The sequence below is a fragment of the Haliotis asinina genome, chromosome 4, assembly GCF_037392515.1.
Source record: "Haliotis asinina isolate JCU_RB_2024 chromosome 4, JCU_Hal_asi_v2, whole genome shotgun sequence".
Classification (NCBI taxonomy): domain Eukaryota; kingdom Metazoa; phylum Mollusca; class Gastropoda; order Lepetellida; family Haliotidae; genus Haliotis; species Haliotis asinina.
In genome coordinates, this window is record NC_090283.1 from 80885388 (window position 1) to 81007283 (window position 121896).

Here is a 121896-nt window from a genome sequence, read left to right on the forward strand (position 1 = left end):
TCCTTATTAACTTTTATCAGACTGAATGATAACGGACATCACAGAACCGAGAATGCCCCGGTCGATGTGTGCAAGTGTGTGTGCATACGTGCGCCGGATTCAGGTTTTAGTTGAGGCAGAAAAAGTCTGACAAAACCTGTGCATCACACCTGTCCATACATAACACCCAAACTCGAAAACATATCCATTCCTCTCAAAGATTCAACCCTTTAGTGTAAATCCATGCAAAGAGAGGATGGTTTGTCAACCATTAGTATACTGGCTGAATTACTTACCAGTATGAATAGCACATAAAACACAACAGAACAGGCCCTGTCGTAGCATATCTGCGCAGATGCTCGGCGCATGCGAGCTAGCGAACCAGAATGAGGCGGCTGGTCAGGTATCTGTCATCAGGGTAATTGACTTATTTACACACCCTGCCTCGCGGAGCACTGTTTTCGGGTGATGGAAATGTTAATCATATTTCAAGACCTAAATATATAAATATTATAGGGGTATTTCAACAAACGAAGTTATGCTCACCACCAGATGTATTCAAGTGAAAGCGTCACTCGGAGAGAAAACCTGTCGAAGCAATAACTAGTTGCGATTACGCTCTGTTCATGGACACGTAATTAATGGAGAATAAACACCACTTTGGAAGATGTTGATTATCAGAGGATTTCAATTTCTAAAATTTCCAACAAAAAGTAACATTTTACCTCACACCTTGTTAATATTGCGACGCCCCACGGAACTGACGTAATTTCTGTCGTTTACAAAATGAGATTTGTGAGTAGAAAACCTTGCCACAGAGACTTCCTCTGCATCCGTATAACGTCGCAGCGCAACGATGACCGATAACCACCTGTAACTTGAAGACAAAACCACAAAGCTCCATCTCAGTAGAGGAGACTGTCATAAGCTCTCGACCGAGACTGCACAGGCATCGCGGATATGGGCATGCGCACTGAGGCGTCACTACATACATTGCTTGTACCTATAGTGTTTGTTTTGCCCCTAACTTGCGAAAACGACGTTTGATAAGTAAGTGATCAATTGTTTGAAGAAATAGTTAACTTAATTCCGTGACAGTTGTTCAACATACATTTTCTCGAAACATTCTTTAATCTTTTTGGAAGTAGTGTTTAGTGGCCTTGTTTCCCAAGTGTTCGCCTGCCATTGGCATGATGTTGGTTCGAGGCCCACGTGGATGTGGGGTCATCCTCCTTGTTTGGCGGTAGCGTTACGTGGTGGGTAAGTCTGACAAAGGTGGATAGAATAATGTGATAGAAGATGATAAGACTTCACTCACTGAGAAGATGCATATAAACCATGGCTCACTCACTCACTCATTCATACAATAGCCAGTAAACTCAAACTACTCACCCCCAACCCCCACAAAATAAATCAAAACCAACAACAAAAAACAAAACAAAAAACAAACCAACAAAAACACATCCACCCTTTCACTTACCTACCGTTCAATCTAAGACACACTTAGCCACTCGCTCACTAACCCACTGATAGCTTCAACAACATGAGAGCTGATCACATTGGCCAGGAATAACATTATTTGGACCTTCTGCAGTTCCTGGGCCATGTGTTTCCAGGCCTTATTTAGTTATGTTTAGGACGTTAACTTAATGAACCGATGACATTACAAATTAAAACTGATAAATTTGGTGAAAAAATCGAGAAAGGTGATGTTGGTGTCCCATTTGGGAAGAAATTGTCTTGGTGGTGCCAAGCAGTCTATGTCAAAGTCTCCATATTTGGAACTCAATTTTAACGCGAATTAAAACGTATTATGAAGAAAGCGTCACACATGGCCGAGAAGTATCCTCTGCACGCAGAGAACACGCCCATATCCCTATGGAACACCCTGCCTTGTATTACATCTGTACTGAAACGGGATTGTGTTTACTATAAAAACACAAAATACAATTACAATTTGTAAAAAATAATAATTTATAAAAGAAAAATACAGTCTGGGTGAATAGGTTATTTACTCATATATCATGTTATTATTACGAATGTCAAATCACACATTTATTACACACGTCATCTGAAGCATTTATTACATACGTCATATCACACATTTATTGCTTAGGTCATATCACATATTTGCTACACAAGTGATATCGCAAGTTTATTACACATGCCATCTGACACATTTATTACACACGTCTTATCACACACTTAATACTAAGGTCATGTCACACATTTATTACATGTCATTGCATACGTTTATTACTCACGTCATATCACACATAATACTCGCCATATCATACATTTGTTACGTATGTCATATCGGAATATTTATTACACATGCCATCTGACACATTTATTACACACGTCTTATCACACACTTAATACTAAGGTCATGTCACACATTTATTACATGTCATTGCATACGTTTATTACTCACGTCATATCACACATAATACTCGCCATATCATACATTTGTTACGTATGTCATATCGGAATATTTATTACACATGCCATCTGACACATTTATTACACACGTCTTATCACACACTTAATACTAAGGTCATGTCACACATTTATTACATGTCATTGCATACGTTTATTACTCACGTCATATCACACATAATACTCGCCATATCATACATTTGTTACGTATGTCATATCGGAATATTTATTATGCAAGTCATCTGACACAATTATCTCCTGCGTCATCTAACACATTTACTGCACACGTCATCTGACACATTTATCTCCTGCGTCATCTAACACATTTACTGCACACGTCATCTGACACAATTATCTCCTGCGTCATCTAACACATTTACTGCACACGTCATCTGACACATTTATCTCCTGCGTCATCTAACACATTTACTGCACACGTCATCTGACACATTTATCTCCTGCGTCATCTAACACATTTACTGCACACGTCATCTGACACATTTATCTCCTGCGTCATCTAACACATTTACTGCACACGTCATCTGACACAATTATCTCCTGCGTCATCTAACACATTTACTGCACACGTCATCTGACACATTTATCTCCTGCGTCATCTAACACATTTACTGCACACGTCATCTGACACATTTATCTCCTGCGTCATCTAACACATTTACTGCACACGTCATCTGACACAATTATCTCCTGCGTCATCTAACACATTTACTGCACACGTCATCTGACACATTTATCTCCTGCGTCATCTAACACATTTACTGCACACGTCATCTGACACAATTATCTCCTGCGTCATCTAACACATTTACTGCACACGTCATCTGACACAATTATCTCCTGCGTCATCTAACACATTTACTGCACACGTCATCTGACACATTTATCTCCTGCGTCATCTAACACATTTACTGCACACGTCATCTGACACATTTATTATACACGTCATTTGAAACATATTTTACGCAATAAATATTTTGGTATTTAAAGTAACACATCACTTGACACAAATATTACACACACGTGAAGATCCGGGTTATAACTGATCTTCAGAAATCTTGCTTGTACGATGCGACTAACGGGGATCGGTTGGTCAGACTCGCTGATTTGTTATACATGTCATCGTTTAGCAATTGCGTAAATTGATGCTCATGCTGTTGACCCTGGTTTGTCTGGTCAAGGCTCGATTATTTACAGTCTGCCGCCATATAGCTGGAGTATTGCTGAGTGTGCAGTTAACCAACAAACATACATTATAGCACGGCCTACATGATGTTACATACATCCGGTAAATACTGGACATTTCACACGTCACTTGACCTAACCGATACAGTACGTACTTTATGACATACGCTGGTTACACATATTACAAGTGACCTATTACATACTATATCAACTAGGTTATTCACACACATAACGTTATATACTTGTACTGTAATTGGTTTATTACACATATGCTAGTAACTGATTCATGATACACATTGAATACTAGTAACTGATAACGGACGTATTCACATAGGACTAGTATTAAATGTATGTCAAATGTACAGTCCGTTCATTCACTGAGAAACAAAATGTGCACAAACATCAGTATTATCAACTTTTGACTTGACTAAAGATTCGGTTGTTCTGTATGCAAACGTACGTGAGACGCTACATATGAAGAGGCATTCATTTCTGGGTGGGTGCAATAAACGTGGCACCAAACGAATGTTTATACCATAAAGTTTGTTCCTTCTCTATAGTTCAAAGAAAATACTTGAGACAGCTGGAATCAATGTTTGAATTTGTAAAATTCATGGTACACCAGTATTCCAGGTGACAAAGTTAAGAGAACACATTTTCCCGAGCTCAAATGGCTTTTGTCGCAAAACGGGATTTTTTATGTTAAAAATGTCGAGAGACATTTGTCAAAAATGAAAGCAGATGACATCTGAAATTAACAAAAAGAAAACTATTGACCTCCATCAGTTGTGATTCTATTCTCGCTTGTCTGTGTATTAAGAATAACCACAAAAAATCTGCTCATATTAACGAATATGGAAACTAGTACTTTGCCAGAAAACCAATAATCGGACATCGTTCGACATTTTGCTATGAACCTGGAGGCAGTTGTGTCGCTTATATTGGCACAAATGATACAAGGTTGACGCACTTCACCAATAATGTACAATGAGAATTCCATTTCGATGAAACTTTGTTTTTCGATATATGACATTGGTCCAGTTTCCATCAGGTGGTTGTGACGAACCAATCTGTCTAACTACTCTTTTCGACGAACCTTTATTGATGTACGACATTATTTAAATTTATTCAATGAAATATATTTAAATGACATTTTATGACAGATATATGCGTGCTGTACAACAAAAAAGTGATTAATGATTATTACACACTGTACTGACATTATATCATAGGAAACTTTTAATAGATATAACATGTTCTGAAGGTTCTTGTGTGAATATATGTAATCAACTAAACGTGATAACAATTATTTCTAATGAGCAACTGAAGAACTAAATATGATAACACCTATGCGTAAAAAGGAACGCGTGAAGTACTGATTAAATGTTCAAACTTTTTGTTGATGAGATTTCTAGGAATTTAGCTAAATTTACTAACTCCTAGTATCTAAATGCTAACTCTGCTAATGTTCTGAACCCGACTAATACCACACTAATCTAACACCGAAATGTCTAACTTCTAACATTTTTTACTAACAAAACCCAACTGATCGTCTAAACTAAAATATAAACCTAACCTAACTCAAATCGTCTGTCATCTGCGATGTTGAAAAACCAACTAAAAATGTTTAACATTGAATCTGGGATTCACTCGCATGTAAATCTCGTGCAGTCAGTGTCTATGGAATGAGCGAAATGGACGTGTTCCTACGAATGTTTGATTATTCCATAAACACTAACTGAACGAGATGCGTTTTTGTGAACACACCCGAAAATGACATGCATTATAAATACTTTTTGAACCATACAAGTATTACGGTAAGTATAATTCAAACAATACTTACAAGATATATCATGCATCCACTGCACAGCGTATCACACAAATAAAACTGTATAAACTATGGGCATTATGGTTTATTCATACGATATACAAACGCCACAACAAACATAACGGCTATGCCATACACACGATGCAATATCACATAGCTGACATAACATTGATACATTATGTGTGAGTCATCCGCTGCACACGATTAACTGTTTTCCAATAACACACATATAATATAACAGTCATGTATGTAAAAGACGACATAACAACATACATGTATATTGTTCATGCCATGCACATATGATGTTATATTCATGTGGCTTGAGACACACGTGACCAACTCGCTGCAATACACATGAAATAACATGCACGTATGACGCTGATCGTAATATATACTCACATTTTTCACACATAAAATGATTCTGGATGTCCTGTAATGAGAACACTATGACATTCACAATACAGGAATGAAAAAACATTACCACAATGTCTCGACCACCCCGTCAATGACAAGAAGTCAGACATGCTATTGCATGATATATTTTGAAATCTGGAATTACCATTCGTACAGTTAAATATATTTTATACAGGCTTCCAACACCTCTCAAACCTTGAGCTTAACAAACAATTAATTTGTCAAGATCAATTAAATAGGCATCTATCACAGCGTTATACAAACCACAAAATGTTCACCAGTTTAAGGGTACATATTTCCGTTTAACTGCTAACAATTAATATCTCAGCATGACATTTGCTCCGATATCACATTTACTTGGTCACATGACGCGCACGTGTCCATATTTCGAGCGTGACACTGACTTCGTGACCACGTGTGACTGACTCACGTTCATGAAATGAGGGTATGGCACTGAGTTCCAGTTAATCGATGTGATTTTGGTATAGGTGCTACCCTGCCGGTTTTCTAATCAATTCTTCTGGGGCTAACCCAATCACGTTTTGATTAAACTTGCGACCAATATCTCATCATGTCCAGGCGGGAGACCGTCTGAAGCCAGTACCACGTGCTCGCCAAATGAGATAGCTTTCAATCGTCCAAGGATCCACTTTACACATTCCGATTATCATATTTTCTCAATTTAATAACTTGTAAAGCGCTTTTCTGCTTACAGTTCAACTCACATTTCAGTCAAGTAACATCGCTATCTAATTATTATGTGTCATGCAGTTTGGACCAGTCTCGTCATTATATGTAGTGACTTTTGGTGTTCCACTGACGTAGTTTGGAATACGTTCAAATGATGCAAATGGTGTCTCAGTAGCGAAGTATTCTCACAGAAGATCGTAACTGCTCAATAATGAACCGACTAGAGCACTGTAGTTTGAGCTGCTTAGAAAATGACTATACGGAGAGTGAGTATACTTCGGAGAGTGAGTATACTTGGGAATGTGAGTGTACTTTGAAACGTGAGTATACTTGGGAATGTACACTTCGGAGAGTGAGTATACTTGGGAATGTGAGTATACTTCGGAGAGTGAGTATACTTTGAAACGTGAGTATACTTCGGAGAATGAGTATACTTGGGAATATGAGTATACTTCGGAGAGTGAGTATACTTGGGAATGTATACTTCGGAGAGTGAGTATACTTGGGAATGTGAGTATACTTCGGAGAGTGAGTATACTTTGAAACGTGAGTATACTTCGGAGAATGAGTATACTTGGGAATGTGAGTGTACTTCGGAGAGTGAGTATACTTGGGAATGCGAGTACACTTCAGAGAGTGAGTATACTTTGAAATGTGAGTATACTTCGGAGAGTGAGTATACTTTGAAACGTGAGTATACTTCGGAGAATGAGTATACTTGGGAATGTGAGTATACTTGGGAATGTGAGTATACTTGGGAATGGGAGTATACTTCGGAGAGTGAGTATACTTTGAAACGTGAGTATACTTCGGAGAATGAGTATACTTGGGAATATGAGTATACTTCGGAGAGTGGGTATACTTGGGAATGCGAGTACACTTCAGAGAGTGAGTATACTTTGAAATGTGAGTATACTTCGGAGAGTGAGTATACTTTGAAACGTGAGTATACTTCGGAGAATGAGTATACTTGGGAATATGAGTATACTTCGGAGAGTGAGTATACTTTGAAACGTGAGTATACTTCGGAGAATGAGTATACTTGGGAATGCGAGTACACTTCAGAGAGTGAGTATACTTTGAAATGTGAGTATACTTCGGAGAGTGAGTATACTTTGAAACGTGAGTATACTTCGGAGAATGAGTATACTTGGGAATGTGAGTATACTTGGGAATGTGAGTATACTTCGGAGAGTGAGTATACTTTGAAACGTGAGTATACTTCGGAGAATGAGTATACTTGGGAATGTGAGTATACTTGGGAATGTGAGTATACTTCGGAGAGTGAGTATACTTTGAAACGTGAGTATACTTCGGAGAGTGAGTATACTTCAGAGAGTGAGTATACTTGGGAATGTGAGTATACTTCGGAGAGTGAGTATACTTGGGAATGTGAGTATACTTCGGAGAGTGAGTATACTTGGGAATGTGAGTATACTTCGGAGAGTGAGTATACTTGGGAATGTGAGTATACTTCGGAGAGTGAGTATACTTTGAAACGTGAGTATACTTCGGAGAGTGAGTATACTTGGGAATGCGAGTACACTTCAGAGAGTGAGTATACTTTGAAACGTGAGTATACTTCGGAGAGTGAGTATACTTGGGAATGTGAGTATACTTCGGAGAGTGAGTATACTTGGGAATGTGAGTGTACTACGGAGAGTGAGTATACTTGGGAATGTACACTTCAGAGAGTGAGTATACTTTGAAACGTGAGTATACTTCGGAGAGTGAGTATACTTGAGAATGTGAGTATACTTCGGAGAGTGAGTATACTTGGGAATGTGAGTATACTTCGGAGAATGAGTATACTTGGGAGAGTATGTTTATGAGTGTAAGTGAATGTATGAAGCCAAGTCGCTATGTGGTCTGGCATGAAGTCGGGATGCGCTTGAGCGAGAACCATGGATAATTTTCCACGCCATTGGCGGACGATGACAGCTTAGCGTTCAAGTCACCGAGCCTCACCACCACAATCAGTTTACTGGCCGCTGGCGACCATACAGTTCGTTTGCTCATGAAGCTTTTTTTCTGACCGATCTCACTCTTGTCGCTGAAACGTTCACCATACAGAGGCAAGCATCCGATGCCGCAACAATCTACTGCATATACACCCACAGTGGCCCCCGGGCACTGATGTTCACCATGGTATAGGCCAGCAGAATGATATACACGTTACCCATCGATGTGATCTCATACCGCACGGTTGTTCATCTTGTACTCGATGTTCAGAAAATGTTGTATTGTTGGGTAAAACATTGTTGGTTGTATTTTCAGAGCGACAGTGCTTGTGTATGATTGACAAAACTTGCCCACCATTCGGCATTTTAAAGAGTGAGTTAACTTTTTATTCTGAGTGGAAGACTTCAAACTCGAGTACATCAGTTGCTGGCCTCTCGTTTCAACACCAAGAACTAAACCTGAATCTCTCACAAGAGTTGAATGGTATATATTAAAACACAGTCATCTCGAAGAGAACGTTTTTGCGTGTTCGGTGTTCTAAAAACCAGACCCGCCTACAACCAGACCCGCCAAGACAACACAATGTCTCCTAAGGAGGATTTACGTCTCCTGTGATGACTGAAAGACGAGACGTGCTCACGTGTGCCAAGATTCGGCTGTTCAGGAAGCGTCTTTGGTGTTACCATGCTGCCAAGATGTTACGGTATGCCTGCGTTGTTGGCAGGAACTGAAAGTCTTCCGTCAGACTCGCATTTGCATATCACAGCTTCTGTGTGTTCAGGAAGTGAGAACCGTCCTTATACTGCCAGATAGTAAATCTCACAGACCCCAAAGTCCGGCTACGAGTCGCTCAAAACGTCACTTTCCCACCTCCAGGATATAGAGAGCCACGCGGGAACAGCCAATCAGACAGTTAGCTCTTCCACCTCTCGGCAAGCACGCAATTCCGTCACATCGTGTCCAGGAGGTGTGATAACGCGCCCTGTGGCGGTCGTTATCAGTGTATATATGATAGCGAGGAGATGACGTGCACATAAAACACTGCGTTTATAGCCATTCGTCTCTTTGTCCGATCCTTAGAGCACAATAACGCGTATCTCGTGAATAATTCCGAATTTTCTACTCTTGAGAATGATTTACGAGCAGAATGGCTTTATTTATGTAACTCACGAGATAGTTCATGCTCTTGTTATTTGGAAATTTGCAAGAAGATTACAAGAAAGAAGTTTCTGTTGACCGACGCAGTCAAAACCTTGAACATTGCAGGAGTAGTCACAGTATCTTCTGTCTCACGCCTAAAGAGATGTCTAAATATGTTAAAAAGAATATTATATTGAATACGAGACTTGTGCTGTTGGTTTAAGGCGTTTGCTCATCGAGGGCAGGCCATTTGGTAGTCTCGGGAGGGACTGGCATTTTTTTTTCAAAACAATGATTTGTTTCGGAAAAGCCTTCAAGAACGGCAATTTTGTCTGAGGCTCTACGAAAAATATGTACGCTGAACCTGTCTGAGAAGTAATACGTGCCATGTTACAGTTGTAGAAACGATTGTTTCTGTAGTTCAATCAACCGGTTTTCGACTATCCACCGTATTATCAACTTTATTTTTAACGTAATGGATGGGAGACCTATCTGACTGGATAATCCGTGGTAAAGACATTGCAGGTTTGTGACGTTTCTTGAGCGAAGTATGTCAGGAGAATTTGAACTTGTGTCGAGATGTCGAGTTTACATCACGTCCAACAGTTTTGCCGTTAAACATATAGCAACGTGTATGCATGGATGTGTGTGGGTGTGTGCGTATGCGCGTGCATGTGTGCGTGTGTGTACTAGTCTGGACTTTGTTTTACAGAGGTAGTCCACTATGATGTAACGCCGTACCTGAAAAATGAATGCCCCATGCAGACACAGCATACTGAAATTCGTGGCAGTCAGTTTTTACGTTATTACATTAGTGCCGAGCGCCAGTTCGGGCAACAACTAATATTATCTCTTTAACTATGACACGGCTAGGAATCGTACTTCCGACCTTGAGCACTCCAGGCTAACGGTGTATCCTCCAGACCATGGAGATAGTCTGCCATAGGAACTGTGCATGCTCAAGGCGCTGGTATTTTCCCCTCGATCACTGGATGTCAATCTCAACAGCACATCGTATTTCAATCTCAACGCCCTGGGGAGTATACAACTCTTGCTGCCACTAGGCGCACCGAGTTTATTGTGGGTCTCTCATCCTAACGAGGTACCCAATATACATAATATACCTGTAACAAAGTAAGGTGAAGTTTGGCTCTGGAAAAAAGAACACTTTTTCACTTTTTTTACTCTCTTTCTCTTATAATGGCGTAAAAGTTGAATTCAACGTCATCTGTCTGATTCCTCTGTCTGTAATTGCTCACCCTGAGTCCCGGTTATTACAGGTCAGACATCTCAAAACTTACAGAACTCAAAAATGGGAAAAATCACGGACCTGCAGAACTAAATCACTTGGTCACAGTGGCCATTAAGGTTTGTATTCTGAACTTGGGGTAATGGAAACAAATAACGTACAAGCAAATTACGTGATACATTCAATAAACACACATATAGACAATGTGTGGTGAAGTTTCTTTCAGGAGTCGAAGTTCATCGTGCCAAATAACGAAGTCCACAATTTAATGAAGTTGCCGAAACATGAATTTCATTCCAACGAATTTCATCATAGTCTTCCCCGATTTGCGTGCTAAAAATATTTATGTAAGTCCCGTCTATCCAAGTAATCCCAATAGATCGTAGCCCTACCACTGCCTTGGACCTCTGTCAAGACCAGCATTCTGACTTTGTATCTTAACGAAAGAATTCTCTTCCAATGAAACTCCGAATCGAGTTAACCTCATGCATTTACACTGTCAATCAAAAAGGTTGAAAAACGAGCCCCAAACCCTCAAATAACTCAAAACGGTGTATTACCCGGGTCAAGTGTGTCATCTGACCCTAAACCATGTATCACGTGATCTCAATTACCAAGTGATACACGAGTTGCACGTGTTGAGTACTGTGTGACGTCATTACTGGTAATGGATACAACGAGTAGCTGGTGATACGATTGTGCGAGCGCGGGTGGTGAGCTGACGATAGTATGAATGATAATTCCAGATAGATGCGATACCCTCAGGTGGTTAAAGTGGCCTGACCTTCCGACAAAACATGACGCTGGGTTTGTGCACGTGCTCTACAAGAAATTTATGTAAACTATCCATGTGGGAGAACTGACTGAAAAGAACGATTGTCTCGTCCACAAAAATCAAGGGGTAGATCCATGGATATACCATATGTTTATGACAGTAAGTGTTTCGGTGTAGATGCTAACACCGTCGTCAAATATAAGATCGTGTAAGATTCAAAAATGAAAAAATAAGATGGTGAAATAAACAGTCTGTATGTGAACAGAGCAACACTCTTGTTCATTTCACAAACTTCTGAATGTCACTCAAAGGATTTGTCCACAGTTCGTTTGTCCACTTTAATCCCTATCAATAACTGTGGACAAGGTGACGTATTGTTACGTTGCTACCATTGTCAGCAAATTGTTAGAACTCGCAGTCATAGCATTATCTCTTAGATAAAATTAATTGCTTTGTTCATCCTTAACCCACTGTTTCCTCGTTGTATTGTTATTGCTTTTTGTTCCACCTTGTACACAATGCCTACACTTGTCTCAGTGCAGTAATGTATGTAACACATTGCACTTTCTCAGTAATATTGAAGTGGCTAAGATTCAAAATACATACCTGGCCGACTAAAGCATGAAGCTTTTCAAGGAGGCGGGGAATGTCATGATAAAACATATTTTTGGTGGGTGTCCAATTGTTTTGGCCCACATTCCGAAAAAAATCAAGATGACGTCCAAGATAGCCGAAGAAGTCATGAAATTCCCATCAGTTTGCAAAGTTTTTATGCTTTAGTCCGGCACGTAACGATCAACCTCAAACTGGGACATAAACCACCGCACTATAAAGTAAAGTTTGTGGTCTCGACTACCAGGTATTCGACCAAGAGGGTGTGGTTTCAAGTAACGAGTGGTACTCGACCCAACAAACTTACTAGAATCTGTACTTTACTCAGAAGGTGTAATGCTAAATATAACACGTAATCCACTTGATTGATTGAATAATTGTTGTTTTAGAACCACTCCAGCCATAGAGTGAGGGCTTATAAATAATCCAATCCGGAGAACAGACAATCAACTGATCAACAGCATGAGCATCCGATCCCGTAAGTCGCTTCTAATGGCTAACTGATGATTCTCACCCGGTCTGTTACATTTGACCACTTTCTAAATGGCAGTCCGAATTCTAGTTTGTGAAAGACGAAGTAGCTGACTTTGATTAGGCGGCTGACTTTGTGTGCTGACGATTAGGTTCCTTACGCTGTGAATGTGGGTTCGAGTCCCGAATGAGACTCCACAAAAGTACTAGAATGTCTAATTTACTGAGAAAGTGTAATCCCAAATATAACATTTTAATCACATTTACATGTTACACTTGACCACTTTCTAAATGTCGTTGTGTAATCGTAATTGTTCCATGTTCGCTCACCATTAAACAATTATGGATGTAAATCTGTTAAGCCGAGCTGTTTTTTTCAACACACATTCTGTCGTTTTAGCTCAGTAGACATTTTCTGATTTGGACGGACGATATTTGTAGTAGGTTGAAGAGGTTTTTTTCAATATCTCATTATTCATCAGGATGTACGTATTGTTTCGTGTCTGGAACGAACCAGCTTAGAATGCATTTGGCACAATAAACTACAACGTCATCTACAGTACCATAATTTACCACCCCACCCGCCCTAGCACACACGGCGCCATAATATACCACCAAACCGGTCCTTGCATACATAGCACCATAATCTACCACCCACCCGTCCGAACACACATGGCACCATAATCTACCACCCCACCCATCCTATCACACATGACACCCAATACACAGCCGCATCTACCTCGACACATCTCCAACTCTGTAGATACAACACCCTGTCTCCCACTGCCATCCACCCGCCATCTCAAGCAGATGGCACAATCGAGGACATGATGTTGCCTCAGATTGCACTACAGCTCCCAGCACCGAGAACGACAGCACCTATCGCCGTGGATAGGTCAAATCTATCCGATGCGCTAATGGGGTCCCGCTGTTTTCCATTGGCTGATCTAGGTAACACTATAGTAATGGGACCCTCTAGATAATGGGGAGATCTCGTGTCAGCTCGCACCTGCAAGCCGTGATGCAATCCTATCATGCCCCCTGATTACCGGAAGTTTCCGAGGGAGGTTGCACAAGGCTCTCTGCTGAGACAACTATTGTCTGTCACGAAATGTCGATCCACCAATGTCAAATCCTCTGACCCCGATATTCCTCCCAGACCGAGTACATTGTTTGAATTGTTTTATAATTGGCGCTGGGCATCGCATTTGTCTATATGGGATGTGATGTAGAGTACGTCAAGCTGAGCTATTAGGTGAGACAATATATCAGAGTACGGTTTCAGGTGTCCAGTCATGGTTTACTTCCGCAACTATTCAACGCCTCGTGGATGTGTGCTGAGTGATACGCACAACCAATAGCCCGTAGAAGATCGTAACAGAATAATTACATTAATTATAATTATTAATGGTTCCTCGGAAACCACATGGACGTGATATAACACGAGATGATACGTGGTTTTTTTTATTTGTATGTTCGCTGTGAAGATGGGGCTTCTCCCGCAATTGATAGCGGTACTGTTGGATGTTGATCACAGCTTGGACAGACGGAAAATACATTGGTTAAATTGCAGCGGTGAATTATCGAAATTGGGTTAACAGAGGGTCTACTGATATTAATTATATGAACAGGAGTTGATAAAACAACAAAAATGTTTATCTATATGAACTAGTGTTGATATAACTGATATCAGTAGACACGAGGGTGAGATTCTATTTATCATCAAAAATCATGCTTTAATAGTTTTCAATAAAAATGTACATCTTTCAACACTGTGCTACCACTGGACTTGCAGTGCAGCGATGTCATAACATTGTGACGTCATCACGTCCATGACGTTATAGCATTGTTAGGGCAATGTACCAAACTATTGTCGAAACGATCTGTCCTAGGAGATATCATATGATGTCACACGAGCGATACTTCCTGTGGAACACAGTTTTGGATGATAAACTAAAGTAATACATAACAGTGGCTAAAAAAGAGCAGTGTGGATGTGGTAACCAGTGGTCATCTTGAACAAGTCCATACACAAGTGGTAGCGAGTGGTCAACATGAACAAATCCATACAAGTCTAACTCCAAACACAGTTCCGTCAATTCAAAATGTAAATTTATTCAAATGTTTTAAGTATGGATTTGAGATCATACATGCATGTCTAAATTGCTGCCAGTGCTCATCGCATTCGTGAATAACAAAAAATCGTTGAAGCAATGCCAGTGCCATTACACACATGGTTAAAACTGGAAGAGCATAAACGTAAATTAATTCTCAATACACAGAAACAACCAAATTTCAGTTTCATTATTTTAGATTTCTTTAGCAGAAAAAAAATATGTCTGAAATAATCCCTGCCCTTATTCAAGGTTTAGAAGGTTCCAACAAGGACGGAACCAAAAACACACCATGCTGCCTCGAAGGTGACACCTGTCATTCGTCGCTCCATCACGTTCATGTCACTCTCGTCATCACTCCTCTCAGCGCATACCACCTACTCTTTCCATGTGCTCCAAGACGGTATGTCTGAGTGAGTGAGTGAGTGAGGTACCGAAAGGCCCACGTGGATTTTACTCTGTGCACTCATTCACACCAAGTACGACTGCAGCAGTGAAGTGTCATCGACAGGCAGTTTCAGCTGGTTTCCACGATAGCATATCGAACTGCTCATAGTGACGTCATTCCGACTTTACGCCAAAGTAATTACAATGACGTCACCACAGCTGACGATGCAACAATACAATTGTGTGCGATATGTGTACGCAGCGAATAGTCTTGCAATTTCTGGGAATCGAATACCATTCGATCATTTTTTTCAACCAATAAAATAACAGGGTGGTTTTTGGTACAATGTAATTTACCTTGGGTATTACGTTTTACGGCCCAGGATGTTCTGAAGTCGCTGTTTGGATCTTCCTGGGCTGTTGTCAGATATGTCTGATGTGACTGAAATCATCAGAGTGAAACATAGATATGCATGCATGTGTAAGTGGTTTCCTGATATGTCCGAGTTAGCTGGCGGAAATGGTATATCACGTGTCGATGAACAGTCATCGTATTTGTAATTTCCATTCCGTAGGAGGGAAGGTGCTTTCAGTACAACCGACGTCAAGTTCTCCGAAGGTATTATCACACTATATGGCGAGATGGCAATAACAGAGATATCGTTATTCTAGGGGAAGGCAGATTGCAGTATAACAAAGATACAGCCTGGCAAATATCAATATAACAGAGATACTGTCATTGTACCTGAAGGAGACACGCCCTTGATTACCTGTTCCAGATTCAATTTGTTTACAAACAACACCGTACAGCTGAAGTACCTATACAAATAAATGCTGATGATGCTGTCAGAAATGCACCATCGACTTTGCTTTTAGGGTTGTTTTTATAGATGTGGAAATGGGTTTTGTTGCTTGTGTTGTGAGGGAAAGTAGATAGCAATATGCATGAGATGCTGATATTCCGAGAGCATAATGTATTTAGTGGACAAGTCACAGAAGCCGATAGTTGGTAATGATGTATTTAGTGACAAGTCACAGAAGCCGATAGTTGGTAATAATGTATTTAGTGACAAGTCACAGAAGCCGATAGTTGGTAATAATGTATTTAGTGACAAGTCACAGAAGCCGATAGTTGGTAATAATGTATTTAGTGGACAAGTCACAGAAGCCGATAGTTGGTAATAATGTATTTAGTGACAAGTCACAGAAGCCGAAAGTTGGTAATAATGTATTTAGTGACAAGTCACAGAAGCCGACAGTTGGTAATAATGTATTTAGTGGACAAGTCACAGAAGCCGATAGTTGGTAATAATGTATTTAGTGACAAGTCACAGAAGCCGATAGTTGGTAAAGTGTCTACAGTGACATATCAAAACACCGTTCCATTATTGACACACAATAAATCATCACGGGTGGAGGTGGTCGGGTCTTTCAACTAAATTGTACAGCATTTAAGATGGATAACAGAAAGTGGAGCAGTTTAGAGCGCCTTAGGAAGCAGAGCTCAGTTGAAGCAATGTATAAATCATTAACCTTTTGTAAAAACAATTTACATAAGCCGTGTGTTAAGCAAGAAGTATAGAAAATGCCTTAGCCTTGCCTGTCATTTGGAGCTCAATAAATAACGTTGGCGACAATATATCAAAGTGCGATTTCCATACGATAAGGTATGAACAATATCCCCCGAGTGACTCCGACGCCCAATAGGCTGCACACAGTAGGACTAGATTAGATGAACATTAACAGACTCAAGTAGGCAGACATTTGGCAGGTTGGAGATCCCCTGTCTGAAGCTCGGTCACGTGTGAAGGAGATTGAGGAATATTATGTGGACCTACCCGCGATATTCCTGTGTATTTTAACGCCAGGTAATGCTTTAGAGGTTTTCTTTAGAGGGTTCAAGTGAAGCATAAAGGACTCCTCGGAGGCTCTGAAGTGGTTCTCACAATCCTAAATGAGCCATGGGCATCTTTTCTGTGTCACTTAGAGTTTCCAAGAAGCCAATGACCCTTGTCAGCATGTTAAGGGCTTCCTACACAAATGCCAAAACAGTGGTCAGCAATGAATCAACTCCAGCTCTGAGGAACACATCATCGTGTTGCGTCGTAATGACCATTAACGCTGCACGGAGCTCGGGAGGTCACTAGCGAGTTGTGACAAGTCAAAAGATATTCTAGTTCACTGCTTGCTTACACCCAGTTTAGTTCCGCCCTCATTTACCCTGGAAGGTCTTGTGATTCCCGGGTGTCTAAACGGGTGGCGATTACGAGCTAATCCGTGTGATATGTTTGTAAATAGCCCTGATTAATAGACCGCTGTTCAGTCCATAGAATGCTCGTTCTTGACGAAACACCCGATTGGAGTGCTGAGCCGGAGATGTTGCCACTCCATACTGTTGTCAATAGCGTATAGACACTTAGATAGGCGCGAACATTGTTGGTTTCAGATTCACGATCCTCAAGCATTTCATGAACGTCTGCAGAACTACCAACAGGTACGAATGGTCACGTGGGAATTCCCGACATTCATCACGTGTATGTTGGTTGTGACCCCGTGTGTGGTCACAAGCCCCCACCACCATGTGCCAGATTTCTTAATAACACATATTGAAGTGATTATGGATTACTGGTATAATATCAGGCATTGGTGTGCATCAGACAGTGTACAACCATGTCTTAGGGTTATTTCAAAGATATGTTGCTGAATTCGTTTAAAGATATGAAATGGGGAGGCAAATTGTTGGACAGCGCGAGCCTTACCCCGGTTAGATACCAGACAGCAATGATGGGTGAACTGGTGGATGATGGTGTAGTGGTCGGCTGTAACTTGTCTACCAAACTGCGTGTGAATGTTTGGATGGATCTGTGAGTGAGTGACTTAATGACTCACTGGATATTTGTGAGTGTGAAACTGTTTGAGAATATCTGTATTAGGGAGGGCGTGTGAGTGTTTATGCGAGTTTACGTATTTGTGAGTGTGTGTGTGTATTTGCGAGCACGTGTATTTGTGGGTGTGTGTAATAGGGCGGTGGATTACTGAGTCAGGTATATGGGTGGGTGTGTCAGTGATTGAGTGAGTGTAGGTGTGTGGGTATATGCATGTTGATTTGTAACACTGTAGGTGGACTGGTAAGTGAATACGTGAGTTAGTGGATGTTGGTGTGTGAGTGTTGGTGTGAGAATGAGTGTTGGTGAGTGAGTGTTGGTGTGTGAGTGTTGATTTGTGAGCGATCGTCGGGGAATGTGTGATTGAGTGTAGGTGAATGCGTGAGTGGTCGTAGGTGAATGTGTGTGGGGGTGAATGTGTGAGTGGGTGTAGGTGAATATGTGAGTGGGTGTAGATGAATGAGTGAGTGGGTGTAGGTGAATGTGTGAGTGTGTGTAGGTGAATGTGTGAGTGGGTGTAGGTGAATATGTGAGTGGGTATAGATGAATGTGTGAGTGTAGATGAATGTGTGATATGTGTGTGGGTGAATGTGTGAGTGTAGATGAATATGTGAGTGTGTGTAGGTGAATGTGTGAATGGTCGTTGGCGAATGTGTGAGTGTGTGTAGGTGAATGTGTGAGTGGTTGTAGGTGAATGTGAGTGTGTAGTTGAATATGTGAGTGGGTGTAGGTGAATGTGTGAGTGGGTTTAGACGAATGTGTGAGTGTGTGTAGGTGAATGTTTGAGTGGGTGTAGGTGAATGTGTGAGTGGGTGTAGGTGAATATGTGAGTGGGTGTAGATGAATGTGTGAGTGTAGGCGAATGTGTGAGTGGTCGTAGGTGAATGTGTGTAGGTGAATATTTGACTGGTCGTAGGTGAATGTGTGAATAAACATGTTGATTACGAAAAGGTGTTGAGTAGAGTTGTTTGTGTACACCTTTTTCATATGTCATGAAAAACAATAGTTTCCGGCGCGATCCCAGGTGCAGTCCTGGAATATAGCTTTGGGGGAAACGTTACGTTAGACGAGAGTTCAGCTCTGAACCGTGACCTCGGTGCTGGGAGACAGCAGGTAGAATGTATTATATTTGTCTCTCTTTTACGTGTAATATGCCAGTGGCAGTGTTCCCGAATCATCAACAAGTGTACGTTTGTTGTAACCTGCACTTCAACATGACGCACAACAAATGGCACGGACCAATATGTGAGATCCTGGCGAGAGCAGTGAACAGTGAAGATCTGTATCCTGGTCGTCAGGCTTGGTGGAGACCATGTGAATAATTCAGCACGATGGTCACAGGTGCCTTGTTCATTCGCTTGGATGAAATACATCTAAACTGAACATTTCAAAGGCTCAATGTTTTTTCAAATTCAAACTTTATGGGAGTATGACGGTTCCTCTCGAGCGATGTGGAGGCTCCCAAAACTCGAATAAAACAAGATTGTACTTGGATTGTGATTCTCACTGTGTATCGAAAGAGAGGAGAGGCAACAACAAATATTAACTTAAATACCAAAATCAGCGGGAGTCATCTCCAGTTGATTTTTATTAAATACAATCTGAATATTAAACAAATTAGGATCTAACCTAGGCAGAATGTTCAAAGATGTTGAAACGCCGCAATAAAGTCTTTTAAAAAGGATATAATAAAATTTGACTAGACATTCACAGACAGAGGCGTCAAATGTACATGCACGGTCTGGTCTGAAAGAACATTTATGTCACAATATGTTATCTATGATTATGCGAAAAAAGACGATGGTGATTTTTACAACATTTATATGATCATGTGATCACAAATGCACATTATATTTTTTTGTCGCTTTCATGATTCGGGCTGCTGTTTGACACGATGCGCGATTATACAGACTGATGTGCACGTCGTTGTCGCTGTAGACAGAGACAGAGACGCATAAAGATGATACAGAGAACATTGAGCCTCACTTTCAGTGTTGGAGCCCGCTGTTTTAAATGGGAAGTCTTTTCACTATACAATCTACGTTTAACGACAGACCACCAAAAGTCATAACACATTGGCATTTAGAAGATTGTGGTAAAATAGGTGATAATGTTTGAAGATTTCTTATTCTTTTGCCTTGTGTTCAACGCCATTGTGTGAGAGACGACATGTGCGCGGTAACGTCCATTTAAGTAAAAAGTACGACAGTCTTCAAAGAGGCACTGAGTGGCCAGTTGTAGTTAGATCCCCCTTGCCAAAATGTAGTGATGCTTTGTTTAGACGAGTCCAGTTGTCGTGTGTTCGAATCCCACCTGTCGCTATATCATCACCAATAAACGTGTTACAAAGACTACGAATAATCTACAAGACAGAAATTAGCTCTGTATGGGACAGTATCGGCATGTAGGTAAACTAAAATAGGCAGCTGCAGTCTGCATCCTTGAATCCTTTGTCTGCTTCACATCCTCAAAAATAATAAATGGTCGTTGTGCATTACGTTCTTTACGAGGACAGGGAGAACAGACGGTATTTGCGCAGCCAGTTTGGAAGAGTGGACATGCGCACCGTATTGTATGAAGCTCGGGGTGAACGACTGATTTGACCATTAATTTGTGGTTCACGGCTTATCACCCCCCTACCCAGAGTTCCATGAGGCCAGCACTGTACCTCTGCCACAGTCTAAACTGTCAAAATATTGTAGGTTTTCAACTGTTTCATTTCAGATATAATTAACCTCATGTCATATAATGGTTTACTTTCATTGAAAAAAAGTTCTAATAGGTGTGGCAATATCCTCAGTTTACATCGGTTGTGTGGCTCCTCGTGCTGTGAGGAACAAAATGAAGAACGCATAGAAAAGCCTGTGCTTGTGCTTGTGATGTGCTTATGGTGTGCTTGTGCTTGTGATGTGCAAATGGTTGTCTACATCTATATATTCGCGAAAAACCCCAAATCTGACTCTAAAAGTGATCTTGACTGATTGTTGTTATAAGAATATTTTAGTGGAGTAAGAAGATAAATATATCCAATATGAATTCCATTATCTATTTAGATGAAAGTATTGGCGAATGGACGTTCTTCTTTTAGTAGTGATTATATTCATAAATGGCCTAACATGTCAAAATATAAGCAACTTATTCAAAACTAATTCAAGTTTCTATTTCCATGAGATACATGTTAGCTTGGTCGCAATGTGCAAAGGCAAAAAATTTACATGATTTGTAGAATTTTTTTTATCTCACTTTTGATCTGGTGAAAGTTTGGTTTAACTTCCTCTCTGTTCATAGTTTAAATATTCTTCGTTACTACTAGACAGATAATGTTTAGAGGGTTGTCATTTTCCCTTTAAAACTACACAATATACTTCCTTATGTTAATTCAACTTGGCCTTAGCACAATATCCTGAGCCGTAAGGACAATTCAGTCCCCACTCTCTTCACAAACTACACTCAAACATTAAAGGCCATACAAACTCTTGTGCCTGTTTACAAAATATGCATAATGGTGGTTCTCTAGTTCCAATCTTATGTAAATAAATATTAGTTGTTAAACTTGTATTGGAAATATTTCAAATTTACACTCTGTGTACATATAGTGGACATTAATGTATATATCCCACTCATTCTGGTGAAATCGTCTTCCTAACATTTCTTCCCATTGAGACATCAAGTATATTTTAATATGAATAAATAATGTCATTTTATACCTCTGTGTACCTCTTTTTCTTCTTTCTGTGGAGTATTGGTCTCCCCTGTGAGAAACGTTTAGGAAATACCAAACGTTACTAGTAAATGTTGGACTTTTACAAAAGACTTTTACAAAAGACACATTTACAAAGACTTTTACAAAAGGCACATTTATAAAGAAAACCTGTTTCGTGGGACGGGACGTTCCGGGCTCATATCGACTTATGTGTGAATATAGTTACTGCACTTAGGACTTTACTTGGCATTACATTCTTAATAAACTAAAGTAAAGGGTTGCCTTGGTATAAAAGCATTGATTGGTTATAAAAGGTTATTAGAGAATTTTTAAACAGTAGACTATGTTAAAATATGGCGTAATTCATACAAATCTACGCGTTTACCTATGAATAACGTGTTTGTTTTCAAGCATCCAGTCACGTTCATCATGTTCATATAAAAATCATTATAACCATTCATACTGCAAGACACATGACACAAAATACACATATGATGTTAAAATGGAAAAAAACAAAGATAAAATGTAAAGGTTTAGATAGAATGGATATAATACTTACAGTACTTATCAAGAGAGGCTAAATGGGGTTATTTCCTCTTGCAAACATCTTCAAAATACCATCTGCTAAATTATATTGGTATATACACAATATTATTGAATTAAATTTATATGGGGATTAGGGCTTTGTAGAATTCAAATCTGAACAACAATTTTCCAAAGTTCACATCTGATGTCACTGTACGTTGGGCAGTCAATGAGATGACTCTCATTTTCTATAGTGTTGATACAGAATGGACACTGTCTGGCCTCAAGTGTTAGGGCAGGGTATGTCGCCCTGTTTCAAGTTGAAGCGGAAGAGTACCGCATGTTAGTCTTAATAGAAGCTTTCTTTCATGCATGTTCATGGGAATGAAACGATACTTAAACTGGTATTTGGTCTCTTTTAAATGTTCTATATGTCCTCAAAAAATTCCATTAGAACATTCATTGCCATTCCTGAAACCAGTCCTCATCATCTGGTATCGCACGCTTGTGTTTCACATTCTCCGAGAAACACTGAATAGAAGTATTGGCTGTTGTATTTATGTCGCATTTACATTGTTTACAAGAGAAGACAATTCTTGAACATCACGATTTTCTTCGTCGCTTTGACCATTTGAAGATAGTAGGCGTTACCTGCTGGATTTGATGCGTCTCGTGTACAGTCTGAAAATCTCAACTCTTTGTGTTGTTATACATCCCGTCTCTCTATCTAAAGTTGGCCTTGGGTTGAACGTTGAACTCCTAGGAAACTTGCTCCGTTTTTGCTAGAGTTAATGCAACTGTTGGCATTAAAGCCCGATATCGCGGAGCACTACTAAAACACAGATTGTGTTAGGTTTTCCTACAGCTTTGTAAATGTATCGTATGACATGCCACCTACTGATATACACTTTGCTTGTAGACTTGATTTAGCTGTGCCAGCAGATTTTGCTATTTCCTTGACTGTATGCTGTAGGTTCAAATATTCACCAAACCACAGTCCTAAATATTTATATTTTTTGTCAGTCATAGTTTCACGTTGTGGACAGAAGTACTTACGTTTAGCTACGCTGATATTTTTTTCTTTCTGACGCGAGATATCTTTGTCCTTTCACTGTTAAGGCTTAGACGCAATTTAGAGTACCGCATTGACAGTTTGACATGTCATGTAATGATTTTTAACTTGGGATAAGGAGCACAATGCCATCTGCAACCTGGTGGCGTAACGACAATCACGTACAGATACAGGTATAAACATGAATCCCATAATTTAAAGCTTATAACGAAACTTCCTTGTGAAGTTCTCGGATACGGGATTTTTAGCGAGTTAAAAGTTACAAATCAGTTTGAGAATGTTTCAGGTGTACAGCCCCAGAACGCGATAGTTAAGAGATTATGAAGACATATTATTGACAGTCTTATTGACAAGTCCAATGTCATTTTGTCACTTCTGAGTTTGAGAATTTATGCTGAATTTATTTGTCCTCGAAGTCAAGATTTCGAGGATATATTCAAACTCTTCTCCTCCCTGAGTTAAACCTCCTGTCTATGACTGTCCAGTTGTACCTTTACAGTGTGACACTTATCTCCACACACTCGTAAGACTGGTAGGACCTCCCACAACGTCGGTTAGGTTATATTTGCTCGTTACATACCTGTGTTCGTGATGGAGAATTCATCTGAAACTTTCACTGCAATAATCAGACGGAAGACGGACTGATATATCTGAGAGAAAGTTAATTGTGTCACTCAGTAAAATAATCAGTCAAACAAAAGTGTACTAAATTCTTTTTAGAGCAGTGTTGTAAAACAAAGAGAGAAACCTCTACCATATCTCAACAGAACAAAGTTGAAACAAAACGATATGATTGTACAAACGATATGGTTGTATAAACGATAAGATTGCAACAAACGATATGGTTGAATAAACGAGATCTACTTTGGAGAGCCAACATTCATAATGTATTAAAATGTCTGTATCAATGAAATTCACATGTTAGGCTTTTCAAAATTAGTACGAAATACATTTTCAGTATATGCCATTGCAGAACACATTGATAATATAACCTAGAACGTGACGGTAAAAACATTCAGGAAATAGTGTTAATATATTTTCAAATGGCCAACTACACAAGCGTGTAAATTGGATCTGTTTTCACAGCACAGATCAATATTTTTGCACAACATTTAAAAGTTTACTTTTTAACAAATGGAACTAGGGATGGTTAAATACATATTATCATCACATGCATTTATACAAGGAACACACTCGGTTTGCTTTCTCTTTGCAACTCACTGAACATCTAAAGAAGAGTTTTATATTCTCGTGTCTTCTGGAAAATGTCTGGTAATATTTATAATATTATCCGGTATGTTTTAATATGATCCAAAAATAACACGTAGACATGAACAGATCCCTGTCACACGACAGCTCTGATAAAACTTTCTGGAAGGTATATCCCTTGACAATGAACAGCAATATTACTTTAACAATGTGATTGTTGAACTAATACTTACATACTAATTCATTTACACATTCTGAGCAATAAGCCATTTCCGTCATTTTTATATTACGCATTTATATGTGTTTGAAAAATAATTCACAGACATACTTTAAAATATATAAATTATGTTACATATTTGTGAAAATACTTTAATGACATATTTTTACAATTATAACCCGTCTACATCATTTGGGGAAATAATTCATTGACACACTTTGAAATGAATAACCCATAGTTGATTATATTGTTCATTTAATGCCCGTCTGAGAATTTCATTGAATTATACATTCCTTAGTATGCGGCATTCGCGTGTTTGATGATATGACGAACCTGCATATTTAGTGACATCACACGTAAATGCATTTTGTGATGTGCCTCCTTTACTTGTTTGGATCTATAAATAAGCTATATATTTGACATTGAAACGTGACTTATTCCGGTAGCAGCACAATTTGGTCAGTGAGATTCACGAAAAGACCAAGCGAACACTTACAGGTAGCTGGGAAAAAAGATGCAATATATTTGTATATACCGACACGAGGTACATCTCTTATATCAGGCGATAGCTTGTTGGGAGACATTCCCTCGAAAGGACATCGGTTCGTAAACAAATTATTCGAGACGTTGAGTAAGTGATTCATATAACTCCTGATCATTTTATATTTTTGCAGATTTCGGAAGATATTAATACGAAAAATGAAATGCCCTCCTCTTCCAAACGTGTTTAGTGCATGCAGATATGTACATAACTGTCAGGCATTTAAATGGTGTTGTGTTGTTGACACTTGAACGTAAAGCACCTATCACATCGCAGGAACAGATTCCTCTCCTTCTTTATAACAGTAGCTCAGAGGTACATCTCCGCTGCACCTTCAACAATATACGATCGATTTTAATGAGCCACCCATATGTTCAGCGACAGAGAGCCACCAGTCGCACTCTTGTAAAAGCCTAGGTTTTCAACAGGATTCACGGTCCGAGTTTTAATGGAGCCTCCCATCGGGTGGCTGTCTCACATGACGCTCATCTCATCAATGGCGCAATAACTTAGTGTGTGGTATATGCGACCGACAGGGAATTAATTTACCCTTATTTCAGACCTTTCTATGATCCTTCTAAGACGTCTTCCTATGTGTGTTTGTGAGCAGAACACATCGGTTGTTTACGGGCGTTTTACAGCAGTCATCAGCCTGGCAGTCGCAAGATATAAACTCTCGGCGACGTCAAGCCATTACCGCCTCCTACGCTGTCGTCTGGAATCGAGGGAGACTTCATTGTTCCTTGAGCACTTATGTGGGATCTCTCCGACTCTCATTAAACATATATATACAGCTAACGCAGCACGGTCCCAACTATAAAAATTCTACTGTTTTCAAAAGCGTACGTTGAAACATGAATCCTAGGCGAAAATATGCAAAAATATAATATAGCGACTGTGCAACCGGATTGTCGTAATGGCCGGCCCCGCGCCGAGATTCCACATGGGGTCGGCACCGCACTATAAGGAACAACGTAGTGAGCAATGCCATACAGCCAACTAAATGATCTGTGGAAGGGGACAATGGCGGGATCAGCCAGTCATGAAGTTAGAGTAAATATCTTTTCGGCTTCGAGAGGACGTTATTGAAAGGAAATAACACAGGGTTCATGAAACCAATGGGATACGACGCCGTAGAGTTGTTAACTTAGGGCGCGACGGACCTCCAGACTAGAAATTGAGATTGCTAGCCAGACCTCCATTAATGGCTGCGTTATGAGAATGATGTATGGAGTTGCTAAATCACCTTCTTGAGAATCTCCTCTCTAAATTTATACTTTCTATTGAAAGACGCGAGTTGAAAGAAACTCGTCAGAGGCTGTTTTGACAAGTCGTCTTGGAGCCAATGTTGGTGTATTAATGCATGGTAGCTGATGCGGTAAAGACATAAATACCTATAATTGGACTCGCGATAGCACCATAGACGCTTTTTGTTGGATTATATTAATTGGGACGTTTAAATAGCGATAAATATTTGACTTTTTAACCTCCACTGGCTACAGAAACTATGATCATGGCTTACAAAGATCATCAAATATAGACTATCTGTAATTCACCGGCAGCTCGTGAAAGAACGTTTAATCCGATTATAAAAGTCATTTATGAAAATGTCGGGCGGTTATATTCGTGTTCACTCCCCGCCTACCGAGCTGTTGTGTGTTTCAGTCGTCGTATCGGAGTGAGAACCGTCAGGGAACGCAGCTAGGGAAGTAATTCCATGACCTTTGTAATACCGGAGGTAGCTTTCAGCAGCTCAGATTGTTAGGTGTTTGACGAAGTTTCTGCTTGCAGAGGTCGAGTTAGCATCAATGTATCTTTCGTACCCCTGCCTCAATTCACAGATCGAAGTGACAGTGACATAGTCCAGTGGTAAAATCGTTGTCTTGTTTGGACCCAGGTTGATATGTGTTAAACGTATTCATAAACATATTTTTATCTAAATAGATGGAAATTTGCGAAAAGGGAAAATACTGTAAAAATTGAGAAAAGTCTCATCCTGTCGCTTTTTCAGTTGTCTTTTTTTTACTGATACTGCACGTACAAATGGGTTGTTTTTTAAAACCCTATTAACCGCGAACTGAAAGAAGTCTGGTTCGCCCACTACCAAACTACTCATTTATAGAAGGATAAACAATCCACCCTGAAAGGTACTAGGGTGATTCGAATGGTAGTTGTGAGGAAGTGAGTTGTGTCTTTAAACCTTGCCGTGTCATTAACGACAACTATAAAACCATATCAATCAAACGATAAATCCGGATTCGAACCTCAGCCGAAGTCGATAGCCCGTTTTAACCGTCCACTGAGCCACTTAATCCCTCTTAACACCTTCAGTGTTAAGACCGCCGTCAGCTGTTTGAATGATCCCATCATAACCCATTAATCCTGTCCGTATGGCACAGACTGTGGTGTCGATTCCCAGGGGGAGATAATCATGTATGATAAGACGTTAGCGGTATGACATTACCTGTCAAAACGTCGCTTCAACACTAATTACAGATTTACATTGATCACAGTGTATGATAGCCGTGATATCTCTCAGGCAGACAGGTAACAAACACGCTCCCCAAGTCTACCCTCAGGTGAAATTTGTGGAACGCACTCCCTGGTTTTTGAGGGGATACAATTACTCCGACATTAAGTGGCGGGGTACTTCTGTCATATCAAGTTATCATCTCCTGCGATCAAAGAGCCTTACCTGACTAAAGCCTCTATACCGTGGCGTATGGAGTACTTAATGGAGCACATTTATTTGTCTGATTTTTTTGCTTGCTCGTTTATTTATTTATTTATTTATTTATTTATTTATTTATTTATTTATTTATTTATTTATTTATTTATTTATTTATTTATTTATTTATTTATAAGTATGTTTTATTTTTACATCCTTTCCGGTAATATCTTAATATTTCGCATTAAGTTTGCAAATTATTAAATATTTGGGATTACACACGTCCATTTTGTGGCAGGGGTCAAATATTTTCTTATTTTCGAACAGTTATTTTTATGTGTTTCCATGTCATGTATTTGTAATTTAGCCAGCTGATCCGAATTATCTCTGAAAATATTCAGTTTACGGACAGTGATTTAATATATGAGAAAAATGGCAAATGAATAGCTCAAACTGTCTGTTATTTCACCACTACATTGTGTTTCTGTGTGAACGTCTATCGTGCAGAAATTCGGCCGGATCTGACGGTCATGTCGTAGGATATGCCACGGAGTCTACAGTTAAATGTGCATCGATCCTTATCATCTATGTCCGAATGCTGCGTAAGTATTTCATCCAATATATCTATCATATGGATGTGTGGAATACTGTAAATACTGTCCCATGTTTGACATGTCAGCGCCTGACAGGGGCGGGGCAGTCAGATAGTGTAGTGGTTAAAACGTTCGCTCGTCATCACGATGACCGGGATTTGCTTCCCCACATGGGTACAAACTGTGAAGCTCTTTCACAGTGTCCTGTTCCCTCATTGTATTTTTTAGGAACACGACGTTTCGTCGAATATTCATCAGGTGATGGAGGAGTAACTATGTGCTCAGAACATGTCGCGTTCATTAAAATAAACAAGTTGACATCCATAAATTCTTGCCTTTATGTGTATCACTTTTAAATGCCCGAGGACTTAAATTTCTCCGTTACATTTAAGTTTGTGTTCAAGTTTCAATGACACCTCACGTAATAATTACTTAGTTTTGATAACCTGCACATAACCCGGTGCATGTTATGTAATTATATACACTAGTAGCACCTGACTGCCTATTATACACCTTTCACAGCGTCACCTTCGCTTGGTGTGCACGCCCTCTCGACTCCTGACACAACGTGTGTACGCAAATTGCCCTTAAGAAATCCGGCTTCAGTGTCCCTATATCTAAATCCGCTTTTTTAAAATTCGAGTTGAATACAATAATGGAAATGTTTAGATTAATCATGATCAAACACAGGTGAAAAAGCGTGACGCTCTGTGTTGGTCTCCCGCACGTTTGTTCTTGAACTGATCCACCGAGGTCACTGCGCCTCTCGCCGGCACTGAAAACACCGCTCTTTATTCATAATACATGTTATTGTGTAGAAATACACGAATTATTTCCAAGTCGTTTTCTCCGCATAGCTGACTATGAAAGCCTGTTTTCCCAAATGATCTCTGGTTAGTAGGAAACACTATAGGCGTCTCAGCAGGCGACGGACGTTAGGAAATGTATTACATTACGCAAGTCAAATTAGACGTCCCTTCACCAGCCTTAAGACGTCGTTTTTATCACGGTGAAAAAGTCATTCAATTGTGCAATGTATTTTCACAGCTGGTGGCCCGAGATGCAAGTACATGAAACGCTGGTGTCAGGTTTTGTTTGTCTGTTTGTTTGTTTGTTGTGTGATCACGCTGTCAATAATATTCTGAACATATGACGGCGTTCTGTCAATAATAGAGTCGGGATCAGACAATGCAGTGATTGACACCATCAGTATCGACCTATATGTTCATAAAAGGATATGAATTACTGTGTCAAGTACTGTGATCCACTTGTGTATCGTATATGCATTTGTGGGGTGGTCTACTAAGTCTTGTTAAAAACGATAACGCGTCACCGGGTTCGATTCCATACTTGGTTACAGTGTGTGGAGCATATTGTGCTAACCCCGTGTCGGTAATGTTGGAGTATGCTGAACGAGGCTAAAACCTGAAGAAACTCTCGTGAATTCTCGTGATGTAAGTCGTTTTGTCAAAGGACTAAAACAGCCTGTATTACCGACAATATCAGATTGTGACTTGCCACCTCGTCAAGGGCCGGTGAGGTAGCCTAGTGGTTTGGCCGTTCGTTCATCACACTTAAGACCCTGGTTCGATTCATCACATGGGTACCATGTGTGAAGCCCATTTCTGGTGTCCCCGCTGTGATATTGCTGTAATATTTTAAAAAGTGGCATAAAACCAAACTCACCCTAGACATGGATTTCAGATATTGCACCAACCTGAGTCAACAGCGTAACGAGGGATGCCTTTACAAAGCACAAGTCTACACAATCACCACCCTCCGAAGTGTAATTCAGAGAACGTCAACCTGGAGAACCCTGCGGTTCTGTCCGCAACGTACTAAACCCCGAGATGCTACTTGTTGTTCCCTTGCCTGGGAATAAAGCAAGGACTGGTCGGCTCACAGTCTCTACACTGTGCCAGAATGGGGTATGAGTATAAACCCCATTTGAGACAACTCCTTGGTATTTTTATTGAAGCAAGTTTAGTGTTCTGTTTATTAGTCTCAAACATATATTAATAAAAATTACCTATAGTGTGATGTCTCTCAGCTTTGCTCGAGTCAAACAAGGCCTAATACTATTGTGACAGGGGTATTAGCATTGTGACGTCATAGCTGTACACCATCATGACGCCATACGTCATTACATAAGTGTAATATAGCCGTAAACATATTACACTGAGGTTTCTTCCAGTAATAAAAAAGTATACGTTTGTAACATCACTGGAGCATCACGGGCAGTTTACAGCTGATTATATGTGCACTCATTATCCTGTCATGGTGAAGTGACTTAGTGTCCTTGTTGGCCTTAGAATAACGTCATCAGTCAGCTCTAACCCATGCTTTGAGGGGCGGTGAGGTGGCCTAACGGTCAAAGCGACCGCTCGCCACTCAGTAGACTCGGGTTCGGTTCCCACTTGGTACAGTATGTAAAGCTCATTTCTGGTGTAGTCAGCTGTGATGTTGATGGAATATTGGCAAGAGCAAAGTAAAAACATGCCCGCTTACTCACTCACACCACCAGATAGGCCAGAACGGCGCGCCGAAACTTACTTGCGGATCACTGAGGATGAAACCCCGACTAGTGTGCACAGAGACATCATCCAGATAAAATAAGATCTAGATGAACCCTCCCGGGAAGCAAAATAATACCATGTCATACAAGCTACGAGACCTGGATCCCCCGCTCCGTTATGGCGTCCTCGGAGCCCCAATTTTCGCTCGCAGCTCAGGTTGTCGTCTGCTTCAGTTGTCAGACGAACGTGATAAATGGGTTTGGGATGATCTTCCTTCTGTCCGTTCTACCACCCCGGACGTTTTTGTCATTACTCTTCGTAAGTAAACATTTCAAGATTGAATTATCTTCATTTTCGCGGTACAAACAGAGCTAATCAAATATCCCCGGTCCGTTTACCTCGTTCAATCGGCTCTTTACTGATGGCGGAATAAATACAAGCAGAGAAAGCGGCCAACGCGCGTGCTCATCGTCCGAGGAGAGGCCGTGTCAACAAGGTTTCTGTGCTACAATCCCGTAGTAAAATGATCGCAACTACTACGCAAGTGATTTCAATGCAGCGAAGTCACTTTTGCCCATTCTTGTGGAAAATCAAATTTAATTCTACATTCGTGCGGAGTTTCGAGCAATTGAGCTCAGCACGAATTCTCTTGGCCGACCACGTTACGACAAAAAGACGACGGGCACCCCTGCAGAGATGACCATTCTCGTGTCGTCTGCTTTGTTAACTCTGTCGCCGAACGAGACGGGAAATGCCGTCTGACTTTTCCCGCCAATTTTAGTATAATTCACGGCTGCCATTGTTGACCTTGTTAAACTCAGAAGTTAAACGTGCACCAATAATTTAATTTCCCAACAAGCTTTCTCATCACTACCGCGTGCACATCTTTCTGAATTGCCAGCTATTAATAAGTGACACAGCATGGTCCGATAAGCGATACCTATCCACCATTCCGAAGTTAATGCGCGCGTGTGATGCCACCGTAGGATTGATGCGCGCGTGTGATGCGACATACGACGACTCGGTTGTGTCCGCTTGAGACAGACGTGCTCAGCCTGTTACGACGCTGTTGCCATGGACGCATGATGCCGCACGTTGTCATGGCCAGGCTTGTTGTTTGGACAATTCGATTAACACATCCATCTTTGAGAATAACGGATGGAATTATGTTTTCAGTTTTACACACAAAAGCTAAGATACCTTTCAAAGTGTACTCACACTGATAGAAAAACAATCCGAGAAAGCGGACCACTGAGGGTAATAAGGGTTAAGGCTATAAAAGCATGGTTTCGTTGGCTTGTAAAGACGATGCAATACCCTATTTACAATATTTGTCCCACAAAAAGACATGTATTACAACACCTGCCGTTACACGTTACAATTCAAGTCATAGCATCGTAAACAGCTAAAATTATATCATAGGAAAACCTGACTATATCATAGAGATCTCACTATACCATACAGACTTTATTGTACCATGCAGACCTTATTGCATCATACAGACCTCACAGTACTCTACAGACCTCACTCTACTATACAGACCTCACAGTACTATACAGACCTCACAGTACTCTACAGACCTCACTCTACAATACAGACCTCACAGTACTATACAGACTTCACTCTACTCTACAGACCTCATTCTACTATACAGACCTCACAGTACTATACAGACCGCACTCTACTCTACAGACCTCACTCTACTATACAGACCTCACAGTACTATACAGACCTCACTGTACGATATAGACCTCACAGTACGATACAGACCTCACAGTACGATACCGACCTCACAGTACGATACAGACCTCACTCAACTGTACAGACCTCACAGTAGGATGCATCACGATATTTGATGATAATGATAATAATAGATCATTTATGAAGCACATATTCCCGTGATGCAAAACGCTGATGTCAGGACGAAAGGGCTTCTGGAAAAAGTGGGTGTTTAGTGCTGTTCGAAAGGTAGAAAGTTCTGTTATTTCTCCAAAATGTTTATGGGAAATTATTACATTCTAAGGGTACAGCATAAGAGAAAGGTCTTTGACCAAATTTAACTGTTCTGACTTCAGGAATGCACCGAAGATTATGTTTCTCGGATCGGAGGGATCTTGTTAAATTTCAATTCAGTTCCTTTATTCAGTAATATGGCCGTTGGCCCATGTACAGAATGATATACACAAAATGATGCTCAGAGTTACATGCTTGCAATTATGTCACAAATCTGTTTCGAATGTTTAAGACTTCTTTCACAAAATTTGAAATGGACATCAAAACAGACTTATTTTTACTTTGGAGATTATAGATCATGATTTCTTCATTTATGTACAAAGGGATATTATCAAGTGTTTAGCACTTATATCACCATACAATGGACATTTATAAAGGCAGTGAAATTCATCTTCTATATAATCTGTATGACATACATGACAAAAGCAAAGTTGACGCGGAATACCATCATAATTATACTCCAATATTTTTATAGATAGGTGGTTCACCGAGTCTAAGCAACGTAATCCTGCACCTTGCCTCTTTTGATTTTATGTTTACACGGTAACTTTCTAAGCAGAAAACAGTTTTAAGTTTAGCGTATAAATGTAATGTTGAATATACATGTATATCAGCCATAATTGATTGAGCATGAGAGTTTCTTATCCTTTCCTTAAAATTGTATAAAAACACACCTTTAAACCCAACGCCTTGATTCTCCCACACAAAACCGAAACCATAAGAAAACAAAAAATTCCTAACATGATAAATCCAGGTTTTACGACCAACTTTATCTAAATTATACATCATGAGATAGCATTGCTTAGAATATCTATCCGCTGGCATTTCAAGCAATCCTATCCAATATTTCATAACATTAAACGAACATTAAACATAATTCCTACCACGTTCTGCTAAAATAGTAACATTAGTACCTCTATGACTCAGGCCCGAAAGAAATTTGCAAAACCTAGTATGGAATTGCTCAACTGATGACCATTTTTAATACACCCAAATTTCAGAAGCATATAATATGATTGATTTAATCTGTACACCAAACATTTTGAACATAACTACCGGAGAGATATTCTTAAGTTTAAAAGTAAGAAATTTAATTGAACATAAGGCATTGTTTGCTTTATTAACCAAATTTTGGACCACGAAAGCCTACCGGAAAATAATAAACCCAAGTAATTATAATCAGCTGAAATCTTCAGCATTTGATCCTTAAACATCCAAGCTCCGTTTACTAACGTTTACCACCATTTCTGAACACTATAACTCTGTCTTGTCAAAATTAACACTCAGTCTCCATCTATGACAAAATTTAACCAAGAAATTAACCTTCCTCTGCAAACCAACAACGCTGTCTGAAAATAGACATAAATCATCTGCATACAACAATAAACATAGCTCCATAAACTCGGTACCCAGAAAGATACCCCTATCTAAGCTCTCCATTTCACCCCGAAGCTGACTTACAAATAATGAGAACAACAATAGACTTATAATACAACCTGAGAACAAGGATGACAGCTGACTCCTTTGTGAGAAGCTTTCGGATGTTTCCAATTTTTACAGTTGGTAATGTGCCAGTCCAGTGACAACTCCGGGTCAATAGTAACGCCAAGGCCTGTTAGAGAGTGGAACAGTGGCTTCGCAAATATTTACCTTTGGCTACTATTAGGATGGTACACGATACAACTTACGCACCTATTCTCAACATAAATATCCCACTGAAGACAACATCATGGTAAAAAATATAAATAAGAGATGCGTTCCCCGCTGCACACCAAGGCCCAGGTTTTCGAAGCTCTCTTTAGCGGCAAGATAGTTTATGTTAATGTAAGGCACTTACGACTATCTTAGCACTAAGAGAGCTTCGAAAATCTAGCTCCAGGAGCCTACGAATTCATAGACAGGATTTGTTGGTTTGCCTGCACCATCTCAATGCAACAATCCATACTGATTTGGTATGGTGTACAAACACCTCCTTACACCACAGCCAGGATACTGAAAAGCAGCGATCCCCTCAGTATGGAATCCGAGAATGGACATTGTCGCGTTGTCGCGTTGTCGCCCTCTCAAAAACAAGCAAAATGAGGCAAAAATTAACCAAAGCGCGACAATGCAACAACGCGACATTTCGCCTGTTTGTCGCATTGTCGCGATGTCGCGTGTCGCGTGTCGAATAACATTTTTTCTGTTCCTCCAAAGTGCGACACGCGACATAGCGACACTTTTCAAGGTCAAAATATGTCGCGTTGTCGCGTTGTCGCCCTATCTAAGATATGTAAGAATTCACTAAAACGCGACACGCGACAACGCGACATTTCGTCAACATGTCGCGTTGCCGCATTGTCGCGTGTCGCGTTTTATTAGTTACGGCGGAATCCAAAAACTATCACAAGCATGATTATTTTTATATGCTTTTTATGAGCTGAGATACCCGTGATTCGAACTCAGAACAATGATAAATGAACATCCATGTTGCCGTGTTAGTGTGTGGGTTAAGGGTGCGTGGTTATTGGCGCATTCAAACTGTTCATTTTGCTGAAGAATATTATGATTCAGTAGGTGCATGTTTGAAAGTAGTACATAAGTATCACTTGATCAAGTATCCATATGAGAAAAGTATGAGATATATTGTGAATTATCTCATGTGCAGGGTTAATAAAACAGGATTCAAATAGAACTAAAAACAGACATGACAACACATTATTGTATTGAAATACCTGGCTAATTTGCGAAGCTTCCCAAACCTTGAGAGAGTGCAGCGGTGGAGGAGTGAGGAGTGGTGTGGAGCGAAGCGGAGAGGAGCGGGCTAGGGTGGAGCGGAGTAGAACGGAGCGCCGGAGGAGTGAAGGAGGAGGAGGGTAGAGGAGAGGTGTGGTGTGGAATAGAGCGGAGCTTCGCAGAGTAGGAGGAGTGAGTGAGTGAGAGTTGGTTTCTGGCACTTCAAGGGTACGCAACACTACCAAGCTATTTCATCGTTTCTAATAAACCATTCCTCCAAAAGAAACGCATAGGCGATTTGTTTTTTCACAACTCTTCTGTTGCCAGGCGTCTGAATGTTAGTCTGAGCAAGATATAATGACTTGCAGCTCGTTGCAGCCAAACAGATATAAGAAATCACCGCCCCCTTTCAGGCAGACCTAGCGTGACCACTGCAGCTCAAATAGGTACATGCGGGTACTACAGTTGCGTGATGGTACTCCCACGGGTGAGAGCACAACAGCCAGGGCACCCGGGCTTCAGAGGATGTCAGGTCAAACTGTACGGAACAGGCTGAAAGAGATTCGTTTGAGAACCAGAAAACCCGACGTCAGGGTCGTGCTACGTCGTCATCAACGTCTTCGCTTATTATTTATTTGTTTTATAGACATTACCTTCTTCTAAAGCACATGCACTCATTACTGATGCAAAATTCATGCACTAAAGTCTATTTATGGACGAGTTATACACGTTTGAATCTTTTCTCAACAGATTTCTCGTCTATGCTTTTATTTCTTGGGATAGTATGTCACAATGATAACAGTCCATTTGTATGGCGTTTTCCCATTATCACGTTCAATGCCGACCTAAACTGCCTTTGAGGTGTCGGGTGGTTACGTGATATCTCATTCTACTTGGTATCCATCCACTGCTGGTTGAACAGAGGCAGATCTCGAACAAATTCATCAGCGTCGGACAGGACTGTACCATGAAACTGTGTCAGGAGCCACATTATGGAACACAGTGTCTCATTCGAGGACATGACCTGATGTTTCTGCCGATGTGGCTTGAATTTTAACAATATTTCAGTTTCTCACAACCTGTCATCTGGATATCGGCGAAATGTTCAAAGTGATTAATGTGTATGGTGCTGGGATTCGAACTTATGATAATAGCTATCTGGTGTGACAAAGAGACATTAATCTGCACAGCAAATTGCCCCGCCTTGAATGACAAGGCAAACGTGTGCCCTGATTACAATGAAAAGTATCAAATATTTGTCTTGCTGCTAAAACACACTTCATTCACTAAATACATTTATATATAAAATAATTTTCAAACCAACAAGGAAGATTTGCATTAAGTTCAAGAAAAGCAGTCCAACTGCCATTTCAAGCACTACTTCATTTTAAAAACCATTGGAAGTAGGAAAAGGACCATTGAAGTGTGAAATAGAGTTTAACTTTTCCTGCGCATGCGTACTATAATTTACTTTCTACGCATGCGCATCGGTAATCGGAAAGGGCGACAACGCGACAATGCGACATTTCAATATGTCGCATTGTCGCGTGTCGCGTTTTAGTAAATGTTTAGGGTTTTTTTACACATCGTAGATAGGGCGACAACGCGACAACGCGACATATTTTGACCTTGAAAAGTGTCGCTGTGTCGCGTGTCGCACTTTGGAGGAATAGAGAAAATGTTATTCGACACGCGACACGCGACACGCGACATCGCGACAATGTCCCTTCTCGGATTCCATAGATTCCATGCCTCAGGCATTACCTGGAGTGACTTAATGAGTGATCCTTTATATTACAGATATATGAGGTATGTCAGGTAAGAGTAGATGAAAAATGCATCACGCCGCTTCCTCCACGAGCAAGGGTTAGTGTCCGTGTCCGGGCATTGTTACAGATAAATACAACCACACGCAGTAGTATAAGTAGTAGTAGTAGCAGCCGCGTGGAGAGAGGGAGAGGGGGTAGTTGATGGCGGAGGAGACAGGGAGCGGGGGTAGGTGATGGAGGAGGGGACAGGGAGAGGGGGTAGGTGATGGAGGAGGAGACAGGGAGCGGGGGTAGGTGATGGTGGAGGAGAGAGGGAGTGGGGGTAGTTGATGGTGGAGGAGACAGGGAGTGGGGGTAGGTAATGGTGGAGGAGACACAGAGAGAGGGTAGGTAATGGCAGAGGAGACAGGGAGTTGGGGGTAGGTGATGGCAGAGGAGACAGGGAGTTGGGGTAGGTGATGGCGCAGGAGACAGGGAGTTGGGGTAGTGATGGTGGAGAAGACAGGGAGTGGGGGTAGGTGATGGCGGAGGAGACAGGGAGCGGGGGGTAGGTGATGGCAGAGGAGACAGGGAGTTGGGGTAGGTGATGGCGCAGGAGACAGGGAGTTGGGGTAGTGATGGTGGAGGAGACAGGGAGTGGGGGTAGGTGATGGCGGAGGAGACAGGGAGTGGGGGTAGGTGATGGTGGAGGAGAAAGGGAGTGGGGGTAGTTGATGGTGGAGGAGACAGGGAGCGGGGGTAGGTGATGGCGGAGGAGAGAGGGAGTAGGGGTAGTTGATGGTGGAGGAGACAGGGAGCGGGGGTAGGTGACGGCACACGAGGTAGGGAGTGGAGGTAGTTAATGGTGGAGGAGACAGAGAGAGAGGGTTGGTGATGGTGGAGGAGACAAGGAGAGGGGGTTGGTGATGGTGGAGGGGACAGGGAGAGGGGGTAGTTGATGGCGGAGGAGACAGGGAGCGAGGGTAGGTGATTGTGGAGGGGACAGGGAGCGGGGGTAGTTGATGGTGGAGGAGACAGGGAGTTGGGGGTAGGTGATGGTGGAAGAGACAGGGAGAGGGGGTAAGTGATGGTGGAGGAGACAGGGAGCGGGGGTAGGTGATGGTGGAGGAGACAGGGAGTTGGGGGTAGGTGATGGTGGAGGAGACAGGGAGAGGGGGTAGGTGATGGTGGAGGAGACAGGGAGAGGGGGTAGGTGATGGTGGAAGAGACAGGGAGAGGGGGTAAGTGATGGTGGAGGAGACAGGGAGCGGGGGTAGTTGATGGTGGAGGAGACAGGGAGTTGGGGGTAGGTGATGGTGGAGGAGACAGGGAGAGGGGGTAGTTGATGGTGGAGGAGACAGGGAGTTGGGGGTAGGTGATGGTGGAGGAGACAGGGAGAGGGGGTAAGTGATGGTGGAGGAGACAGGGAGCGGGGGTAGGTGATGGTGGAGGAGACAGGGAGTTGGGGGTAGGTGATGGTGGAGGAGACAGGGAGAGGGGGTAGGTGATGGTGGAGGAGACAGGGAGAGAGGGTAGGTGATGGTGGAGGAGACAGGGAGAGGGGGTAGGTGATGGCGGAGGAGACAGGGAGCGGGGGTAGGTGATGGTGGAGGAGACAGGGAGCGGGGATAGGTGTGGTAGTACGAGGAGAAGCCACATTCGCAGTTGATCTTTCAAATAATATTCAAGCTATGCCATTTTCCTGAAATATATTTTGAATGATTCGAATCCACCTTCCCATCTGAATCCCTGTTAATGCCTCATTTCATTCGTTGCACTTCCGGTAACCATGACAACAGCCATTACCCCTGTTTTCCACAAACCATACCTGTAACTTTTTCACCCCAATATCCATCGCCGCCCCAGCTGGTTTGGCCTTGTGAAATATTGACGACCATTATCGAAAAAGCAGACCCCATTCGGCTGCAATAACCCACCACGCCCCAATCCGCTGTGCTCTCCCCATGGGGCAGGGGACTGAACGCGGGTAGAGATTAGTTGATTCCCCAGAAAACTCGTTACTCCTCTCGATATCTCCGCCGAACGTCCCCCTACCGCGCTGTTAGGACGACGAAACAAGTGGTGTTGTGTAGATTGTATGTAGTAATACCTATTAGGGTTGGAAGATCGAGTGTATTAACTCGCACACGTGCTTTTTAACGGTTCTGAATATTTATTGGTCAAACGCGACAATGTGACATCATGTTGCCCTTGTAGAGAAAGAATTGTACAAAGTCATCAATTGTTCTTGGTGTCATAAAGTGTTAATCTAACGTAAAGAGAACGACATTTTGACGAGTCGAAGTTGACTCCATTTGTCATGTATGATATGCGCATGTGCGTTTAAGCGTCTCTAACAACTTACTGGTCAGTTGAAGCATGGTACTAACACAGTTCATAGATCATGACGTCACAAATGGATAACGTAATAATTATACAAGAGAACAATGTGTCTGCCGCTGTGTCTACGTGTGTATATCAATACGGATCATTAACTACGAACATTTCTGCATGTACGGAATTGTGAATTTACATACATGTGTTTTCCAGATGATGGAACACAATTATCCAGTCATAGGCCAATACACACGCACTTGCTCACAAGGTTAAAATCATCATGCGGTTAATTTTATCGGAAAATATTCGTTTGTTTTATATTTTTCTTTAGACTTTTCCTTAATTTAATTCGATGAGTGGTTGATGGCCAACTGTTGTATTTGTGTGATGTTAATTCCATGAAGATTCCAGGGTACAAGACTACTACACGTACGCCATTCACAGAGCAAGTAACAAACATTGACTTTAATAATTGACCATTTGTGAGCAAAACTAGCACATTTCATAAAGTTTCGTTATATGCTGACATAAAAATGTAAAACTTATCTTTCGCAATACGTGTAGAATTCTTTGTCATATAACGCAGTCGTCGTTTTTTCATAATTATCACTTATAAAATCAGGACTTGACTAACCATATTTTCATCTTTACAGTCTCTGCCTTCATACTGATAGCATCAATATACGTCATCTACAGCAGAAAAATGAAGATGACAGCAACATCGAAACTGTCATGATGACATTCTAAGATTTCATATTTTACACATCGCAAGTATTTTAACATTATTATGTTTTACAGGTTAAAGATGAAAATGCATCAGTGGGGGTTCGGGTGATTCTGACACAGTCCGGCCGGTAAGGCTCATCATCACCTCAGGGTTCTAACCCCCTCTGCACGCAACCCAGACAGCGAATGGGACTTCTCCGGGAACCAGGTACCAAAACCAAGGGCACCGAGAACAATGTGGAGCCTGACAACTGTGTACTTGGGATGCTACTTGGGATGCTAGTGGGATGCTAGTGGAATGCTAGCGGGATGCTAGTGGGATGCTAGTGGTATGCTCTTGGGATGCTGGTGGGATGCTGGTGGGATGCTAGTGGGATGCTAGCGATACATGTCAAAGACGAGGTTTATCATTATTGCTGTGAAAAAGTGAATAATTGTAATGAGGTCTGTATACATTTAGCATCCATTACATTTTACTGGAAGTGACTCTCGCCCTTCTGTAGAATAGATAAAATAGAAACATTATCCCCTAGTAAATGCTCAAATCAGACTACCCAACACAGGATTTGTGCAGCCCAGTCAACTGATTACGGGAATACCTTGCGTTTTGATGGTGATCACAAAGGTGTACGCTTTTGATAGATGTTGCACAGGGCTGTATTAAACCAATATATTACTAAACATTTTAATGTGGAAATATGAGTAGGTTATTGTCTCACAGTATGAGGCAGAATACGTTCGTATGTTTAAAAAAGAAGCATTTTGTAATGTTTAAACTTGCAAACACCCTAAATACATGGATATGTGTATATGTAGATAGGTATATATGTACATAGGTGATTTTCACATGTGTCTAAGTAATATATATAAACAAGATGAGTCCAGATATTTCTGACCCGTGAACGTCCGGGTTAGGATAGTGGCCTTCAATAACCCATGCTTGTCGTAAAAGGCGACTAACGGGATCGGGTGGTCAGACTCGCTGACTCGGTGGACGCATGTCATCGGTTCCCAGTCACGCAGATCGATGCTCATGCTGTTGATCACTGGATTGTCTGGTCCAGGCTCGATTATTTACAGATAGTCGCCATATACTAGTAGCTGGAATATTTCTGATTGCGGCGTAAAACTAAACTCACTCACCCACTCCAGATATTTTTTTCCTTTCAAACCTCCTGTATATCTATATCTGCACAAGATCTTTAGCCATCCAACCGCTCTGTACACCTGAAGATACAATAGTTAATACGTACGTATCCGTATGACAGTACAAAATAGTATGCGCGTACAACATAATATGACAGTGCAATATAGTGTGGCGGTACGATACAGTGTGGCAGTACAACATAGAGTGACACTACAACATAGCATAGCAGTACAATATAGAGTGGCAGTACAATATAGAGTAGCAGTACAAAATAGTGTGGCGGTACAATATAGTGTGACAGTACAATATAGAGTAACATAGAGTAAAGTGACATAGAGTAACAGCATGACAGAGCAATATAGTGTGGTAGTTAATGTACCATGACAGTGCAATATAGCGGGGCAGTGCAAAATCGTGTGGCAGTACAATATAGTGTGACAGTACAAGACAGCTTGATAATACGACACAGAGTAGTAGCACACTATAGTGTGGCAGTGCAATATAGTGTGACAGTGCGGTATAGTGTGACATGCAATGTCGGAGCAGTGTATTATAGCAGTACAATATAATATGGCAATAGAATATAGTACGGCAGTACAAGACAGTGTTGTGCTATGATATAGTATGTCAGTACAAGACAGTGTTGTGCTATGATATAGTATGTCAGTACACGATAGTGTGGCAGAGCGACATAGTGTGGCAGTACATTGTAGTTTGACAGTTCATTACAGCGTGGCTGTGATATGGCAGTACAATATACTGTGGCAGTACAATAGAACATGGCAGTAGATACAGTGTGGCAGTACAGCATAGGATGGCAGTACAATAATGTGTGGCAGTACAATATAGAATGGCTGTACAATAATGTGTGGCAGTACAATAATGTGTGGCAGTACAATATAGAATGGCTGTACAATAATAGCAGTACAACAATGTGTGGCAGTACAATATAGAATGGATGTACAATAATAGCAGTATAACAATGTGTGGCAGTACAACAATGTGTGGCAGTACAATATAGAATGGCTGTACAATAATAGCAGTACAACAATGTGTGGCAGTTCAGTAATGTATGGCAGTACAATATAGAATGGCTGTACAATAATAGCAGTACAACAATGTGTTTCAGTACAATATAGAATGGCTGTACAATAATAGCAGTACAACAATGTGTGGCAGTACAACAATGTGTGGCAGTACAACAATGTGTGGCAGTACAACAATGTGTGGCAGTACGATATACAGTTGGAATTCACGGTTTAGTCAACGTTAGCTGAAGAGTGACTCAACCACAACTCTTATTAAAGTTGAAGAATAAATTTCCTTCCAAGCACGGATGTCACCCGGACAACTATTAAGTAAGGAAATAACTGCTTTGCACTCGTTTAGACATTTTCTATGAATATTAAAATCACCGTGATTATGGAAGTACAAGAAAACGTCTTGCAAATGGTTCTGAATCTACATCAGATTGTCCTGTAAGGAAATTACGGGTAACTTCACCTACTCGGTTCTTAATTAGTAATTCCATTTCTTTGTGCAATGAAACACTCAAGCATTACCTGGAACGATCTTTTGTAGTCACCTGATAAAAATGTTTTGTCATTGTTATCATGGAGATATTGATTCTGCATGACAGCTCGTGTTTTTCCTGTTATTACAACTTAAACAACCGCTTACAGCTGCAAGAAAGTCAATTGCCGAGGCGTGCCAGCAGCAAAACCGGAAGTGTCACCCCAAACGGAAGTGCGCACATGACAAAGGACGGTATCATCACCGTGGTTCTTCTCGCGCGGATAACTACTAAAGTGAGAGTGCCTTTGAATTATTTCAAGGTATGGATTTGGAACGTGGAATCATCGTTTATGATTTTTTGCCTAATATTTGTAGGACAGGTTTGTGTTTGCTTTTTAAAAAAATAAAGAGCGTAAAAATGTCTTTGAACCTAGTAGTTGTTTCAGAATTGGTAGACACGTACAACACATAATGATTGTACCTGTTGTTCTCGGAATAACATCAATATGTAGTAAAATAATTCAAGTATCACCGAGGCCACTAATGGCACGACGCACATGTGTCATGTGACAATAGGGTAGCTGTCACTTTTTTCTGGGGAAAAACATCACAAGTTCATAAACAGGTGTCATCTATGTATTTGCACTGAACTTACCTCCAGTGACACACTACCTTTCTCTGTTAATAGATGGACCGCTCACTGTAACTGAGGGTACATTCCCGCTGGCGACGAGTTACTGTAATGGCTTCCCCTTTGTACATGTCAGGAGCAGAATTGGTACTTTTTAAAAAAGAGAGTTCCAAGGCGAAGAAAATTATGCCGCACACGTATTTAATTACAATGAACTGCGACAAATTTTATAAAAGCACATGGCTTGGTTTACATGTTAAAGTCTGTAATTTCTATTTCACTCTATTCACTTAATGTAGGGAAATCATTGAGAAAACTAGAATTATTGTTATTGCCTGGCAACGTTGTGTGGAAACCCACTCACTCATGAACAGAACGTGCGCTACGGTTGCCTTCCAAACTTAATGCATTTTATCTAATGACATTAAACATTTTGTTAAATTTGTATGTGTTACACAAATTCAAATCCAACCAATTATTTTTTTTAAACGCATTTATTTTTTTAATGCGTTGAGATTCACATTTAATCTTTTACCTTAAGTTTGCATTTCATTATGCATGGGTAATTCCCGTCTCGTTTCAACGCGCATTAAACCGCGTCATTATCCAATTAAAATCTCCAACAGGAAGCGCCCGGCATGGCGCACGCATCGGACCGTGCTGGGAAGCTCCTTTCGGATCTTTTCGAGTTATCTCCCTTCATATCGCCACCATTGCAATAAATCACGTATCGCTGCTCATTGAGCACGTTGACAGCAAGGTGTACTGATATTAGAATCACACAAGCACCTGGCAATAAACACTTGTAATAACATTCTGACATCGCTCAGCCGTTGGCTGTAATATCCAAATTTCAATGTGCGCATTAAACCTGACTGATGCTTGTATATAAAGGTGGTATATTGTCCATCTGCTCAGTATGTTAGTTACAACACTGCTCTGGAAGAGTGTCAAAGAATCTGTTCACTGATCAGTTAATTGCCCATTTGTGCTATATTTTATCTAGAAAACAATTCATGGAACGAATTCCACAAGCTGTTCACTGAATAAGTGATTTGGCCATTTGTACCATAACTGAACTTTATAACACTGCATGGAAAGAATGTCCAACAAACTGTTCACGGAATCAGCTCATTGTCCTTCTGTGCAATATTTTAGTTATAACACTGCATGGAAAGAATGGCTAACAGACTGTTTACGAAATCAGCTCATTGTCCTTTTGTGCAATATTTTAGTTATATCACTCCAAGTAAAGAATTTCAACGAAACTGTTCACAGAGACGTTTGTACATTGTCCATTTGGACTATCTTTTCGTCATATTAAGAGTATCGATTTTCTGACCGAGACAATGTGTCTACAGATGTCTTTCCACCCAGTGGGATACTCCGGGTATGAATCTCGGTCCCAGGTAACCTATGCCTTTCTACCCGAGGAGAATACAGATAATGATATGGAATCATCACAAATTGTACCTGCCGTATGCGGGTAGTGAAGGGTTCGGGTGGGTTTGGTTCACGTACTGACTTGGCGGCAGATCCAGTGTGAGTCACCGCATTGTCAGGAGCAGATTCGATTTTCTGGAAACCGCCGCCATATGGCTGGAACACTGTGTCCATAAAGATTTGACCAACAAGACATCTTGTGGGATACAGACGCGATCATATGTCAATCAGTTTGTTTTACACAGAAACTGGAATGCACATATCGCGTTTCATTTTGTAACAATTTTCCGCCACCAGTGCGGAAGTTTTAGATGTCACAGTTACTATGCAGTGACAGATATAACCTTATTGACGCTGTAGCCGGGTTTGAGTTAGTCAATAAAACTACAAGAATGTTAAACAATTAAATGGGAAATTACCTATTGACATTAACACTTTGTTCCTGTAATGCATAGGGACTGAGAGCAGGAAAGAGACACTGCAGCAAGAATTCTCAATTAAATACAATGTTCATGGAATGGCAACATAATCTGACTTTAAAGTTTCCTTGAGACATAAAATGGGCAAATAACCCACCAGCCTTTCAATCGGAGCTGACTCTCTGGGAAGAAGCCCGTTTGATGGACCTCACACGTGTCTGGAAATCACTTCTTACTTCCCTGATCACGTGATCATATTTCGCAAACGCGCACCTGCGCCAATGACTGTTCCACCACCGGAGAGTCCACCCCACGGACTGAGGGTCTTCTTGGATCACGCGACCCTGAAATCACGCGGAATCATTACAAATAATCGAACATTATGGGATATAAAATTCTCAACAAAGAATCTGTCAACAAAATGGCGAGTCAGGTGATTTGTGGGTCATAAAACTACCAGTCGGAAGAAGTGGGTCCGTATCGGGTAACGGGAGACACACACACCGTCAGAAACTGGAGGACACGATTTAACAGTATGGTGAATCGCGGGACTCGTACGAACAGGACATTTGGTCACGTGATCTCGCGAGTCCTCCCAACAATGAGTTGGGCTAATGACACAGCCACGGCACAATTAGCGACTTGGATTCCCCGATCATATTTAGCAATCAGAGCAATAAACGTGGTCTTAAGGATGGGTTAGATCGAGATGGTGAGATCTGATTGCAGGTTCCTTGTTCAGACGTCTGAACCTCATCAACAGCGAAGTCAAGCTCCGCGCAGTGCTCCTCATGTGAAGTTTTGTTGGAGAATAAACATCAAATTTATGGTTCTTATCAGAGATCAATATCGACGTGTTTGACACTGGCTTTGATGGGAATATGACAGGAATTATGCTATCGTTGTTTTACTGGGAAAATCTGAAGTACTCTCGCATGGTCACGTGTCAAGCAGTCCGATTCAACTGGGGTTTAAGTTTATGATGCACAGAGCCATAATGTACCGCATGTTGTGGCTGTGTTCTGCTTCAGCTCGGCTTCTCTGTATTAATTATTTGTTCACATTCTTTACATCCATTGTCTTAGTTCTGTCCTGATAGGGTGAATCTAGCCAGTCTGAAGCAGTCACACACGTGCTCCTTGCACTGTGTAGTCAGTTCATATTAGAGATACCTGTAAAGATCCGCGTTAGAAATTTTCACCAGCAACCCCTAGTTGTCTTAAAAGACGACTAACGGGATCGGGTGGTCAGGCTCGCTGACTTGGTTGACGGATCGTATCCATCGTAGATTGATTCTCTGACTGGATTGTCTGGTCCAGACTCGATTATTTAGAGACCGTCGCCATATAGCTGAAATATTGCTGAGTGTGGCGTTAAGCAAGATACAAATCATAACAGAATGGCAAACAAAACAAATGACCGTTTTGGCGAAAGGATGTGGAATAATAGCGATTGAAATAGTTTGGACTGCTTCAATATGTTCATGAGTTGTTCATGTGTTCAACGGTGTTTTGTACCATAGGTAAAGACAGGTTTGCTGAGGCTTATATCCTGTCTGAGACAGTAGCATAGCTGTCGATTCGAACCTTATTAATTATCACCTTTGCAATGTTCACCTTGGAAATGAGACGCGTAGTGATTCCAATGCACGAATACTCTATCCGTCACAACCCTCATCAGCGTAAGCATCGCCATTAAAACTGGTTAGAGCTTTATTATAAAGACACTAATTTAATTTCATTCATAATTTGTGAGCACCATTCTCAAACTGCACTGACAAAGCCTTTTCTCTATAATCTTAGGGTTGATGGTTTAAAACATAAATGCATCTAGTTGTCAGAGATTGCATGGAGATGTGAGAGGTGACGTTAATGATCATTGGAAATCTGAGCTGACAATCAGAAAGCGAGTGTTCTTTGTCTTGCCTGGTCGCCAATAGCAGGCGCTTGTATTTGGTAGGTTCAATCTTGAGACAAGTGATGTAGGAGGGTGTCACTGGTAAGTCTATTCTTGAGAAAAGTGATGTAGACGGATGTCACTGGTAGGTCTAGTCTTGAGACAAGTGATGTAGGTGGGTGTAGCTGGTAGGTTCAATCTTGAGACAAGTGATGTAGGTGGGTGTAGCTGGTAGGTTCAATCTTGAGACAAGTGATGTAGGTGGATGTAGCTGGTAGGTTCAATCTTGAGACAAGTGATGTAGGTGGGTGTAGCTGGTAGGTTCAATCTTGAGACAAGTGACGTAGGCGGGTGTAGATGGTAGGTCTAGTCTTGAGACATGGCGGTTGTAACTGGCGTGTTGTCTGTTGTACAATGCTTGTCCGTTCGTCCGTCCCTCTGTCTGTTGGTACAAGGCGCTTCTGTACAGCTGTGGATCATGGTAACTCCGGTGTCCTGTGTATAGGGAGGTTCCATTGTTGCGTATTTTGGTCACGTGTTAATAACTGTCTCCCAAGTCTCGGGGCAACAATCACTGATCCCTACAGACAGAAACAAGAAACAATGAAACTCATGCAGTCGACACATCACCTTCAGTCTGAATTAACAAATTTTAAAAACATTGTGTCAGATTTCCAGCGACATTAAAAACAGATAATTGTATTCATACCTGACACCTGACATCGTATTAAAGAGACGACATGACGATGTGACCAGTGTTTAGAAAACGTTATGCTCACTTTGAGGACAAATTTTACCAGAACAACTTTTTGTTATTCGGCCTGAATATCACTGTGTATTTTTTGTGTCAGTGAGTCAATAAGTCATGCAATAAGTCACGTGGTAAGTCATGCGGTATGTCACGTAGTGTATGGCTTCTGTGCCCTGCCTGCAGATATATCACTGTTATTGCAGGTCTGTTATAGATGAAACGCGAAGACTGTCCAGGAGGTTGGTACATGACTGACCCGTGTAGATCCCAGTTAGCATTGATCTTCAGTAACCCATGCTTGTCGTACGAGACGACAAACGGAATCGGGTGGTCAAGCTCGCTGACTTGCTTGACACATGTCATTGGTTTCCAAGTGTGTAGATTGATGCTCTTGTTGTTGATCACTTGATTGTCTGGTCCAGACTCAGTGACATACATGTCGCTGCCATGTAGATATATTGCTGATTAGGGCGTCAAACAACAAACAAAGATACAGAACTAAATTGTGGAATCCTAAATGAACACACATAACCAAAGAACAAGCACCTGTTACAACGAAACACACGGACTGAGGTTTCCTGTGGTATAGAGCAACATACCTGGTCCCCTCACCGGCGTCCGGCGTCCGGCGTCCGGCGTCCAGGTACCCGTGACATGCACAGTCAGACGCCATCGACGTTTTATACGCTGTGTTCTTGGATTCAGGGAATCGTGTTAAACACAGGCCAACATGTCGCACATTAAACGAAACACCGAGAACAACTGTTCCAACCTTTGGTCTTACCCTTTGGTAAAACAAACAAATAAAGCGATTTGAAACGCTGATCATCAGTAAAACAACTTTTATCCTAAGCTGAATATAATTCTGACGGTAATTTGTTTCAGTTTTAGCAATTTCACTTTATCTGGTTTACGGTTTTTTTGTTTAAAGTGAAATTCATCAGTACATTTTCATTGTAAACATACGATTGTTTGAGAAGTTTAAAATGTTTTCTGGACTTGTTCCTATTTTGTGTTATTTATGTAAAATCAAACATATTCATACCTTAGTAGTCCCCTTAACTACTCAAAGATCTTATAATTGAGTCGGGAGCGATTGCTGAAAATGAAAGTTCGAATACGTTTTCTGTTGCAAATAAGGCTTACACCGGAGCGTTCAGACGGCAGCTACAGGATGTATGATAAACATAAACAGACAAAAAACTTCTTTTGCTCAGTATTCGCATCATTAATTTCGCGAAAAAAAATGTTTCAAACAGACGTCTGAGACTAACGCCACCTTGAGACAAAGGTGTGGAATCTTGCTTCCGTATACTGGCTGCTGTTGACCTCCTTTCGTCATTTTATTAGTGGACGTACATGTAATATAAAGGAAGAACTCGGTGCCCTGGTGTTACATGTTCCCATATTGTAGGGTTAGCGATTATTTCGACAACATTCAAATGAGATTAAAAATGATTGATCTGGAAAAGAAGCTTGTAAACGAAGGCATGTATATAAAGCATGCATCCAGCTCAGATTGATTAATGAAGCTTGCAACATCTAGATATGTTTTATTAACAGCTTAAATATGGTATAAAAATAATAATCAAAATTCATTACTCGAGCAGTGGTGCAGTTATTTTGATGTGATAAATGAACACGTCTTGATGCATTTCAAATTCTCAGCAACAGGAGGGATCATTAATATAATGGCTTCTATTTTTGTTCCGGGTGACTGAGCACATAATATCATTAAACATAGCCCGTAAGAACTGATACACACACCTGTAGGTGGTTATGAGTGCAGTATTGTATGTTCAGTGTATATACATTGTAGTTTGGAAACGTCTTTGGCAACATGGTAAAGCACATGCTCAACGTCTGATTTATACAAATGCTGATTCAGAGTAAAGATGAGTATAGATGAGGGATTAGGGTTCCAAACTTTGGCCATGCGTACCATTGCCTAATTTGGACGGATGCATTGTGAAGTTGACCAAGCACGTCTAGCTGACCTATAATAAGATTCAAATGGCTTACTGGCTAGCTCTGGAACCACATGGCACCCAGACACTCCTAGCTCTGTGAGGATGTTTGGAGGTTCTTTCACCAGTTTTTGCGCTCCCACCATCTTAATGATGTGTCCCTCACATCTGATCTTTACAGGGTCCATTGTTAGGTTTTCTTCGATGTGCTGAATATGACGCAACATAATTACTGATATCGGCGTTGCATGTGTCAATGAACTTGAGACTAATTCTCCAACACAATGGCCAAAAAGAAACCAACCTGAATATTTCTCAATACACATTTGTTGCACATCGACAAATATCTTGCCAAATAGTGGTGTTTGACTTTGTTCAACTGGCCCTGAATATAAACATGATATCCCTGCATGATTTGTTTCAGTATATAGACAAGTCTTGGAACAATTTCAAATCCATACACGTCACAACCGCAGAACACACAACCATGGTTCCTTCCTCCAAAGCTCAAAACGAGTCCCTTTGAAAATATCGTGCGCAATAAAGAGATTGATTATAGTGCCTATTTTATTAAATTATCCCCGCTTAACAAACCAAATGTAATATTGCATAAATTTTACATGTAGGAAGCCACTTTTGAGCCTACGAGCATAACTTGAGAACAAGCTGTAAAAGCGCACGCGCACGTCATTTGCAAAACCGTGTTCACTCATGAGGTACTCGTTTTATCACGTGACAATCAGTGTTGTTGCCACGCTTTGGTGACTCCGCGCCCAAACAGCACATGTCAGAATCAATTTTAGTTAAACCCTAAACGCTTGAGCTCTTTGTGTTAAATCTTGCTCACGTTTGCCAACACTTGGAACTGGCTTTCAGAGGAAGCAATTTTCTTGCCAAACACAGTTTATCTATCTGTCGGGACACGGGTGGGAACGTCAACACAGCTAATTGCTCTCGATACCTCATAACTCAGAAGTCAGTTTTTGCCATTGATTAATGGGAATTTGATCGTCAAAAAACTTAGTTCTGAAGAATTTTTTTCAGGATCCAATGTATAGAGACATATACAAAGAGCATGTCGTGTTATGTAAGCCTGTTTGAGATATGTCACGTGTTAGAATGTCAGCCAATCAAGTTTATGTTGTCGCGCGTGGTTCTGTGATATGGGTTTGTGAACTTGATATGGTTCTATAATGTCACACAGTGCAATGCTTTCACTTCGCGATAACAATCAGTTTTGATATATTCTTGGAATAAGATATAACCCTTCACTTTACTGTTCAACAAAGGATACACTGTGGAAGTTCCATTACCATTATCCCAAGGAAGTAACTATGGCAACGGTCGTATTTATTAAATAACATTATCAGTAGTAAGATGTACTTTCTCAGTACTATTCATTATCAATTAATATCACCTGTGCATAAGAAAACGGAGAACAAATTTATTTACTTCAACAGTTTGGTATTTCACAACTGTTACTGGTGGGATTAGGCATTAAGGTGTTTTGCAGTTAAATAATACAGTGTCACATCGAGACGCTATGGTAATAAAGAACGCGATTGGGATTTCGACAAACAACTGCCTTCTCTGGTAATCTTGTTACAAACAGGCATTACTCACACAGAGTACAGATCATATCAGCAATGAACACAATGCGATTATTAGCCGATTGCCCATAGATAATGATCCACACCCAGTCGCCCTCTCCTCCCGTCTCTCCTTTATGCCACAAACCGAATTACAATTTTCCACAGAACCATTGACGTTGAAGAGCGAAAGATATCACTCGATAAACATGAGCTTCTGTCTCGCGCTTCACGTCCGCATCGTGAACGCTTATGCTTTACAATATTACTTCTGCAGCACCTTGAGTTATCGCTATTTCTCTTCTTCTGGATAGTATAAAACACGCGATTAGCCATCCCGAACACTCCGTCCGTTGTTTTTTATATCACCAGCTTTCATTCGTCTCTATCCGCGTCGACCCTAAAGCGATAATAACATCAAACATGGATGAATTAAAGCGATTTATGCCACGCTAATGACGTGTTTATGTTGACTACGTCCACGAAGAACAGGAACTACCGTTTGGGAAGACGTTTTAGGAGAATGTTCTGATGCAATTATACAGCGAGCACTCATCACCGTCCCGATATGTTTTCATAAAGTGTTTACGGATTCTGTTTCATATTCCAGAGCCATTATCGAGTGTTTGGTAATGACAGGTAGAGCGGACGTTATGGGGATATTTGAGGCTGAGGGAAATATAATCAAATATAACGCAAACGTCCGGGTACATCCAAACAATGGAGGCATCAAGATGTGTCTATAGTAAGATATGTTATATTTGGGATTACACTTTCTTAGTACTGTACAAGTTCTGGTACTTTTTGGGGTTGAGTCCAACCTCGAACCTCCAACTTTCGAACCAACACTCTCAGAGTCAGGCAACCAATTGCCAGTACACAACGTCAGCCGCCTAACCCTCTCAGCCGTCTAACCCTCTCAGCCGCCGCGACTTCCACAAGACTTCCACGGTTACGCCGAATCCCGGACTGGGCTCAAGCCCGCGCTAGAGTTTGTACTTTACTAATAAAATGTAATCCCAAATATTTTACATTCAACCACTTTCTAAATAGCATTCTGTAGTCATCGTGTGTATAGTAGCGTACAGGTCTTACTTCAGATATATTACAGGAATAAAGGATCTAGTCCAGGCCGACCAAACCGTTGGTCGATAGTATGAACAATGGTTGAGTTACGCAATCAGCAATATTCCTCCTGCATGACGGCAGTCTGTGAATAACTGACACTGGACCAGACAATCCAGTGATCAACAGCAGGAACAGTGACATTTAAACCCGTTGTAGAGCGACAGCCAAATAGCCAGGTCAAAAGTTAAAACCATCCCATCCACATTATATCTCCACTTACGACGATCTGATAAAATGTGGCTGGCGATTGGTTCACTGACATCTAGAAATCTGAATTTCAGTTATTCCAGAAATCCTTTTTTCAAAACAAATACTTTTAATAATAAACATTTGTATACAAACAAAAATGCGTACTGATATACATTTGTTTTTCCGGTTACTTCGATCGATACCACTGGGAAAAGGCCCGTCTTTTTTAACGAGGCTTCATGGTGCTGGAGGAAAGCCTAGCCGTGACGTAGGGCCTAGTTCCTGCTTCGGGGATTCCCGCCAACACGACTGGTACCGACACAGCAATTCTGCAATATGGACTTGAAACAGCGGAATCAAACATAGCTTGAAGAGGACCTGGGGCTCTTTTCACGTTGCAACCTTCACCAAGGTTCACCTTAACTCCCTCTCTTTAACATTGCACTAAGTTTAACTTAGTAACCTACGATAACGTTAGTACTTTGTGAAAGGACCCTCGTGCTTCCGACAGGATGAGTGAGTGTGTGAGTGAGTGAGTGAGTTAGTAAATGAATGAGTGCGTGAGTGAGTGAGTGGGATTTTATGCCGCTGGTACCACTATTCCAGCGAAGTCCCCTCCTGGAACCAATTACCACGGGCATAGCCATACGCATAAGCGAAGCGAACCGTGATCCAAAGGACATTAATGAGCAGAAGCAGTGGTCGGCTCGGAGTCAGTATAATGTGTCGGAGTTGGGTATTCGTGCTTAATTGCGGCATGGTACCTCTCGCTAGGTTGTCATGTTAGTTGAACGACAGATCCTGTAGGTATGGTGAAACATACACGGGAAACGTGTTGTGACGATGACCCACCAGGTTCCGCCGAATGATCACGGGGGACAGTCAAAGAAGGATAGGCGAAGAGGAAAAAGTCAAGAATTCACCAAATTAGGGATTTCTGCTACGACCAACATATTGTGTTTGTACAGCACTGTTGTGCAGCGTTACCCGTGGAGGAGTGCCTGTGTTTGTTGTGGGTATTCTATATCCTCTCACAAGACAGACACCGGGAAGCAATCTCTCCGCAAATGTTGCTACTGTAGAGAACCTGTTGACGAATCATTAACTGAGGACTTTTTCTGGTTTCAGGCAAACATTGTAATAACGCTGTTCCACTGTGTGGTGGGACCCCAGCCCTTGTTTCCCCGACTTGGGGGATGTCAATGGTGGTTCTCCGCCGAGTCCAGTTAATCTGCCTGGCGGTGGTCGTCAGTATCACCAGACATCAGCAACTGTGACAAGTTAAACCCACTGAGATGACAGGCTGTCATACAAGACCCGACAAATTCCGAGATAGTCATAGTAAAGCCCGGCGATCTCAATGCCACTAGTGAGATGAGATAAACACCACTTAGAAAGTGAGATGCATTAAACTCCACTTAGAAAGTGAGTGAGATGGGTTAAAACATCACTTATGTGAGGTGGGTTAAATCACTTGATTATTTACAGAGCGTCGTCATATATATGGAATACTGCTGAGTGAGGGGCTAACAACAACCAATCAAGTTCCGACAGCGCAACACATAACCCATGTGTCCATGGAAGTTTATTGAAGGGCGGGGCCAAAGTCAGTGAAAGCCCTAGGTCAGCCCAACAGAGCATCTCTGATGACGTCCTGGACCTCCTGGATGAGTCTGAACCAATTCAGACCAACAACAGTGACTCTGGATGCTCAGGAGTAATCAGGATGGTTGGTTGGTTTCTTAGTTTAACGCCACGCTCAGCAATATTCAAGCAATATTCAACGTATATTGGCAGCGGAGAAACCACAAGGAAACACTTGCAGAGTCATCTTAGTCACAGTCAGGTCAGGCTATAATGAACCTTAGACCAATACAATACATCCGGACCAACTGTAGGTTTCCGTCGCAGCTTACAGTCATCTTAATCTACAATCGCTTTGTGCAAGTGGGTGACGATTGTAGCCGAAGCCTAAGATCGCGATCGTAAGGATTTACAATAATTGTAGCGCATAGATTGTTCTGTCCTAGTGGTCCCGACACAAACACACAGCCATGATTATTCTCAAACTGTTTTAGAGACATTTTAGAAGTTGCTGAGCTATAGATGAAGGAACAAGTTTTATGCATGATCAACTTCTTTACTTTCACAATTGCGACGTTTCGGTCTGGATTCTTGAAAACGGTATAAGAATCCAGACCGAAACGTCGCCATTGTGAAAATAAAGAAGTTGATCAGTTGAAGTTCCTTCACCTTTATGATCATTCTCAATATAGTTTAGAGATAAAGCAACCACAATTTACAGATAACCCTTTTATTATACATTAGTAAAATATAACAGTTCTCAATCGTTTTTAAGCTATGTCCATACATTTGTACACTGTACATTCAAGTCATGTAATTAACAGATGAGTTTTACACAGGTATCAACAATAGTCAACCCAGTGGGAGACAGTATGGTTCTGTCCACCACTCCATGTTTCTGGTACTCGCTCGCGTCATACGCAACGAATTACCAGACACATTGAGGTTATGAAGCATATATTACACATCATCGACCAACACTCCAAATACATACCATTTAACTTCTGACAGGTCATCGCTATTCTTCCATGTTACACCACACTGACTAGACACCTGAAAATATCCCAAGATACCTTCCAAATGTCTTGACGACGTCCTGAACTAAGCATGTCATTCATGAGGTCAATGGTCATTATACAAATCACTTCTTCCTTTTTTACCCTCTTTCTCTCTGACATAATTTACATATGGAAGCAGATTTACTTCAGGCTTGCTATTCTCGAAACGTTCGTAGCCCTCAGAATTTTTAACTTAGATCATAACCAATGGACTTAAGAAGTTTATTCAAACATTCCGAGAATAGCTAGCCAGCTTTTTGTCTAAATACTACCTCTTGGGGAGTCGCACCAAAACGGTACGTGACCTTTCCTGCGAAAGCCAACTTTTAAAAACATCTGCAACACAGATATCACAAAACACCTAATCATTCGGCCAAGGCCATTTAGAAAAATAAATTTACAACAGAATTATTTTATAGAACCATGGAAGCACGTGATTCATTCATTGTAAACTCCGCCTCTACAGCAGCGTGACAACAGTTGGCATGTCCAAGCTGGGCCCAACTGTTTGTTGTTTAACGCTCTCGTACATCACAACTATAGAGTGGGGGCCAGACCTTGAAACAATCACATGGATCTACCAAGTCAGCAAATCTGACCACTTGATCCCTTAGTTGCCTCCTACAAAACAGACATCACTAGGAATGTATATTCTTTCTCGACTCCCTGTGAATGAACAGAGGTTCTTGTTCCTCATCCATGACGTACCACGTGGCAGCTTATAGGAGCACTGCACACAGTATATTTCCCTGCTACAGATGACATCACCATGTACCCAGTGATGACATCTACGGATTACTGTCTCAGTTGAGCTAGCTGCCCTACGGTTCAGAAAGAAAACAGAGTGTCACTTTATAATGGACGAGTTTGTCATTTTGATACATCCCATGTGTTCTGGGCCTCCTGTCACAAAGCAGCGAGGTGATCGTAAGTCACTAAGGTAACTCAGGATGGTAGTTTGTCATTTTGATATATCCCATGTGTTCTGGGCCTCCTGTCACAAAGCAGCGAGGTGATCGTAAGTCACTAAGGTAACTCAGGATGGTAGTTTGTCATTTTGATATATCCCAGGTGTTCTGGGCCTCCTGTCACAAAGCAGCGAGGTGATCGTAAGTCACTAAGGTAACTCAGGATGGTAGTTTGTCATTTTGATATATCCCAGGTGTTCTGGGCCTCCTGTCACAAAGCAGCGAGGTGATCGTAAGTCACTAAGGTAACTCAGGATGGTAGTTTGTCATTTTGATATATCCCAGGTGTTCTGGGCCTCCTGTCACAAAGCAGCGAGGTGATCGTAAGTCACTAAGGTAACTCAGGATGGTAGTTAAGGTTGACGTTAGTAACGACTGCTTCGTGAAAGGAGTCCCTGATTAATAAGACTTCAAGAAACCTCATTCTCTCCTTCAACTGGGTGGAGACAATGGAAAACAGTTCCAAGAGGTCCTCTAGAAACCCTGGCACCAGGGAGATGATGAAATCAAGTTTCGAGTAGATTGTACACAGACTCGACAATTAATCAGTTCTACTGAGAGTTCCTCGGTGATATAAAAAATCGTGAGTGAGAGAGTGAACATGTTCAACGCCAGGTTGGACGCAATCCCAGCTTTATGACAGTGTGAAGTGTGTAAGAAGTGTCCCGACTGATAGAGGTACGGAAATCTACCATCTTGTTGACGCCCACAAACACTGACAGGGTGCTGACGAACTTAGGAACACATTTGGAGCGAACCGCAATGTTGGAGTGTGGCGTACCCAGGGGAGGTAATTCAGTCTAGCGAAATGTGTTGCAATAGACACATAGGTCATCCATGCACTCCATTGTTGATGAACATAACAGACCAAACCAGGTAGTTGATATTTATACCAGTCCGTCAGTCACTATAGAACTATGTTCACGTAATGGCATGAAATCGTATCCAATAAGCTTTAGTCACAGCTCTCAGTTACATCCATACATGGTTTCAGATAAACCACAACTGAGACGTGGTCATTATTCTATCATCGGAATCAGCACACTCGGTCCATTGATCTATCACTGTAGTAACCCGTAAAATATTTGGAATACTTTAAGTCATCTTTTGAAAATATTCTTTTCCTCGGGTATTTATATCACAGTCCGGCAAACAGTGTAACAAAGCCGTCGTAGTGGTCACCAAACGTCACAGCCACGGTACTATCACATGCCACCCACAGCACATGTATATTATTAGACGATCGTCACAAGAAGAAATCCAACGAATATTCAATAATTACTGATATTTACAAACACATACCATTTACAAATCAATAAATAAACACATTCTAAAAGTTTGTGTGCATAATAATTGTGCTTACATACAGGAAAATGATAAAGCAGAAAAATATCATCACCAAAACATGACACTTTTCTAAAAAAAATTAAAAAAAGGAAATATTCAGACTTCAAAGATTGATCTGTGTTATTTAGTAGCACTCCTCTTCCAAATACTGTTTAATGCACGTTTCTCAAGTCTGTAACGCCTCTTGCTGTTTGAAGCAGGCAGTTAAAATACATAAATAATTGATAGGAGTTTGAAATCACTGAAAAATTAAATTTATAATGTATTACGTTGTTGAAATGAAGAAAAAAAACTTACAGAGAGAAAATGTTCTTGGAATCTCAAAACTGGCTACCTCTCCATTTTGAACGCTTCTGTCACCGACTCATCAACATTGTTCTGTTGGATAATTTTTTATCATTTGTTTCTTGTGGATGACTTGAATTGAGAAATTTTAGAACTCGGTTATAAAACCACTAGACAACAATTTTACCTCTGATTGATGTTAAAGATATTTCTAAGTTTTCAGTGTTGGGCTATGATTTTATGTCCGCTTCAAGGGCCCTCCAAAAAAAGTGTTTCAACAGAAATCAGAAATCATTTTTACATTGTTCTTAATATTCCAGCAATAACACGGAGGGGACACCTGATGTGAGCTTCACACATTGTACCCATGGTGGGAATCAAAGCCAGCCTGGCAACCTGGCTGCTCCAGAGAGAATATGATGGGTTACATGAAAAATGAGACATAGATTATGTCAGAGCAACATGAAATTAAAAACATGAGAAATGGAGTATGTCATTATATGTGGACTGCCATTTTCTGTTGTATATGAATATTTATTAACAAACATGATAATTTTCATGACATATTGGGGACCAAAACTAGTCATTCAGATCTTTAAGGATAAAATCAGTAGCACTTGAAAATGAATTTCAACAGTACCACTGCTATACAGCAATCTGTCCTAACTAGGCATATTTTTCATCTTCAAATGGTACATTTATCACATTTTCAAACACATGAAATAAACCTTTAGACTGAACAACATCACTGTTTATCACTATCATCTGAGCAGTATGCACTATCTGTCTTCTCATACTAATACTGACAAGTTTCAGTGTGTTACAAATGATGTTGCTATCATGGGCACCTTCCGAGGCAGAACTGAATACTTATGATTTGAATGACAGCATTGTCCAAAAAACAATCATGTTCAGTCGGCACTTGAATACAGAAAATGTCTACACAAGGATGTGTTGGCTTCAGTGGGAGGGAAGTCCAAGGAGGAGTTCAGGACATGCTGCTGCTATCTTGTACAGCATCTCCTGGTACAGCAAGGGGAGACAACTCTGTTCTGTGAGTCAAATCACATTTCAAACACCCAAGAATCATAATATGTAAGTATATAAAATATGGACACCATTTTGTATGTTAAAAATCTTATTTGTGAGTAGCATGCAAAAATAGCTAGAAGTTGACAGGATAATCTGACCTGTGACTACTTGACGAGTATTTGGTACATTTTGCTTTTAGTTGGGTAAATACACACATGGACACAGGCAACCACAATAAATCCTTGCTCTCACTCTCCGCATCATTCATACACTCACAGCACATTATTAGATAAATATTTTGTATATCCAACATATACATTTTAATAAAATATACATCCAATATAGCATTTATACACCAGTATTATATACTCAAAGGGAAAAGTAACCACCATCATCTATAGCAAACTGTGACTTATGAAAACGTCAAAACTCTTTTCTTTGGAGATGTAACACATACCTGAGCTCAATCACAAATTCTTATAAATTATCTGCCAGCAAATTTATGAGTCTTTAAAGGGTCAATGACCTATTTTAAGGTCCTGTAGAAACACATGTAAGATAGAAGTAGTTGGATAAACTAAAGGTTGGTTGAAATAGGACAGACCATCAAAGGGAAGTAACCTCTATCTGCACTGCAGGGCTGGGAATATTTTGCTTCACGATCGGGCTAATAAAGCATGAAGCACTGCAAGGTAGCTTTTATGTTTTAGTTTTCTTTCAAGAACTTGCTGACATGTTTGGCTACAGTTTTATCAGGGAAATTCACTGGTAAGGCGAAAGCAAGTTTAGGGACTTCTTAAATGTTCAAATTTAGGCTTGTTGAGTCTCTGCAACTCAGTCAATAGGGATCTGATTGGATTTGAATAATTATGAAGTTTCAATTGATTCAAATCCTGTTTGGGCATTTTTCTGATGTTTACGTGTGATATGGTGAAAGACGGAAGGAGGGAAGGTTTAAGAATAATGCCAATTATCAGCACATTCATTACTATAATTTATTGGGGCAACAAATGGTCACTATGTGATATACCAAGTTCAGAATTGAACTCAGAATTGTGACATGGGAAGTATGTGCATCTGCCACATGGCCACCAATACATCACACGAGGACAGATTACTTGGATAAAAAAAGGCTTTGGTTGACAATGTATATAAGTGATCACAAGTGCCTTTGGCTTGGACAATATAGGAACACCAATATGAAATTCTTCTGAAAAATATCAGTAGCACCAACATGTGGAGATTGTATGGCACTGAGTAAAATGTGCCACATCTGTATCATCAGTTCTCACCATTTGCAGATCATAAAAATATAATGTCTACAGTTACAGCATGGAAGTCTGTAGGTAGAAAGAGTCTCTCTTGAGGCTTTTAAAGGTGATACTTCAAGTATATGACATCCAAAATCTGATAGCTAAAAATATATTACCAACGACCATGTCAAAGTTTTGACTGTTATATATAATATCAACACATAAAAGCACCATAAAAACCATCAGTTTGTGCAGTACTGTTCAGTATATTAGATATAGTTGTATTGACTAGTGGTGAGAAATACTGTTACAGCAGAGTTAGCTGCCCTTCTTCAGAAGGCAGTAGTACATGTTTTAGCACTGCACTACTCCTTGCAGCGTGATATAGTTCCAACATGTTGATGTTTTACACACTTTAAGAGGCCACACAACATTACTTCACTCAGTGTGTTTCAATAATGTGTTATATACATTTTAAATATATTCAGTCAAAATATGGCATGTTATTAAAACTTCACGGAAAACACAACATTTAATCCAATGCACCTACATTACAGTTAAATACAGATTTTCCTAAATGTTCATTTAAAATAAAATGATAAAAAATTTACTTAAAATCAGATTGTAAGTTGTCAGACTGTAGCACTTCTGGCAATCTGATTGGTCAGTCAATTGTTTGATTGACAGGTGGTTAACTGGGTCAGTATGACATGGGATGCTCTGTATTGCCCAGCAGGGAGTTCAATATTAATGGTTACCTCTTATCTTAACTTTGTAACTGAGTCATGATAGAAAGGAAATGAACTAAAGTACTGTCGGAAATTGAAAAAAACCCAGTGTTTTGACTTCTAATCTGTATCCCTCAAATTTACACAATTGCAAATAGCATATGTCAGCATAACCCACATCAGCCCAACTGGGTATTCAGTGGGATGCATAACAGGATATCAAGAAAAGCATGTTTACTTGGCAAATCACACAAAACTTAGAAAAAATATGAAAAGGTACTGAAAACAATAGACAGGAATATAGTTGGCAATAAGGTTGTCCAGCAAGCTATGACGTTGGACTGTCGACTCATGTGCTGCCTACGGTCACAAGGGTGCATCTCAAAGATATTATATGCCTTTTCGTGTGTTGAACATGTCTCATTTGTTGATTAACATCTTACATGTCTTTTTTCATAAAGTTGAGATGATGTAAAACGTGCAATGCCCATGAAAAGCTTAATTTTCAGCCATCTTATTGAAAATCTCAAAATATATATATTCCCCAGTTTAATTCCCTGAATCCCAGCTGATATCTCTAAACCCCAGCCGGAGCCCAACCACCATCTGTGACACCCCGTCCTGACATATCGTTTGAGACGACCCCTCCTACCTGTTTCTTTTTACAGTGATAGTGAGAGTCCTTGGTAGCTACATTGTTAATAGTTTCAGTATTTAAGTTATTATTTTTTCAGTCGGCTATCATTTATAATGAAGCTAAGTCTAATTTTACACTTGAGAAGTGTCATTTGCAATACAATATCATCGTATAAATTTGCATAAAGCCATGGGCTGTTCCAAATACATCACTTTCGACTTGGAAAACAATGCATTGCTCATTTCTACACGAATTTCTCCTCAGAAAAGTCCTTTTTCTCCGTTAACTATCTCCCCACCAATCAGACTGTAGTTAGGCTGAACTTTGTTTAACAGATATTTCACACTTTCACATATTTACTACATAAACTGTACACATAAAAGCAAACAAACAGTTTACTCTATTTCCGACAGTACTTTTATATAGAGGTTTCAAATTTAATTTATAGGTGTCAAATCCCAGTAATCTCATTATATCCTTACTCTTACTATTTGGATTGATCCACTGAACAGGCTTAGTCAGCAGTTTAATGGCATGTAAATATGAATAAAACATGAATTAAATATGTAAAACTTCAATAGTACTTCACTTTTACCAAGAAAAAAACCATTAAAATTGTTAATAAATATAACGTTCCTTTGCCTCAGATAAATATACAAGTCATCACATAAAATGATCATCACAAACACACACAAATTTAGATATCATTCTACAGATGCATAAAATTAAAGTAAGTAGACTTTTATATTCAGTCATAAACTTAAAATATGAATTTCTGATTTAAAATGCTGACACACATCAAGAGGGTGTTTGTGGAGACGTGAAATTGTAACTTGCATCAGTAAGTGAAGCTGTAGATGTAGTTGTGGAGGTTAAGTTGAGGAGCGTGACGGTGGAGACACCGTGGTCCTCCACCAAGCTGTAGATTGTTCTATAGATGTCATACACAACAGCAAATCCAAAATACAAGGGGAGGAGGAACTGTAGATGGCACAGCCATTCAGGGAGAGGGAGCGCTAGATCCAAGGACCTGTAAAGAGTAATGGTAATGAGATTTCATGAACAGCAAACAACAACAAGGCGATAGAGTTATCTGAACCCTTGTGACCTGTATTAAGCCCCGTATATACAGCAAATGTTACTGGCATAAAATCAGATGTTAATTCTGACAAATGCACACTGTTTTTCACACTTTCAATTCCATAAACACAAACAAATACAGCTAATTGTGTATGTAGTGAATTCAAAACTTCAACCTGTTGTAAAACACTCTGTCCATCGTTAACCCCCACTTTCCATGGTTAACCCTAAGTGGGTAAGATTCCTCTAATAATGCCAATCAAACAAATCCTCAATGTGAACAGTTAACCCACACTGACCATAGTTAACTCTCAATGTCCATGTTAACCCCTACTGACCATAGTTAACTCTCAATGTCCATGGTTAATCCACACTGACCATAGTTAACTCTCAATGTCCATGGTTAACCCACACTGACCATAGTTAACTCTCAATGTCCATGGTTAACCCACACTGACCATAGTTAACTCTCAATGTCCATGGTTAACCCACACTGTCCAATGTTAGCCCACATGGTTCGTAGCTAGCCCACACTGTCCATTCTTAACCCACACTGTCCATATTTATCCCACACTGTCCATAGTTAACCCACACCATCCATTGTTAACCCACACACTATCCACAAATAACCATGGTTAACCCACACACTACCCTCTCTGTAGTTAACCCACAATAGCCATAGTTAACCCAAACTGGCCATTGTTAACCTACCTGTTCTCCTTATTTCTGGATCTCAACAGCATCAGGAAGACAAAGATGCCTGCCTGAGCGTTGAGAGTAAACGATGCAAACTTTTCCAGGATTTCAACAAAGCCCTAGACAGAAAATGAGTATTTAAGCCCTGCATTGAAGTGGCGCTGATATGGTTAAAATAAGTTTAAGGGTCCAATCCAAAATGCATTTACAGTGCTGTAACATTCCCTGATAGACTGCATAGTAATGATAGATAGTGATGTTAATGCATTGTGGATTAGGACCCATATATCAAAAGATTATTCAGGAAAAAACATCTTCTAACAATGTACCTCATGACACATAACCAATATATGATAAACAATAGACATCTGGCACACGGAAGCTACATGACACCTACATGACATACACGTGAGACCCTTGACAAACACACAGCAAACTCATTACATATATACACACGGCATACATGACACATTACAAACATGAAAAGTAGAATTTTAAAATATATATGTGCATTCAGAAATGAACAATATTAACAAATGATGCAGAGAAAATTACTTAAAAAACATGGATCAAACTATTGCTGAATTGCTGAAATGCCAAAGGACACACCTGATCACAATTGTACCACAAATGAATGAAAAACTTAATTAGGACTTAAAATAATCTTGACACAAGACTGAAGTATGATTGTATCTTTTATATACATTTTATTCACAAGTTGATATTTCAAGTACATCAAATTTGATGCCAATGTATCATTTTCAAGGCTGCTATTAAACAACATACCTGAGGGTCTAACATCGCCACAGTGAAGACAAGGACGAAGGCCAGCATAGAGGTGATCACCGTACACAGCCTGAAGTAACAACATGGCCTCAATACACACACAGACAACTGCATACAATCTTTAATCGTCACACTGATGACTTCAGTGGCCAAAAGTACCAAGTCCAAATTCATACAGTTTGTTGGTGTTTCAGAGTGAGTGAGTGAGTTAATATTTATCGTCACATGGGCAATATTGCAGCCACATTGTGACAAGAACAAGTAATAATGACACTGTAGAATGAATGAATATAAGAAACTAAAACACTGTTGACAAAGAACAGTAAAACCACTAGTATCGGTGTTTCAGAATCGGATAAATCAACATAAATATATTATGTGTAGAGTTTGTGACAGTCAAAATAACATTTGGTATTATTTCACAATGCCATTTGGAAAGTGGCAAAATGTAACATGTCATATTTGGGACTACAGATTCTAGTACTTTGTTGGGTTGAGTTCCAAATGGGATTCGAACCCACACCCTATAGATACTAGAATCTGTACTTAACTAAGAAAGTGTAATCCCAAATATAACATATGCAACATTCGGTTTTTTTATATTTTGCTCTTTAATCATTGCACGTTTGACTATACACCTGAAAAATTAACATTAATCTTCAATCCCATCATTTTCAGAAATTCTACAAAGTCAACGTTCTTTTAATTGACAGTATACCTCCTTGTTAGTCTAGATCATGTGAGGCGCAACAAAATTGAGAAGGCTCTATTCTGAACATATACATATTTACAGGACAAGGCTCTGAATGGGTGAAGATTTGCCAACGTCACTGAAACATGTCTGACCTCTAGTATGCCACCGTTATCCAAGTGATATTCAAAGAATATCAGAAAACATTTTGCTTCTGTGTTTAAACAACTGAATAATACTGGTAACAAAACAAAAATCTGAAGCTGATGATCAGAGTGAGGGTATAATCACTCACCATCAGTCAGTGTTACAGGCAAGTATTAAAGAACCTGTTTATACATAATTCTAGTTTTAGAATTAGTGGCACACTTTCACTGCTATCATAAATGTGAGAAATACAAGAATCTAACTGCTTATACAAGTTACAATATTTACTCAAGCTGCCGTACACACTGGGTATACATTGTTTTTTTGGGCTGTTCAACATAGAACTGAAAAATGGCACTGTGCATTCTAAAGTTCAATAATTGCAATCTGATATCAAACAATGCTTCTTGCTGTACATATTCACCAAGATTTGTCCTCAAGTTTATATCAAGTAACTCTTTTTCCTTGGTATCTTTTACTAACTAGGAATCTATTTTATTTTTATGGGTATTTTGAAGAAGAGTCATCAGAAGATGACATATCCCCCCGGCCCCCACATGTTTGAAAGGACAAATTATCTGACAGTTACTAATTGTTTTTTTAGACTAAGTTTGAATTGTTTCCATGGAATTCATGAAAATTATACATGCCATATATCTGTAATCAACAATGTCACAATTTCAAAATCTGTTGAAAGACATGAAATGGTTTTCAAGTTGTGCTCTGGGAACGAAGCCCATCCCTCCATTTTGAGACTAAGTCCGAAATGTTTCCAATGCAAACCTGAGAAAATAACACATCACAAAAACCTTTAAAAACCAAAAGGCACCACTTTGGGGTCTGCCACACATATCTGCTAAGTTTTACTGACTTTTCAGACTAGCTCCAAAACGTTTCCATGGAAAGCGAGAAAATAATAAATCACAAGATCCTGTACATAGCAAAAGGCACCACTTTAGGTTCTGACTGATATATCTACCAAGCTTTGCAAAAAAAAATTGAATGGTTGTTTAGTTCTGCTCCAGAAATGAAGCCCATCCCTCCATTTTGAGACTAATTCTGAAATGTTTCTATGGAAACCGAAAAAATAATAAATCACAAAAACTTGTACATAGCAAAAGACACCACTTTGGGTTCTGCCACACATATCTGTCAAGTTTTAACAACAGATATTACGATGTTTCTGCCCCAGAAACTAAACACACCCCTCACTTTTGAGAGTAAGTCAAAAACATTTCCATGGAAACTGAGAAAATAATACATCACTAAAACCTGGAATTAGCAAAAGGAACCACTTTAGGTTCCGATTGATATATCTACCAAGTGTTGGAGAAAAATATTGAATGGTTTCTGAGTTCTGCTCCAAAAACAAAGCCCATTTCTCCATTTTGAGATTAAGTTCAAAATGTTTCCATGGAAACCAAGAAAATGATAAATCATAAAAACCTGTAAATATGAAAAGGTTTCACTCTGAGGTCTGTCACACATATCTACCAAGTTTTGCTGACAGATATTTATAAGTTTTAGAGTTCTGCTCCGGAAACAAAACACACCTCTCACTTTTGAGATTAAGTCCAAAACCTTTTCATGGAAAGCGAGAAAATGGTAAATCATAAAAACTTGTAAATAGCAAAAGGCACCACTATAAGTTCTGACTGATATATCTACCAAATTTTGCAGAAAAATATTGAACAGTTTTTGAGCTCTGCTCCGGAAACGAAGCCCAGCCCATCATTAGACTAACACCATGTTCCATGGAAAAAAATATAAAAATGCCCAAACTCTGTAAATAGCAAAAGACACAACTATAGGTTGAGACTATCATATCTATCAAGTTTGGTCTAAAAATACTGAACCGGTTCTGAGTTATGCTCCGGAAACAAAATGATTACGGACGGATGGGGTGTCGGCTATATCCTCCGCATTACATACCGGGGGGATAACAATGAGTTGGCATTATATAAATGAGACTCTGATTATGATAGCATCCAGTTTGATGCCACTCTGACAATGTGCCACATAAACCGACAACCTCATACACAACTGATTAGCAATGATGGAGTTGTCGTGCCATGATTATGCATTATGCAGTGAACTTCATGCAGTGGTGCTACCAGCATTTGATAGACAATCAAAACATTGAAATACATAAATGTAAGTTTCCGACTCACCACTTGCCACTGATGCAACTGCAGGTGTCAGGGTTCCGGAACTTAGGGATGAACTTGGCGAAGGAATCCTTGCTCCAGTTCGACTCCACCCAGCCAGACACTGCACAGAGACGGTCTCAGCATCAACACACAATACAGTATATGTGACCTTAACACTAAAATGGTGCTGAGTTCTGGTATATTTGACTACTTGTATATCAGTATGACTTGGGACACTGTTGGTACCCTGACAAGTACTTACATGTATGTTGTAACGCCGTTCCTATCTTGAGATACAATACAGTTATACTGATGACTATATACAGTTGCCCTGACAACTACTTACATGTATGGTATAATGCCGTTCCTATCATGAGATACAAGACAGTTATACTGATGACTATATACAGTTGCCCTGACAACTACTTACATGTATGGTGTAATGCCGTTCCTATCGTGAGATACGATACTGTTATACTGATGACTATAAATAGTTCCACCAAAAAGGCAACCCATTTGAAGTGTGGGTAATCTCTTTGTAGAATCTGAAAATTGAGAAAGGACAAGCTAAAGCTCCATTGCTATACACACACAGCATATGAAGCAGTTGACTTTTGTAAAATACACGGAGATGACTTTAAAAAAAACACTACTAAACTTATGTAACACTTGTGCTTGACTTTTGCTCTTAAAAAACATTTGAAACTACACGAAGAATGAATGACCTTCCTACTTTAACCTGATTTTAGGTATAACATGTGTTAATAAATGTATTCTCTTTGAGTCCATGACTAAATATTGCTTTACTCAGCCTCAGCACTGACGATACTCCTCGAATGATGACTCTTTGAAAGAGAAATTGGAGAACTACAACTCTCCTGATTCCACACTACAAATGAAGTCTTGCTGGCATGAATGACCTTTTGGGGGTGCTGGTGACCTCAAAACCTGACTAACACACGTGTTTCACGGAACCATCAGCAAGTTCAGGAATATCAGTTCTTCCCATCAGGGAGTGAGTGAGTTTTAGTTTAACACTGCACTCAGCAATATTCTAGGTATAGTATATGGCAGCGATCTGTAAATAATCGAGTCTGGAGTATATGGAAGATGACATGACTTCACGAAATCATCACGTTTCTCGTCCACACAGTCACTGATACCACCCAACTAACCTTTGTAAGAGGTAGGGTAGATATTTCTCCATGTTTTGCAGCACTGAAAAGAAGAAACAATACTCACATTGACGTCATTCAAAAAATCTGTAACAACCAAATAAACAGAATAATAATATTTCATTTACACTTTTTCATTATGTGCCAGGGCACTGACATGAGGAACAGTTTAGATGAGCTCTGCATCAGATTGTGACACCGTACACCTCAAAGGTGTATGGATTTGAACACAATATGAGAATGAATCACAGACTATGGCATTTACTTTGTTTCTGTGAACCTGAACACACCTCTCCAGTGATAGATCCCCAGTACACACTTCTGACACGGCGTCAATTACTGGACCTGTTGTTGATTGAGTTGATTGTACTGTTTCCATGGCAACATCAGGTTGACTCCGGACACACGCCATGGCAACTGTCTGGGGAACAATATCCAGGACTGCCCAGCACCTGCAACACCACACAAGCACCTGTTACACAAATACAAGCACCTGCAAAGTAAAATAAGCACCTGGAATACAATACAAGCACCTGTCACATAATTACATGCACAAGTTTAACAAAGTCTTATACTGATATTGATAGATAGACATGTCTTGGACATTTCTTGTGTCATATACAAGAGATGAGGTTCCTCAATACTGTAAGTGGCATGATACCATGATTATAATGACTGTCAACAAGGCAATAAACAAACAAATGGTTTCTCTAACGTCCATGAGAGGTGTTACTGTGCATGACTTAACATAAGAGATATATACTGAAATACTGGGAAAAGAGTTCTGCCAGTTGGTCCCATTAGTACAAGCATCTGCTACATTGATCCAAGCAAACTAATGTAATACAAATAAAGTCTGCAGTAATATTACCATGACACTTTTAAAATTGACTGTTATGGTCAAGGGGAGGGAAATATACTGGACAAAATAAGTTAGGGGCATTAGTATTTTTATGACTGATATCTTCTCAGTATGTCAATAAATAAATATATCACTATTAATGATTTCAAAATTTACATATATCCCTAACTATTTTGTACTGTATAGAAATGAGAATATAAAAGTTATCTCCCATTGTATATCTGACGTATTTTAAGAGAAAGTATTGATTACTTGTTTTGCTACTAACAATTAGTCAAAATTTCTGAAATAATGACAAGGTAGATTAAATATACCTTCCAAAATACACAATAATATTTAGGGAGATCTGTTTTGAAATTTCACACCATTTCATAATTTTTGAACATCCAGAGACTCACCACAGAATATTGAGTAGGCTGCAGGTGATGAGCCCCATCAGCACGGACAGGCGGTACCTCTTGATCTAGACAAACACAGTATACATTAGTTGTGTGGTGGAGTCTCCGCTCATGCCACATCATACCTTGAGCAGACAGGGGAGATGACTCATATCTATACTTCGAACAAATAAAAATTTCAATTTGCTAAATAAAAAATACATAATTCAATTTATGCTTGCGATTCATTTCCCCAGTTCATGGTGTTTTGAGGTATGATAATTTCTATTTAAAAAGGTCTCCTTCATTTGAATTAATATGATTAAATTTCTTGTTCTCATTTCATGTTTATTATCAGCAATTTTATAAACCAAGTGAAGGTAGTGTTTCGTAACACACAAGATGTCTGTCACCTTTCCCAGGATCCATCAGCTGATACACCATGACTTTTAAGTTTTAACATTTCACTAGTGTTTTAGTTCAATGAGTTAGCTAATCACTAGTGTTGGGAATCAGAAAACAAATCCACCGTCGATTATCCACTAAGTAATGCTAATGTAGTTATTCTGTTTGTTTATACTATAAATATTTTTCACTTTATATCATTTTGTTTACATTAGATGTATAATTTGTTCAGACAGGTTACAGTAATATTTACCACAGTGATGAAAAACTATGAATACAATGCACATAGCTTTAGGTTGTTGACCGCATGTTTAATCATGAATATTTGTCACATTTAATGGTCAGCTTACATCATTCAAGAGTGTCATAATAAAAGAACCAAATTCTCATTACTCAAAAATATGTCTTACACAATTGATAATTGTATTAATCCTTCTTTCGACTGATTTGTAGATTATTTTCAGTGACTACTAAACACAGAATGATCTTCATTAACCTCCTTGATCATGTCCTGAAAACAGGCGCTGACAGACCCAGTATCATCTCAGGACATCGGTCCAGAAAAGCAAATCTAGCAAGGGGAAGCAACTCTGTACAAGGGGAAATAACAATGCTGTGCACTGAGATATTATGAGACTACACTGTCAAATGTTAAATACTTCAACTAAATACCTTTAATAATAAAAACCACTTAAAATAGATAATATCTTCATTTGTTCTGATATTTTCAATAAAAACAGAACTTACCTGTGTTGCATTGAATTCTATCTTTTCATAAATAAACGGCATTGTGTTGATTATTCCGCCTGAAACAGGACAGACCAAGGAATTTTTAGGAATTTGACCAATGGTGCCATGACTGTTTTTGATGTGAAAGCAAGGTTTTACATGATGCAGAGAATGGACAAAGACTACTCAAACTACGTTGCAACCAGAGATGCTCGTTAGGATGAGAGAACCACAATAAACTCGGTGCGCCTAGTGGCAGCAAGAGTTGTATACTCCCCAGGGAGTTGAGATTGAAATATGATGTGCTGTTGAGATTGACATCCGGTGATCGAGGGAAAAATACCAGCGCCTTGAGCATTCACTAGTGCGTGGATATGTGCGCTATATAAATATCCAATCTATCTATCTACATACGAAGAATCTACCTACAGAGCATCAACAGTAGTTATCTGTGTCTGTTATTTCACTTAACAGTCATAACCACTGTCCACATGACCACTATTCATTCCTGCTCTGCAGAAATTCTCTGAACATACAGTACACAACAACATTTCAACACTGATGGGGGTTCCCTGGACCCCAACTGTTGTAAGTCACGGCAAAAACCTTGTGGAAGTATTTCAGTTATACTGGGAAGGAGAACACAGTACAGGTGTTCACCAAGATGGGGAAGACACACTAATTACAGGTGTTCACCAAGATTGGGAAGACACACCAATTACAGGTGTTCACAAAGATGAGGAAGACACACTATTACAGGTGTTCACCATGATGGGGAGGACACACCAATTACAGATATTCACCAAGATCATGAAGATGGGGAAGACACGCTAATTACAGGTGTTCACCAAGACGTGGAGGACACACAAATTACAGGTGTTCACCAACACATTGGGAAGACACACTAATTACAGGTGTTCACCAAGCTGTGGTGGACACACAAATTATAGGTGTTCACCAAGATGGGGAGGACACGCTAATTACAGGTGTTCACACTAATTACAGGTGTTCACCAAGATGGGGAGGACACGCTAATTACAGGTGTTCACACTAATTACAGGTGTTCACCAAGATGGGGAGGACACGCTAATTACACGTGTTCACCAAGATCATGAAGATGGGGAAGACACGCTAATTACAGGTGTTCACCAAGACGTGGAGGACACACAAATTACAGGTGTTCACCAACACATTGGGAAGACACACTAATTACAGGTGTTCACCAAGCTGTGGTGGACACACAAATTATAGGTGTTCACCAAGATGGGGAGGACACGCTAATTACAGGTGTTCACACTAATTACAGGTGTTCACCAAGATGGGGAGGACACGCTAATTACAGGTGTTCACACTAATTACAGGTGTTCACCAAGATGGGGAGGACACGCTAATTACACGTGTTCACCAAGATGGAGAGGACACGCTAATTACAGGTGTTCACCAAGATGGGGAGGACACACTAATTACAGGTGTTCACCATGATGGGGAGGACACACTAATTACAGGTGTTCACCAGGATGTGAAAGAATATGTAAATCACGTTGGACTTCATTCACTGTCAGCCAAGTCTACTCACCAAGAGCTACAGTTCCCATCAGAAAAGGTTCTCCTAAATACTTGAAGTCATTACTGATCTCTCGACCGACCGACACTCCCACATAGAAGGTCACTATAGTCTGAAACACATTTTGTCATCAGAAACATGTATTGGGCACCATTTGAACATTACTATATCAACAGAAAGCCAACCTCAGCAACATTTATCTTAAATCATCACAGACCACTCACAGTCGCACCAATGTAGTACAACAGTTACATGTCTGTACAACACAAACTAAAAGCTCTCCAGTGAGTGAGTGAGTGAGTGAGTTAGTATGATTTTACTGAAATTACTCTGCTTTTAGCAAAACAAGGACACTAGAAATGGGTTTCACAGATTGTACCAATGATAGGAAACAATCCCAAGTTATTGGCATGAGAAACAAACACTTTAACCACTAGGCTATGCCAGAGCCACTTGTCAAGGGAGAACATAGCCAATGTAAAGCAATTAAAACAAGGTGTGCCATGCCCATAGTGCATCACCATCGTCACCGTCATCATCGTCGTCGTCATCATCATCATCATCATCATCATCCACAGAAGAGGTTGTGTTACTCACTGTGCCGAGTAGCAGTGATCCCTTGAGGAATGTGAGAACAGAGACGACAGGTTGAATTAGTTTTAAGGCAAACACTACTGCCACTGTCAGGATCCATACAAAACCAGGGATGACGTACACATGGCTGAAAACACAAAATGGTGGTCAGTAACCCGAGTCTTCACATCTGATCAACACTGTCTACACCCTCAGGACATGTTTTAATAAGCATCTTTTAGTTAACCTGGCCCTAAAAATCTAAAACGATCAATCCCCACTTCAAGAAGCCAACATCTGCACAAGGGGAGGTAACTCAATTCTCGTTCTGGAACGTTTCACTCACTGCTGTTATTCATGTTGAAATAAAACTGTCACAGCAGATGATATATTTTACCCGACCAATTATTTCTCCCATTGCCGACATTAAATGAAAAAATAATTGTTTAAAGCAGCCTGTGTTCAAACGGACAACACAAAACAACATACCTGATCCCCACAAGCTGGGCAAATGCTTCACTCCCTGCCAGCGAGTAGCAGATCAGTAGTGCAATGCTGAAAACAGACAAATCTCCACTACACATAATACAAGCAAGTATATATCTGATTCCAAAAAGTCTGTGAAATTGTAAGTCATATTAGGAATTTTTAATTCAGATTTTCCACAGACATTCTTGACAACCTTGCCATCTTGTTGATTGTTGCTATAGCAACAATGAATGTGTAAGTTAGGCATATTTTACATATGCACTCAGCAAGTCAATAACCTGGCTACAAATATAGAGAGCCAAAGTTAGGTAGACACTATATCCATTGACCAGTGACCCTGATGAAGGAGTGAGAATTAGCAATCAAAAGATATAAAAAATAGAATAAAAAGAAAGTTTTCTCCATAAAACATGTATTCATGTTTCATCCAACTTATAAGTAGATGGTGAAAACTGTGACACAATGACATCAGTGCACACTGCCATGGCAGTTCTGTTGGCATCAAAACAGAATTCGAACTATTCTTGACTTTGCTACAAGTTCTGATGATGCACACCAGTCTCTTGCTTTCATTCAAACATTATCCAATATATCTTACAAATATGATTTCTCTGATGATAACAAATTTCAACACTTGTTTCATGAATCACTATGGCAAGTACAGTTATGTAATTATCTCCAGATAACCAGAGTAGAACAAAACAACGTTCATATACTTGACCAAATCTTCCATATGTATAAACTAGTTTTATGCTTTGCATAGCTGTCGACAGACCCAGTTTTACTGTCAAATGATGAAAGCTCGAAATCCTGATGAAATTTGTTGATCATCTTTTTTAGGTTGTTTAATGCCACACTCAGGTGAGGGAGTATTGTTTACTGCTGCATCAGCAATTTTGCAGCTATTTGCGGCAAACTACACACAGGAATATTGAAGCTACATGACTGCAATCTGTAAAATAATCAAGCCTGGACCACACAATCCTGTGACTGACATCATAACAATCAATCTACACTTGGATACAATGCCATGCAGCCAGTACACCTTAACACCTGGCCCCAATTTCTACAAACAAACTTAAGAGGCAGCTGAATTTCTAAATAAAAAAGCCAACACTATTCTAGTAACCTATTTATCAAACTCAAATTGTCTACTAGTACTATGTTTGAGTGAATGCAGCCTACAATGGGGATGCATTCTGTTGCATTTTCTCAAATTTGAATAAAAAATCTCAATTAAATCAAAACTGAGACATAATTTTGTTTCGAGAACTTGTGGCCTGATCCTGATTTCCCCAAGAAACTGACCAGACATAAAGTAAGACTCTTCATAGGGGTGGAACATGTGGTATTACACAACTAGTACTTACAACTGGAGAATAACCATGATATCAAAGGCCTGCCTCACACCACAACACAGGAACAGCTCTCCCAGGAGGTGAAGATTAGGTGGGCAGATTGAGTTATCTCCCCCTGATTCTACAGCCAGCGCAATACCTGAAAATGTATGCATCTCATAAATCTATGCATGAACAAACTAATTTCACCCACAAACCATAAAGACAGGGAGGAAGCAAAGGTATAATATTTATAACATGGTAAACTGAAAATCTGATATTTAGTGAATTATCTTTAGGAGCAGTTAAAAATTTTGTATCTCAATGTCAGGAACATGCAACACAGTCTAAAATTTTCATAATTTTAAATCTCCAAATTACAGAGAACAATATTAAGACTTTAACACAAAATCATCATGTCCAACAATGACACCAATATCTCTTGTATGTCATATGTGATATATCCTAAAGATCTGATTGTATTTCATAGTCCCTCATTAAGGTAACATATCGGTGGGATGACCAACAAAATTTTTTTATCTAGTCTACAAACATTTTCTCGTCTTTGGCTAACTTGACCACACAGATGTGTGTCTTACCTTGACTGTGTCTTCCTCCAGACACTTCTGTCCCTTGTTTACTGAAGATCTCATCGTCACTGTCGTCCTCCATGTCCTGCAGGGGAACAAGCTCATCCTGTGGAGGGACACACAGTTGATCAGTGACACATGACGGTAGCAATCACATAGTCAGTAGTAAAGCATGGGAGTTCTGTGTTCTGTGATTGGTACAAGTCAATATTAAAGTACAGGAGTTATGATCCTCTTGGTTCTAAGACTGATGTTAAACGGTATTAAAGCATGGGAGTTACCATCCTCTTAGTTCTAAGACTGATGTTAAACGGTATTAAAGCATGGGAGTTACCATCCTCTTAGTTCTAAGACTGATGTTAAACGGTATTAAAGCATGGGAGTTACCATCCTCTTAGTTCTAAGACTGATGTTAAACGGTATTAAAGCATGGGAGTTACCATCCTCTTAGTTCTAAGACTGATGTTAAACGGTATTAAAGCATGGGAGTTACCATCCTCTTAGTTCTAAGACTGATGTAAAACAGTATTAAAGCATGGGAGTTACCATCCTCTTAGTTCTAAGACTGATGCAAAACGGTATTAAAGCATGGGAGTTACCATCCTCTTAGTTCTAAGACTGATGCAAAACGGTATTAAAGCATGGGAGTTACCATCCTCTTAGTTCTAAGACTGATGCAAAACGGTATTAAAGCATGGGAGTTACCATCCTCTTAGTTCTAAGACTGATGTTAAACGGTATTAAAGCATGGGAGTTACCATCCTCTTAGTTCTAAGACTGATGTTAAACGGTATTAAAGCATGGGAGTTACCATCCTCTTAGTTCTAAGACTGATGTAAAACAGTATTAAAGCATGGGAGTTACCATCCTCTTAGTTCTAAGACTGATGTTAAACAGTATTAAAGCATGGGAGTTACCATCCTCTTAGTTCTAAGACTGATGTTAAACGGTATTAAAGCATGGGAGTTACCATCCTCTTAGTTCTAAGACTGATGTTAAACGGTATTAAAGCATGGGAGTTACCATCCTCTTAGTTCTAAGACTGATGTTAAACGGTATTAAAGCATGGGAGTTACCATCCTCTTAGTTCTAAGACTGATGTTAAACGGTATTAAAGCATGGGAGTTACCATCCTCTTAGTTCTAAGACTGATGTTAAACGGTATTAAAGCATGGGAGTTACCATCCTCTTAGTTCTAAGACTGATGCAAAACAGTATTAAAGCATGGGAGTTACCATCCTCTTAGTTCTAAGACTGATGCAAAACAGTATTAAAGCATGGGAGTTACCATCCTCTTAGTTCTAAGACTGATGTTAAACGGTATTAAAGCATGGGAGTTACCATCCTCTTAGTTCTAAGACTGATGTTAAACGGTATTAAAGCATGGGAGTTACCATCCTCTTAGTTCTAAGACTGATGTTAAACGGTATTAAAGCATGGGAGTTACCATCCTCTTAGTTCTAAGACTGATGCAAAACAGTATTAAAGCATGGGAGTTACCATCCTCTTAGTTCTAAGACTGATGTTAAACGGTATTAAAGCATGGGAGTTACCATCCTCTTAGTTCTAAGACTGATGCAAAACAGTATTAAAGCATGGGAGTTACCATCCTCTTAGTTCTAAGACTGATGTTAAACGGTATTAAAGCATGGGAGTTACCATCCTCTTAGTTCTAAGACTGATGCAAAACAGTATTAAAGCATGGGAGTTACCATCCTCTTAGTTCTAAGACTGATGTTAAACGGTATTAAAGCATGGGAGTTACCATCCTCTTAGTTCTAAGACTGATGCAAAACAGTATTAAAGCATGGGAGTTACCATCCTCTTAGTTCTAAGACTGATGTTAAACGGTATTAAAGCATGGGAGTTACCATCCTCTTAGTTCTAAGACTGATGTTAAACGGTATTAAAGCATGGGAGTTACCATCCTCTTAGTTCTAAGACTGATGTTAAACGGTATTAAAGCATGGGAGTTACCATCCTCTTAGTTCTAAGACTGATGTCCAAATCATTTCCATGGAAATCATGAAAAATATAAATGCCCAAAATCTGTAAATAACAAAAGGCATCACTCTGGGATCTGTCTCATAAGTCTGCTAAGTTCTGAAGAAAGATATTAAAGGTTTTCAAGTTGTGTTCCGGAAACAAAGCCCTTTCCAGTAAGTCCCAAACATTTCCAGGAAAACCCAGAAAAATAAAAATGACAAAAATCTGTATATTGCAAAAGGCACCACCTTAGGTTCTGTTTGTTATATCTACCACTTTTTGCTGAAAAATATAGAACATATTTTGAGTTATGCTCCAGAAACAAAATGATTATGGATGGACGGACAGAAAAGGTGTCGACTATATCACATGCTGGGCGGATAAACAGGTGTCGACTATATCACATGCTGGGCGGATAAACAGGTGTCGACTATATCACATGCTGGGCGGATAAACAGGTGTCGACTATATCACATGCTGGGCGGATAAACAGGTGTCGACTATATCACATGCTGGGCGGATAAACAGGTGTCGACTATATCACATGCTGGGCGGATAAACAGGTGTCGACTATATCACATGCTGGGCGAATAAACAGGTGTCGACTATATCACATGCTGGGCGGATAAACAGGTGTCGACTATATCACATGCTGGCGGATAAACAGGTGTCGACTATATCACATGCTGGGCGGATAAACAGGTGTCGACTATATCACATGCTGGGCGGATAAACAGGTGTCGACTATATCACATGCTGGCGGATAAACAGGTGTCGACTATATCACATGCTGGGTGGATAAAAAGCAACAAAAAATTACTATATTCTCGGGATTTCTGGATCTCTGGAGTTACCTGGTTTGGATTGCGCTGAAGGGCTATGGCTCGCTGCAGGAGATCAGTGAAGTAAAAGATGAGGAGTACCTGCAACAATCAACAGGTACACTGTCAAGTAAAAATGACACACCTGTAACAATCAACAGGTGCACAGTCAAGCAAAAATGACCAACTGGTAACAATTAACAGGTACACGGTCAAGTACAGATGACACACCTGTACCTACCAACAGGTACACAGAGAAGTTCAACATGACACATCTGTAACAATCAACAGGTACACAGTAGAAGACACCTGTAACAATCACCAATACATAGTGTAGTAGGTGAGAAGACACACCTGTAACACTCTGCTACCATGGTTACTGACCTGCATGAGAGTGCTGGTGATGAAGGAGATGAGGAAGGGATATATCCCAGCTTGTGTCAGGGTAACAGGTAAACCTGGAACATACAGGTACAACAGGTAGGAGTAACACAATAACAACCATGGCAACAACATGTAGTTGTCTGTTTAGCACTATGTTCTGCAATTTTCCTATATTAACTATTATGGTGGGCATCAGTGTATGACAGTCGCATGAACAAAGAGACAAGAAATTCATTGATATCAACACTGCTTGGATACACTGACACGCAATCAACACGACCCTCAGCATGTCTCCACCATGTCAACAAGTAACACTCTAAAGAGGAGGGGACATGCTACACTTCATGGAGGAAGTGCGACATTGTAAACTCCAAGGAGAAGTGGGGACATTGTACACACCAGGAAGAAGTGGGGACATTGTACACATAAACAGCATGGAAGCGGGGGAACATTGACCTCATAAGATACACCAGAGAAGAGGGAGCATAGTAAACACCATCAAGAAGTGGGGAACATTGTAAACTCCACAGAGGATGTGGGACATTGTAAGTTCCATGGTGGAAAGAAGAGGGAAGTGTTCACACTGTCAAGCTATATACATGCATTACCACTGGGTGTCACCTGAAAACATCTGTTGCCATTAACATACTGACACATTAAAACCTACTCCCCAGCTTTCCTCCATTGTGACGTGAGTCAGGTATTCATACTGCACAGAATCTCAGTGGATTTGCTCAATGATTGAATTTTTCCTCTCATTGAAACAGCATGTGTCAGCATCTACGAGGATGCACCCACACTTGTACTGAAGTTTATAGATGTGGAGTAATACTATCCTCATAACAGGCAAGTCGATGGACTCATGCCTTAAAAAGGAATGAATAGTTATGAATAGAATTCATGATTTTAACACATAATTACTGCTTTAGACACTTGTGCATGTCTGTGATAACATACCAGGATTTTTCCCCAACCATAGACTGTATATTTCAGTCTAAACACCACAGAGCAGTGGAGTTTACAAGTGGCGAAGCATTCACTTGTCACGCCAAGAATCTGGTTTCGATTCCCTGTCTTTTGATTGGATGTCTGCATCAGTGTTTGATTGGCCGTCTATAACATTGTTTAATTGGCTTTCTACAACAGTGTTTGATTCGCTGACTGCAACAGTAATTGATTGTTTTTCAACATAAGTGTTTGATTGGCTGTTTGCATCAGTGTTTAATTGTCTGACTGCAACAGTGCTTGATGGCTGTCTCAGTGTTTAACTGGTTTTCTACAACAGTGTTTCTTTGAATGGCTGAAAGGGATTGGCGGGCCACAACAACATTTCTGGCTGGCTTTCTCCCTCAGTGTTAAAATGGCTTTCTTCATCACTGTTTGATTGGCTGTCTGCAGCAGTGTTTGAACGGCTGTCAACACCAGAGTTTGACTGACTGCAAATGTGTTTGACTGGGTAACTGTAGCAGTGTTTGATTGGCTGCCTACATCATTGCTTGATTGGCTATTTATTACAACATCTGACTGGCCATCTCAAAATATGATTGGCTGTGTCAAACAGCTAATGGAATACCAGAAGAGAGATTGTTGCTGTCTGTGATAACTGTCACAGGCAGTAAATGATTGAAACATCCTGTATATGTCCTGCATTGCCAGATTACAAGATGGTTCTAACAGATATAGCTAGCTGGATTGTTCATGAAGAATTGCTATGTGACAGCTTCCAGACGTTGACTATGTAAGTGCAGCATGGAGAAGATTCAAGGTGCTTCACTTGACTCCTGAATAATTGCAGATTCAACTTCAATTAATGACTACAGGCATCAAAATTCTGGACATTCATGAGACCATGGATTGCTGTGTGGTCTTGTGCAACAAACAGCTACTTCCTCCCTGCAACCTGGTGGGTCACAGGTGCTGTTGGAAAGGCAGGACATGCTTCATATTTTTGCAGATAAAAATTTGTGTCAACACAAATTTTTATTTATTTTGGCCATTCATTTAAAAAAGGGCCCACATAACATATTTGAGCAGAAAATGAAGACTGGTGTTTCTCTGTCATTGAGCATTATAAATAACAATAGGCCTGTTATTGCAGATGCACTTGACCTTTCTATTGACTTTGTGAGTGTAAAATAAAAAAAAGGAAAATGAGTTCATTTTGAAGATGTTGCACATATTCATTGATATCTTGTGACAGAATATACTGCTTGTACAGCTCAATTCTGTATGCAACATATTTTTGGGTAATATCAGCGTTTATAGTTCCTACACCTGACTGTCTGCTTGATGAATGATTAACAACAGTTTCAAATTTCCAATTTGCTACAAAAATGGTGGAACAAAACATCTGTACATATTTTACACAATGATATCAAATTTCACTGGATGACTGTTAATGAATAGTCCATGAACTCCCTCCCTTGAAGTGTCTGTATGTAAGTGAATATTTCATCAGCAACAGGCTTTTACCTGGATCTACAATACTTGGGGACATTTTGAAGAATGAGTGAGTTTAGTTTTATGTCATTTTTAGCAATATTCCAGCAATATCACACATAGGGACACCATAAATGGACGTCACACATTTATGGATCCATCATATCCAAGAACTTAATAGGAAATATGGGGGTCCTGTACTGCAATAAAATGGGGAATGGTCCTGTAAAATTTGATTGATCATCCAAAACTCCACAAGAGATATCTCTTGTGCGAGATCAGACGATATCCCCTAAGGAGGGGGAGGGGGGCAAGAAGAGAGAGGGTATGTGCACCCCTCCTCTTGATCTACCTATGATTTTTGTACATGTTTCATGCATATTTGTCACCCAAATTTATTCGTAAATGCAGACATCCCTTACTCTACTCCAATATACTCTGCCCCATGTAATTCATCCGATTATATGTCTGTCATGTACGACATATGGTGCATTATTGTATTGAACACCCAAGCTTCACTTCCTCTTCCAGCTGCCGCTCAATAAACAACCACCTGGCATTTATAAATACATAGTACGTTTAGTGTGCTTTTTTGGTCTCTTTTTCACAGCTATGACATTGGTCCATCTAAATAACTCGGAAACTGCTGAAAAATAATTTGAACAGATGATCCCTTATCAGCAGTATTATGTACAGATCTTTTTAATAGTGAGTATAGGGGTTAGCATGGGTTGATATGAGGGTCCAGTTGACACAAAACCTTGAAAAGAAAATAAGAAATAATGATTAATGTAGAATATTGAATATAACAAGCATGTCTAAATTACGGTTTTGAGTTTTGATTGTTCTTGTCTTATATTTCCTGATGTGTAATACCCCTGCTGTATATAGGGGTGTAGTGATGAATGCCAGCATTTAGCAACATGGTACGGCCCTGAAGATCTGCTGCTGGAAATGGGTGTGTGGGTGGGTGGGTGGGTGAGTGAGTGAGTGAGAGCATGATTTTAGACTGCTTTTAGCAATATTTTAGCAATATGACATCGATGGACACATGAAATGCAGTAGTGTTCTGTCACCAGCTATTCATAAACGAAGAGGCACAGAGAGCTAACCAGACTCTTTATTCCTAATGAATATGTGAGTGGTAAAAAAGACAGTGGGCACTGCAATCTTGTGTTTGGTGAATCTGGTATATCATTAAGAGATTAGGATTCAACAACAACAAAAAAAAAACCCAAACAATGTGGTCTTTTTGAGACAATCTCCTTTTATGTATTCTATCACTGGAGACTTCTAACGGGAGGTAATATTCTACTGTATTGAAGCATTGTAAAATGGTAACAGAACAAGTAGGATGACTCTCAACCTGGAGTCTCACACACAGATATCAGGGTTGCATACTCCCAAAAGAAATGAGAATGAAAATCAGTTGAAAATCCCGACACTGGTGAGGTTAACTTCAGACTCATGTGAGGTAGTGGTGTGATGATTCATCATCCATGGGCCACTGATACAGTGAATCTATAAAATCCTTTACATTGTATATCCCGACATTTCAAATGGGCCATGATACATTGTTTTACTTTGAATATTGCCGAAACGCGATATCTGTCAAGAAAGACGTACTTTTGCTGGATGATAAAACTATATGTATACTTCTTTCACCTCCATAAGTTTCTCAGTTATTCTTGCGTCAGGAACTGTGTCAAATATAGCACTCATATTTCATCAACATTCACAAAGTCTGTGTATAAACATAATTATCTCATTTCCGAGCGAACACTGAAAATCACTGGTGGAATTTGGCAAAATACTTTAAAATTGATTTTGTTTAGATCTTAAGGTGTTACATAGTTGGTGTTAGAATTTATGATTTTAATGATACGGATTGTATCGCCACTATTGTATCGGGTTTTGTATCATAATCATGATAATTGCAGCTTCAGTACATAATACTCTGGCAATCTTCATCACGTCATCGATCGTGACCTATCGTATCAGAAATTGTGGCCAACACTAGCACTAATGTGTGGTGTGGTGATACTGTTACTGGATAGTTGTTAGTTAATCCCAGATGGCCCTTATCATGATACTGCGTAACTATATATCTGCATGTACAATTTACTACAAACCTGACAGAGAGATGCAGGTCATAGTGCACAGAAGCAGTAAACATTGATAACCCACATCACGTATATCACTGCTCCAGAGGAGGTCCACCAGCAGGAACTGAGTTGAAATAGTCTGCTCGTTACACGAATAAAATCACAAGGAACACTTCCGTGTTAAATTCAGACATTGTACACTAGGGAAAGATTACTAAAAATATTAGCATGCTTACTTTTTACATTGATTAGATGATTAAACAATTAGATGGTTGGTCTGTAACAGAACTCATATTTTGTAGGGAAAACTAAAATATATGCAGTAAAGGGTGATGTCAAAATCTAATATCATAAGTCATGCAAATCTTCACGTATAATGATCAGAAGTTGAACATATTTCAGTTGTTTGATTGTAATAAAGATACTCACCCAAAATTCCTGTCCCAAGTATAGTTGCAATTGTGACAAAGTCTGCGAAAGGTGAAATTAGTACAAATCAATGGACATGATGCAAGCATTTCAGACACAAATTCGAAACATTTTACTTACGCCAATGAATGAGATGCTATCACAGTCAGAAGCTTTGCATTAACTTCAACATGCCCAGCATGTTGACACTAAAACAAACCTTCATCAATATAAAATGTTTATGAAAACATATGTTTCAGCATTCGACACATCACTATCATGGCGTGTTGAAGCCATCATCCACACGACAGTACCAAGGTCAATTGCACACAACGACATCAATATTTGTGATAGCTTAAATCTGGACAAACAATATGGTGAATAGTTAACACCAACGGATGATTCCTATGTAATATTGAAGCTTGTGTCTCACAATTAACTAGTCTGCTAGTCTGATAAGAAGGTCTTTGTCAGGAAATGTTCATAGTTTTTCTAATTTTGTCTTTTTTTTCATCAAAAAGACGCATTTAAATAGGTAAAAGTTCCAGCAATTTTGAATGAAAATTTAAATAATATTCTACATCCCTTTGGACACTTTTACTGAATAAACACAAGCATAGGTTTGTAATTCATTAATTAATTTATTTAAAAGAAATAGATTGGGTCATAAAAAGTTATATTAAATTCTTTTAGTAAGTAACTTTTCATGAATAGTTGTTGTAAAGTTTTAAGGATTGTGCCTGAAATGGGCTTCCACAGTTATTTGTCCCGTACAACACCCTACCCTCTGGGGTTATGACCTTTTCACATTACCATGATTACCATTTACCAACAGAGACGACCAGCTGATTGGTGATGTCATGAATGAAAAGTTTTTTTAGTGTATATTTTTGTCTTGAAGTTTCTGCATGAGCACAGGAGAGTAAAAATACGTTTGCCAGAAAACTCTGGATAAAAATCTCTACTTTGAAATTTGTGATTTCGTGACAGCAGAAAAACGTAGACGAGTTTACAAATACGAAATCTTATGTCACCCTTTCATGTGCAGCGACCATGTAAATCGGGAAGTGATAGGTGCGCGAAAATAGATGTCCGCTAAGTTACATTACACCAAGATATTTGTTTTCATTTTAATATGGAAAAATATACAATGTTTAATTGACATAAAACACACTAAAAGCATATTTTAACAATTTCGGGGGAAGATGACTGAGGTGTGAGTCACAGAATCCTGATCGGAATGAAATCCATCCTAAAAACATCACGGACAGGGCTACTGTCCAACCTGTAACAGCTGACAACATCATCATGATTATCCCAACTTGATTAAAGTTTTAACACTTCTGTTTGCATGAAAAATATGCTTGCATAATTACTGGCAACAAAATGTGCGATCGAGTTAATAAACTTACAACATTGTAAATATACGAGCAGCTTAGAACCTCCTGACGATCCCCTCGCTTCCAATCTTCGCGGCATATCGTTTCAGTTATCTTATCTATAACTGTGACACGGGCACCTGCCAAGTCAAACCATGGGCGCAGACATCTTGAAATTAGGTCCGGTTGTTTTCATACGCATTTTAATAAATGATACAGAATAGTATCATGTATCATGAGTCATGTCGATACTATAACTGGTATTGAACGGCAAGGAAGCATCGTGCATTTGTACAAAGTACGTGATCGTATGGCGGTGATACGTTGCATAAAAAATGGCCTACTTTTAGTGTCGCATTCGTTTCCTTGATGGTGTTACGAGGACTGGCCGGCGTATTTCGAGGTGATGATTTGAGTAGCAGGTGTTAGTGCCTAGATTAAATGGTTGTTGAGCAATGACAGTAAAATGTCTAGTGTAGGATGGAGTCGTCAGCTGGCGAAGCAATTGGCAGAAATGAAAACTGATAGACTGTATACTAATTCGTGTGTATTTTGATCGTTTTCGGAATGCCCTAGTTAACGAGTTAACTGGATATAACTTGTTCAGCTGTTGTTGGGCCCACGGTAATATCACTCACTAGGTCTTAAGGAATATATATGGGCTTATGTGACGTCTCACGAGTGATTGAATTAAATCATGAAGATGCTGCAAAATCGAAACTTAGTGAAAGTTGAATATGAAATCTAATTATGGTTTAAGGGAATCCATCCAGGCCCAAGTGTGCAGTTGTCCACTTGTTCAGCCAGCTAACCGGTTGGTATACTTGGTAAGAACACGATCTTTAGCTGGCTGAACTATTGTACCCCAGGGATAAAAGTGAGAAAAATTGAATTAGAATGCACTTATGAAAGAGATAGCCATGCTTTGCTGTGTTGTTAGAGTAATGTTATTGTGAGAGTCGCATTAGGCTTTGCTAACCTACCTTCAGCCAGCTAAACGTCTTGTTCCTACCTTTAACTAATGTGTTGTTTGTTAACAACACATATTTATTGAAATGTGGCCTCAATCAATGTCACTGTTGAGATTGTCACTCATTTGTATGCTGGCATGAGTGAAATTCATGTTCATTATCACTGTCCTATACAACATTAAAAACAACAATAGTGGTTTCATGGCTCTATCAAAATTACGACAAGAGTGCACTTTACGAGGATTGCCGTGGAAGCAATTATCTCGCCACCTTACTACATCACTACAATTGCTCTGTCTCCCTTCGGTGCCAGTCCATAATCTTTAGGTTTAGGGCTAGGTTTAGAGGCAAATGGTTCAACCATACAGTATTATCACAAACAATTGTAACAGTTTGAACTTCACACTGGGAAGGTTTTGGAATTATTTTTTAATAAAATGATTCCACAGCCTGTTTTTCATCATCTACATAGTTGTCAGGGTGATAGCAGCATGATACACTTCTGTCTTTCACATAGAGTGTGCATGCTCACTCACACATTTTGAAATACTCTTAAGCAGTGTCAAGTGTGAAGCATTCTCAATAATCTTTAGGGTATACATTACGATAAGTCTCCACTGTACCCTGAATGCATCTATAGCTTGGTTTGCTGATTTTATTACCTCCCTTGCTGGCTTTTTAATTTTATCCAATCGGGTGTCTATGCTGAGAAGCTGAGCATACCAATCACAACTCACTTTCACTTCTTAAATTATCTAACCGGTTTAACTGGCCAACACAAATGATGCAGAGGTACTCTGAAAAAGGTAGACGTTCTTACGTATATTTTATTAAAGTTTTATACCTGTCATTTTGTTTGATTTCCCCTAAAATCTGAGTCGCACTGCAAGTTAAACTTCGCAACTGGGACCTCTATCTTTTGGCAAACTCGGTTGTACTGGTTGCTCAGATGATTGCCTACTGTGAGAAAGTGGATCGAGCAAAGGGCCGTAATTAAATAATCACTCCGAGCCATAGATTCATCCATGGTTTAGTTGAGATTTATCATAATGTATGCCCAGAAGATTATCAAGGATGAATGGGAAGAGACGTGCACAAATACTCCAAGTTATGCAATGTTCACTCCAACCATGAAGTAATGACTAAATAAGGACTATGCCTGGGTGAAATCTTTTACTTGAAGTGTATTAAATTAGAACAGAGTTTGACTGTATCTCTTTATCTTTTCAGCAACCATGGCTACTATAACAGAAGTTTCTTCAAATAAAATGTTTGGAGGTTGGCAGAAGGTTTTCAGCCATGAAAGGTATTGTGTTGCAGTGAAATGTTCTATTTTTGCCAATCCATGTCAGAGATTTGTCAGAGATAAGGGAGACAATTCCAGGGGGTGTGATTGTTCGTTAGTTTTGGGGAGCTGAAAGGGATCTGAGTTCCCAATTAACTATTTAAAAGAAGAAAAATGTAATAATTTATGGATAACAATTTCGTTATTTATTATGAGGCACCACCTCAGTCCAACCGCCTACAATGAACTAACAAAAACAACAGAACAGAGCACTCCAACTATCATTACTAATTAATCTCATGTGGTTTGTGTATCTTGTTCCGCTTCCTCAACAGCTGGCTTCCTATTCTTACTGCATGATTCCATTATAGTTGTTAATCACTTTGATATATTCCCAATGTTGTCCTACTTAATCCCTGTTACAAGTATGTAAGTTGGACGTGTGCTGCATCACTTTACTCTAGCTTGACAATGCTATAAGAGGCAATAGACCGAAACGTCACATCATAGTAAATAAAGAAGTTGTTATCTATAAAGTTGAATATTTTCTTATCATTCATTAACTTCTAAAATGCCAATCAAACAGATCGTTAGAAAAGAAGCAAGATTAGCAATATAGTGTGAGTCAGGATAGGTAAAAACAAAAATAGCATAAACTTCATCAGTCAGGATAAGGATAAAATATCAATTTTATTCAGAAAATTACATGTTAGATGAAATAGCACTGGAACTAATGGGAGGAGTCCATTAATATAATGAGGTCCCCTAAGGTGGTATTGGAGTCTCCAGACCCTCAGTGGTAATTGCAGTAACTTGTTGACTACGGCTTTAATGTATGATATTGATTTTAAAGTTTGTCTGATTGTCATGTGAAGGTGGTAACCTTTTTATTGTGTTGTCTGTAAGTCTTCAGTTCAAACACTGCACAACTAGCTGTTATTAGCAGATTGAGACATCATTTTCTACTGTTATGTCATTAGTACTTGGTATGTCCACAGTGTTATCTCATTTTGGTACGAGAACAACAGAAGCAATAAGACAAAGGGGGTAACTTAGGAAAGGCAAGTTAGTAGGTAGCACTGACTGATGACTGTGAAGTACAAATTGAAATTAGATTAGTACTGATAGGTGATAAGAACTGATTGCTAATTGGCAGTTGGCAAGCTGGGTGTGATTAGCAATGACTGGTGGTAGTATTGATAAGACACTTGCAGGAACAGTTTCTGCAGCTGTGTAAGTCAGCTCTCTGTCATTTAATCATTGTCGTTATGATTGTTTGGGAATGGGAACCTGAAGGATGAATGTTTGTTTCAGTTCAGAGGTGAAATGTACGATGAAGTTTGGCATCTACTTGCCTCCCCAGGCAGAGGGAGGGAAGCTACCTGTGCTGTACTACTTGTCAGGTATGTGTATGCAGCAGTTACCTCCCTTAGATGTGTCATAATGTGTGCCTTTCCTGAATGTGTCTGGTAAAGTATGGGGTTAGGATGAGCACAACTTCATGGTTGCTGCATTGGGTAGGCCTGATCTACTTGGTTGTCTTGCTAACAGGATGAATGTATTGTTGGCAACTGATGCAGCAGTTGACTTGCAAACCTCGGGTAATGTGTAAGACTGAAAGGGTTTTCCTCATGTAGAGAGCACTCACTTCTGGAGGTACATGTATCGGTGTTCTACATCTTATCCCTTAGCAATTTCAGGCATGCTTGAATATTTGTTTGCAAACTGAATCAAGGAAAACTGGAGACGTTGTGTTATTTTATTTAAATTACGTGCAATAGGAACAACACAATGCACTCCTAAACTGTATTTTTGAAAATACTGACACAGAGAAAATTGGAGTTTTTTTCACCTATTCCTACATTTTAGCGATAGACGTTTGTGATCAATACCAATGTAATTTGTTTGTCAATATTTAAACAGAAAATGGAATAGTTTGGTGTTTTTACCTTAATACTGATAATTGTTATCTATGTCACAGTAGTTCCCCATGCCTTCAGTCTACAATAATTTGAAAATTTGGAAGATTCTCTTGAAATTTACCATTTTGACCATTGTGTTAAACACCATCACTGTTGGCTTTTCTCACTCACTCACTCACACACCCACCCACCCACCATGTGTCTATTGTGGATCTATGATTACATCTCTTGTACCAGGCTTGTTCACTGTTTCAGGCTTAACGTGCACAGAGCAGAACTTTGTTACCAAAGCAGGTGCCCAGAAATTAGCCTCTGAGCTCGGCATCATCCTTGTGGCCCCTGACACTAGTCCAAGTAGGTACAAACAGATATATTAGGCAGTTGTTGAACTTTCCATGAGGTCAGTACCTGCTTTGTATGGACAGGTGACTAGGTCAGGTCAAAACCTTATGATTGAGTGTATAAACACCAGTACTGTCAGTACGTATGCACAAATAATGTACTCTGAACCACAAAGGAAATGCAGGGTGGAAGTGTTAATGGTGTCATTTGAAACGTCTGATTGACATAGAAATGCTAATTTTTAACTTACCTTACCATAGGTCTTATGCATATTACCTCTAGCTTCGCTAAACGAGATCAGACAGTCGTTGATTCGCCATCCCCTCGATGGCTACCTCATGTAATCTACGAATGTAGTCACGGAAGTGACGTGATCTCTCCACTCGCGCGAGAGCGCAGAATCCAAAATTCACTTTTACCTTTAGCGTTCGTGCGAACGGACGTGTTGGTTTGCAGTTTTTTTTTCCTACTGTGTGTAGTTTCAATAAAGTTGCTACTCCTTGGTAGGTATGGTTTGTATCCCCTCATTATGTATCAAAGTCAAGTCATACAAGCATTTAATGTGCTTACCTTGCTACCTCGTGTTGTTCTTTTCTCACTCAGGCTTGGCTTGTCCGTGTCGGAGGTGAGAACGACATGGCGTCCATGAGGGTAGTTCATCTTGTTGGTGGTTTGCCCGTCATGTTTCTGCCCATGCTTGGTCATTTTCACTTGTGTTTTCGGTATTTAGCATACTTTTTTCTGCCATGAATTTCAGCGTAGCGAAGGCAGCCATTGTGGTTGTTATTTTTCGCTGCCCCGCACTTACGGGTGTGCCTATTTTTTACGTAGGGGTGCAACTACTTTCTACATTTTTATGTAGGGGGTTTTCCTCCTAGTATTGTATTAACATGTCGTCAAGTCGTGGTTTCTTGTCTGTTACAGTTCTGTGTATGACTCGACACTATTGTACTGTCTGCAAGGGGCAGAAATCAGCCAAGGACCCACATCCCTGGTGTCCGGATTGTGCGTCCGCTGTTTGTTCCATCGATAGTCGGTGCCTACACTGTCAAGCGTTATCTCTCACCGATTTCAAGACCTTTTTGGCGGTTCGGAGGAAACGTTTTACGCAACGTAAGAGAAGAATGTCGTCGCCAGCGTCTTCCTTGGGATCCTTACCTGACGACCAAGATCTACCACCGCCTTCAATACCACTATCAACGCCGAGTGTGGAGCGCTCATCTATTACGCCGGCGCGCTCCTCTCCAGAGCCTACGCGTTCGGACGCCTTTGTAGATTTATCTCACCCGGATGCCTTATCCCATCCTGAAGTTCAGAGGCTTCTGCGATCTCTCTTGACGCCGGGCGCTGCTGTACTCCCTACCTCGGTATCTACACCTTTACCAACGACAGCGCCTAGACTTACGCCAGCGCCGTTGCCTGTACCAGCGCCTCTGCCTGTCCCGGCGCCACTGCCTGTCCCGGCGCCTTTGTTTACATCAGCACCGGTGTTTTCGTCAGCGCTTATCCCGACGCCAGCGCCTATTCCGACGCCAGCGCCTGTACCAACGCCAGCGCCAATATTGTTGCCGGACCCTGCTCCTATAACTACGTCTTATCGGATCCCCAGAGTGTCTCATACGCTGACTAAAGAAGAAATGTTACAGCGCCAGCTGGATGAAGAGCGCGCTCGTCGTTTAGAGGCTGAGCGCTCCCGGCGCAGATCTCGTTCTAGGTCCCCGAAGGGTCGGCGCTCTCGTTCTCCACATCGTAGCAGGCGCCGGCGCTCCCGGTCGGTTTCCCGCTCTCCAAGGCGCTCCTTAGAGGAAGACTCACGTACCAGAAGTAGACGTAGAGTGCGATCTCGGTCAAGATCACCACGACGTCTCTCTAGATCCCAGCGTTCGCGATCGCCGGAACCACTGCGGACTTCCGGCAAAGAATTTAACACTAAGAACTCTGCTTCCAACTCGAGTCAGCGACGAGAATCAACCTCTATTTCCTGGGAGGAACACGAGGAACAGTTCTTTTGCCCAGACTATGAGGAGGAACCTGGCAATGTTGGTGATAGTGATGGCACCTATCTTCCCTTAACTGGTGTCTTTGAGTGGATTGCCGACAGATTACCGGACTGTCCTTCCCCTTCTTCGGATTCAAACAACCCGGCGTCGATTCACTTGACTCCTGAGTTACTTATTCCACCACACCCTATGGTGGCGGATGCGATTACTTTGTTAGACTCGGACTTTGCGAAGTTATCCTTAAATCCGACCATCAAAGCGTCGAAGTCTAAGAAATCAGATTATAAAGTGCACAGTCTGGATTTTGCCGACAACGGGGCGGCGCTAGACGATTCAATTAAGAGGTTGTCAAGTTCAACTCCGTCATCTTACAGAGTTCAGGATTCAAAGTTAGCAGCTGTTGATACTGAACTGAAACGTATGCTTAAACCTATCTCGGCGCTTGCGTCAGCCACCTCCACTGCAGCCTTGGATTTGTCAGAGGATAATGCCTCGAGGGTGGATCATTTAACTACCATTTTTGCTTGGCAAGGCAGAGTACTCCATGACCTACTTGGACACTTACGTGCGGCGCTAGCCATGACTACTACTATGCGCCGATCTGGATTTTTAGATGCTTGTTCTTGGCAAGAGGAATTTAAACGTCAACTTCTTCGTGCACCATTTACGTCTAAGTTCCTCTTTGATGAAAAGATACCGTCGGTGTATAAACAACATGCCGAACTTACTAACACGGAAGTGGCGCTGTCAACTTTCGAGGCCTTGGCTCTGCATTTCGTGGCCGAGCCAGGGGTAATGCCAAGAAAAGATATGTACCCAGGAGAGAGTCGATCCGTTCCTCGTTTGGGAGGGGACGAGGTCGTACCAAAGACTCAGATGTCCAGCGCAAGCCTCAAGAACGTGGCAGGGATGCCCCAGCTACGTCCGGTCGAGGTAGGGGCAAGCGTCCCTACTCCGGCCGCTGAAGCCATGGACTACTACGACTGGGACCTCCCACCCCCAGTCGTACCAGTTCATCCGACCCCTGTAGGTGGGAGACTAGGGATCTTCTGGGCCAACTGGACATTCCTGGAAGACCCGTTTGTTTGCAAGATCCTGAGAGCCGGCTACAAGCTACCACTAGCCAGAGCTCCGCCGTTGACTACCACTCCCCTGTCACGAGGGTACTCAATAGATCAACAGGTACTTATCCTAGAAAACATCAACATTTTATTAACAAAACATGCTATAGAGATAGTGTCAGAACCCCATCTCTCCCCGGGGTTCTATTCACCCATCTTCCTGATACCCAAGAAAGGTTCCACCAAAATGCGGATGATTCACAACATGGCGACTTTCAACAACCTGTATTTAGCCGAGCCCCCGCATTTCCGAATGACATCACTGGATCAGATCCGAGCCAAATTGTCACCCGGAGCTTGGATGGCCAGCCTAGATTTACAGGATGCTTACCTGCACGTTCCTGTATTCCCACGTCACAGGAAGTTCCTGCGTTTCATATTCAACGGAGTACACTACCAGTGGCGAGTGCTGCCGTTTGGAATTTCTACGGCCCTGTGGCTTTTCACTCGGGTCACACTGCCTGTCACCCGGTTTCTGCACCTCCGGGGGATAGACTTCGATCCTTACATCGACGATTGTTTTCTAAATCACTGCAATCCTCAGTTGCTACGCAAACAACTGGACTTCTCCACACGCCTACTTCAACAGTTGGGATGGATTATCAATTTCGAGAAGTCGCAACTGAAACCAACGCAGGAGTTAACATTCATTGGGGGGTTGTTCCTGACTCGGCTCAATCTAGTCAGGGTCCCTCCCGATCGATGGCAGAAGATTCTCGCCTTTACGGATCGAGCTCTGTCCCTACCTCTCACCCTCAGAGAATGGCAGTCTCTGTTGGGCTTGTTGACGTCGGCGCAGGACCTCACCCTCAGAGGACGGCTTATGCTGCGCCCACTACAGAGGTTCCTATTACCATTCATTCGAGAGAACGACCTCCAGTCGTCATTTCTTCTACCCCCGCACCTGCATCAGTACCTCAGGTGGTGGACGGTAGAGTGGAACGTCTGCGCCGGTGTTTGTTTGACAAACTTCAACCACGACCACGAATTGTTTGTAGACGCATCCCTCTTGGGATGGGGTGCTCATTTGAACGGCCAGACAACCTCAGGGCTGTGGTCAGACGCCGAAAAGGAGTGGCATATCAACAGCCTGGAGATGCAAGCAGTCATCCTAGCGGTTCGCCACTGGCTACCGGTCCTAACAGACTCCAGACTCCTGGTAGCGTCCGACAATTCCACGGTCGTGTGGGTGATTCACAATCAGGGTACAACCAGGTCCAAACAACTTCTGGACCAGATGTTCCTGTTAGCGGATCTGGTAGACAGCAACGGCATCGTGATCGCGGCTCGTCACATTCCCGGCTGCAAAAACATTCTGGCAGACGCCCTGTCGCGCCCCGGCAAACCATCCCCGACGGAGTGGATGCTTCATCCGGACGCATTTCGCCAGATTTGCTGGCAACTCGGGAGACCACTGGTAGATCTTTTTGCCACCAGTTTCAATCACCAGTTACCAACGTACGTATCTCCCGTGCCGGATCCACAGGCGTGGGCAGTCGACGCGATGTCTCTATCATGGGAAGGACTGGACGCATATGCGTTCCCTCCTCCAATTCTTCTCTCGGATGTAATCGCCAAGATCAGACTGACGCAGAACCTCCGACTGCTTTTGGTCGCACCTTGGTGGCCAGCCAGATCGTGGTTTCCCGATCTTCGACGGCTCGCCAGCGGAGACCCTTACAAACTTCCAGAGTGGTTGCATCTGCTTCGACATCCACACAGTCGACAGCTGCATCCGGATCCACGGCGATTCCATCTTCACGCATGGGTCATCTGCAGAGAGCATTAAAGGCTAAGGGCTACTCTGCGCACGTGGCGAACGTTATAGCTCGCGCGCATAGAGTTTCTACCCGTTCTTTATATGACGACAAATGGCGCTCTTTTGAGAATTTTTGCGCACGAAGATCTCAAGATCCCATGGCAGCATCTCCTCAGTTTGTGGCACAGTTCCTTCTCTACCTACGGAACTCTAGATATCTCAAAGGCAGTACCTTAGGCACCTATTTGTCAGCTTTGAATTCTGTCCTTGCTATCAAGTCAGATTCACAGATCTCCAAGATACCGGAACTTATTGCGCTTCTCAAAGCTTTCAAGCTGGAAGACCAGAAGACCAAGTTTCGTCCTCCAGCTTGGGATCTTAATGTTGTCCTTCAACATCTCAGAGGGCCGCCGTACGAGCCATTAGAAGAAGCCTCCTTTGAACATCTTTCCAAGAAGACGGTTTTCTTACTATCATTGGCAACAGCGGCTAGAGTCAGCGAGATCCATGCTCTTGACGTTACTCAGATCCGATTTGAACAGTCAAGACACGGACGTGCTCATTTGGGTTTGCTTTGGGATTTTGTGGCTAAGAACCAGCTTCCCGGGCAGCCTAACAGGTTATTCTCCATCCCTCGTTTGTCTACGATCTTGGGTCATCATGACTTGGAGGAGGAGCTGCTATGTCCAGTCAGGGCTCTCAGATGCTATATTAAAAGGTCAGCCTCTAGGAGACGATCCCGCAAAAGGTTATTCATTCCCTTTGCCGTGTCCTGCAAAGGTGAAGTAAACAGAAATACTATTGCCCTCTGGCTCAGATCGACTATCCTGGCGGCCTATGACGACAAGCACCTGCCTCATCCGGTAGCAAGTAACCCGCACGAGATCAGGGCCTTGGCGTCTACGATGGCCCTCCATCGGAACTGCACAGTACCGCAGATCATGGAGGGCTGTTTCTGGAGGTCATCAACTGTCTTCGCATCCCACTACTTGAGGGACTTGGCAGTTGAAGACGTGGAGGGATTACAGTCATTTGGTCCATTGGTGGTTGCTCAGCAACTTACCCGACCATCCGCCCATTAGGTAACTACACTTCTACTTACCTTTGGTCTTAAGATTAACCTCACCCCCAGGGTGCGTCGGTTTTTCTTTGGAGTTCTATTGGGTTGCTCTTTGTCCTGTTCCAGGTATTATCCTGAGACCGTTGACATTGGCTTTCCCGAGTTCTCCTGATGCATGTGCACGGTTTGCTGAGGGATGGTCCTCTGGAGTCCACACCACCATCCATCTGTCGAAGCCATATGCATAAGACCTATGGTAAGGTAAGTTAAAAATTTGTTAAAATCTAAATATTTTAGATATTTAAATACTTACCTTACCATAGGGCGGTGACTCCCTCCCAACGCTGGATGCTCCTCCCCACTTTGGACTCTTCGGACCTTCCGGTTGACGGTAAAAGTGAATTTTGGATTCTGCGCTCTCGCGCGAGTGGAGAGATCACGTCACTTCCGTGACTACATTCGTAGATTACATGAGGTAGCCATCGAGGGGATGGCGAATCAACGACTGTCTGATCTCGTTTAGCGAAGCTAGAGGTAATATGCATAAGACCTATGGTAAGGTAAGTATTTAAATATCTAAAATATTTAGATTTTAACAATTTGTGTGTATTTCCCAGTCAGTTTTTAGTAAGTCTTTACAATATTATAAATTATGAGACATGACATCCAGTTGATGTGTATTTTTGTGGGCACCTGACTGCTTCTAGGCTAGTGAATGCGGTTGAAAACTTTGCAGTGTATAGTAATTCCACAAGCATTTTGCAAAATAGATCAATACTAGCAGAACACGTGTATACATAAATGATGTCAAGCCTTGAATTTGAACATCAAAGTTGTTGCTACCTGTCAACTCAGTGGACATAAGCATTCAATGTACAAGTTCCAAAAGAATGTGTTCTGAACTCATTTTGAGGTCATGATTATTTCAGGAGGGTGTAATATTGAGGGGGAAGATGAGAGCTATGACTTCGGTTCGGGAGCTGGTTTCTATGTGGATGCCACTCAAGAGAAGTGGAAAACCAACTACAGGATGTACTCATATGTCACTAAGGAGGTCAGTAGCTCGTTGACCTAGTGGTTAGTGGGTCATTGATGGTTACATCTCACTCACTCCTGCACGCAGGCACACACACACACTATCTCTCCTACACAGTCAGTCAGTCACTCACTCACTCACTCACTCACTCACTCACTCACTCACTCACTCACTCACTCACTCAAGCCATGTGGCAACATTTTAGAAGTAAGTTGATGCATTACATTTTCTGTGTCACATTTTCAGTTTAATGTTGTGATGCTTTCAGAAAACATTTTTGTTGCTTGAAATACTAACAGCATGTTGCTACATGCTTTCTTTCTGGCTAGAAAGACCATCATCTTGACTGGCAAGCTAAATCCTCTAGAAAAGTCTTCCTGCTCGTGTTGAGTATTACACATGTTTCTGTTGTCTTCCTGCAGCTTCCAGCCCTCATCAGCTCCAACTTCCCCGTCTTGACTGATAGGGCAGGAATCACCGGTCACAGGTAAACTTGTTACCATGGTCACTGCTTTTTAGAAAAATTACATTTTCCTTGTCATTTCAAGAAATACAGTAAACATAGAATAATGTTTGATTTACTTGTATCAGTAATTGGTTAAAATGTTGATGCTATACTTTGTCTAAGTTGCTCTCCATTCCGTCATGCCTTATGGTCTGCACTGTTTCAGTATGGGAGGGCATGGGGCTCTGATCTGTGCCTTGAAGAACCCTGGCCTCTTCAAGTCTGTGTCAGCCTTCGCTCCCATCACCAACCCCATCAACTGCCCCTGGGGCCAGAAGGCCTTCACTGGTTACCTAGGTGACAACAAGGAGGCGTGGCAGGTAGGTCACATGACAATTCCTTGTATTAGGCAGTTCTGTCTGAGTGTTTTAAAGTCAGCAAATCATTGGTATTCCCTGCAATTCATTTTGCTGGAGGTACTAGAATGGACTCACTCTGTGCCCTCTTGCACATTTGCCTCTTCCAGAGCATAACTTTCAAACTATTCAGTATTTCTTCACCAAACTTTGCACATAGATAGATCTGGTTGTGCCTTTTGGTGAGTGTGCTCTTTCCTGGAACAGAACTCTCAAAACTATTACCTATTTCTTTACCAAACTTGGCGCATAGATTGGTTTGGTGGTGTACTAGTGCCTTTTGCCTATTTTCAATACTTTCCGTCCACTTAGTCAAAACATTTGACATTATCATAGCTAGTAGATGTATTCATGAAGAGTATTTTGCCATTGTGGGGGATATTGATGACTTTGTAATGTTGTCATTGGTATCCTTACAGGGGCAATAGGTGACAGGTGATTAGAAGTTGGGCAAACCTTCAATACTATCTACATAAAAATCTTTGAAACCTATCAGGCTTTGCGCCTGCCATGGTAGTATTTTTCTGCCCTGTTTGTTTTTTAAACTAGCATCGTTGACGATGTCATCTCTAGTCCTTTGTTCTTCCATGCAGGAGTATGATGCATGCTGTCTTGTCAAGAAGTACAACGGTCCTCCTCTGGAGATCCTTGTGGACCAGGTAAGCTTCCACATTATCAGAACAGTGCTAAGAACGATTCAGTCATCATTATTAAAGGGGGCATGTAAGGATCTGCACTGTGCTGTGATGCAACCCTGGGCCTCACCTAATATATTTTTGATTTCAGGTTCTGTTCCAGGTCCCTGTGGTTTAGGTCTGTCAGTACCATACCAGTGTCATAAAAGTCGTAGACACATGATTCAGTTTAGGCTTGCTCATGTCGGAACTCTGTCACACTCTATGATATAGCCGAAGTATAATTCAAAGTGATGTCCCCCTCTCATACCCAAGAAGGTCCAAGTAAGAATATTGGCCTTCATTAATCCATGTTTGTTGTTAGAGGCAACTAACAAGGTCCAATGGTCGGGCTCGCTGACTTGGTTGACACACCATCGGTTCCCAATCACGCAGATCAATGTACAGGCTGTTGATCACTGGATTGTCTGGTCTAGACTTGATTGTTTACAGACCGACACATTATAGCTGGAATATGGCAGGTGGTGTAAAACTATACTCACTCACTCACTCACTCACTTTAATGTTATCTTAAATATCTGATACATATGACATTTCGTCAGATTTATGAATGAAGTTCCACAAAATGTTTAATTATTATTGATACATAATTTCTGTAAAGTGTGTTCCTATGGTTACAGGGTAAAAGTGACAACTTCCTGACCCAGAATCAGCTCCTTCCTGATAACCTGACCCAGGCGTGTGCGGAGAGCAAGATGCCCATCGTCATGCGGATGCAGGAGGTATGTTGTCACACAAATATCGCTAATGTAGTTCAGGGACCATTCATACTTTATGACAGGAATATGATGGTAATGATTTTAAAGAGGGGGTTCAGGGTCTGATAGGGTGGGATGTCACCCATTTTGTTCTAAGGCGGTAGTGGGGGTCATCCATTTTGTACATGTGCTTGAGATGAGTCATTCACATTGTACATACTTCTCCATAAAGTCATCATCACCCCCAAGCCATAAATTACGAATTGTCCCTTAGAATCAGTGCTATCTTTTTAGAGTCTGTTTAACTGCATTTGTTGCTGCCTGTAAATTTCAGTTTTCATTTGAACACACATCTGCACTTTAAACATTATAACAAGCCCATATTCTGACTTTTATAACTTAAAATTAATCAAGTGATTAATTGAGCCCATATTGTGACTTTTATAACTTATAATTACTCGTGTGATTAGTTGAAACTGTCATCTGACTAGGGAGAAGTCTCAGTGAGTTAATTGGTCTTGGTGTAGTTCATAGACTGTATGCTGAAGACTATATAAGCTCACTGTGTCAGATCCTGGCCATGTGATGACATAACCCTGAGTAGATCCATGTTTACTGGGATACGGTATCGGTCAACTTACACTCAAAACTAGGATTAGTTCAGGTGCACATCTGCATGTCATAGGCTCCATGTTAGCATAATAATTGTGAATATCAGTGTTTTAATAATTAAGTACAACATTGTTTTGTTTCAGGGCTATGACCACAGTTACTTCTTCATTGCCTCCTTCATTGACGACCACCTCAGACATCATGCACGATTCCTCAAGGCCTAGGGGAGATAACTGTGTCCAGTATGAAACTGCAGCATTCTCTAGCCAACGTCTGTGTTTTATTCTGCTATGTTGTCTAAGTTCTGTTGATATCTGGAGTGTCTGTCTACTGCCATGTTGATTGTTTGAGGACTGAATGTTATGTTAAAAAATGTTTCATTGATCATTTGATGTTCAGAATATGTGATTAGGTGAAATGTTTCAAATGCAGCATATTGGCGTCTAATCACAAGTTAACTTCTGTTTCCTAGCGATGCCAAGGTTGACTTGACAACTCTTCTGTCTTATTGTGTATGTGTTGTATTTCAACAGGGAACAGGTTGATTTTCTTAGATAATCATCAAATATTGTTAAGATAGTGCTTTTATTTTTAAAAATACCGGTGTAATGCTAAAGTTTTTGTTCAGATTTCTGTTGATTATTTTGTTACTTGGAATACGGCATGACTATTGTATGTGTGACCTGAGGTATTCAGTCTGGTGGCAGAAGTGAACAATAGTCGAACTCTGTTCATTTCAAGTTGGTTCATGGATTCCATGAAGAATTTGCTTGCAACGAATGACCGATTCTTTTGTTCGGCTAAATGCACACTTTGGCGAAGTGCACTTATACTTTCCGTATCTCAGTCCCAGCTTCTTGTTTCTGGCATAAAGCTACAATCAGTTACATCTGATGAGTTCCTGTAATCAGCAGCTGATGGGGTAGCCGGGCAGTTAAAGTGTTAGCTCGTCATGCCAAAGACCCAGGTTCGATTCCCCGGCCAACTCCCTGCCACAGGCCGCATGTTTCAATGAGAGAAATATCTACTGCATCTTGTGCTGCACAACTAACTAATATGCGTGCTTAACCTTTAGATTTATAACACAATATTTGATCTGCAACTTGTTCATAACCCTGAGGATCATTAAGGAGTGCTTCATTGGAAAGGGGCAGGAAAGAGACACCTGATCAGAAAGGGTATCTGAGTGCTTTGGTCAGAGTTTGGGGTGAAACTGGTAAGAGGCAGTGAGATCTGCGCAAGATATCTAGTTAGCGGTATGTTTCGCTGCGCTTGGAAAAGAACATTGTAGTGTGCACCTACGACGTATAGTACAGTGAAAGTAAACTTTGCAAACACTACGTACTTGGCCACATGCCCAGAGAATTTTGGGAGACTAAATTTGTACAGTCTTTTTTTTTGTATTGTTGTATTTTCTGTGGACTTATCCAGAAGATCTGTAAATCAAGAGATAAAGAAAATAGCCTCTGACCTCACAAGGTTTTCACAGGTGTAGTAATATGGTCCTTCATCGACATTCAGTTCTGCAGTCACCTTAAACAGTCAACTTGACCATGATATTTTTTACGCAGAATAAAACCTTTTGTAATCTAACTGTTGTTACGTTTACTACTTGTCATAATAACAGACTTTGTGTATCTCTTTTGCTATGTACAGGTTTTTGTGATTTATTATTTTCTTGGTTTTTATGGAAACGTTTTGGACTTAGCCTCAAAAGTGAGAGGTGTGTTTTGTTTCCGAAGCAGAACTAAAAAAGTTCTTAATATCTTTTAGCAACAACTTGGTTATATGTAGGGCAGACCCCAAACTCAAAAACCATTTCATATCTTTCAACAGATCTTGGCAGATGTATGAGACAGATCTTGAAATGGTGACTTTTGCTGATTACAGATATATGGCATTTATATTTTTCATGAATTCCATGGAAACAATTCAAACTTAGTCTGAAGAAACAATAACTAACTGTCAGATGATTTGTTCTTTCAAACATGTGGGGGCTGAGGGGATATATCATCTGCTGATGACTCTTGTTTTTGTTTTGTTGTTGCTTTTTCTGGTTCTTTTTTAGTGTGTTTTAAGGGGAAGGAGGGTCAGGTTTTTTAGGAGTTGTAGGTTCTTTTGACTGTAAGCACCTGTCCCTTATGTCTTCATCCACACCGTCATCCTCGATGTCTCAAGAATATACGTTCAGATAAATCCGCAATATACCCTGGATACATCTACAGCATTTGGCTTGCAGTTTAACTAATCAGATGTCTAGGCTGGGAAGTTGAGCGCAAAATCACAATTCACTTTTGCTTTATAAATCATGTCATGCTAAGGGAAAACTGTAAGAGTTTTTGCAAATATTTTTTTAACAGTTTCAGACGTGACAGTTTGTATGATTTCCCCAAAGTTTAAGTTGCACTGCGAACCAGGGAGCCTACATAGAGACTATTATTGTAGATTATCCCTGTGCGAATAAACCTTCGCGGCTGTGGCCACTATCTTTGTTGTCAATGGCTAGCTCGGATAGTAACGATGGCTCAGCTGACTGGTATCTGTGAGAATGTGAGAGCCAGCAAATCGAGCCGTCGATGCATCCAGGGTGTAGTGGAGATTTGTCGAAACGTATTCTCTGGAGATATCGAGAATGCCACTCAGTCTGTTATCAGTAGCACTTAAGGCCTGTTTCTATATGCACGTTCAAATTGGCATACATGAATACATTTTTGTAGACTATAGAGTTTGCTGGGGTGTGTGTTGCTATGCGTTCATAAGGATTTTAAGCACTATAAGTGGGATTTATTCTTGACAATAGGTCATATTCACCCCAGTAGTGGAGGAAGACTGACATGGGATGACAAGAAGATACAGGCATCTCCCACATTACATGGGTGTTGCTCTCAAAAAGGATGTACCCATGACTGAGATTCTAGAAGAAAGCAAAAACCAAGTCACTGACATATTGAAGTTGTCAGTAATCATTTTACTGGTGCCGAATGGTGTGATCTTTTTCGAATGGCCCGAGAAACTCCAAGATTGATCATACAGTTGATGAGTCGTTGGATGTAAAGAAAAAGGTGAAAGGTTTCAAACAGTGTGTGTTCGCGTCCATCAAGAGAGTGGGGCCATCGTGAAACCTCCCCCAACTAAATATGCCAGGTTCTTTGAAGAATGTTATCAAGGGCTGTGAGGACCTGTCGTTTTTCACGCTAAGGTCTCTCGGCTGATCCCATCTTTGCTTTCTTCAAATTTTTATTTTTAAATTTGCAAATGTTTCATTGCGTTTTGTAAGTGAATTTGGTTCAGACAATCCAGTGATAAGTATTAACATATATTTGGCATGAGGTTGAAGGACGCAACAAGCCTCTGCTATAAAACGTATGATGTAATATTATTGCGGAACATCTGTGTTACGCAGGTTCGTCTGCAAACAAAGAAAAACAACACTTGATCTGATCTGTGTATCGGTGCCCTCAGAACTTGAACGGTTTTCCCGAACGACTGCAAGGACGATCGGGGTTAAAACTGATCTTCAGCAGCTCATAATTGTTAAAGTCGACGAGGGATCGGGTGGTCATGGTCGCAGGTCAATGGCCAAGATTTCAGACTGGATTGTCAGGTCCAAACTCAGTTAATGGCTCAGTTTCAGCGTTTAACAACAAACACACCTCCATAATTACCCTTTGAGTGCTAACTTAGCACAAGGACACTTTATTTCGCTTTACAGTGTATATCATCCAGAAAATTAGATACATTATCACTTCCTTGGAAGACACTGCAGTGTAATATTTTACGGAAATATAACACAAGTGAAATACCGCTAGACGTATGACGTCATTTCGTTCGCTCGTTTCATACCAAATCATTAAGTCGGTTTATAAAAATGGTATAACACGAGAGGTCGTGTAGTATCCCCTATATACGATACTATGCAACATCACGTTTTATAGTGAAAATGCAATACAAAGTTGTATAAATGTGTAGATACCCGTTGTCATCGTTCGATTAGTATCGAACTATAGGCACTCCTTCCGGCATGTGATACAAAAGTATCTCACAGGATATGACTCCACATGAACTGGGTCGATGTCTCTGCAAGTGAACTTGGTCGATGTTTCTGCAAGTGAACTTGGTCGATGTTTCTGCAAGTGAACTTGGTCGATGCATCTTCTGGTGATCTGATCTATGTCTCTACTGGTGAACTTGGTCGATGTTTCTGATGGGGAAATAACTTGAGTTCCGAGTTACATCGTCAGTTAATCGTAATGTTTAGGCCAAACCATTAAAACTGGGTTTGCACTTGAACGATGGAACAGAAAACAGTCAAGAACCACCAGGCAATTTCTGAAAATGAAAGCTGTATATGTGTCAGAAGGTAACTAAAACATTAATACCTGGTAACACGTGTTAAATGAAATCTGTATGCGGAAGTAAACCCGTATTACACGGTTTAAGCACACGCAAACATTCGAGCAGTCTCTTGTCTCCAATAATCATTCTACTTTTATAAGTGCAAAGATTAATGTTGAACTATATTTTAAATTTTACGAGTACGAGTTAATTGATGTCACCATGACGGAGTAATCGTAAATCAGTCAGGTATCATCCTCGCTAAAAACTGAAAAATGTCTTGGATGATATCAAAACAAGTCACGAAATTACATGAGGTGAGCTCCGATTTTACGGTGAAATTAATTGTGATCCATTTATAAAGGAAAAGGATTCATTAAATGGTCAGAACGTATGGTATACATAATTCAGTGGTACTTCACATTTGGAGATCCACACAGCAGTGAATGAGTATAGTGTTACGTCACTTCCAGCAATATTCCAGCAATATCCCAGCAATATCACAGCGAGCTTCACACATTGTACTAGTGGGGATTCAAACCCCGGGTTGTCAGCGTGACGAGCCAATGCTTTAACCACTAAGCTACACCACCACCATCTCTCCACACAGTAATGAAATAGATGTGGATTTAAGGAATGAAAAGAGACCCGTGCACTGACTTACCAAGGGGTGAGGTGCCTTCTACTTCTTGTCCTTTCATCACCACCCAGCATATAACCGGGTTGATGAATGCCACGAAACACAGAACTCGTCTCCATTTGTCTAGAGGTGACCAGTCTGTGAACAAACTACGAAGGGTTGTAATAACGGTATATCCTTGGGTGAGGAAGGAATTTCGGGATAGAAGAGATTCCCCCACCCCGTGCCCCCATCCCCCAAATCCCCGTGGCCCAGTTCCTGTCCACCTGCGAGTGGACTCCACGATCTGGTTGTTTCATGGTTTTTTAATCCACCATGAAAAGTGTGTTAACGTTTATACTTCCAATCCAAACTGAAAGTTCAAATTCTCCTACCATTTAAAGATCATATTTACACGGGTATCTGATCCGTTACACAAAAACAAATGAAACACTGGCCAGTAACGTAAAAGTCAATGGGTATACATACTTTTGTCTGGTAGGCTGCACAACATATGAGCGACGGAATGTAGACCATAAAAGGTTACCTCGAGGAAGAAGAAGCGTAGGTAGTCTGAAAAAGAAAGCGTTTGTAACCACGGGTTACGGCATGTGATTTACATTTCAGTATGTGATCATGGATTGTGGAGGAAATACATTTCCAACAACTGTAGTATAAAGCATCCCGTTCTCCAGGTATTTACTGTGTTTATTTAGTACTTTAGGGTGGTCACCCATTCTGTTCTGTGGAGGTAGGGGGGTCATCCAATTTCTACATAAACATATTTACAAATTACGTTTAAAAATTATAGGAAGTTGGGGGAGGAAGAGGGCGATTGTAAGCATGACAGAGAGGATGGGCACTCACTTTGTACATAAAATGTGCGTGCGTGCGTGCGTGCGTGTAGAGAACTTTCACATTGTACATGCTTACGCATAAAGGTCATCGTCAACCCTCTAGCCATAAATTATGAACGGACCCGTAAAGGTCCGGGGTAGCATAGGCCTTCAGTCACCCATGCACGCAATAAAAGGTCACTGTGCTTGTCGTGACAGGCGACTAATGGGTATCGGGTGACACATGTCATCGGTTCCCAATTGAGCAGATCGTGTAGTGTGTCACGTGACAGATTTGACGGAGCGTACGGTTCGTAGACCCTGTCAAATCTACCTACATGGTTTCGTATGCTTTGATTGTTAACAAATCCGAATTGCACAAGTTTATCTTAATGGTAATAATTATACACATGCAATGTCAGAAGTACCTGTCGTCCTCCAAATCAGAAACAATATGATCCACCAAAGCATGAAGATTGCACACAAAATCAGGGGAATCCATGCTGTAACTCTCATCAACCTGCGTTGCACATTTTCTGAACGAAAAACAAAGTGGTGGAACTGTTCATGACGTTTCTGGTTCATGCTGTCTCACAAAGTTTTACTGAATATATAAATCTGAAAATATTGGCAATATAATATGAACTCACAGTGAATTGTTTGATTCTGATTAATTATTTCATGGGCAACTTCTTAAAGCGGGATTAAAATTGTCAGTGTAATAGAGTAAATTGTAACGTCTTAAAGCGGGATTAATATTGTCAGTGTAATAGAGTAAATTGTACCTTCTTAAAGCGGGATTAATATTGTCAGTGTAATAGAGTAAATTGTAACTTCTTAAAGCGGGATTAAAATTGTCAGTGTAATAGAGTAAATTGTAACTTCTTAAAGCGGGATTAATATTGTCAGTGTAATAGAGTAAATTGTTAAGCACGAACTTGAAGAGTTTGAAGTAAGTCTTGACAAGAGATGAACAGTGGGCAGCAGCTGATGAAACAGGAACGGGACGTACAGAATGATCATTGTTGACCAGAAGAAATGGACGCTGAGATCTATATCCTTTCCTGTGGATGGACAAATATACAACAACCTTCACATGACGGCAGTCAGTAGAAGCTTAGACTAATGTTTAGTCATGATTACACGATGCCATTTAGGAAGTGGTCAAATGCAACATATGTCATATTTGGGATTTCACTTCCTCAGTAAAGTACAAATTCTAGTACTTTTTTTGGTTGAGTCTAGACTACCAGTTGTCCGACTTTCATTTTTGTGGAAGTCGCGGTGGCTGAACGGGTTTGGCGGCTGACTATGTGTGCTGGCGATTAGGTGCCTGACTTACTTTACTGACGAAGTGAAATCCCAAATATGACATATGTTGTAATGTTTAGTCTCTGAATATATATAATTTTTATAATAACAAACTAACCTATATAAATTGAAAAGGAGCCCCAGGGAGACCACAGATCCAGAACCTACGTAAATGTGGGGAAGACAATGTGGTTCAGGGTCTGTGAGACAGGCTAATAGAGGCCCTAAAGCTGGGTGTGTGACGTATGACAGTTTGCGGGGGGTGCTGTGGTTTGGTGGTGTTGCTTCGGTGTACATGGCGTTCCTTTTCAGTGTTTATTTGTTTTTGTCGGAGGGGTTTGGGAAGAGGGGATATCACTCATTTTCGCGCTGCTGTATAGTTACGTGCACAGTTTATAGACTTTCTCCATTTCTATGATATTCTGTACTTTGAAGCGTTTCAAGTTGGGGTCATCTCCAAACCTTTATATATTTTCTAAATAATCTTTAACCCTCCCAATGACACGACGGCCTATGATTACGTATTGCAGTGTGTTCTCAGTCCAGTAAACCTAGTCTCAGTACTTTTCGTTACACTCCACTACTGAGTCTAACCACAGACCATATAATAGATTACTGGTATATGGTCTCTGGAGAGGTTTGTACCCGAACGATTCCGAATGCTAGTTTCCATACGATCGCTTCCGGGTGATGCACATTGAGCACGCCAGAATACTGTCAACAGTAAGTAAACAAACACTGAAAATAGCGTTTTTGTCAATATTCAATTATGTCAGATTGCGGAATTATCATGTCATCAGAAAGCCCTAAGCAGGTGAAATACATGTGTTTTATATTTTCGTTTACTGAGGGATCTGTGTCAGTGACTAGCGATTTTTTAAGTCTGGTGAAATCCTAAACAGTTGCCGTTGTCTGATTGGTTAAATCCGTTCGGCCTTCTCGCGTTTGACTGGACGGTCAGAGGTCGCACTAAGGTTACCCGACGCGACCTCGTGCTGGGTTTTGTTAGACTGAGTAGTGGAGTGTAACGAGTATTGAGACTAGGTTTACTTGGGACTATTTGTCTGTCAGAAATAGTTAAAAAACCCATTTTTTTCTGTGAACATAAGTTCCATTGGTAAGGAGAAAGGAAACGCGAGGAGAGATCAGTGCAAGTGTGAGCATTGTGGATTTTTTTCAAATCAAAAACGACTTATTTGGAACACACCATGGCTTTATGCAAATTTGTGCGCTGATATTGTGTTACAAAGGGCATATTAAATGCCCACTTTGAAATTATACCAACTTCCGTGCTGAAATTTTGAAGGGTGTAACGACCATGGTGTCTCACTGTCACTATAAAAAGTAACAGGTAGGAGGAGGTCGTCTCAAAAACAAAACCAGGACGGGTGAAGCAGACGATGATTGGAGGTCGGGCTGGGGGATAGAGATATCAGCTAAAATATGGTGATTCCATAGGGGAATTAAAGTAGGGAAGTTCACGATTTGTCCTAACATATGTAACAATAACAAGTCCTGTCCATCTTCTGTTGGTCATGCCACTTAAATACTCTGAGACATTTAATGCGATTTTTTTTGTGGGTATCAGGTATCAAACTCTCTTACATATCTTGACATCAACTCCATGAAAGGAAGGCACGTAAGATGTTAAACAATAGATGAGACATAGTCAACACACCTGAAAAAACACAAAATATACTTAAGATAACCCCATGCGCCAGTAGGCAGCGCAGGCATTTTAGTGAGTTGACGGTCCGTCGTCATACCCGACTGAGCGACCAAACTGTCGTCTTTTGTCTGATCTATTGTTTTCAGCAGCTAGTCGAGTTTAATTTATGTTTTTCCCTATTTTACGAGCAAACATGCTTTTCTGGATATCCTCTTACTCATCCTACTGAATGTCCATTTGGCCAGTGTGAGTTATTTCAACATATCCTATTTGCAGTTGCGTAAATTTGAGCACTTTAGTTATATTATGTACATTCATCACCACCTCCACCAGACTCTGGAATCGCGCACCTGATTTGTTGTGTTCAATAGAAATGTGCATGTATTGAAGGTTTTATCATTGTACATGGACATTTGTGGTAAATACTTATATTCGGAGCAGCATGTGTACTGTTGGTAGATGATAAAATATTGGTGGCTGATCCTTCTCAAACATCTCTCTCTCTCTCTTTCTCTCTCTCTCTCTCTCTCAGAGGTGTACTGACATAAATAATGTTGTAATGATATGTAGTAAAGAATAAGGTAATGTAATTTAATGAGTGAGGTACTGTAAGATGCAATGGACTGTAATGAGAAAACTAATGTAATGAGTAATGTAATGAGTAATGTAATGAGTAATGTAATGAGTAATGTAACAAGTAAAGGAATGCAATGGAACGTAATACAATGACTGCTACAAAATAATATGATGAATGGGATGTGTAATTATGAATATAATATATGCCATATAATGAGTAATTGTACTGTAATAGATAATGCAATGTCATGCGTAATATGAACGTAATGAGTAATGCAGTGTAATTCCTTTCCACGATGTCTGTACACTGCAACATATGCAATATACTGGATTGTCATGTGGATAGGATGGCCCTGAAAACAGTCGACCTGGACGACGGTAGATGTTGCGTATATCATGATGCACTTGAATTATTATATCTAGTGCCTACGCCACGTCGGGATTCAGAGTTTCACAAATACTCAAACAAATAGTTGAAGGAAAGAAGGAAGCCTACCTGAAACCCTGGTAGAACCCACTTCTATATCTCCGAACATGCAGCGATATTGTGCCTGAACATTACCATCGTACTTCAGTTTGCTGGTTGTAAGGCATGTATCTTGTTCGTGTTCTATTACTGTTGGTATATCCTTAAACATCCCTCCTCCCGTCTTATTTTGCCATCTCATGTTCCTTGTGGTGGGACCGGACACAGCCTCGCATATCAGCATCTCTGGTGCTTTTTTTATTGTTTTGCTGACGACTTTGAAAGGGTAAAACGTGCTAAGTTAACATTCGTACTCAAAGCATATACATAAATTCATATTTGTTACTATATATAAATATTTCTTATTATCAAGAAGGCAGTTACTAACTGAGACGTTTCGCATAGTGAAGGTTCTTATGAAAGTCTTAAACTAGATTGCCAGAATGTCCGTTACTGAGGTTTAGTCTGTGTACCAAATACAAGAATATGTACGTTACTGCTCTACCTTACTGAGAATCGAGCTTATAGGTTAGAAAATAAACTTGAAACAATGGACGCATACGCACCATTACACCAAACCAACAAATATCAACACAAAATGCTATCATCGTGTTAACGTGTATATTTTGAAAGGGAAACACTTTTATATACAGAGTACAGTATCTGCAAATCCTCACCTCCATATTCAATGTGAGGTGTGTAGAACTGACTCACGTATTCCATTCCAAGAAAATATCCATAAATGGCACACTTGATGTTACATGTCACCATGCTACAGTCAACGTGTCCTCCTCCTTCCACGAATGGTTTTCGACTGAAGTTGCCAATGACGGAAACATTCCACAGGTCGCTAAAACGTGTTACCCTAGGTTCATCGTTGTCTACAGTGATGGTGATATTGCATATATGCAGCTTAAGTGAGAAGATCCTGTCATCAGTATCTAGACGTATGGACGGATGGCACGAGATGTTCACGGGGATGAGGATGCCTTCAGCTATTGCTGTTGCTGTGTTGTACAGCAATATAGCCCATACTGTAACGACAATGTAGAGACAGTGTAAAGATAATGTAGAGACAGGGTAAAGATAATGTAGAGACAGTGTAAAGATAATGTAGAGACAGAGTAAAGATAATGTAGAGACAGTGTAAAGACAATGTAGAGACAGTGTAAAGATAATGTAGAGACAGAGTAAAGACAATGTAGAGACAGAGTAAAGACAATGTAGAGACAGAGTAAAGACAAAGTAGAGACAGTGTAAAGATAATGTAGAGACATTGTAAAGACAATGTAGAGACAGTATAAAGATAATGTAGAGACATTGTAAAGACAATGTTGAGACAGAGTAAAGATAGTGTAGAGACAGAGTAAAGATAATGTAGAGACAGTGTAAAGATAATGTAGAGACAGAGTAAAGGTAATGTAGAGACAGTATAAAGACAATGCAGAGACATTGTAAAGATAATGTAGAGACAGAGTAAAGATAATGTAGAAATAATGTAAAGACAATGAACAGACAACGCTAAGACGATGTAGAGATAATGTGAAGACATTGTAACGAAAATGTAAAGACAATGAAGAGACAATCCCATGACAATGCAGAGACAATAAAAAATCTGAATTAATGTTTTGGCAGACATGGCTACTGATGCATCGAATCAACCACAGATTCATGTTGAGCCAAATATGAAGGGTGGGCAAAGTCTTTACTGTGTGATTCAACATTTTGTTGTTTGATAACATGTGTTGTCTGATATACCCGTTATGTTACAGAGTATGCACAGGAACATTGATTAACTCACGAAACCAGGATAATTCTCCAAGAGTCGTTAGATTCATGTTGAAACAGGATTGTTTCCAGTGATAGCTGAAATGATAAAGACAATAAAATGCATCAATTGTATTTATTATCCACTTCAGACTTCCATATTAGAGAGTAGAAATTGTAGATGAAAACTTCTCCTTAAATGTGTGATCATTGAACAACCTAAAGCTTCTATATATTTTTAAATGATTTAAAAGCTCTGCACCATGAGTTTAGATATAGCACACATTGCCTTCTAGGGAATCCTAACTGATACCAAATAGCTTTCACATTTCTCTTTCATCCTCCTCCACCGGTAGGTTGGTTGGTTGGTTGGTTGGTTTGTTTTATAGTTTTAAGGCAATGTCGGCCAATAAGAGGCCTCACTGCGCCCCACACATTGACTTGATTTAATAAACAACCATGGGTACTTTCATCGCCAAAAGGAATCGTATAGTCAACATACAAGAAAAGACAGCACTATTAATCATCACTTGGAAAGATGTACACATATGTCGAATAACCTCTACTTCGTGTTACAGATTAAAAACGTTAAGTAATCACTTCTATTTCTGAAACAAAATGCTCATTCATTAAAATGCAGTAGATTCAGATGCCAAAGTATTAAAATCATTTAAAACCACAGAACTAAATCTAAGATAATTGAGAGCCAGCCCGGATTACGTCATATTTTCCTGATGACGTGACAAAAGATTTATTTTATTTTGGTAATCCCACAGTATAATATTCAATATTTTCATCCAAATCGCAATGGTCACACTTAGCAGAGGTACAACAGAAGTGTGTACACTCACATAGTACAATACAAGTGTGCACAATCACATAGTACAATACAAGTGTGTTCACTCACATGGTATAATACAAGTGTGTACACTGACATAGTACAATACAAGTGTGCACAATCACATAGTACAATACAAGTGTGTACACTCACAGAGTACAATACAAGTGTGTTCGCTCACGTGGTATAATACAAGTGTGTACAGTCACATAGTACAATACAAGTGTGTTCACTCACATGGTACAATACAAGTGTGTACACTCACATAGTACAATACAAGTGTGCACAATCACATAGTACAATACAAGTGTGTACACTCAGAGTACAATACAAGTGTGTTCACTCACATTGTAAGCGTATTTCAAACAGACTTTCTATTGTTGAACCCATGATGCATGCATGTTGATAGATTTTTTAACACTTTGTAAACTTGTTGCTTTGAAAAGCAGCGTTGATTTACATACACAGTGTTTCAACATCCTTCAATTGTGAAATTACGAACACACTAATATGAAATGATAATGATCTTCTATCACACCAAAATCACATAACACACAAAGAAAGATTATGATATCTGCCTTTTTCTGTGTATAATTGATGTGATGTACGTCGTAAACGTGCAATTGCTGTCCTAACCAGTTTAATGTTGACATCAAAGAGATAATTCTCTGCTTTAAAATCTCACTTGAAAGTTGTATACAACGATAGAATAAGCTGGGTACTTCACACTTGCAAGTGCATATTTTTTAATCTTGTGTTATAGACTTAATAAATACACCGGGAATATAATGTAATCAAAACTTTAATATCTTAATATTAAATATCTTGATATCCAGTGTCTTAATATCTGTTCATATGCTTCAATGTGCATAGGGTACCGTCCACATTCTCCAAATAAAAAACATGCAATTAGAAGTACTGATCCTAACACATAATAATGTTTTGCAAGCATACAGAACAAACCTTTCTAAATAAAAAAACGTGCAAAACCCACACCTCTGAGGCATATAATAGAATAGGTTAAATTATGGAGTTAATATAAATGTATTATAATTTACTTCACCAGCCGTCTTCAAATTATTAACTATCCCCTTATATATGGAAGTATTGTCTTACCCAGGTGGGACACATTATTTACACGCATGTTCCATGAAAATATCTTCGAAAAATATACACCTAAATATTTATAACCCTTCGCCACGTCTAAACAATTACCATGTAACGTTCATTTCTCAAACTTGGATATTTTCCAGCATTCTTAAAAAAACCCATCTTAGTCTTATCTCTATTGATTTTAACTTGAATTTGCCACAATAACCATCTAAATTTGACGTTAAAACCTTTAACAGTACTAGAACACGTGATATAACCATCGGTAAACATGTACACTAGTAGAAATAACTTTACAATGTCATGATATATATTTAAAGGATATAGTTGTATACCATCTTTACAATGTCAGGATATATATTTAAAGGATATAGTTGTATACCATCTTTAGAATTCAGATGAACAGCAGTGGCTAGTTCATGTAAAGAACAGACTCAAAATACACTCCTTGCGAACACCTCATTACAATCATAAGTTGCTGACTAAACTCCCTTACTTCTAATGCATCTTTTAACATTGGCATGTATGCTTCGTAACATGTTCACTCATTTTATTACACAAACCATGTGTTGTTAATAACACCCAAAATTGTGTCTATTAACACAATGAAAGACTTTCACTATGACAAATCAACAAAAAGGACTTCAAACTTCGAACCTTTGCACGAGAAATGTCCCTGTGTGAGGCTGTTTAGAATAAATAAGTTGTCAGTGGTTGAATAACCTTCTCTAAAACGTGTCTGCGCTTCATTAATCTTGTTTGTAACATTAGGTCAAAATATCAATCTTCTTCTTTTAAAGCGCCAAGTAAAGTAATTCCTCGATAAAGCTCTGAATTATTAGGCTCTCCACTCCCATACAAAGGAACAATTATAATACCCCTCCATCCGTTGGAAAAACAAGCCTCTCCAACATTCAATTAAATGTAACACATATATGTGACATGAGAATATCCTTAGCACATATTTTTAAAATCTGGAAATAAGATCGTCTGTTCCTGCAGATTCATTTCGTTTCAATGGGGAGCATCCATTTTCTTATTCACTATTAAACTGAGTTCAGAATTCAACCCAGGCTACAGCAGGGGCCACAGAGGTGTTATTTCAACCCCGTAACTGTGGCTGAAATAAGAAATGATCCCAATAAATATTCATTCACGTTCTCGTTAAATTCGACGGGAAAATGTGCCCATTTTGAACTAACAGTAAACACGTGTTGGGCATGTATTTATTAAATTGCAAGTTTCGCAAGAGGTATGACTATACCAACCCACACACAACGCAACACCTGAGTAAATAAACAAGGAGTTTAATGCACAGAGGTCACGGGGTGATTTTTACAGCTTTCAAAGAACATAAACATCATACACATTCAAAAGTATACAACGTTATGTCAATGTCAAATACTCTACACATCAAGCCAGAGAGCGTTTACACAGTTACAAAACAGCATAGTATTCACAATGTAATACAACAGATACAGTTTACTAGACAGCCACCGCCTGAATTGTGACTGTCATGTGTATTATATAGCTATTCCAGCTATCGCAAACAATCGCGTTTACAGATAAAACTTACGATATCGTTGTTATTGTGAACTTGAGATTATGTCATTTAGATGGACCAAGGCATCGATGTCTAGTCATGAGTATGTCGCGAAGGTACGTGATTTGACCAGTGATTTGACCAGCGTGAACTACAAACAGCCGTATAGACAGATTGCATTTCACCTTGGCTCTCTTAGCTTAAGAGACACTGGTCACGGATTAAGTCCGATGCTCGTTATCACTGTGGCCCTTGACAGGTTTAACATTGAGGAACGTTGTCAGTTGGTCTGTAAATTTCCATTTTCAATAACTAATACAGTTATAATGAGTGAGTGAGTTTATTTTAAAGCCGCACTCAGCAATAATCTAGCTATATGCCGGCAATAATCGAGTCTGGACTAGACAATCCAGTGATCAAGACCATGAGCATCTGCGCAATTGGGAACCGATGACATGTGTCAACCAAGTCAGCGAGTCTGACCACCCGATCCTGTTAGTCGCCTCTTACGACAAGCATAGTCGCCTTTTATGGCAAGCATGGATTGCTGAACGCCTATTCTACCCCGGGACATGCACGGGTTACGAATACAGTTATAGAATATTGGTAAAACTTTGTCCAATTTCCCCGTGTTAATATATTTAACGACCCGGAAATTACAAACAAAATGAACTCAATGAACGTGATGGAAATTACGTTGAATTTGATGAAGCAACAAGACATGGATAAAAACAACCCGGAATAAAGATTTAGGTGATAACACGATAGGTCTTACGTTTCTGTCTGTGCCGGCTCTTGTGACTGTCACTCGGGCAGTGAAACTCATGACTCACAACCGGAAGTCTCGCTACAGTTCTAGCACATAACTATATAGCTAAAACATACACCTAACTTCTGACATATCAAACACGCAGGGTATCACAATCACTGTTAAAATGCCTAACAGCAATATCAAGTTTACCTTAACATTTTGATGTGTGAAACACCCTGGTCGAATATTTCTTCTCGACAATTACTTGGAAATGCTGCCTGCATGTAGTCCAGTCCTTGTCACACTGAACGCAGTGTTGAAATAAACTCGATATATACTCCATGCAACGACGATACAGGTAATTTATCGCTTTGCCTGCTTTTGTCAGTAGATTTCCGTGGCTACACAAACACAATGATACAATGTCACTGTGCACTGACATTCCATTCACTTTAACAGTTAAACATTCGCTTCGTGAACACAATGGTAGGCGACACTATGTCAGGAGACCCAGTTCCCGGAAAATTTCAGTGACGTGGTTCTCAGAAAACAGGTGTTGACTACAGGTAGACAATCAATATGTTCTAGTTGCGTGGATATATCCTACGTATTTAATTCTAGATGCAGTTGCAGAATTCCGTGTGTGTGTGTGTGTGTGTGTGTGCGTGTGCGCGTGCGTGTGCGTGTGTGTGTGTGTGTGTGTGTGCGCGTGCGTGTTGCTATGTATTCGCATTGCCGTCAAAAGAAAATACACGCACCCAACATCAGTGTCATGTGTTTAAGAACAATTGTGTCAGTTAAGTTGTTTCAAAGGCATTTAGAAGCATATTTAGTTTAATTGTGTCAGTTTCTGATATTTCTGTGTCTTCTTCTTCTGGTGTACACGAGTACAAATTACAATAGACGATACACATGTTATAGTGTCTACTTCAGGACAGCCATGTCCAAATATTTCTACTGACCAAAAACTATGTGACCAGGCTATATGATATTTAGTTATTATTATTCAATCTGCAATCTTGATCTTTATCACTACCGCAGAGTACATTGTTTTGTCAGCTACCTTGTTCCTCTTTGTCACTTCCATTAATTACTGTATATGACATTTATGGCCTTTATTGGTCATCCCCCTTGGCTGTGTCTGTCATCACATCAGCTGTAGAAGGAAGTGCTATTAGCTTCTCTATCTGTCCATTGTTGAATGTTTGCCTGTCTATTGTTGTTAAAAACTATATATATGTATGCTCACATCTATACTGCACGTGAGACGTGAGACGTGAGAGGCGAGATGTGAGTGTGGAGACCGGCATTCCTACTGTCTTTGTAGGGACGACCGCGAGCAGGATTATGCCGCTCGCAGGAAAGGCCCTGGGGTTGAGCTGGAAGTCCGCTCACCTCATTCATGTACACTCGTTTGGCATGTCTTGTGAAACCAACTAAAGAAGTTTGAACTAAACTATAGTAGTATAGGTAATGGGGGTTCTGGACCACTTTCAAAAAAAGTCTCTACAACGCCTTATTTACTAACTAAGGCGTTGGTTGGGCCCTTGGCTCTTGCTACTATTACCCCTACTACAATGTCACGTTTACCGTGTGTTGGTAGGAGGTAACACTGTGCCGTACGGTACGATCAATAATTCTTCTCTTACAAACCCCCTACCCGGCCCATCCCTCAAGTAGTATAAGTTAGGTTCGTCGGCTTTCATATCCACTTTATCTATGTTGTAAGTTTTGACGGACCATATAGGATCGGTGGCCCGCTTACGGCTATCACCCTCGTGTTCCCCCGGCTGGTATAGATACCTCACTAGGGCCCTATCTGGTATCTGTTTCTCCTTCCCACGCAATGGAGCGGCCGACTCTGCAACTATTGATTTTAGTTTGATAGCGTCTGCCGGTTTCTTACCGGTGAGACGGGTGACTTCATGGTTGATTGCCGACACCACCTTGGGTAACCTCGTGACCCATTCAGTCGATCGTTTTCCAGGGGTGGCCATCTCCCTAGCATACTGATGGCCGAACAAGCGCTCAGCCAAAGTCCTATTAAATCTCTCAACTATGGCTTGGCTGCGATGGGCTCTGGCCGTGCCACGCCTGACCTTTGTATCGTGTTTGGCTAGCAGTTGTGACACGGCACCCATGAACTCCCGTCCGGGGTCAACTTGCAGCTCTGTTGGCCACGTCAGCGGACTGCGTTTGTATATGCGTTCGAATCCTCTGGCTACCTGGGCCGAATCTTTCGTGGTCAAGGGTTCGGCTTCCTTGTAACGACTGGCTACGTCCACTACGGTTAAGGCATACTTGTACCTCTTGTCGTGGGGTAGGAACAGTAGGTCTGCCTGGTGAACGCTATTAGGTATGTTAATACCGAACCTCCTTCTAGGCACGTAGCGTGGTGCCGGCAAATAGACCTGCCACAGGGCTTGTTTTTCAAGCTACGCTTTGGCTTCCTCCGGGGGTACTCGCGCTATTTTAGCTAGCTTATCTACTGCGCTAGCTCCTTTCCAGTACCCACGCGGGCTGTAGTAAATAGCCTCAAATTTTTTCATGTCCATACGCGTATGTGTTTATCCCATCAATAGCTATCCAACGTTTTGTGTCCATAGGCGACAGGGACGTCTTGTTTATAGTCAGTCCGTATATCTTATGTCCATCACTTCTAAGTGTGTTCATTTTATGCCTAAAGGTACGGGTCTTGAACAGGGCTTCCTTGAATCTGGCGTGTTTGATGTGTTGTTTCACCACATACTTCTTAACCCCCTTAGCCTTCCGGATCTCACTATTGTCGGCTTTCAGTATGGAGTACATCTTAGGTCTCAAACCTATGTACTCGGCTATGGGCGTGCCAGCACACTCGTCCTTCATCTTACCTAGGACCTTTTTATTTACCGTACTGTGTATGGTATGGGTCTTAGGGTAGTCGCTGGTGTCGTATAAATCGAGGTGTTTTTTCATGTCCTCGTACACGTCCTCGGTTCGAATTTCTAACAGCAGGGAATCCGTGTCAGTGTACAGCACTTCACACCTGTCGCCGTACTGTTTCTTGAGCTCGTTGTAGTAAAAGTCGTACATCAGGTGTTTGGATAAATCGAGGATGCTCATCCCCACGTAAACAGGCCGGTTGAATTTTATGTGGCTTTTCTTCATGTGTAGGGCAACCAGGTTGTCTGTGAATATCTTACTACGGTTGAATGCCGGACTGACTATCAATCTCCTGAGCTTGTCTTCCTCACTCGACCGAACCAGCTTCACGGTCACGCGTTTCCTCAGGTTCTCCATAGTCTTACCAAACACCGAGTTGTTCATGAGCTTGTAGAGATTTTTCTCAAAATCACTGGTGGCTTTTTTTCGTAGGTCTGTGTTCATTCTGATGTAGGGCTCCATCCATGGGCTTTGGTCGAACATGAGCACCCTGTGTATTTTGGTCAGCCTCATACCCAACGACAGGTACAGCTGTAGGTTGCGATAGTGAACGATGTACTTGGTCTTATTCATTAAGTTAGGAACGAGTTTTTCAACGTCTGTCACACGCCCACCTAACAAGTTATGTTGGTACTCAGACATCCAGTCTGGGTTAACCCTCATACGTTCGGGGGCCAGGGGGTAGCTGTTGTGTGATGTGTGTAATTCCTTGGTATACTCTAAGTCAACCTCGAGGATATACCCTTTGTTCGAATCTGGTGCAACCCCCATAACATCAACGTGGGGTACCCATTCGAATCCCCTTGTAGGTAGATACTGGCTCATGGCCCAGCCGTACAGGTTGTTTGCGTCGAGGTAGAGAATGTGATTGGTTGGCTTGTTAGGATCGTAACCTTTCACGTATTGATTATTTGCTTTCGCGTATCGTTTGGATGCCATGGAAATCCCACCTCGCAAGCCTTTCTCAATGAATAGGTGCATGTCGTAATCTGTGAGCAATTCCAAATTAACTCCGGTCTTTTTAAGCAAGGCGTCCCACGACAGACCTGGGCTGGTGTAATACCATGCGGGGTCGAGTTTATACTGCTTGAAACACGTCCGCCTAAACGTTTCAAACACGTCGGCTAACAGCAGTACATCTGTCCTCAAGTACAGGTCGTGATAATCACCCAGGTTCTTACAACCCAGTTTATTCCATACGTTAATCGCGTGCGAGTAATCATCTCGTGAGACGGACGCCTCATTCAGCTTGCTATAAAAGCAGTCAATAGGGGGTAGTCTGGTCTCGGTGAACTTGGCCCAACTATCCATGTACTCATAGGGGTACACACCCTTCCTCATAAGCAGGGGTCTAGTCTCGGCGTCTGTGTATCAATCGGTGATAGGGAAGGTATTGTTGGCCTTGACCAGACTGTTGAGTGACGACAGGAGGAACTGAAACGAGTCAATGAACCTAAGTCCGTTTAAGCTGAAGGAGATGTATCTCTCCATGTTGTTGGGGATGCACGTTATATTACCATCGATTTTCGCGATGGCCTGCATGATCAAGTGTGAGTCGTACCCTCTCAAGTTGTGAAAGACAACGGGGATGTTTATTGTCTTAGGGTTGATTTTAAGCTTGAGGTTGCACGCGCTGTGAGCGGCGCCTCTATACTTACCAGTTATGTGGCAGTGATCTCTCACCGAATCACCGTTAAGTGGTGAGTCACACACGTGACAGTTAGTGCTACTAACGTGAGCTAGCCTGTCGACTCGGGTCATACGCATGGGAGCGATTTTATACAATGCATTCCTAATAATTTTTTCTTCCTCCTGCAAACACTTTAGAAACCTTTCAGCCGCGTCAGGGCCCCTATACACTACCGGAGCTTTCGTTTCCCCGTCACAACGGACGACAATGTATCCAAACGAACAGGCTTTATGCTCTTGTGTTTTGTGGGTGAAGCTCTCACCACTAGGGGGTGTGGGGGAATCCCCACCCACAACTAAGGCTTCGAAGTCGGCGTATATGATATAAGGCACAGACATTTGGTTCTTGTGGTTACTGAATTTTAGGATATTATCACCTTCCTTAGGCATGTCGACTCGTATGGCCGTCTGCCCCACACCTTGACAATCATCCCGGTGGGATTCTAATAAATCAGCTCGTGTGAAGCCATGTAGGCATCGTTCACAGAAGTGGGTCTTTTCTCTGTGTGCCGATTGGTCATACAACAGCCTGCTAAAGTGTTTTATCCATGTGTAGTGATACTTGTCACCTCGCTGGATCATGAATATATTGATAACTTGGCGATCCTTCACCGGGCTGACCCTGTGTACTATTGTTGTGTTACCTTCGTGCCCAAAGACATTTATAGCCAGATTATTCTGTTTTTCTACTTTAGTGATCTGGGATATGGGGGTGGGTTCATCTATACCATCCCAGTTGAGCCCATCGTCTTGGGGATAGCTAGAAAGCCTATCTGAATGAGTGTCAGCTGGAAATAAGGCTGACCTGATAGCTAACCTCAGGCAATCGTTTCCTCTATTCTTAACGTTTACTATGGCATGTTTGTTCCTATAGTAGGGGGGCAAGGCTAGGTATGACCCGCCTCTGAACGGCACGTAGTTAGCTATGTCTAGATAGACATTATCGATTTTATCTACAGCCCACCCGGACCCCAAGTGTGTGTAGCGTTCTAGGTTTTCTCGTATCTGCTGAAAACTGGTATCGATTGATGCGTCAATGGTCTCTGTATGTGTGACGACCTCTTGTTTACCTCGGAAGTAAGGCTGAACATACTCAGTGGTCCCTGTGGGCCCCCCAACCTGCTTATCGAGCGACATTTTCACTGTGATCTAAAACTTGATACTTCCTAGGTTATTTAGTTCCTGGTTGACCTTATCAGCTATCAGAGGCTTGATATCTGAAATGTCTATGTTTCTATCAACGTGCATGCGCCAACCTCTCAAATAGTTGCCTACAGCGCGCTCAGTGCGCACGAACTGTAGGTCAATAGCTCTATTCTGTCGTAATAATTCTACAAGCTGTGGTTTTCTCATACGGGAATACCCGCCTAAACCCAAATCGTGTGCCTCGGCTTTCAGTTGTTTTACAGTGGGAGGTTTTGCTACGGGGGCATGTGATAACAATGCAGTTAACCCGGCTCTCCCCAGGTTTGAATAACCCGTGTATCCAACCTGTTTCGCTTGAGCTTTTAATTGTGTTACCGTAGGAGGGGCTTCTAAACCTAGTAATCTCAACAATGCTGACTTCCGCATTCGAGAATACCCGATCACACCTCTCTGTTTTGCGACCCGCTTCAGCTCGCGCACAGTAG

The 121896-nt window shown here is 40.6% G+C and overlaps 4 protein-coding genes across 8 annotated transcripts; 1 reads left to right on the top strand and 3 right to left on the bottom strand.

Annotated features, from left to right (window-relative positions):
- Positions 1–37734: 37734 nt before the first annotated feature.
- LOC137281186 (uncharacterized) lies at positions 37735–39327 on the bottom strand. The gene has a single exon (XM_067812307.1). The coding sequence runs from the start codon at positions 39325–39327 to the stop codon at positions 37735–37737; it is 1593 nt and encodes a 530-aa protein (XP_067668408.1).
- Positions 39328–62386: 23059 nt separating this feature from the next.
- LOC137281981 (uncharacterized) lies at positions 62387–85655 on the bottom strand. Its single transcript, XM_067813729.1, has 18 exons — positions 85505–85655; positions 84114–84155; positions 79141–79214; positions 78790–78858; positions 75959–76055; positions 75393–75519; positions 74023–74088; positions 73558–73681; positions 72973–73072; positions 71415–71473; positions 70284–70348; positions 69314–69475; positions 69024–69066; positions 68279–68393; positions 67870–67969; positions 64861–64930; positions 64090–64193; positions 62387–63328 (listed from the first exon to the last, which is right to left on the bottom strand). The coding sequence occupies exons 1-18, from the start codon at positions 85569–85571 to the stop codon at positions 63097–63099; spliced, it is 1716 nt and encodes a 571-aa protein (XP_067669830.1). The 5' UTR covers positions 85572–85655; the 3' UTR covers positions 62387–63096.
- A 134-nt stretch (positions 85656–85789) lies between these two features.
- Positions 85790–101426, top strand: LOC137281983 (S-formylglutathione hydrolase-like). Of its 3 annotated transcripts, XM_067813732.1 has the most exons (11): positions 85826–85874; positions 86232–86285; positions 87673–87748; positions 89042–89130; positions 89905–90003; positions 96861–96985; positions 97390–97454; positions 97639–97792; positions 98422–98487; positions 99144–99245; positions 99977–101426. In XM_067813732.1, the coding sequence occupies exons 1-11, from the start codon at positions 85841–85843 to the stop codon at positions 100055–100057; spliced, it is 945 nt and encodes a 314-aa protein (XP_067669833.1). In that variant the 5' UTR covers positions 85826–85840; the 3' UTR covers positions 100058–101426. The 3 variants fall into 3 exon arrangements, with proteins under 3 accessions (XP_067669834.1, XP_067669833.1, XP_067669835.1); XM_067813733.1 differs by lacking the exon at positions 86232–86285 and having other exon boundaries at positions 85790–85874; XM_067813734.1 differs by lacking the exon at positions 86232–86285 and having other exon boundaries at positions 85846–85893.
- Positions 101427–103489: 2063 nt separating this feature from the next.
- LOC137282765 (uncharacterized) lies at positions 103490–116209 on the bottom strand. 3 transcript variants are annotated; one of them, XM_067814550.1, is made up of 9 exons: positions 115865–116209; positions 111447–111511; positions 110323–110679; positions 109676–109921; positions 106562–106687; positions 106052–106159; positions 105277–105360; positions 104833–104946; positions 103490–104162 (listed from the first exon to the last, which is right to left on the bottom strand). In XM_067814550.1, exons 1-9 carry the CDS (start codon positions 115936–115938, stop codon positions 104101–104103), a joined length of 1236 nt encoding a protein of 411 aa, XP_067670651.1. In that variant the 5' UTR covers positions 115939–116209; the 3' UTR covers positions 103490–104100. The 3 variants fall into 3 exon arrangements, with proteins under 3 accessions (XP_067670651.1, XP_067670653.1, XP_067670652.1); XM_067814552.1 differs by having other exon boundaries at positions 106636–106687; positions 115865–116154; XM_067814551.1 differs by lacking the exon at positions 115865–116209 and adding an exon at positions 115679–115727.
- Between the last annotated feature and the right edge of the window lie 5687 nt (positions 116210–121896).

Coding starts and splice junctions, on each gene's coding strand:
- LOC137282765 (XM_067814550.1), bottom strand. CDS start 115,938: ATGCAGGCAGCATTTCCAAGTAATTGTCGAGAAGAAATATTCGACCAG. Junction 111,512..115,864: donor TCACACATCAAAATGTTAAG/GTAAACTTGATA, acceptor TTATCATTTCAG/CTATCACTGGAAACAATCCT. Junction 106,160..106,561: donor ACTTACTTCAAACTCTTCAA/GTTCGTGCTTAA, acceptor TTTTTCGTTCAG/AAAATGTGCAACGCAGGTTG.
- LOC137281983 (XM_067813732.1), top strand. CDS start 85,841: ATGGTGTTACGAGGACTGGCCGGCGTATTTCGAG. Junction 87,749..89,041: donor AAGGTTTTCAGCCATGAAAG/GTATTGTGTTGC, acceptor TGTTTGTTTCAG/TTCAGAGGTGAAATGTACGA. Junction 97,455..97,638: donor GCAGGAATCACCGGTCACAG/GTAAACTTGTTA, acceptor GCACTGTTTCAG/TATGGGAGGGCATGGGGCTC.
- LOC137281981 (XM_067813729.1), bottom strand. CDS start 85,571: ATGCCGCGAAGATTGGAAGCGAGGGGATCGTCAGGAGGTTCTAAGCTG. Junction 73,682..74,022: donor GCCCAGCTTGTGGGGATCAG/GTATGTTGTTTT, acceptor TTGTGTTTTCAG/CCATGTGTACGTCATCCCTG. Junction 73,073..73,557: donor GATCACTGCTACTCGGCACA/GTGAGTAACACA, acceptor AATGTGTTTCAG/ACTATAGTGACCTTCTATGT.
- LOC137281186 (XM_067812307.1), bottom strand. CDS start 39,327: ATGTGGCTTCTCCTCGTACTACCACACCTATCCCCGCTCCCTGTCTCC.